This window comes from Panulirus ornatus, chromosome 3 (genome assembly GCF_036320965.1).
Source record: "Panulirus ornatus isolate Po-2019 chromosome 3, ASM3632096v1, whole genome shotgun sequence".
Taxonomy (NCBI): domain Eukaryota; kingdom Metazoa; phylum Arthropoda; class Malacostraca; order Decapoda; family Palinuridae; genus Panulirus; species Panulirus ornatus.
In genome coordinates, this window is record NC_092226.1 from 63,849,867 (window position 1) to 63,994,045 (window position 144,179).

Below are 144,179 nucleotides of genomic sequence, written 5' to 3' on the forward strand. Positions count from 1 at the left end.
GATCTGATCGACTGGGAATTTTCATGAAGCAGAACGGCTCCGAAATGTGTGATTCACGATTTCGTTCATTTTTTGGAACGGTTGATCCAGGTGTTGGGATGGGGCAGATGCTTGAAGGGAAAGAATAATGGCCAACCATCCATAAAGGTTTTTTTCAAACTTTTTAAAGTAATAAAATTTTTGGGGACGTGACCCTCTTCAAGGGATTTCCCGGGGAAAGTTCCTCTTTGGGAAAATCCATATTGAGATTGGGGGGTTTTGTCCGAAAAAGATGGGAGAGTAGGGGAGTTAGGGGGAAGGGGAGTTAAGGGGTTTAGAGGTAAGGGAGGGGGTTGATCGTTCGCAAAAATCCAGTCTGTTTTACAAAAATTAGGGTCATTGGCAAAGTAATTTACAAAGAATTCAAGTAAAGTCCCGAAAAGGGATATGACACTGAATTCTCTGTACATACAGGAAAAGAACATCATAAAAGGGTTTTGGGACGATATGTTCATCCAGGTCCAAATGATAAGCGAGGATTTACGTTACTCCCAAACCAAAACACGTCACACAGAGAAAAAAATCCCAACATGAATTTGAAAGAAAATGAGATTTTTCCATTTATTCCAAGAAAAAAATTGTGAATGTAGATTAAAATCTTTTCACATAGAACTTTTAGATATAGATTCTATTTATTTTTCCCTTTAAAAAGGAAAAAAAAACAGATAAATAAAAAAGGGTACATGATAGCGATTGATGCATTTTGGGTTATTCTTAATTATTTTTTTGGAAAAAAAAAACCATAAAGCAGCAGTTTGAGGGTTTCTGTTACAAGCATGGGGGGGACCATCGTATCAGTTGCGTTAGTTTGATACGAAAATGGGATTGGATATGTAGTTTACGATTTCTTTTGGTTTGATGTAGAATTGTAAAGGGGAAATCTTTAAACCCCCGTAGTAAAAACCACAGTGGGGGGAGAGATGTTTATCTGTCTTGTGTGCGATGGGAAAGACCCTTGCGCATGACGGGGTGACCTTTGAAACACGATGGTACGCCCTTTTAGTCGACGGTAAGACCATTGGCACGTGATGCTAAAACCCCTTTAGCCCGAAAGGGAGACCTTTGGCCAAAAGATGATTGGGGAAAGGACCTGAATTCAAAGGGGCCCCGGCCCAAAATAAAAAAAAGAAAAGGCCAGACTATTTTCGCAAAGGGCACTGTAGCCAAGAGTTTTGTACATACCCTTTGCAGTGAAAGTCGTACCTTTCGTGTCAGGGGGGGTACCGTTGCCTTTTTATAGAGGGTGTTTCCCTTTTTCTCTTTAGAGGTGTTTCCGGTTTTCTTAGAGGGTTTTACCGTTGCTCTTAGAAAGGTTTTACCTTGCTCTTAGAGGGCGTACCGTTGCTCTTAAAAGGGTGTACCGTTGCTCAAGGGGGGTTTTTACCGTTGCTTTTTAGGGGGTGTTTTTGTTGCTCTAAAAGGGTTTTTCCCTTGCTCTTAGAGGGTTACCGGTTTCTCCTTTAGGGGTTTTACCGTTTTTCTCTTAAAAGGTTTTTACCGTTGCCTCTTAGAGGGTGTACCGTTTTCCCAAAAAGACGAGATGCATCCCTCCCCCCATTGGGTTTGGCCCTTAATCTCCCTTTTTATCAAAAACACAAACCCTCCACCCGTTTTGGTTTAAAAGGTTTTACAAAGACGGTTTTTTGCCCCTTTTGGGGAAATGAAAATTTCCAAATTGTCATAGAAAGTAGCGAAGGAAAGGGGAAAGTAACAAACAAAAAACCCAAACTAAAATTTTTTTCTCTACCCCTCCATGAAAATCAGGTTTCAAAATTCCAGGGTTTAGTCACGTATTTAAATACGATTCTTGAGATTGTTAAAAGTCTTTTTTTACGTTCGTGACTGATTCCCCGAACCCGGGGAAAATTTCCCTTTTGTGCCCCTTTACGTTTAAGATTAATGGAAGTTGATTGGTGTCCATAGTGTTGGGCTGATGTTTTAAAAGATTTAAAATTTTTAACCCCTTTCATTTTGGAAAAGTAAAAAATTTATATTAGAATTTTCTTCGTTTATCCCGTTGTTTTTGTGTTCTTTTAAATTAAAAATAAATTGAAAAAAACGCCCCAAAAAAAGGGCACTATCGCTTCTAATTTAAAAATTTTCCCCCCAGTGAATTTTTTTCTTTTTTCACGTTCCCAAGCAAAAATGTCGATTACCAGAGTTTGTGCTTTTTCACTGATGATTTCATGTCAAGTTCCCCCGGGGTTTTCCGGGGGGCTAATTTAATTGCCCATTTTTTTAATTTTGAGTATTTTATTTGTTCTCTTTTTTTTTTCTTTTTCCCCTTTTTTGTTGGGAAAAAGTCCTACCCCAAAGGTCCTTTTTTCGAGTTACTCAAAAACTGAATTTCGAATTTGGTTGGGCCCCCGGTCCGAACCCAAGTAGGAAAAACAGTCGTTTTTCTATAAAAAAAAGGCAAACCCAAAAAATCTCATACATGAATCCGTTTTCGGTAAACGTAAGCTTCAAAATTATTTTTTCGAAATTTACAAACCGAACTCATTGCGAACAAAAATGAAGGGAAATCTCTCCCAAGAAAGGAAAAAAAAAAAAAAAAAAAAAAAAACACCAAAGGTTGAAAATTTTTGGGGTTAATTCTCCCTGATCCTCTCAAGCCCCAAAACGCTCAAACCTCTGCCCCAACAGATAAGCTTTTAAGGGCGAAGAAAAAAGAAAATACGAGTTTTAAAGTGCGAAAATGAAAGTCTTCGGCCCCGACGGAGAAGAAGATTTAGATCGGTAATTTCTACAGCCCAAGCACTACAGGGATTCGAGTTCAAAGGGAAAGTAAACAAACCCTTTCTCATGAAATGGCCAGATGGGCCTCTACGACCCAGGGGGGGGCAAGACGCTTCCGGATCCAAACCCAAAATGTTCCCTTCTTGTTTTTTGTTTTCAGACGCTGAAAAAAGAGAGGTTTGGGAGAATTGAATTTACAAATCATGAACAAGAAAAATTTAAAGGGCCCTGAGAATGACAAAAAAATATCGAGATATCATTTTGTGATAAATAATTGTGATAAATGATATAAAGAAAGGGTAAAAAGTTATGGGATGGAGGAGTAAGTGATGAACACAAAATTTTTTGTTTTGTGCGGGTGAAAAATTTTATCACGAGCGGACGTAAAGCCATGAAAACTAAAGACGGAAAAAAAAAATTAAACACAAAATTTTAAGGGGTGGAACAACAAAAGAAAAACATACCAAATGAAAAGAGTTGATGAGATGCAAAGGCTATACCTCTCTCTCCTTTTTCCTTTTTTCTCTCTCTGAAAAAAAACCAAATATTTATTTTTTAAAATATATATTATATAAAAAAAATTATATATATATATATAATATTTTTATATATATATATATATAAATATATAATATATATATAAATAATATATTTTATATATAATATTTTAAAATATATATTTTAAAATTAAATAATAAAAGAGGGACAGAGTGGAGATATAGGGTGTTTTGGTGGGAGGTGGTGTGCAAAGTGAGAGGGTTAGGGAAAATGTTTTGGTTTAAACAGGAAGAGGTAGTAAAAGCTTTGCGGAAGATGAAAGCCGCAAGGCAGCAGGATTGGATGGTTTTGCAGTGGAATTTTTTAAAAAAAGGGGGGTGACTGTATTGTTGATTGGTTGGTAAGGTTATTTAATGTTGTATGACTAGGGTGAGGTGCACTGGGTTTGGGCCGGAATGCTTTGCATAGTCCCATTGTACAAAGGCAAAGGGGATAAGAGTGATTTGCTCAAATTACAGAGGTATAAGTTTGTTGAGTTTTTCCTGGAAAAATTATATGGGAGGGTATTGATTGGGGAGGGTGAAGGCAGTACAGAGCATCAGTTTGGGGGAAGAGCAGTCCCGGTTTCAGAAGGGGTTTAGATTTTTGTGTGGATCGGGGGGTTTGCTTTAAAGAATGTATTTGAGAAATACTTAGAAAAGAAAAATGGATTTTTTAGGGTAGCATTTATGGATTGGAGAAGGCATATGATAGAGTTGATAGAGATGCTTGGGGAAAAGGTATTAAGAATATATGGTGTGGGAGGAAAGTTGTTAGAAGCAGTGAAAAGTTTTTATCGAGGTGTTAAAAGGGATGGTAGTGTAGGAAAAGAGGAAAGTGGGTTGGTTCTCAGTGAATGTAGGTTTGCGGCCGGGGTGGGGTGATGTCTCCAAAGGTTGTTTTTAAATTTGGGGTTTTTGGATGGGGGTTTTTAGGGGGTAAAAGCCCGGTCCCCGGAAAGAGGGGGAAGTATGAAGTCTTTTTTTTTATGAGAGGGTTTGGGGAAATGAGTCAGTTTTTGTTCGCTGAGGGTTTTTGCGCTGGTGGTGATTCATGTGGAAAAAACTGCAGAAACTGGTGACTGAGTTTTTGGTTTAAAATGTGTGGAAAAAGAAAATTAAGAGTAAATGTGAATAAGAGCAAGGTTATTAGGTACAGTAGGGTTGAGGGTCAAGTCAATTGGGAGGTAAATTTGAATGGAGGGGGAAAAAATGGAGGAAGTGAAGTGTTTTAGATATCTGGGAAATGGATTGTCAGCGGGGTGGAACCCTGGGGAAACGGGAAAAAGGGTCCCTAAAGGGGGGGGGAGGGGGCGAAAATTTTTGGGGGCCCTTTAAAAAAGTGTTTGGGAAATCGAGAACATTTTTCTCGGAAAGCAAAAATGGGTTTGTTTTTTAAGGAATTTGTGGTTCCAACAAAGTGTTGGTTGCGAGGCGTGGGCTAAGGGGTAGGTTGTGCGCAGGGGATGGATGTGCTGGAAATGAGATGTTTGGGGGGGGGGGACAATGTGTGGTGTGAGGTGGTTTGATCGGTAAGTAACGTAAGGGTAAGAGAGATGTGTGGAAATTTAAAAAAAGCGTGGTTTAGAGAGAGAAGAGGGTGTTTTTTAAAAAGGGTTTGGGGGGAAATGGAGAGAATGGTGAGGAAAGATTGACCAAAAGGATATTTTGGGGTCGGAGGGGGAGGGAACGAGGAGAAGAGGGAGACCAAATTGGGGGTGGAAAGATGGAGTGAAAAAGATTTTTTGTGATCGGGGCCCGAAATGCAGGGGGTGTAAGGAGGGAAGGATAGGTGAATTGGAGCGATGTGGTTACAGGGTTGAGTGCTGTCAGTGGAGTGAAAAGGCTTTTTGGGCGTTGGGGTGGACCAGGAAAAGTTTTTGTAGGTTTTGTAACAGTGTGTGGCATGTGTATGTACATGTGTATGGGGGGGGGGGTTGGGCCATTTCTTTCGTCTGTTTCCTTGGGTATCGCAGACGCGGGAGACAGCGAAAAAGTATAAAAAAAAAAAAAAAAAATATTTTTTATTTTATTATATTATTGTTTTATAGGTTTTCATCATTGTTATCACTGTCATGATTAATGTCACCCTAATGTAACTCAGCAAAATGGGAGGGGGGGGGAAGGATCTTTAAATAATCCCCTGAAAAATGGTAATAAAAATAAAGGAAACAATTCTGCCAATGCAACTGAAAATTAGCGAGAAATTCTTGCATCATAATGGTACACATATGCTACAAAAAAGAACAGTCAGGAACGGTAACCTTGGAGTAGAATACCCAGATGCGACAAAATGTGTGGTGTTTTTCAGAAAACGAAGTCTCCCCTGCTACAAGCGCCATACGAATGCGTTTTCTATAGTATTTACATCTGGTCTGTGTCCGCCCGATATCATAATTTTCCCTCGAAGATGATTAACAGGGAGTTGTAGATGAAGTGTGGGAGGGATCAAAGGGCCGTGGGCGTGGGGTCAAAGAGCCTTGGGCGTGGGGTTAAAGAGCCGTGGGCGTGGGGTAAAATAACTGTGGGCGTGCATAGAAGCGCCATGGTCGGGAGTTATACAACTCATCGGTTACTAGAGATGATAAAGGACGGCAGACCGTCCGTGCGCCAACCACTGCAGTAATGTAGGTTATAATACAGGAGAGGATCATGTGGTGTGGGAGGAGTCTAGGGAATATGAATATGTGCTTGGAGGCAGGACTCACTTTCAATCTACGTTAGCCTCACCTTCACTCACGGTCGTACTTGACGCTCATCTTCAGTCTCCCGCCCACTCTACCTTCTCAAGCACTTCCTTTCCTTGACGGACTGGACTCTTCTCTCTCTCTCTCTCTCTCTCTCTCTCTCTCTCTCTCTCTCTCTCTCTCTCTCTCTCTCTCTCTCTCTCTCTGCCGTAGACAAGGGACACACGAGATCCCTATGTTTACTTTGATCCCAGCTGGACTGGGGACAACGGGATAGTCCACTGAATACATGAGGCAGTATTGATCTGGTGCCACCTAATACTGCGTTACCTGATACTGTGTCACCTAATACTGTGCCACCTGATACTCTGTCACCTGATACTCTGTCACCTGATACTCTGTCACCTGATACTGTGTCACTTGATACTGTGCAACCTGATATGTATCACCTGATACTGTGTCACCTGATACTGTGCTACCTGATACTGTGTCACCTGATACTGTGTCACCTGATACTGTGTCACCTGATACTCTGTCACCTGATACTATGTCACCTGATACTGTGTCACCTGATACTGTGTCACCTGATACTCTGTCACCTGACACGTGTCACCTGATATTCTGTCACCTGATACTGTGTCACCTGATACTGTGTCACTTGATACTGTGCAACCTGATATGTGTCACCTGATACTGTGTCACCTGATACTGTGTCACCTGATACTGTGTCACCTGATACTGTGCTACCTGATACTGTGCCACCTGATACTGTGCCACCTGATACTGTGTCACCTGATATGTGTCACCTGATACTGTGACACGTGATAATGTATCACCAGATAATGTGTCGTCTGATTTTTTGTTACCTGATACTTTGCCACCTACTACCTTATACTGAACCACCTCATACGATGCCACTTTATACTGAGCCACTTTGCACTGTGCCACCTAACACTGTGCTAACAGATCCGTAAAGGGTGAGGCCAAAGACTAGGCCATCACGATGAATGGTCGTACCGTCATGCTCAAAGATCAGGCAGTCGTGCTGGAGGGTCGTTCTATCATACTCAGAAGTCGTACCATGGTCCTCAAGACACGTACTCCCGTCCTCAAGGGTCGTACTGTCTCGTTCAAGGGTCGTGCTGTCGTGCTCAAGGGTCGTACCGTCGTGCTCAAGGGTCGTAACGTCGTGCTCAAGGGTCGTTCTGTCGTGCTAAAGAATCGTAGCGTCGTTCTCAACGATCGTGCTGTCGTGCTCAAGGGTCGTACTGTCACGCTCAAGGGTCGTATCGTCGTGCTCAAAGGTCGTACTGTCGAGCTCAAGGATCGGACCGTCGTGCTCAATGGTCCTACCGTCGTGCTCACGGATCGTACCGTCGTGCTCAAGGATCGTACCTTCGTGCCCAAGGATCATACCGTCGTGCTCAAGGGTCGTACCGTCGTGCTCAAGGATCGTACCGTCGTGCTCAAGGATCGTACACCGTCGTGCTCAAGGATCGTACCGTCGTACTCAAGGATCGTACCATCATCCGTCTCTTAGATTATCATTCAAGAGAGAGAGAGAGAGAGAGAGAGAGAGAGAGAGAGAGAGAGAGAGAGTGAGAGAGAGAGAGAGAGAGAGAGAGAGAGAGAGAGAGAGAGAGAGACAGAGAGAGAGAGAGAGAGAGAGAGAGGGGGGGAGGGAGCGAGACTGTTGCTCAGGCGTCATCCTAAATCCTTGGCTGATCCTGCAATCCCTGACGGAACTATGGGTGATCCCTCTCACGTCCCTGGCGAGGGAAGGGGGCATGGGAGGGATCGGTGACCCAGGAGATGGAAATGGGAGGGATCGGGAGCCCATGGGATGGGAATGGGAGGGATCGGGAGCCATTGGGATGGGTAAAGGAAGAATAGGACACCCGATGTGAAAGGTATGGGAAGGATCAAGAGGAATGAGAGAGTATAGAACCCAAGGGAAAGGTTTGGCACCATGGAAGGGTGTACCATGGGAGGGATGTGGATCACATGGGAGGGGGTATGGGAGGGCTTAAGAACTCATGGGAGGGGTACGGGAGTGATTGGGAACCCATGGGAGGGAGTGGCTCGGGGATAGGGAGAGAACGTGGAATGGGGAGCAAGTGAGATAGAAAAGATGATGTAAACGAGAGAGAGAGAGAGAGAGAGAGAGAGAGAGAGAGAGAGAGAGAGAGAGAGAGAGAGAGAGAGAGAGAGAGAGAGAGAGAGAGAGAGAGAGAGAGAGAGAGAGAGAGAGAGAGAGAGAGAGAGAGAGAGAGAGAGGGAGTTGTAAAGAATGGGGAATAATATGAGAGATGGAAGGGCAGGGGAGAGGGAGACAAGTGATAAGTGAAGGAAGAAAAACAAAGATAAGGCAACGATGAAAGGGAGCAAGAAGAAGGAAGAAATAACGAGTGATAAATGAAGGAAAAGAAGAAAGCAGGAGAAAGACTCATAGAAGAGGATGAATGGTGAAGGAACGGAAAGAGTGAGAGAGATTAAGAAAGGACAGGTAGACTCCCTCTGACGTTCAGGTGACCTCTTGCGGCAAATTAGTGACCTCTCAGTGAAGTAAGAGGTCATGAACATGAAGGTACTGACCTCTCAGTGAAGTAAGAGGTCATGAACATGAAGTTAGTGACCTCTCGGTGAAGTCATAGGTCATGAACATGAAGGTAGTGACCTCTCAGTGAAGTAAGAGGTCATGAACACGAAGGTAGTGACCTCTCAGCGAGAGAAGAAGTCATGAACATGAAGGTAGTGACCTCTCAGTGAAAGAAGTCATGAGTATGAAGGTAGTGACCTCTCAGTGAAACAAGAAGTCATGAATATGAAGGTAGTGACCTCTCAGTGAAGTAAGAGGTTCATGAACATGAAGATAGTGACCTCTCAGTGAAGTAAGAGGTCATGAGCATAAAAGTAGTGACCTCTCAGTGAAGTAAGAGGTCATGAGCATAAAAGTAGTGACCTCTCAGTGAAAGAAGTGGTCTCGCACGTGAAGGAAGTGGCTTCCTTGTGAAAGGTAGGGGAAAATGACCCCTCTCTGTAAGACATAATGTCATGTAAGTGAAGGAAGTGACCTACCAAAGAAACAAGAGTCATGTACGTGTAGGAAATGACCTCCCAGAGAAACAAGAGTCATGTACGTGTAGGAGGTGACCTCCCAGAGAAACAAGAGGTCATGTACGTAAAGCAAGTGGTCCTTGAGCGAAGCAAGAGATCGTCCACGTGAAAGAAGAAACCTTTTAATAAATCAAGTGGTCATGCAAATGAAGGAAGTAGAATCGATGAATAAAGCGTAAGACGAAAGACGTGTGACTTAGAGCAGAAAAGTACGAGGAAAAGAGCAAGACTAGACTTATAAAAAATGAATCTATTTTAACTTAAAACATAACACGGGGAATCTTTTTTGACTTAAAACATAACACAGGAAATCTCTTTTGACTTAGAACACAACACAGGAAATCTCTTTTGACTTAGAACATAACACAGGAAATCTCTTTTGACTTAGAACATAACACAGGAAATCTATTTTGACTTAAAACATAACACAGGAAATCTTTTTTGACGTAAAACATAACACAGGAAATCTTTTTTGACGTAAAACATAACACAGGGTATCTTTTTGACTTAAAACATAGCACAGGAAAACTTTTTTGACTTAAAACATAACACAGGAAATCTTTTTTGACTTAAGACATAACACAGGAAATCTTTTTTGACTTAAAACATAACACAGGAAATCTTTTTTGACTTAAAACATAACAGAGGGTATCTTTTTGTCTTTAAACATAACACAGGTAATCTTTTAAGTGAAAAAGAATAGAATAGGGAAAGATTACCCCAGTGAATGAAGTCGTTCATGAAAGTTACAGTGAGAGAATGAATTTCCAAACTAATTATCATGATTTGTTTATCAAAACAAAAATCATCTTCTACGAGAGATTCCTCTGTCCCTAGCAAAGTATATCTGGTCATATGAATGAGAACAAGATAGACAAATACTTTTTTTTTTATTTAGAAATGTTGATAAGGATCGATGAAAATATAAGTTTACAAGTAATGTGAACTGTCTCCCGACATTGTAGGCTGCCCTAACTGAACAAATTGTGCTGGATGTCTTCCCTGTATGTTCCGTGTTGTTGTCAACAACACTGAGTTTTGATCTCTGTGAACACAACTTTGATATTAAGTGAAGCACCGCAAAAGTCGATATAGTACTACTACTACTACTACTACTACTACTACTACTACTACTACTACGAATACTGCTATTACTACTACTACAATCAATGATAATAATAATAAAATAATAATAATAATAATAATAATAATAATAATAATAATAATAATAATGATAATAGTAATAATAATAATAATAATAATAATAATAATAATAATAATAATAATAATAATAATGATAATGATAATAATAATAATAATAATAATGATAATGATAATAATAATAATGATAACATTAATAACAATAAACATATATAAGTGGCTAGTAGCAAAATACCCGCTAATATTAGCACACCAATATTGTCGCAGTGTTTGTTAATCTCTAAGCTCCAGCTAATGTTTATAACGTGATAACCAATACTACACTACTGACTGTGCTGTTAACAACACCCATTATAACAGCGATAAAGGAAAGCCAGATAGTTTACATAAGTAAGACTAAAATAATTGATGATAATTGTATAAGTTATAACATACTGGACCAAGCGATGGTCATAAAGTTTGAATGATTGCTTAGTTGTATTATGTATATTTTAATCTGATTTGAGCATTATCGGTTTAAAAGGATATATATATATATATATATATATATATATATATATATATATATATATATATATATATATATATATATATATATATATATATATATATATATATATGTTTTTTTTTTTTTTTTTTTTTTTTTTTTGCTTTGTCGCTGTCTCCCACGTTTGCGAGGTAGCACAAGGAAACAGACGAAAGAAATGGCCCATCCCACCCCCATACACGTGTATATACATACGTCCACACACGCAAATATACATACCTACACAGCTTTCCATGGTTTACCCCAGACGCTTCACATGCCCTGATTCAATCCACTGACAGCACGTCAACCCCGGTATACCACATCGATCCAATTCACTCTATTCCTTGCCCTCCTTTCACCCTCCTGCATGTTCAGGCCCCGATCACACAAAATCTTTTTCACTCCATCTTTCCACCTCCAATTTGGTCTCCCACTTCTCCTCGTTCCCTTCACCTCCGACACATATATCCTCTTGGTCAATCTTTCCTCACTCATTCTCTCCATGTGCCCAAACCATTTCAAAACACCCTCTTGTGCTCTTTCAACCACGCTCGTTTTATTTCCACACATCTCTCTTACCCTTACGTTACTTACTCGTTCAAACCACCTCACACCACACATTGTCCTCAAACATCTCATTTCCAGCACATCCATCCTCCTGCGCACAACTCTATCCATAGCCCACGCCTCGCAACCATACAACATTGTTGGAACCACTGTTCCTTCAAACATACCCATTTTTGCTTTCCGAGATAATGTTCTCGACTTCCACACATTCTTCAAGGCTCCCAGGATTTTCGCCCCCTCCCCCACAATATGATCCACTTCCGCTTCCATGGTTCCATCCGCTGCCAGATCTACTCCCAGATATCTAAAACACTTTACTTCCTCCAGTTTTTCTCTATTCAAACTTACCTCCCAATTGACTTGACCCTCAACCCTACTGTACCTAATAACCTTGCTCTTATTCACATTTACTCTTAACTTTCTTCTTTCACACACTTTACCAAACTCAGTCACCAGCTTCTGCAGTTTCTCACATGAATCAGCCACCAGCGCTGTATCATCAGCGAACAACAACTGACTCACTTCCCAAGCTCTCTCATCCCCAACAGACTTCATACTTGCCCCTCTTTCCAAAACTCTTGCATTCACCTCCCTAACAACCCCATCCATAAACAAATTAAACAACCATGGAGACATCACACACCCCTGCCGCAAACCTACACTCACTGAGAACCAATCACTTTCCTCTCTTCCTACACGTACACATGCCTTACATCCTCGATGTAATATATATATATATATATATATATATATATATATATATATATATATATATATATATATATATATATATATATATATATATATATATATATATATATATATATATATATATATATATATATATATATATATATATTAGTTACCCATTCTATCCAGTGGAAGGACATTTTCTCACACAAATTTTATGGGGGACTACTTAAAATCTTCCTCTGCTAGTTACAACTTATAGAAACACTTGCTTATTCACTTTAATATTGAAGTAATTCTGAATAATTGATCTCGTCGATTTTTATTTTCTCTGTAGATCCATTTCTTTCTTTTCTTTTCATCATTTACCCTCCAAAGTCCTAGTCTCATTTGATTTTCCTCTCCCATCTCTCGCTTGGCTTTCTCTCTCGTCATAAAAATCCTTCATTTGTAGTACTCGATACTTCATTTGTAGTACTCGATACTTCATTTGTAGTACTCGATACTTCATTTGTAGTACTCGATACTTCATTTGTAGTACTCGATACTTAATTTGTAGTACTCGATACTTCATTTGTAGTACTCGATACTTCATTTGTAGTACTCGATACTTCATTTGTAGCACTCAATACTTCATCGTATTTCATATTGAATCAAGTCTTGTAGTCTAGGATGCTATGTCGTGATGTTTATAGCATGAGAACGTCACAAGTATTTTTCTATTGTAGAGATAAAGGTACATATTTATCACCTATAAAGATAAGTTCTCTTGTTTGACAAAGAAAAGCTTTTGTGTGGAATTATAGTGTAAGTGTGTGTGTGTGTGTGTGTGTGTGTGTGTGTGTGTGTGTGTGTGTGTGTGTGTGTGTATAAAGACGAAAACCATGTCAATGGCACAGGTCGGCCCATTTTTGGCCGGGATTGTCACACACACACACACACACACACACGCACACACACACACACACACACACACACACACACACACACAAAGTTCGTCACCAGAGGGCCATGATCAGACGCTGAGCAAGATGGATGTAAAAGAAATACAGTTTAACTGTGTGGGTGACAGATGGCTGGAATGGTTCACCAAGGACGCTGTAAAATATCGGTAGATGTCAAAAGTGTAAATCTTTTGGATGTAAAATATACAAGAGATGTAAATCTCTCTCTCTCTCTCTCTCTCTCTCTCTCTCTCTCTCTCTCTCTCTCTCTCTCTCTCTCTCTCTCTCTCTCTCTCTCTCTCTCCACGCAATGCACAAATTCGGTCATTACAAATAAGGTAATTACACACACACACACAGTCATGCTGGTTAAGCTAAGATAGTTGAGAGTTAATCTCTGTTTCTCTTACGGTTGAAAGATAATTTTCCTGACCTCCAATATTAAGTCGTTTCATCTAACTCCAAAGTTTCCTTGTCCTTGTTATCCCTCCTGGCCACTAACGATTGTAGATGTGGAAGTAAATGTTGTATCCCTCATCACCAGCTATGGATTCAACATGATTATGAATTGTAAACAAGTCTTTTCTTTCTCATGTTTAGGTATATTTTAACCCAGTGGAGATATACTGCTTAAAGACGAAGATTATCTTAATCCAGTGGAGATATACTGCTTAAGGACGGAGATTATCTTAACTCAGTGGAGATATACTGCTTAAAGATGAAGATTATCTTAACTCAGTGGAGATATACTGCTTAAAGATGAAGATTATCTTAACCCAGTGGAGAAATACTGCTTAAGGACGAGGATTATCTTAACTCAGTGGAGATATACTGCTTAAGGACGAGGATTATCTTAATCCAGTGGAGATATACTGCTTAAGGACGAGGATTATCTTAACTCAGTGGAGATATACTGCTTAATGATGAGGATAATCCCTCACATCTGAAGGTCTTAAAGATTATCTTCTTAACTGGTAGTTTTCGCTTGATGTTAACAGCTATACTGACCCTGGCAGTTAATGGACCTAAACCCTGCATAACCAAAGCTAACCAGACACCGTTAATAACTCTGTTACACACCAAAGAGAAGGTCTAACTTTCATGGTTTTTTTTTTTTACAATCTCTGATATTCTCATTCAAAGTCCCTAACTCTCACTCGCATATTAAAAGAAAATGGAGAGCCATGACCTTGTCAATTAGTATATGTTACTACCTCATTAATATCGTCAATGAACACAAGGATACAACCTATTGTATATGACTCTATCGTCCTTTTGAATACGACGATACGAGTTTTAGGGTCGGCGAGTCGTCATTTAGATACGACGGTCCGGCCTTTGATCCGACCATTTATAAAGGTCAGGTCAAAGTGCCATGCCTTTTATGGGTTCATACCTTCGTTTTCAAGGGTCGCAACTTAAAGCGTCGTGTCGTAGTGCTCATGGGTCGCAGCGTTGTTGTACGTAAGGGGATTGAATCAACCTGAGAAATGCTAGTAATTTCGTGTTTCCTCATCATTACGACGAAAGGATTTGCTTGGTATCTGATGTTTAAAGGGGTAACTGTATAAGAAAAACGAGGACTGCTATGTAGCATAGATTTACCTCTTTCTTATGTGGGTGAGGTTGAAGGTCAGCTACCCACCTGCTGAGTCCTTTTTGCTGGCAGGGACTTAGGTTCATTTCTGAGGGAAGGCTAAGTAAGCTAATTCTTCGTTCCTGATGGCTCTTTAGAACTTCAGTTCAGGCTACTAACGTCAGCAGCAACCCTTTTCTTTTATACTACTGTGAGCAGCTATACAGTTCAGCAACACCAGTAACGGAGCATAAGGTTTTGTTACGCCAGTAACGGAGCACAAGGCTCTGTAACACCAGTAACGGAGCACAAGGTGTTGTAACACCAGTAACGGAGCACTGGGTTCTGTAACACCAGTAACGGAGCACTGGGTTCTGTAACACCAGTAACGGAGCACTGGGTTCTGTAACACCAGTAACGGAGCACTGGGTTCTGTAACACCAGTAACGGAGCACTGGGTTCTGTAACACCAGTAACGGAGCACTGGGTTCTGTAACACCAGTAACGGAGCAATAAGCTGGACACAATCAATGCATAGCATATCATTCTTTTTTTTCGACCCTGTCACAGGTTTGTACATAGTATATAGCATCGTAGCATAGACCTGGTATATATATAAACGTGACATATGGATCATCTCAACACTGGTATACCCTCACACTACAGCGGTCGACGGCACAGAGAAGCAGAACAAGAGGCAAATTGCCAAGTTCCTCGGCTTTCGAGGCAAATAGACCCCACAAATGTTGCTAAAGTGAGCGAGTGTGTTTGGTTCCTTTTGAGACCACGGAGGGAATTCATGTATTAGTATTATTTGGAGGGATCATAAGGAAGGGTTTATGATCCAATTTAAGTTCGGTCGAGGGTTCGGAAGTGTCTTATGAGACAATATGTCTACGAACAACTGGTGATTCGGTTCATAGTTCGAGAGGATTCATGGATCAGTTTCGTTTTGGTCGAGGTATCGTAAGGGTAATATGAACTACCTAGGAGGAATGAAGAGTAGAGAGTAACGTGATCACACGCTTAATAGACCAGTTTTATGGTGTTGATAATCATCTGTTCTTCGAAAGATGCAAAGATAGAGCAACGAGAAGCTACGAGAAGATATAAGCAAGAAACAAGTTAGATAAGATGTAGCAAGAACACATAATTGTGCGAGATGAGGACATGAATGGGTTATGCTAAGTAATGATACTGTGAACGCTGGCAGCAGCATACAAAACATAAGAAAGTTGTATGATTGTGGTGAAAATTGTAGAAAATAAGTGGGCCACGCGAGCGTAGAGTTCTACACCCGTATGATACGGATAGGTAGTCTCACACACACACACACACACACACACACACACACACACACACACACAATATGATCATTCTTATCTAGTTTCCAGCGTCCTGTTAAGTCGTTTTTGCAACGCAATGACGCCCAACACAAAGCGGAAATGGTTAGTTCTGAGCATCTCACGCTTGTCGCCCTGACTAAACACACACGTTATCTTCCTCCTCCCATCTCCCTCATCTTTATCTTCCTCCTCCCATCTCCCTCATCTTTATCTTCCTCCTCCCATCTCCCTCATCTTTATCTTCCTCCTCCCATCTCCCTCATCTTTATCTTCCTCTTCCCATCTCCCTCATCTTTATCTTCCTCCTCCCATCTCCCTCATCTTTATCATGTTTCTCATGGTGTCCGACGCATCACGTGACCCGTGCAATGCCCACTGAGAGGTTGGGAATATTTAGGGGGGGCAAATACCCCGGAGGTCAGGGGGGAGGGGGGTCTCTCTGGGGGTGCCTCTGAAGAGGAGAGAGGAGGGGGGTCTCTCTCTGGGGGTGCCCAGAAGAGGAGAGATGAGGGGGGTGTCTCTCTGGGGGTGCCCAGAAGAAGAGAGAGGAGGGGGGGTCTCTCTCTGGGGGTGCCCAGAAGAGGAGAGAGGAGGGGGGGTCTCTCTCTGGGGGTGCCCAGAAGAGGAGAGAGGAGGATGGGTCTCTCTCTGGGGGTGCCCAGAAGAGGAGAGAGGAGGAGGGGGGTCTCTCTCTGGGGGTGCCCAGAAGAGGAGAGAGGAGGAGGGTCTCTCTCTGGGGGTGCCCAGAAGAGGAGAGAGGAGGAGGGTCTCTCTCTGGGGGTGCCCAGAAGAGGAGAGAGGAGGAGGGTCTCTCTCTGGGGGTGCCCAGAAGAGGAGAGAGGAGGAGGGTCTCTCTCTGGGGGTGCCCAGAAGAGGAGAGAGGAGGAGGGGTCTCTCTCTGGGGGTGCCCAAAAGAGGAGAGAGGAGGGGGGTCTCTCTCTGGGGGTGCCCAAAAGAGGAGAGAGGAGGGGGGTCTCTCTCTGGGGGTGCCCAGAAGAGGAGAGAGAGAGAGAGAGAGATGAAATTCAGATACATCAATCAATCTATCCAATAACAGAAGAATATAGAAGTGATAGACATAGATTCTATAGAGATTATCATCTGCTGCCATCTTTGCTGTCACGTCCACCCCTTCCCACATCCCCCACCCACTCCTCAACCCACTCACGTCTTCCCCACCCCTCAACCCCTCCAACCTCCACCCACAACTCCCACATCCCTCCCTAGCTCCCCTGGCGGGGTGAGGGTTCATGCAAGGACCCGTGTCACCTCCAGAGAGCCACGTATGTGTTCGTCCTGCTGCCTCATAAAACATGACGTCTCTTTCCCCATGTTACACTCGGCTTACGGAGGCCAGAGTTTACTTTTTCTTATCCTTCACGAATTTACTACAAGACCAGTTTCTTTCCTCTGTATCAAATACGAAATACAGAGATACAAGATACAAAACATTTGTACGCTTGTGAGTACATCTTCTTCATGGTGTTTAATACATCTTCATGGTGTTTAGCACATCTTCATGGTGTTTAATACATCTTCATGGTGTTTAGCACATCTTCATGGTGTTTAGTACATCTTCATGGTGTTTAGCACATCTTCATGGTGTTTAGCACATCTTCATGGTGTTTAGTACATCTTCATGGTGTTTAGCACATCTTCATGGTGTTTAGTACATCTTCATGGTGTTTAGTACATCTTCATGGTGTTTAGTACATCTTCATGGTGTTTAGTACATCTTCATGGTGTTTAGTACATCTTCATCGTGTTTAGTACATCTTCATGGTGTTTAGTATATCTTCATGGTGTTTAGTACATCTTCATGGTGTTTAGTATATCTTCATGGTGTTTAGTACATCTTCATGGTGTTTAGTATATCTTCATGGTGTTTAGTACATCTTCATGGTGTTTAGCACATCTTCATGGTGTTTAGTACATCTTCATGGTGTTTAGTCCATCTTCATGATGCTTAGCACATCTTCATGGTGTTTAGTACATCTTCATGGTGTTTAGTACATCTTCATGGTGTTTAGTATAGCAATTACCAAAGGAAATGGCACAGAACAGAGTCGTTGTGCTCGTTAACTATTTAGGAGGGTGTTTGTGCAATGTATGCATACATACATACGTGTTCCGTTTTAAGGGGATGCTGTACGTGTTTGTGGTGTCCAGCGGTGTGGTGGTAGGTGGTGGCGAGGCAACGCCAGAGGCTCAGAGACCCTGTTTGAACTGGTGGCATCGCTGAGAGATAGATAGATAGAGAGAGAGAGAGAGAGAGAGAGAGAGAGAGAGAGAGAGAGAGAGAGAGAGAGAGAGAGAGAGAGAGAGGAACGGTTGGGCTGTTTAAATGAATACACAACCAGGTCCTGTCACTTAAAGAGAGTTACCAGAGGCCGCAATGTATGACGTCGTTAACTGTGTGGATGCGTTTTCCTTTTGCATTCGTTCATGTGTTTTCCTTCTTTCTCCACCGATTCGTAGTTCGGGGTCTGTAACGACGAGCGTTTGAATTGGTGGGAGGCGTGTGTTCCACGTACTTTCATGTAGAGGACAATGTATCTGGTTGTGCCGACAGTGTGGCAACTGACCATCTGCAGCTGCTGGTTAATTCTTCAAACTGACCTTTATATCTGAACGTAATTATTTGTCGTATCCTATGTACTCCAGAGATGTTCAATAACATATGGAGAATCAAATGTCTCATTTATTCTTATCAGATTATCTACAGCGACAATATACCGGTAATTGCCATAGACAGATTAACGCAAAACCAAAATATAGATTTTGAGAAAACAGAGGAATTATTTCTTTTTCTTTAAAATCTGATACAAAACAAGAATTTTGCTTTTCTCTATCTCACTGATCTCTGTCAGTGTGATAGAGGTGTTGTGTTGATGGAGGAAAGCTGTAGGACTTACATACTTCATTCGTTCATAGCTCGATTGTATTGTATGAGAACACGAATTCTCTTTCGAACTCTGCATCAAGATCTATATGAAGAGTGAGAGCATATTGCTGTCTTACAATGATCATTAACACCTCGAGATGGAGGCGGTGGTAGCTTGACGTTTAGTGAGAGCTTAAATGACGCTTAAGTCCGGGTAGTTAATCACTCCCTAACTAGGGCCTCAACCCTCCTGCAGTCACCCCTTCATCAAGGCCGGGGTCCCAGACACACTGAAAACGGTGACTCTTCTCATCTTGTAAACATTGTTAGACTGAGGAGGAGGAGGAGGAAGTTCCTTCTGTCTGACAGAAGCTGTGATGTGGTAGATAAAGTCTCGTGTTATTAGGTTTAACCTCCTGAAGAATGAAGGTACGACCCTCGAGCACGACGCTACGACCCTTGAGAAAGACGGTACGACCCTTGAGCACGATGGTACGACCCTTGAGCACGATGGTACGACCCTTGAAGAACGATGGTACGGCCCTCGAGCACGACGGTACGATCCTCGAGCACGACGGTGCGACCTCGAGCACAACGCTACGACCCTTGATAAAGACGGTATGACCCTCGAGCACGACGGAACGACCCTTGAGCACGTCGATACGACCCTTGAACACGACGGTATGACCCTTGTTTTAAAATGGTTTGGGCACATGGAGAGAATGAGTGAGGAAAGGTTGACCAAGAGGATATATGTGTCGGAGGTGGAGGGAACGAGGAGAAGAGGGAGACCAAATTGGAGGTGGAAAGATGGAGTGAAAAAGATTTTGTGTGATCGGGGCCTGAACATGCAGGAGGGTGAAAGGAGGGCAAGGAATAGAGTGAATTGGAGCGATGTGGTATACAGGGGTTGACGTGCTGTCAGTGGATTGAATCAAGGCATGTGAAGCGTCCGGGGTAAACCATGGAAAGCTGTGTAGGTATGTATATTTGTGTGTGTGGACGTGTGTATGTACATGTGTATGGGGGGGGTTGGGCCATTTCTTTCGTCTGTTTCCTTGCGCTACCTCGCAAACGCGGGAGACAGCGACAAAGAATAAAAAAAAAAAAAAAAAAAAAAAAAAAAATATATATATATATATATATATATATATATATATATATATATATATATATATATATATGTGTGTGTGTGTGTGTGTGTGTGTGTGTATTTTTTTCATAAACTCTCGAGTATTGACAAACTCTCGAACCTCAGACTTAGGCCAAGGGGGGGAGGGACGCCCTGTGTGACGCTGACATCTCGAGAGATCCACAAGAGTGACATCCTTGCTCGACGTCGTGAAAACCAAAAAAAAAAAAAAGTGAATAAATAGATTTCATCAATAAACAAAGATTTATTGAGCACAAGTGTCAGCGGTGATCTGAATACTAGTCATTCATTATTTTTTATGTGATAAATGGGGAACCATCTGATTAAACATTTCCATCCATGGTTCTTAGGGAGAATCTAATTTGTTATGATAACACACCTCAAAAAGCGAAAAGAACTGCGACAAAAGGATATGTAGAGTGTCAAGTGTTACAGATGTCTATACGTAACGCGACAAGCATCGTTGGGAGAGTGGTCAAAGCATGTGTAAAAGGATAAAGTTTCAGTAGAAGATGGGACGTATGACTCCCTTCCAGCCAGAATGACCTCCGCTATACGTTCAGCACAGCTGAAGGCATCCGGACCAGCGAAGATATAAGGGTTCCTAAAGGCGTAAACTCATATAAAGCCGTGTCATATAGCACTATTCCAAACTGAGGAGTTCCAATATGGTGTTAGTTCCGGCAATGTGTCAAACGGTTTGATGTAGAGTCAGAGGGTGTTCTTGTAGTACAGTATTAGATGGTGAAATGTAGCGTAAATGTAATATAACGTGTATCAGGGGGGATGTAGTTTCAAGTGGTGTCATTACAACAGCATCACTTTCTGTCACAGTGTGTCAAACTGCACCATTAGAGTTACGTGTATTTAATCTACTGTCAGAATAATGTCCGGTGCCTGGGATTCAGTACCACCTAGTATGATATGAGTATCAGGGAGTATAACAGAGAACCGAGCAACTCCATTCCTTCGTCAGGTGAGGAGCTCGAAGACGAAGTGCATCTTGAAGTTGTGTATGACGCGGGAAGGGGCGGTGGGCATCAGGCCTGGTTCTCCTCGTCTTGCATGTGACCATAGCGGATTGTGCAAGAGCCATCCTCAATCGCCTGGTCTTCCTCCTCCAGGTATACGTGTTCTTCGTCTTCCTCCTCCTTTTCCTTCATCTGTAAGGACCAAAGGTTCATATATACGTATACATATTCTGCTATTTTAATTTCTAAAAGTGGAAACAAAAGAAGGAGTCAAGCTGAGAGTGCTCATCCACCTCGAAGGCTCAGAAAGGGATATCTGAATGTGTGTGGATGTAGCCAAGATGAGAAGAAAGGAGAGATAGGTAGTATGTTTGAGGAAAGAAACCTGGATGTTCTGGCTCTGAATGAAACGAAGCTCAAAGGTAAAGGGAAAGAATGGCTTAGAAAAGTCTAGGGAGTAAAGCCAGGGGTTGGTGAGAGGACAAAAGCTTAGGAAGGAGTAGCACTACTCCTGAAGCGGGAGTTGAGGGAGTGTGTGACAGAGTGCAAGAAAGTAAATTCTAGATTGATGTGGGTAAAAATGAAAGTGGATAGAGAGAGATGGGTGATTATAGGTGCTTATGAACCTGGGCATGAGAAGAAAGATCATGAGAGACAAGTGTTTTGGAAGCAGCTGAGTGAGTATGTCAGCAGGTTTGGTGCACGGGATCGGGTATTAGTGATGGGTGATTTAAATGCGAAGGTGAGTAATGTGGCAGTTGAGTGTATAATTGATGTACAAGGGGTATTCGGTGTTGTGAATGGAAATGGTGAAGAACTTGTGGATATGTGTGCTGAAAAAAGACTGGTGATTGGGAATACCTGGTTTAAAAAGAGAGATATACATAAATATACGTATGTGAGCAGGAGAGATGGTCGAAAGGCATTACTAGATTACGTGTTAATTGATAGGCGTGTACAAGTGAAATTTTGGATGTTATTGTGCTGAGAGGGGCAGCTGGTGGGATGTCTGATCATTATCTTGTGAAAGCGAAGATGAAGATTTGTAGAGGTGTTCAGAAAGAAGAGAAAATGTTGGGGAGAAAAGAATGGTGAGAGTAAGTGAGCTAGGAAAGGAGACTTGTGTGAGGAAGTACCAGGAGAGATTTAGTGTAGAATGGCAAAAGGTGGGAGCAAATGACGTGAAGGGAGTGGGTGAGGAATGTGATGTATTAAGGCAAGCAGTGATGACATGTGCAAAAGATGCTTGTGGCATGAGAAAGGTGAGAGGTGGGCGGATTAGAAAGTGTAGTGAGTGGTGGGATGAAGAAGTTTTGTTAGTGAAGAGAAAAGAGGGTTGTTTGGACGATATCTGCGAGGAAGGAGTGCAGCTGATTGGGAGATGTATAAAAGAAAGCGGCGGGTCAAGAGGATGGTGCAGAGGTTGAAAAAGAGAGCAAATGAGAGTTGTGGTGAGAGAGCATCATTAAACTTTGGGAGAATGAAAAGATATTTTGGAAGGAGGTAGATAACGTGAGTGAGACAAGAGAACAAATGGGAACATCGGCGAAGTGGGCAAATGGGAAGCGATGACAAGGAGTGATGAAGTGAGAAGATGAAGTGAATATTTTGAAGGATTGTTGAATGTGTTTGATGATAGAGTGGCAAATATAGGGTGCTTTGGTCGGGGTGGTGTGCGTAGTTAGAGGATCCGGAGAAAGGTTTGGTTCAAAAAGAATTAGTGAAAGCTTTGCGGGAGATGAATCCGGCAAGGCGGTGGGTTTGAATGGTATTGCAGTTGAACTTAATATGAAAGGGGGTGACTGTGTTGTTGACTGGTTGGTGAGGATATTCACTGTATGTATGGATCATGGTGAAGTGCCTGAGGATTGGCGAAATTCATGCATAGTGCCATTGTACGAAGGTAAAGGGGATAAAGGTGAGTGTTTAAAGTACAGAGATATAAATTTGTCGAGTATTCCTGGTGTCATGCCACTAATGATGTCACTGCATTCCCCATGTGTCATCTCGCTAGAGACGTCATGCACTAACGATGTCATGATATCGTTGTTGCGTCATGTTGCTACTGATGTCATGCCACCATTATTGCCATACCTTGATTGATATCACACCTGTTAATGTCAGAAAAGTTGATGTCATATCTGTAATGATGTTACACCACTATTGAAGACAAACCTTTATTGATGCCACACCTATCTTGATATCATAACTTTATTGACGTCATACCTCTATTGATGCGACACCTATTTTGATATCATAACTTTATTGACGTCATACCTCTATTGATGCCACACCTATCTTGATATCATAACTTTATTGACGTCATACCTCTTTTGATGCCACACCTATTTTGATATCATAACGTTATTGACGTCATACCTCTATTGATGTCACGCTACGACTGCTATCACAACCTGCACTGATGTTAAGCCAGTTTTGCACACGACCTTCGCCATCCTTAATTCATTCCTCTTTCCAAACTTACATTTAAGGCGTATGAGCGGACGACCACCATGTTGTAGCAGACGACCACGCTGATGAGGGAGAACATCAGACAGATGACCCAGTTGGTAAAGATGAGAGCAGAGAAGAGGGGCGTACTGATGTCCGTCAGGAGCAACACGCCCCTCACCCACAGCCACGCCCATACGAGCTGACGTCTCCTCTGCCATGGACGAGAACATTAATCATGGAATCAGTTCACATCAACATAGAATAATAGATAGATAAATGACGGGAGATAGATGCTAGGTGAAGGGGGAAGGGAGGAAGAGTAGGAGGAAGGACGACCTCTCTCCAAAGTGGAGGTCCTACTCAAAGCGTCATTGGAAAACAAAAACTCTTTGTGAGGAGACCAAAAATAATGATGGATTCAAGTCTGCCTGGCTGGTGGGCCGAGTCGTGCCTTGAAGTAGGATGACTTAACTACCCTGTGAGGACGACTTGCTTACCCTCGTTAAGTGCGACGAGTTACGTCGTAGTTACGGCCATGAGAGTCACCTTACATCAAAGGTTAAGTCCTCGCACTTAAAGAGTTAAGTCGCCTTGCTCAAGGGATTGGATTGTCTCACCAAACGGAGTATAAGTATCGTGCTGAAGGGGTTTAATTGTCGTGTTGATGGGATTAACTGTCGTATCAAAGGAGTTCAGTTGTCGTACTGATGGCATGCAACTATCGTATTGAAGGGGGTTCGTTGTCGCACTGAAGGCGTCCGTTGTCGCGCACAAGGGATTCCATTGTCGAACCAAATGGGTTCAAGCGTTATGTCCAAAGGGATGAGGAGAACAAGGGGCCACATATGCAACAAGATTTATTGATTAGTAGTTATAACTTGAGGCTGACGGCCTTAATGGCCCTGGCAGTCGTTAGACGTCAAACCCAAATGACTGCATAGCTCACCAGCCAGCAGACCTGCCAAACTAAAAAGGGGACAAGGGGATACCTGCTGTCCTACACCCTCTGTGTCCACCCTGGAACTAACTAGAACACCTGCTGCCTTACATCCACTGTGTCCTGCCTGGAACTAGAACACCTGCTGTCCTACACCCACTGTGTCCAGCCTGGAATTAGAACACCTGCTGTCCTACACCCTCTGTGTCCTGCATGGAATTAGAACACCTGATGTCTTACACCCACTGTGTCTTGCCTGGAACTAACTAGAACACCTGCTGTCCCACACGCACTGTGTCCAGCCTGGAATTAGAACACCTGCTGTCTTACACCCACTGTGTCCTACCTGGAATTAGAACACCTGCTGTCCTACACCCACTGTGTCCTGCCTGGAACTAACTAGAACACCTGCTGTCCTACACCCTCTGTGTTCAGCCTGGAACTAACTAGAACACCTGCTGTCCTACACGCACTGTGTCCAGCCTGGAATTAGAACACCTGCTGTCTTACACCCACTGTGTCCTACCTGGAATTAGAACACCTGCTGTCCTACTCCCACTGTGTCCTGCCTGGAACTAACTAGAACACCTGCTGTCCTACACCCTCTGTGTTCAGCCTGGAACTAACTAGAACACCTGCTGTCCTACACCCACTGTGTCCAGCCTGGAACTAACTAGAACACCTGCTGTCCTACACCCACTGTGTCCTGCCTGGAACTAACTAGAACACCTGCTGCAGGAAACGTATGGGTTTTGGAAAGCCTTGCTCCCTGACTGGAAGTACAGACGAAGAGAAGATATTTCTGTATTCATTTTTTTTCTTTACGCATGTACCTCGCTTTCTCTCAGAAACAGCGACATAGAGAGCTGTCAGTGAAAATATAAATTTCACTCTTTGCCTTGACAATGAGGTTAATATATGAAAATTTAAATTATTAAGATTTATAAAGATGTCTATCATCACTATTCTCACTGGCGTAGCAGAGCTCAAACGAGTTAGGTCCACAGTCAAATGTCTACAGCAATGTACTTATAATTCATATACAGTTTTCCCTTTTTTTCTTTTTTCTTATCATTCACTCTTTACTGTTACTAACTCTTCCCTAACCCATACATAGAGGGAGACGTTCTGTCTTCATTTAATTTGCAATGAATTTATGTTTTCTTTTCATCTCTGCTGAGATCTGTGGAGGCCATATCCCACACACCATGCGACGTGGAATTCGAAAATTGTTGGATTGAGACATTGATGGCACACACAGTGGGCGAACCCTTCAAGGGGCTTAATCTTCCTTTGCCTCATAGAAAACTATATATCCACTCAGTCAAATGCTGCACCACCGCCACCACATCCCGGATACGCTGTGTTCCATGTGATGTCAGGAATTGTAAAGAACAAATGGAGGAAGAGGTTTTGAGAGATTTATTTATTACCCATAAGGGAAAAAGGACTTTTGTATCAACACGTGAGTGGAACCTTGACTCAAAATGGGCCCGACGTGGATGACAACTTATGTGGGTCATTATGATTATGTAGGATACGTGATGGAGGATGGATGGTGTCATTATGATCATGCAGGATACATGATGGAGGATGGATGGTGTCATTATGATCATGCAGGATACATGATGGAGGATGGGTTGGGTTCATTATGATCATGCAGGATACATGATGGAGGATGGGTTGGGGTCATTATGATCATGTAGGATACATGATGGAGGATGGGTTGGGGTCATTATGGTCATGTAGGATACATGATGGAGGATGGGTTGGGTTCATTATGATCATGTAGGATACATGATGGAGGATGGGTTGGGGTCATTATGATCATGCAGGATACATGATGGAGGATGGGTTGGGGTCATTATGATCATGCAGGATACATGATGGAGGATGGGTTGGGGTCATTATGATCATGCAGGATACATGATGGAGGATGGGTTGGTCAAGCCCATCTTGTACTGGTACAACAGAAGTGTACAAGGAGGAAAGACAGACCGAGGAAGGAGATGGAGTGGACATAGTGATGGATTGACGGAGGAACAGATGCAATGGAAATATTTTGAGGTTCCATAGAAAAGTGGAAAAGTAAGAAGTACTTTTATAAGTGTGGAAGATCATGTGTCACTTTTCACAAACTGGGCCAGGATTTCTTGAAGATGTGTGTTGTTGACATGGTGGAAGCTGTATGTATACCTGGTCAGTCCAAATAGATTGGGATTGGAAATGATGTATGAAATTACAGATATAACTAGATAGATAAACCGAACTTATGTAGAGTGGACAACAGATAAGAAGTGAGATAAGGCATATAGATAAGAGATATATTGGCATAATGGATAAGAAGAAAAAACGGGGCTGAAAGAACGTCTACGAATGCCAAAAATATAAGAAAAAATGGGATAACTAAAACGAAAGGTTGTCTTAAAGAGGAAAAGAATAAGGGAAAGATGCCTGAGTCTGGGAGATGAGCTTCCCTGGGTATGAGATCAGTCGGTGGTCACTATTATACAAAAACATTTCTATATACATAGATTAGATAACCAGAATCGAGATATAAAAGATAGGAAGTCAATCATTATACATCACGCATGAATCTGAAGTTCACCCAGTAGAGAAGGAGAAGAAGAAGAAGAAGAAGAAGAGAGAGAGAGAGAGAGAGAGAGAGAGAGAGAGAGAGAGAGAGAGAGAGAGAGAGAGAGAGAGAGAGAGAGAGAGAGAGAGAGAGAGAGAGAGAGAGAGAGAGAGAGAGAGAGAGAGAGAGAGAGAGAGAGAGAGAGTCATATATAAGGCGAGTCTTCCCCTTTCCCTCCTCCCCCCCCTCACCCCCCTACACACACACACACACACACACACACACACACACACACACACACACACACACCTGCTCATTGACCGCCCAGGTAATTACGTATACAGGTAGTTAACTAAAGGCGACGTGGTGACAGACGTACCTACCTTCCATATCCCGTAGATGAGGACACACGCAACCCCGCCGTGGATCAGGGGTTCGAGCACCTGCGCTATCAAGATATTTGTGGATATTCCTGTGGGTTGGAGGAGGAGGAGAGAGACAGTGGCATCTTGAGAAGCATTGGAGAACATGAAGGTGATGTCAGTGTTGGAGGGAGACATTGGGGCATGGTGAGGAAGATGCTACTAGTGTTGGAGGGGGACGTTGGGGCATGGTGAGGAAGATGCTACTAGTGTTGGAGGGGGACGTTGGGGCATGGTGAGGAAGATGCTATTAGTGTTGGAGGGAGACATTGGGGCATGGTGAGGAAGATGCTACCAGTGTTAGAGGGGACATCTGTAAATGTGAGGAAGATGATCTCCATGTTGGGGGAGAGGGTTGGAGGTGGGTGAATGATAAGACAATGGGAGATAAGGTGATGTCATTGGTGGAGGGACATCTGGCAAGGTGAGATAAGATGACATCATTGGTGGAGGGACATCTGGCAAGGTGAGATAAGATGACATCATTGGTGGAGGGACATCTGGCAAGGTGAGATAAGATGACATCATTGGTGGAGGGATATCTGGCAAGGTGAGATAACGTGACATCATTGGTGGAGGGACATCTGGCAAGGTGAGATAAGATGACATCATTGGTGGAGGGACATCTGGCAAGGTGAGACAATATGATGTCATTGTTTGAATCCATTCAGATGTCACAGACACACATTACAAGACAGAAGTAAACAGTGTCATGATTTTGTATGAGTTTAGAAAGTTGTCCTCATAATACACAATATATTATCTCCATGAAACACATGTCTTATCCATGAGAAACATATGAACACCCATAAGAAACATGTCACCACAATGAGAAACATATCATCACCATGAGAAACATATCATCATCCATGAGAAACATATCAGCTGAAAAATCATCAATAACAAATTCACATTAAGGTTTCATTACCTTTAAATCATGCATCTAACGTGAAAGAAATTTAAGTTGAAGTCTTCATTTCACAGGCTTACTGTAAACCCCTGGAGGTGTACACTCCCACCATGCACAAAACTTGGGTCTACACTAACTCACCGTATTCTACGTTGAGAGGCGACTTATTTTGTACTCCATACAAAACAGCGAAGATGATACAGAAGACCTGGAAGGAGAGTTCAAACAATATTCATTATATGGAATCAAGTAATGTTGCTTTCCAGTAAAATAACACTATCAGCAAGACCTTAGGAGATTAGAAGACCAAATCATGTAAGAATTAGGAGTGTTTAAACCGTCAAATGCTATGCATGTAAGATTTATATATAGGCAGTTTGTGTCCAACTCCATAAAGTGATTTCTTTACCACCTTAAGGCATTTATCAATGAAAGACCTAGGGTACTTTTACTGGGATCCAATAGAATAACATCTTCTCAAATTCAACATTAATAAACTCTGGACTGCAAATATGTAATGCCGTTAGGTAATATAGACTGGAATGATGATAATTTAACTCTATCATATTGAGCTCAATGATAATGGATATATGATCATACATTGGTAGGTTCTTTTGTATGTGCTAAACTTAAACTTGTCTCCATCCCTATGGATCATACAATCTAAAAATGGTATCAAACCATTATTTTAAATACCTACAGTAAAGTTGATGGAAGATACTAAATTATTAAGTAAAGATAGAATTATCTGTGAATTATTATTTGTTAGCCCAACACAAAGAACATCATCTACATACCTAAACCAAATTGCATTAGAGGGTAAGATATCCTTAAGTAACCTTGTTTCAAAGAATTCCATATAAAGATTATTATACAGGGATACAGGTACTCACTGTACAGGGATACAGGTACTCACTGTATAGGGATACAGGTACTCACTGTATAGGGATACAGGTATTCACTGTATAGGGATACAGTCACTCACTGTACAGGGATACAGTTACTCACTGTACAGGGATACAGGTACTCACTGTATAGGGATACAGTTACTCACTGTACAGGGATACAGGTGCTTACTGTACAGGGATACAGTTACTCACTGTACAGGGATACAGTTACTCACTGTACAGGGATACAGGTACTCACTGTACAGGGATACAGTCACTCACTGTACAGGGATACAGGTACTCACTGTACAGGGATACAGGTACTCACAATCTCCAGTACAGCGATGATAAGAACGCCAGTTCGTAGTGACCATCTACAGCAACATCGGTCCACCACAAGACGAGGTCGTCCAACTGGGCACTTGCAAGCCATTTCCCCCGTAGACGAAGGCTCCTGCATCATACAGACGTACAACATGAAAATGACAGACACTGGCAGAGAAGACACAGATTACTGAAATAAAAGACACAATGGCGGGAGTGTCAATAGTGACACCTGCGAGAGTCTACGGTGCGCAGGGAGAGAGAGAGAGAGAGAGAGAGAGAGAGAGAGAGAGAGAGAGAGAGAGAGAGAGAGAGAGAGAGAGAGAGAGAGAGAGAGAGTCGCACACCAATATACTGACTGACTCTGATTATGTGGCGAAGGAGGACGTATGGTGTTGATCACTGTGGAGACAAGAATCAATGAGAAGACATGTATTGTGGAAAGCAAAGAGTGATAATTAAATTTTTTTGTGGGGAGGCGAGGGAGGCGAGGGAATGAAACTGGGGAAATGGACTTCTATTGTTGTGGTACAGATCAGTGTTATAGAAGCTCCTACAGAGTGTACACTGATGGAAAAGGAGCATAGGTACCTTTAGCTACAAAAATACAGAGGGAAGGTTAACGTAGAGAAAAGATGTCGTTCTATATATGAAGTCAGGGAGCGAAACAGCTCAAGGATGTTTTGTGGAGAATGCATAAACTGCACACCAGCCAACCATCGTTTGTGAGGCATAGGAGAGCAAAGGAGTTAGTGTGGCGGGAGGAGAAAATGGGAAAAGAAAAACCATTTAAAAAGGATATGGCAAAAAAGGTGGATATATCTTCTATAAATTCAGTTAGACAAAACTGTCATTTAAACTACAACTGATGAGGTTAAGGGATCCAGGAGGACGAGTTGTGGAGGTGGATCTTAGGACACGTGAGGAACTGAATGACAAGCTCAAAAAAGAAAGGTTTTCTCAGTGGGAGACACTCTAGCCCCGGTGGTTGCAATGGGTAGGAGGTCTGAAGGAACCCGTGAAATATTCGAATTAGACATGAATGAACTGTTAAAGTGTCATGATCTATAAAAAAAAAAAAGCTTATAGTTCTAATGAAGTGTTTTTTTTTTTCATACATATGCTAAAAGAAACTGTACACATCCACTTGAGGGCCACTTGAGATGTTGTTCATTACGTGGCTAGAGGAACGTATGATGCTAAGGGTGTGGGAGTGAGCAAATGTCGTACCAATCTTTACTTAATGAAGGAAACCGAATTGAACTGCGCTTATCGGCGTTTCAGTCTGTCTGATGAATGTCGTCTTTAAGACAACGATGTTTATAAAGCGAATGCAGGGCTACTTAGGAGAGGGGCAAATTACGTGATTGGAAGACTACATAGATCAAGCGAAGTGTTATGTGTAACAAACCTTTTAAAATCTCAGTGGAAGATTAGGCTCTGTTTTAGACTACCAGAAAGCATTTGACACTACGCTTCACAAGAGGCTGGTTAAAGAACCTGGATCTTCGGGGAGGAATGAGAGGGAGACTCATTCCATGGAGAGAACATCATCTCGGTGTAAGGGAACAAAGAACGCATGTCAGAGGCGGCTTCTTAAAATGGATTGATGGGTCGTCATTGGTGTGTGGCAGGGTTCGAACCTGGAACCATCGCTGTTCTTGATCTATGTGGAAAAACTTGCAAGGAGGTTTGGACTCACACCTACATATGATCAGAGGTCATGTCAAGGTCGCGAGGGAAGTTAAAAAGATGATGATGATCGCATCGTCTTACTAGAGAACTCAGTCACCAGATTTGATCTGTAAAAATGTTCGATGAAAATCAACTCAAGTAAATGGAAAGTAACGTGAATATGTTAAAGTGAAAGGAAGGCCTCCATACAAGTATTTTTCACCAGGATATTAACCGCATGAATCTATGGGTAAGAGGGATTCATAAGTCGGCATTGCATCTAACCTGTCGTCAGAGCATCACCTTACGAGACCAGATCTACAAAATGATTTTTTTTCAAGTTTGGTCACCACACGTCAAGAAACACGAATAGTTAATGGAGGAAGTCACAGGAGGGGTAACAATATTTTGCACCTGAATCAATTAAGTTGGGTTATAGTGTGAGGATAGAGGCCATAGATTTGCTGACATTGAAGAGAAAAGAGTGAGGGGTGACTGGATCTCAACCTCTGAATTTTGAGATAAGTTTTATGATATCAGCAATCAACACTTGCTTGAATGACGCAAGGATAGAACAACCAAAGGATGTAACATGTAAATGAGCAATATATTCATTAAGAAATGTATAAGAGGGAAGCAATCTATGGTACAGAAGTAATGAATGTCATAAAATATAATGAAACTAAAAATGCTGACAGTACACAAAACTTAATAATGTTTTGTGATTGTAGAGAAAGTTTAAAAGATGAGGCCCTACGAGTGCAGAACTCCCTTCCTTTACTATATTGGAAGGTAATTGCCACTGGCATTTGTTTGCATACATACACGAACACCAACACGTACAATCACAAACAAACAAACATGAATGAGTGCCCATGACTGGTACCTTTCCATTGTAAGAAAAAAAAATATATAAACAAAATTACACAAACCATAAATTGATTATATGTGTGTCGAGACGTATCGTAGTTCCGGTGGAGTTAAGGATATCGTAAAAATCTTACCCAATATATGGCAATTATCTCATGCTGTAACAACAATGACGGGGTCGTTCAGTTTTCGCCCATACGCAACGTCATTCTTCGTTCGAATACCCAAGAAGTACTCCACACGTCGAGAGAGAGAGAGAGAGAGAGAGAGAGAGAGAGAGAGAGAGAGAGAGAGAGAGAGAGAGAGAGAGAGAGAGAGAGAGAGAGAGAGAGAGGAGCATTCTGGACACAAGTGACTTGTCTCATCTGCTCTCAAAGATTCAGAAAGCGATATCAGGAGTCCAAGCTTAGATTGCTATACAGTTCAAGATGACCCTAGAGTATGGGGGAGTTACATCATGTTACCTCAAGACCCCAGACGAACCACACTGTCTTCACGATGTGGTTCGTCTGGGGGGGTGGGTCTTGAAGTAACATGATCCAACATCTCGGGAGCTGTCGTCTTCACCATGCCCTCAACTTGACCTTCGACATTTCCTTCTATTTTGTACTGAGATCGTGTCTTCAGGTCACGTGTGAATGGAGTATGTTGTTGACACAACATTTGAGGTATCATATGTATGCATTTAATGATCTTACAAATGGTAGGTACACACTATTTTAATTCACTTTGCCCTTGTTGTTCTAGTAATAGATATTTCCCTAGCGACTGGTTTAACTTCATGAAATCCAGTAGATACTAGGACATCATATCCAAAAGATACTTGGATACCATACCATGCCATGGCAAGCACCGTAAACATATAGAAATATAAGTGAAACATTTCCACAGTATAGTAACATTAAGAAACAAAAGATGAACGTTACACAGAGTATAAAACTCGCAAAATCTTAATCATATCAGACGTCATAAGAAATTCGGGTTTGTACTTGCCGAAAACATGGTCTACAAGATCATAAACGCTTCAGTATTCACAGATGATAAGACTTAAGAACACGTTCGTAGATGCGAACACGTTCGTGATGAGGTGGCAAAGGTTTCAGATGCGCCTTCCTACCATCACGCTCCCATCTCACACGGTGACGCAACCAGACCCCAACACTAGAACTCCCAGGGACGTTTCATTGTGCTTTAAGCATCTGTTGCTGACCTGGGGCTTACTAGAGATGCTTTGGCTCAGTGATGCGACGAACTTCGCTGAGAAGAAGAGGTTCTGGAATTCGGAAGTTATCTGGATTTTCTATGCTAAATGAGACGGTATTCGCAACCCAGTTTATCAACTTGACCCTAGGGGAGGATGAACAGCTAGGTTGATCGTAGACCGGCTGCCGCGACTAGGATTCGAACCTATGCGGGCTTGATGTAAGTATCAGATGAAATTATCTGGAGGTTAGATTTAACGTGGAAATTTGTCACCACTGCGTTTCACATCTATTCTCTTATTTTCTTCCTCGTCCCACTGTGAAGAGAATATATATATATATATATATATATATATATATATATATATATATATATATATATATATATATATATATATATATATATATATATATATATATATATATATATATATATATATATATATATAAAGAAATAAATCGTACTTTCTTCACGAAAATTCATTTTTATCATCTTCGGGAGGCAAAGGTTCAACCAGCGAGCTAGACCAGTAAACAGGACATACTTCATCAAGGAGAGTTACACACTACCCTTCATGCACCTGTGACCGACTCTAACTTGAGCATTAGTTTGTCTTCACACTCCTCCCTCACCCTCGCTCACCCGCACACCACACACTCATGCACATACACTGACAAAAATTGTATCTATATCTACATAAATATATATGTATATACATATGTACTCTCTCCCTCTCTCTCTCCTTCCTAGGGCGTAGTTAAGGGTCCCCGCGTCGCTCGTAGCTTGGACGAAGAACCAGTCGTATACGTGCGTGAAAGGGCGAGGTCCCTCACCCAGCTGTGGGATCCTGTGGTGTTGAGGGAGAGGAGGAGGAGGAGGGGCGGCGCGGGTAGGTCCGCTCCTGCACCACAGGATATGTGAACTGACGGTGGATGTCGGGTGATCCTGGGTCCGAGCCAGGAGTCGCAGGATCTCTCCTGGCCACACAGCCATCGACGTATATATATGGTAGCTGGAGACTCGTCAGGACCCCACGGTGAGGTAGCTTCCTCCAGTGTCATTCAGAGGATAGTGGTAAATAGGAGTAGAACTCCTGCAAATGTAGCAGTGGTAAGGATCGTGCCATATTAGACGCAATTGCTCTCCGGGTGGGTTGGCTAGTGTGGATTTTTTTTTTTTTAAGCAAGATATTCGGCAAAGCGCCAAACCTACAGCTTCTACCAGAGGCTGAGGAGGTTTTCAGGCGACGTGAAAGAAGAATAAGAGAATGCAAAAGCAAGAAAAGAATTATTCTGCCGAACGAGTTAACAAGTTTATCGGGTGTTGATAATTGTCAGGCACAATGAACACCACACTACAGGTAGGTGATCATATATATATATATATATATATATATATATATATATATATATATATATATATATATATATATATATAAGAGTGAGTGCTCAAATTACAGAGGTATAAGTTTGTTGAGTCTTCCTGGTAAATTATATGGGAGGGTATTGATTGAGAGGGTGAAGGCATGTACAGAGCATCAGTTTGGGGAAGAGCAGTGTGGTTTCAGAAGTGGTAGAGGATGTGTGGATCAGGTGTTTGCTTTGAAGAATGTATGTGAGAAATACTTAGAAAAGCAAATGGATTTGTATGTAGCATTTATGGATCTGGAGGAGGCATATGATGAAGCTGATAGAGATGCTGTGTGGAAGGTATTAAGAATATATGGTGTGGGAGGTAAGTTGTTAGAAGCAGTAAGAGGTTTTTATCGAGGATGTAAGGTATGTGTGCGAGTAGGAAGAAAGGAAAGTGATTGGTGCTTAGTGAATGTTGGTTTGCGGTAGGGGTGCGTGATGTCTCCATGGTTGTTTGATTTGTTTATGGATGGGGTTGTTAGGGAGGTGAATGCAAGAGTTTTGGAAAGAGGGGCAAGTATGCAGTCTATTGGGAAGTGAGTCAGTTGTTGTTTGCTGATGATACAGCGCTGGTGGCTGATTGGTGTGAGAAACTGCAGAAACTGGTGACTGAGTTTGGTAAAGTGTTTGAAAGAAGAGAGCTGAGCGTAGATGTGAATAAGAGCAAGGTTATTAGGTACAGTAAGGTTGAGGGACAAGTTAATTGGGAGGTAAGCATGAATAGAGAAAAACTGGAGGAAGTAAAGTGTCTTAGATATCTGGGAGTGAATATGGCAGCGGATGGAACCATGGAAGCGGAAGTCAATCATAGGGTGGGGGAGGGGGCGAAAGTTCTGGGAACGTTGAAAAATGTGAGGAAGTCGAGAGCGTTATCTTGGAATGCAAAAATAGGTATGTTTGAAGGAATAGTGGTTCCAACAATTATATATGGTTGCGAGGCGTGGGCTATAGATAGAGCTGTGCGGAGGAGGGTGGATGTGCTGGAAATGAGATGTTTGAGGTCAATATGTGGTGTCAGGTGGTTTGATCAAATAAGTAATGATAGGGTAAGAGAGATGCGTGGTAATAAAAAGAGTGTGGATGAGAGAAGAGAAGAGGGTGTTTTGAAGTGGTTTGGTCACATGGAGAAAATGACACCTATTGTGTCAGAGGTGTAGGAAACGAGGAGAGGTGGGAGACCAAATTGGAGGCGGAAGGATGGAGTGAAAAAGATTTTGAGTGAACATGCAGGAGGGTGAAAGGCGTGCAAGAAATAGAGTGAATTGGAACGATGTGGTATACCGGGGTCGACGTGTTGTCAATAGATTGAACCAGGGCATGTGAAGCGTCTGGGGTATACCATGGAAAATTCTGTGGGGCTTGCATGTGGAAAGGGAGCTGTGGTTTCGGTGCATTATACATGACAGCTAGAGACTGAGTGTGAACGAATGGGGCCTTTGTTGTCTTTTCTTAGCGCTACCTCGCGCACATGCGGGGAAGGGGGTTGTCATTTCATAAGTGGCGGGGTGGCGACGGGAATGAATGTGGGCAGACAGTATGAATTATGTACATGTGTATATATGTATATGTCTGTGCTTGTATATATATGTATACGTTGAGATGTATAGGTATGTATATGTGCTGTGTGTGGGTTGGGCCATTCTTTTGTCTGTTTCCTCGCGCTATCTCGCTAACGCGAAGACAGCGACAAATTATAATGAATATATATATATATATATATATATATATATATATATATATATATATATATATATATATATATATATATATATATATATATATGTATATATATATATATATATATATATATATATATATATATATATATATATATATATATATATATATATATATATATATATATATATATATATTGGAAAGGATCACAATTCTGCGCGTGATCAAGTATATTCCTATCAGTCCACGGGGAAAATGACACACGATAAGTTCCCAAGTGCACTTTCGTGTAATAATCACATCATCAGGGGAGACACAAGAGAGAAATGTAACAGTCAGTTGATATACAGTGAAGAGACGTAGCTAGGACATCATTTCGTAAACATGCAATTGTCCCATGTTTACCAAATGGCGTCCTAGCTACGTCTCTTCGTTTTATATCAACTGACTGTTATATTTCTCTCTTGTGTCTCTCCTGATGATGTGATTATTACACAAAAGTGCACTCTCTCTCTCTCTCTCTCTCTCTCTCTCTCTCTCTCTCTCTCTCTCTCTCTCTCTCTCTCTCTCTCTCTCTCTCTATATATATATATATATATATATATATATATATATATATACATATATATATATATATATATATATATATATATATATATATATATATATATATATATATATACATATATATATATATATTTTGGAAAGGATCACAATTTTGCGCGTGATCAAGATATTCCTATGAGTCCACGGTGAAAATCAAACACTTTTTGTGTTTTCGTGTTTCAGTTTCCCCGTGGACTCATAGGAATATATATATATATATATATATATATATATATATATATATATATATATATATATATATATATATATATATATATATATATATATATATATATATATATGTATATATATATATATTTATATATGAGGGTAGACTAGAGGTGGTTATCTTGAAGCTGTGGTTTGTTAAGTAACTACTGTTATAAAACTTAATGATATGATGGACGGTGAAACTCAAACAAGGAAGGGTGACGTAGGAGCGTGAATGCAGACCTCAGATACTGAAGTAGAAGTGGAAGATCTTACTGTACATGTTACGGTAAGTACAGAACATTACACGCGCAACACAGAATAATGGAAGGGTTTACGTAGGGGGATGAGTCAAGCGACTGGCTTACTACCTCTGATTACAGGCCTTGTGAGGCTGTTAGCTCCAAGCTAAACTGAGCTCCCAAGTCTTCATCCGTGCCTTCAGCACAACACAGGGAAGTCATCGCTGGTTGAACTAAATCATCATTATCTCAAGAGGATTGAGTCTCTCCTGACGGAGTGTGGCTCCATCAGGAAGCACTAGGCACTTGCAGATAACTTAGGGGTCACACTCGCTGGTCTACAGGTTCTACTGTGACACCTTCCTGTGAGAGACCTCTCTTCGGGATTACGGGTGCCTAGGATCAGTGAGATGGCTTTGGAAGCCAGGTGGAATATGTGGCGTTGCTCACGTGTCAAGGCGAGGGACGTGGGCGCTCGTGGGGTGTGAGTATGTGTCATTAACCCACACGATTACCTTCTGTAAACACCTCAGCAGGTAACAACAGTAAGAGGGATAGGCCGTATGGGGATAATCTAAAGCATGGATATAGAATGGTGACCACATACATACATCTACGGATCATCATATTAGGCATCATATCGAAGATGTCTTGAGCATAACCTCGCTTAACCTCCATGGCTCGTTTGTTGACGAACTACAGGAAACCATCGGCTGTAGTCGTTCTCCTTCCCTCTGGGTGTCTGACGACCTGAGGTGATTGATGACTGTTTCAGACACACTAGTGGCCAGAGGGCTGTCATGTACGACCTTTCGGGTCATGTACTGTCCATGCGACAGGCTCCTACTATCGCAAACAAACTTCAAGACAACAGACAGGGTCGTCCTAGGTCTCGAGAACATACGAGACAATTCATGTGCTTATCTGCTCGGTGAATGGTTATGGAGTGGCTTGCATGGGAGGTCAATGGTTATGCATAGAAGTGGATGTCATGCAATGTCCAGGTGGGGGTGTCCTGAAAGAGGTTTTACTATGTAGGTGATTAATGTTTGTGATGGCTGAGCAACCGGTGATTATTCTGGGATCAACTCCCTGCTATGAGCGTTGTACTTCTGATGTGTTTGCTTTGGGAAGCGAGGATGTCCAGAGAGGTGAGGCACAGTTTAAGTTGGAGCAGACAATCTGTTTGTAGAGGATTGTAAGGCACACTGCTTGTTGTGTCTTACTATCCTTAGACATAACCACTCAGTTGAATTTCTGGTCACTTGAATACACCATCTACATCACGCAACATAACCCTTTGATAGGAATCTTTGATGTAGAACTTTATCAAATGCTTTTTGAATATCAAGTAGATTTACCAGGCGTGAATGATCTTGTCGAAAATCCTACCTGTGAACTGCTAGTTAGAGTGATTATCCTCTAAATGATTCACAATCTCGTCTCGAATGATCGTTTCCATTTGCATAGCAACTACAGACGTCGGTCTAGTTGGGCAAAAGTTTCTGAGTATAGACATTTTTTTTTCGTTTTGAATGACTGTACTGTACTGACACACTTCCTCTCCTCTGGAAGATTCTCATGAGCAAATGATAGCCAATGGGCTTTTTAACCTCACTTATTTCTCCCTTCCATTGCTCGCACATAAGACTTATCTTGATCTACCACTTTATCTACCTTAAGTGCGTTTGATGATGGTGTACACTGTGATGCAAAATGCTGTCCTCTGTTCGCAATGGGATTGTGTCAACAACACAAGATGATTCTCCTGCCAATGAATTCGAGTGGAAGATAAACACCGATTATTTCTTATTGATTCAGCCAGGCGGGCTGCTTTCCTGAGTTCATAAACCAGTAGCCTAGGTAATGACTCACTTCCTAATAACACAGCTAGAATTATGGTCTTCATATTGACGTATAATCACTTGTTTTCCTCTCTCGTGTTTCCTAGCGAGTGTAGGGAATCAACAATATGTCTTATTGGTTAGTGATCTCTCATTATTCCACAATTTGGAGTCAGTTCTTCGAGATTCTCCTATGGTTCATCAACAAGTCATATCCCTTCCCATCTATTAATGTCTTAGTGGACATCTTTTTTTCCTAGGTTAAGTCTGTATTGTTTACATTGATGGCTCCCTCCCAGCCTCTCCTGTCGAGGACAACGTGAAGGTCATTACGATTAACGAGTGTAACATCATGTGTTGTTCTCCCCACATCTTGCTGTTACTCTATCACGCTCTTGCGTCACGATACGTCATCAAACGTAACCTTAGCCGCTTGCTTGTCGCATTTGACATTAAGATCGCAGAGGATGAATGTCATATTTTTTCCCCTTTAGATCATAGATATACAAACGATGAAACTGAAGATATGGACAATACGTTTACACGTCATGTCGTTGACGATAGTCAACATCTATCGAAAGACCCAGTTTGCTTACAATGAATGGGATACAGAGAACCAAAGTTCGACGTAAACTAGAATGAATAGACGAGAATGAATAGACCGAAGGCATATCCTCCATCTGAGTTAATGTCTGGATATGTTCCCCTGTCTGTTTGAACTGACGAACAACAGATGCTTACCGACACAGAGTATGGTAAGCTTGAGGCTGATGTAAAGTCCTGGAAGTCTGTACTGACCATCGTCAGCTTGTACGAAAATCAGCAAACACCATCGTTGCTCTGGTGCAGAAACGTGTGGTCGTGTTTCATCTTCTGAGAGCCACGGGTATCATGAGTTTATATATGTGTTGAGGAGCAATTCTTGGTTCTGAATCCTTACTGAACACCCTCTTGCTCAGTATAAGTTCAAGTGTCAGAGGTGATAGAGGGTTTAAATGTCTATCATTGAGTTATAGAGGGAGATAGAGTGACAGGGTCTTGCGACATTTGGCTCCTGTGGTGATGCTCGCCATCCAATGGAGTGAGTGAGTCAGGGGTTCGGTCCAGTTAGCTTGTATTAAGAGGTGGAGGAGGTGGAGCAGGCCAGCCACGTAGCCGTGCACCCCTCACCACCAACACACCACACTAACCACCACGGACGGGTTGGTAGAAGGCGTCAACTGTGGTAGTCAGTAATTTCCAGAAGGAGGGAACGAAGAACTCCAGGAGCATTTCTGTCAGGGGCGTGAGGCGGATCCGAAGTGGTGAGGTAAGGATGAGGTTAGCACGAAGAGAAGATTGGTGGATGCAATTGCATGGCGTCCATTGTCTGTCCTCACCATCATGTTTACTGTTGCTGATCTGTGTTTCTCAGACGTACAACAGAATCCAAAAGTAAGTTAGGTCTTGAGAAACATCGACAAAGAGAGAGAGAGAGAGAGAGAGAGAGAGAGAGAGAGAGAGAGAGAGAGAGAGAGAGAGAGAGAGAGAGAGAGAGAGAGAGAGAGAGAGAGAGAGAGAGAGAGAAACCCACATGAGACGTGTCGCAAAAACTCTAAATTAAGGAGATTTATAGATTTTTAATCAATCAAGGATTATCACTCACGAAGCCTAGCCAGGATTTTTATGATATCCAATAACAGGAAGGAATATTTCATTCATTTATTAATATATTACACACGCTTGAATGTTTACTATTGGCTCCATACGGAAGAGAAGAGATACTGCTAAAGCTGTGTTCTAATTCTATTTGATTTCTGTTTTTTGCAGTTCATATCTAGGTTAGATGACGAATTTTCTCTTACGTTTTTTTTCCATTAATAACTCTATTTAAGGTTCTTTGTTCTCTCTCTCTCTCTCTCTCTCTCTCTCTCTCTCTCTCTCTCTCTCTCTCTCTCTCTCTCTCTCTCTCTCTCTCTCTCTCTCTCTCTCTCTCTCTCTCTCTCTCTCTCTCTCTCTCTCTCTCTCTCTCTCTCTAAACCCAGCTTCTACGAGGTAATATGGTTAGGTAATATACATACTGTATTTGCACACATGTTTCAGTAGTTTAATCTAACACAGTATATATGTGGCAGTATACAGTATACTGTTATTCTCCTTGCATATCTATTTTATGATAGTTGAGATGACACGGGCAGCTGAGGCCCTCATCAAAGCCATTAGTAATTACTTAAGGATAGATATGTCGAGGAGGACGTGGCTATGATATAAGGGAAAAGACAATGAAAAATATTCAATATCTTTTAAATCGTATCTGTGTTTGCATGTGTTTGCATGTGTGTGTGTGTGTGTGTGTGTGTGTGTGTGTGTGTGTGTGTGTGTGTGTGTGCGTGCAAATGTTTATATATTCATGAATCTATATCATGAGGGTGAATTAAGACAGATCCGGGTTGTATTCCAGACTGGTATCCAGTCAGGAAGTGTCACTTCTCCCTCATTTCCCAGGAGCACCACCAGCTGACCCCACCACCACCACCACAACATCCTCCTCTCACAAGATGGCTGGAGGAAGGAAGGTGAAAATAATATCATCTTGGTTGGTCCTTGACCAATGTTGCTTCTGTTGCTGTTCTCTCCGCACTGGGGTCCTCATCATTGCTTCGCTGGAGATTGTGAGTAGTGTGCTCACTGCCTCACTCGCCAAGGTCAGAGCTGAAAGTATACATCATTTCCTTTCCCTTCCTTCTTCTTGTCGTCTCATGATAACAGGATGTGTCAGTGTTATGACGGAGCGTCCGGTGAATGGTTACGTCTCGTTCCACATTATGGTGTGTCAGGAGAGCAGAACTGACCTGCAGAGATGTGATGAAATGTCCTTCTGTGTGACTAGAGTTCAGAGAAACCTATCGATTTCCTTTTAGCAAAAGGCAGAAAAGGTAGATAAAAAGATAAGAAATATTAAGATGATTACAGAAAAAAAAATGGATATTTCTTTCATAGTATTTTAGTATTTTTTCCATAGACAGAGATTATGATATATTGATTATGTCACCCAAGGATTCTTTTGCGCTCCACGCGGGAGCAGGGTATGGGGGCTCCTTTGGGGCGAAAAGATCTTCGAAGATGTAGTAATTTCCTGTCCTACCTTTAGTGATACCACTTGCGGGTAAGATTATATACATACATATTCCGTCCTTACCACAGGGAAATGAAACACGATAAGTTCTCAAGTGCACTTTCTTGTAATGATCACATCATCAGGGGAGATACAGGAAAGATAATAGTCAGTGGATATACGACGAAGAGACGTAGCTAAGACGCCATTTAGTAGAGTGACTACCGGAATGGAGGTCGGGTGCGTTCAAGTCTGGCGAGAAGCGTTTCATAAACTTATCACGTGGACAAGAAAGAGAACTTTTTACAAATTTTATAAACAACAAAACTCTTCAATTTGTACTGACCTTCACTGACATAAAGGTTGTGATTCTTTTTGTATTTGATGGTATACGATTTAGTGATATGTCTCGTGGTAATAACCGAGATGGCATTACTCCAGTCAATACAATGATCATAATTCTTAACATGATTGAACAACGCATTTGATTCTTGTCGTGTTTATACTATATCTACGTTGCTTAAGTCTAGCAGAAAGATCCTCACCAGTCTGCCCAACATAAAACTTATCACAATTTTTAATGGTACTCTATAAACGCATCCTGCGGAGCTTTTTGGTTAATTTCTGATTAAGATATTCTTTATAGTACTGTTGTTGCTGAAGACATATTTACATTCAAGGATTTAAACAACACAGGAAGTAAAGTAAAATCATTACTAAAAGGGATAAATAAAGAGTTCTTGGAGTCAAGGGGAGGTTTGGGTTTCACTCTGCAAAATGATTCATATATCTGTAGTCTCCTCCGATCACTGGAACTAGTAATGATTTTGGTGTTATTCACTCTAATCTCCCTCGTTAGTCTCGTTCCAAGCTTTGGTTCATGATGTTATATGAATGATTCCACCTTCTTCTAAGTGGAGCGTGAGGAGGCGGTTCAGGGTGTGGGCTGTACGTCCAATGTAGTTCAATGTGGTAGGTGCTGACAGTCCCCGATACTGTATCGGTGCTCACATACCACATCGGTATCATCAAACTTCCCAAGCGACCTACCATATTGTTGTTCATTAGAAGTGAACATGTTTTCGGATTGTTGTAGTATATATAATCAGACTGATCTCCTTGTCTTGATCAATCGTTTTGCAGTTTCTGGCCACAATGTCTCGCATGACCTTTCTCGTCCTGTCGATATGTTGCGCAAGAACATAAGACATGAGGACACTACAAGAGGAATATTGGGCCCATACTAGGCAGGTCCTGAGTCAGTCCACCCTACAATCAGTCGCCTGACCCCATAAACACATCATCCAACCTTCGTTTAAAGCTACCTAAAGATCCCCAAGTAGCTTCCACTACTGTACTCGGCATCTTGTTCCATATATCTACTACCCTATTCTTGAACCAATATTTACCCACATCGGACCTGAATCTATTTTTTTCTAACTCAAATCCATTACTCTATGTCCTATCCTGTGGCGCCATTCTATGAACTTTATTCTTGTTACCTTTATCAATGCCCTTCACCCATTCAAAAACTTTGATCATATCCCTCCTCCTCTTAAGTGTGTGTGTAAATTCAGTCTATTTAACCGTCTTCATAAGAGAAGTTTTTAATTGCAAGGATCATTTTTGTCACTCACCTTTGTACTTTCTCTCAACAATTGATATCAACTGCATGATATGAAGCCCGAAACTGTACCACATAATCCAAATGTGGTCTCACCAACGCAAGATAAAGTTGCAATAATACTCTAGGAGTTCTATTGCTGACAGTCCTATTAATAAACTCTAACATCCTATTAGCCTTATTACACACTTTAATACATTCTTGCCGCGGCTTAAGATCCTTGCTCACCAGTACCCCTAAATCTCTTTTGCATTCTGTTTACCAATAGTAATATTGTCCAGTTTGTAATCAGTGCTCCTGTCTTGACCCACATTAAGTGTTGTGCATCTATCTATGTTGAATTCCATTTTCCATGAACCCGCCCCTTCTGATAATCTATTTAGTCCCTCTGCAAATTCATTTGATTTTCGTCGAGTCAATTAATGCCCCTAATTTTGTATAATCGGTAAATTTACTTAAGTCGCTGGCTATTACCATATCCAAATCGTTAATACCTATACAAAGAACAAGAGCGGTCCCAAGACTGACCCCAGAGGAACACCACTGGCTACATTGCCCCAGTCCGATGTAACTCCGTTGATACATACCCTCTGTTTAATTTACACTCCTGTTACAGCCCTAAATATCATAAAAGTGTTACCCCACCTCCTCTCCTATCCGTCTTATCAGTCGTAAAAAGTTTGTATTCATTGACAAAAACTTAAATGCTAACGCGCTGAGGTTGTCTGTTTGCCACGAGACGCTGCTCCAGCATGGTGTTCACAAAGGTAACAAATTCAGTATCTTGATGTCCATTGTTAATTAACATTTGACGGACACGTCGAATTTCTTGTAGAAGTTGCCAGGTTGAGTACACCTTGATCGCTCTCCTCACGTATGCAAGAATGACACCCTATATGCAATTTATGCATTACAAGGTGTGCTCCACCTGGCAACTTCTACACCAAGAAATTCGACGTGTCCGGCCAATGTTGATTAACAAATAGATATTCAAATTTTGGATCTCATACCATTGTGAAGACCATGGTGGAGCAACATCTCATGCCAAACAACCTCAATGTGACAGCATTAAAGTTTACTACAGGAACACATCTACGACAATATAGCGAAAGGACGAGAAGGTAGTGCCAGATATTGTGGCCAGAAACTGCAGAGTGATTAATGAAAACAAGGATATCAGTCTGATCATATACTACAACAATCCGAAAACATGTTCGCTCGTAATGAACAACAATATGGTAGGTCGCTTTGATGGTTTGAATCGTGCCGATGTGGTATATAGGTACCGATGCCAATATTGGGGACTGTCAGCCCCATTGCATAAACTACATTAGACATAAAACCTGCACCCTGAGCAGCAGCTCCACTTACAAGAAGGTGGAATCAAACATCATGAACAAAAGCATGCAACGAGACTAACGAGGAGATTATAGTGAATGACACGTAAATCATTGCTAGTTGCAGTGATCGGAGGAGACCAAAGGTATTATAGGCCATTCACATCAGAGAGAAAGCACGTGTCATCAACATCCAGACAAAAATGACCACAGCCATACAGCTCTTTGATGGCCCGTCAATAGAACGTAAACCTAACGCCATATTAGGACGGTTGGGACACATCATTGACCCACCACAAGCTACCTAGTCCGCCATTTCTGGACGTCAGGCACCCGGTCTTGGATAACGAAGGTCAGAGATAATCAGACGAGCCCAACTTAACCTCAGCTCCACATCCGGATTATGACGGTCTTGCTTGACCCTGCTTAATGTATTAATTGATGGATTTTCTACATTCCTACCTCGTTTATTATTGTCTTCTGTGTTTTTCCTCAACTGTAATTATTTTTATATTTCTGTTTTCATATGTTGTAATTAGTTTATAACTCATAGTACCCTTCATGATATTCTTTAGCTGTTTTGCTTTTAGTGTTTTCCCTTACTTACTTTTATGTACTAAGCACTGTGGTTTTTCCGAGTGTTTCTTAAATATATATATATATATATATATATATATATATATATATATATATATATATATATATATATTGTTTGTGATTTGCATATCATAACCAAGTTTTGTGAGTCAGTTATTTTCTCTATTTGTAGATTCCTTATGATGCCTCTGTGAAGGCGAAAGCTTGATAGAAATGAATGGGTAACTTTGGACAACTGGTGTTTGAGCACCCACCTAATGGGAGAATAATACTGAAAAAATTAGAGAACATAAGAAAGAAGATTAGTAACTAAATATTCTGTCTTATTGAATTCTATGTGTATTAGAGATAACCTACCTCTAAAGAAGTCTACCAGTTCCCTACTTCTGACTGTAGCGCAACCTTGAAGCTAGAAAACTAGAAAAAAAGATTTAAAAAACCTGCTGAAACCCGTAAATGGGGGCCCTTAGGTCATACAATTATCCAACTGCCTCCGCCGCTGAGGCAATAAATGAAGCTTTAAAACACCGTATTTCTTGCAGCTCTTCCTCGTCGCTGTGTGTATTGACTTCGGGATGTTCTTGTACGTCAGTGCTGGCGAGGGTTCAGGTGAGTAATGACCTCACGTGACCTCGAGGTCATGATGGGGTTATCTCTCAAATTGTTTATAATCATTGATCATCATGTTGCAAATAATGATTATTGATCATGTTGCAAATTGTTCAAAATTACTGACCACAATTACTGATCATCATTTTGCAAATTGTTTATAAGTACTGATCACTATGTTGTAAATTGATTATGATTACTGACCATCATGTTGGAAATTGTTTATAATTACAGATCATTATTTTGCAAATTGTTTATAATTACTGACCATCATGTTGCAAATTGATTATGATTACTGACCATGTTGCAAATTGATTATAATTACTGACCATCATGTTGCAAATTATTTATGATCACAATACCATCTTGTTGCAAATTGTTTATAATAACTGATCATCATGTTGCCAGTTGCTTTGAAGGATACTATTACATTCTTGTCCATATCTTCATCTTGTTTTTCTTCCTGTACTGTCTGTCCTTACCGTCAGTCGGTGCAGGGGCCACATCTGGTGCCTCTACTAGTGCTATGGTAACCTCGTTTATCCTCCTGTCTCCCTCCCTTCATCCCAGTGGATGTGGAACTCCTCCAGGTCATCTCCATCTCCCCACCTTCCGCTTTATATATATATATATATATATATATATACATATATATATATATATATATATATATATATATATATATATATATATATATATATATATATATATATATATATATATATATATATATATATATATATATATATATAGGGGAGAAAGAATACTTCTCACGTAATCCCTGCGTGTCGTAGAAGGCGACTAAAAGGGAAGGGAGCGGGGGGCTGGAAATCCTCCCCTCTCGTTTTTTAATTTTCCAAAAGAAGGAACAGAGAAGGGGGCCAGGTGAGGATATCCCCTCAAAGGCTCAGTCCTCTGTTCTTAACGCTACCTCGCTGACGCGGGAAATGGCGAATAGTATAAAAAAAAAAAATATATATATATATATATATATATATATATATATATATATATATATATATATATATATATATATATATATGTGTGTGTGTGGAAATAAAAAGAGCGTGGTTGAGAGAGCAGAAGAGGGTGTTTTGAATTGGTTCGGGCACATGGAGAGAATGAGTGAGGAAAGATTGACCAAGAGAATATATGTGTCGGAGGTGGAGGGAACGAGGAGAAGTGGGAGACCAAATTGGAGGTGGAAAGATGGAGTGAAAAAGATTTTGTGTGATCGGGGCCTGAACATGCAGGAGGGTGAAAGGAGGGCAAGGAATAGAGTGAATTGGAGCGATGTGGTATACCGGGGTTGACGTGCTGTCAGTGGATTGAATCAAGGCATGTGAAGCGTCTGGGGTAAACCATGGAAAGCTGTGTAGGTATGTATATTTGCGTGTGTGGACGTATGTATATACATGTGTATGGGGGTGGGTTGGGCCATTTCTTTCGTCTGTTTCCTTGCGCTACCTCGCAAACGCGGGAGACAGCGAAAAAAAAAAAAAAATATATATATATATATATATATATATATATATATATATATATATATATATATATATATATATATATATATATATATTATAGATGTTTTGGAAGGAGGTAAATAAAGTGCGTAAGAAAGACAATGGAAGAAATGGAAACATCAGTGAAGAGGGCTAGTGGGGAGGTGATAACAAGTAGTGGTGATGTGAGAATGAGATGGAGTGAGTATTTTGAAGGTTTGTTGAATATGTTTGATGATATAGTGGCAGATATAGGATGTTTTGGTCGAGGTGGTGAGCAAAGTGAGAGGGTTAGGGAAAATGATTTAGTAAACAGAGAAAAGGTAGTAAAAGCTTTGCGGAAGATGAAAGCCGGCAAGGCAGCGGGTTTGGATGGTATTGCAGTGGAATTTATCAAAAAAGGGGGTGACTGTATTGTTGAGTGGTTGGTAATGTTATTTAATGTATGTATGATTCATGGTGAGGTGCCTGAGGATTGGCGGAATGCGTGCATAGTGCCATTGTACAAAGGCAAAGGGGATAAAACTGAATGTATTCCTGGGAAATTATGTGAGAGGGTATTGATTGAGAGGGTGAGGGCATGTACGGAGCATCAGATTGGGGAAGAGCAGTGTGGTTTCAGAAGTGGTAGAGAATGTGTGGATCAGAGTGTTTGCGTTGAAAAATGTATGTGAGAAATACTTAGAAAAGCAAATGGATTTGTATGTAGCTTTTATGGATCTGGAGAAGGCATATGATACAGTTGATAGAGATGCTCTGTGGAAGGTATTAAGAATATATGGTGTGGGAGGCAAGTTGTTAGAAGCAGTGAAAAGTTTTTATCGAGGATGTAAGGCATGTGTACGTGTAGGAAGAGAGGAAAGTGATTGGTTCTCAGTGAATGTTGGTTTGCGGCAAGGGTGCGTGATCTCTCTATGGTTGTTTAATTTGTTTACGGATGGGGTTGTTAGGGAAGTGAATGCAAGAGTTTTGGAAAGAGGTGCAAGTATGCAGTCTGTTGTGGATGAGAGAGCTTGGAAAGTGAGTCAGTTGTTGTTCACTGTTGGCTGATTCGGGTAAGAAACTGCAGAAGCTTGTGACTGAGTTTGGTAAAGTGTGTGAAAGAAGAAAGTTAAGAGTAAATGTGAATAAGAGCAAGGTTATTAGGTACAGAAGGTTTGAGGGACAAATCAATTAGGGGGTAAGTTTGAATGAAGAAAAACTGGAGAAAGTGAAGTGTTTTAGATATCTGGGAGTGGATTTGACTGAGGATGGAACCATGGAAGCGGAAGTGAATCATAGGGTAGGGGAGGGGGCGAAAATTCTGGGATCGTTGAAAAATGTGTGGAAGTCGAGAAAGTTATCTTGGAAAGCAAAAATTGGTATGTTTGAAGGAATAGTGGTTCCAACAATGTTATATGGTTGCGAGGCGTGGGCTATAGATAAAATTGTGCGGAGGAGGGTGGATGTGCTGGAAATGAGATGTTTGAGGACAATATGTCGTGTGAAGTAGTTTGATCGAATAAGTAATGAAAGGGTAAGAGGGATATGTGGTAATAAAAAAGAGTGTGGTTGAGAGAGCAGAAGAGGGTGTTTTGAAATGGTTTGGGCACATGGAGCGAATGAGTGAGGAAAGATTGACCAAGAGGATATATGTGTCAGAGGTGGAGGGAACGAGAAGTGGGAGACCAAATTGGAGGTGGAAAGATGGAGTGAAAAAGATTTTGAGTGACTGGGGCCTGAACATGCTGAAGGGTGAAAGGCGTGCAAGGAATAGAGTAAAATGGAACGATGTGGTATACCGGGGTCGACGTGTTGTCAATGGATTGAACCAGGGCATGTGAAGCGTCTGGGGTAAACCATGAATGTTTTGTGGGGCCTGGATGTGGAAAGGGAGCTGTGGTTTCGGTGTATTATGCATGACAAGTAGAGACTGAGTGTGAACGAATGCGGCCTTTGTTGTCTTTTCCTAGCGCTAACTCGCGCACGTGCGGGGGGAGGTGGCTATCATTTCATGTGTGGCGGGACGGCGACGGGAATGAATAAGGGCAGACAGTATGAATTATGTACATATGTATATATGTATATGTCTGTGCGTGTATATATATATATATATGTATACGTTGAGATGTACAGGTATGTCTATGTGCGTGTGTGGACGTGTATGTATATACATCTGTAAGTGGGTGGGTTGGGCCATTCTTTCGTCTGTTTCCTTGCGCTACCTGGCTAATGCGAGAGACAGTGACAAAGTATGATAAATAAATAAATGTGTGTGTGTGTGTATATATATATATATATATATATATATATATATATATATATATATATATATATATATATATACATTATCCCGGGGATAGGGGAGAAAGAGTACTTCCCACGTATTCCCTGCGTGTCGTAGAAGGCGACTAAAAGTGGAGGGAGCGGGGGTCTGGAAATCCTCTCCTCCTGTTCTTCAATTCTCCAAAAGAAGGAACAGAGAAGGGGGCCAAGTTAGGAGGATATTCCCTTTAAGGCTCAGTCCTCTGGTCTTAACGCGACCTCGCTAACGCGGGAAACGGCGAATATGTATGAAAAAAAAGGTATGTTTACTATATAATATCTTCTCCACAGCTAGACTGCTGGAATGGCTGGTGGCATCGACCCTGGAGACGATAGTTCACTGTGGCTTCACGTGTCTCCTCATCCACGGAGTTCGCAAGGTATGTGTGTAGGTGCGTGTGGGTGTGGGTGGGTATGTGTGTGTGTGGGTGGGTATGTGGTGTGTGTGGGTGTGTGTGTGTGGGTGGGTATGTGGTGTGTGTGGGTGTGTGTGTGTGTGGGTGGGTATGTGGTGTGTGTGGGTGTGTGTGTGTGTGGGTGGGTATGTGGTGTGTGTGGGTGTGTGTGTGTGTGGGTGGGTATGTGGTGTGTGTGGGTGTGTGTGGGTGTGGGTGGGTATGTGGTGTGTGGGGGTGTGTGTCTTCTCTGTCAATCCCCGATGGTGGTGCTTCCCTCTCACCCGATACAGAATGGAACGTTGATATTCCACTCTGGACGAATGAAACTCTTTTTTTTTTTTATAGAGTTGCGATTTTGTAAGACAGATGATCCACTTACATTACATGCTTTGGGACACGGATGGTGGTGTCAGTCGTAAATTGTAGAGAGAAAAAAAGAAGAGAGTTTAAGTTACATTTTTTTTTGGTGTGAGTTATATTTCTCTTTTCCTCCTCTCATTAATACACCTGAGTCTGCTAAGTCATCTTATGGATGATATCATGGTCTGGTCTCTCTCTCTCTCTGTGTCTGTCTCTCTCTCTGTCTCTCTGTCTCTCTCTCTGTCTCTCTCTGTCTCTCTCTGTCTCTCTCTGTCTGTCTCTCTCTCTCTCTCTCTCTCTCTCTCTCTCTCTCTCTCTCTCTCTCTCTCTCTCTCTCTCTCTCTCTCTCTCTCTCTCTCTCTCTCTCTCTCTCTCTCTCTCTCTCTCTCTCTCTCTCTCTCTCTCTCTCTCTCTCTCTCTCTCTCTCACACACACACACACAGACACACACACACCGAACTGGATATTCACCATGTTTTCTTCATCATCATCATCATCATATCACCTCTGCCCCCACATACCGAATTGCAGATTTTCAAAACACATAATTGTATTGCTCAACAGCTTCATTCATATCTTGTCCCAAGCTTTGAGTTGCTTTTTCTTTTTATCTCCTTTTCTACAAACTTTTCCCTACTGTCTCTCGATGTCTCTTGTCATTCAGTGGCCCTAACAACCCCTTGACCTTATGTGAACAATTATGTCGTCCATAGTTTTTTGGTCTCACAGACGAATGTCTCTTCATACACCACACCTTCTCATAACTCACACCTCATTTTTTTTTCCTTCCCCCCTCACGCTAAGTGCTTCCCCCTCACGTTCAGTGGGAGAGGAGATGAGGGGAAGAGGAGGGGGGGGAGGGGGGAATGGAGAGGGAAGGGTATCGTGTGTGGGGGGGGGTCTTATCGGGTATCGTTAGGACATATCGGGTTTCATTTATCGGGGGTATCGCAGGGTCTTATCGGGTATCGTAGGACATATCGGGTGTCACTTATCGGGGGTATCGTAGGGTCTTATCGGGTATCGTAGGACATATCGGGTGTCACTTATCGGGGGTATCGTAGGGTCTTATCGGGTATCGTAGGACAAATCGGGTGTCCTTTATCGGGTATCATAGGGTCTTATCGGGTATCGTAGGACATATCGGGTGTCACTTATCGGGGGTATCGTAGTGTCTCATCGGGTATCGCAGGACATATCGGGTGTCGCTGGGTCTTTTATCGGGTATCGTAGGGTCTTATTGGGTATCGTAGGACATATCGGGTGTCGCTGGGTCTCTTCTCGGGTATTGTTGGACATATCGGGTGTCGCTAGGTCTCTTATCGGGTATCGTAGGGTCTTATCGGGTATCGTAGGGTCTTATCGGGTATCGTAGAGTCTTATCGGGTATCGTAGGGTCTTATCGGGTATCGTAGGGTCTTATCCTACACAGGTAGTCGAAGCATAAGGACGGTCAAAGAAGACGAATCATCTGTCTAATTAAGGTTACGTAACTGACTGCTAAGTAGTTCACTCCAGAACGAGGGAAGATGAGAGGGTAATTGGGTCATTAGAGAGCGGGACATATCCTGTTGAACTCAAGCCGGTTGTAACTAGCAGGCGTCTTAACACCTCAAGGGTTTGAAGTGATGATGTTAAGGGTTAATAACACTACAAATCTGGGATCAATACTACGCAATGTAGGAAATGTTTATGATATATATATATATATATATATATATATATATATATATATATATATATATATATATATATATATATATATATATATATATATATATTCCTATGAGTCCACGGGTAAATGAAACACGAAAAGTTCCCAAGTGCACTTTCGTGTAATAATCACATCATCAGGGGAGAGACAAGAGAGGAATATAACAGTCAATTGATATATATATATATATATATATATATATATATATATATATATATATATATATATATATATATATATATATATATATATATATATACAGATATGTTGATCACACATGTGTAGATAAATCACATGTTAGATAGAATTATGTGAACTAGTGAAATGCGATTTCACAATGGGTCACTGGTATATCTAGCAGTCCTCCACTCCACGACTCACAGAGGCCACTGATCTGGTCACTGATGATAACAATACAGTGATATCACTAGTGGGGTCACTATTGTAGAATACATCACGAGGCTTCAACACACCGAGGCTTCAACACACCGAAGCTTCAACACACCGAGGCTTCAACACACCGAGGCTTCAACACACCGAAGCTTCAACACACCGAAGCTTCAACACACCGAGGCTTCAACACACCGAGGCTTCAACACACCGAAGCTTCAACACACCGAAGCTTCAACACACCGAAGCTTCAACACACCGAGGCTTCAACACACCGAGGCTTCAACACACCGAGGCTTCAACACACCGTGTGTAGTTGGGTTAACCTGACGTAACTAGGTCGTATGTGCCTTCCTTGGGTGTGGACCCCAAGACACCTTGTGTAATGTACACAGAGGCGGCTTGTAGAACAGAGCTTGTCCTGTAGATAGCTTGTAAACAACGTGTCTTGCTGTTTGTAGATAGCTTGTAAAAATCGAGTGTCCATTTAGCTTGTAGATAGCTTGTGAATAGCGTGTCTTGCAGCTTGTAGACAGCTTGTAAATCGAGTGTCCATTTAGCCTGTAGGTGGCTTGTAAACGGTGAGTCTTGTAGTTTGTAGATAGCTTGTAAATCGAGTGTCCTTTTAACTTGTAGATAGCTTGTAAACAACGTGTCTTGCAGGTTGTTGACAGCTTGTCGTGTGGTCTGTACACAGAGTGTCGTCCAGTTTGTAGATGACTTGTCGCGCGCCTTGTAGACACAGCTTAGAGGTCGTGTTGCTCAGCTTGTAGAAGGCCAGCAGACTGCATATCTTGCAGATGCCTTGTAGACCTCGTCCAGTAACTTGTAGACCTCGTCCAGTAACTTGTAGACCTCGTCCAGTAACTTGTAGATAACTTGTACACCGAAGATGGGTCTAACGATGACAGCTGTGTTGGTGGAGGGTTCAACCTCCCATTCAACCTCCCATTCAACCTCCTATTCAACCTTCCATTCAACCTCCCATTCAGCCCCCATTCAACCTCCCATTCAACCTCCCATTCAACCTCCCATTAAACCTCCCATTCAACCTCCCATTCAACCCCCAATCAACCTCCCATTCAATCTCCCATTCAACCCCCCATTCAACCCCCATTCAACCTCCCATTCAACCTCCCATACAACCCCCCATTCAACCTCCCATTCAACCCCCCATTCAACCTCCCATTCAACCCCCATTCAACCCCCATTCAACCCCCATTCAACCCCCCATTCAACCTCCCATTCAACCCACCATTCAATCCCCCATTCAACCTCCCATTCAACCTACCATTCAACCTCCCATTCAACTCCCATTCAACCCCCATTCAATCCCCCATTCAACCTCCCATTCAACCTCCCATTCAATCCCTCATTCAACCCCCATACAGCCCCCCATTCAACCCCCCAATCAACCTCCCATTCAACCCCCATACAACCCCCCATTCAACCCCCCATTCAACCTCCCATTCAACCTCCCATTCAACCTCCCATTCAACCTCCCATTCAATCCCTCATTCAACCCCCATACAGCCCCCCATTCAACCCCCCAATCAACCTCCCATTCAACCTCCCATTCAACCTACCATTCAACCCCCATTCAATCTCCCATTCAACCCCCCATTCAACCCCCCATTCAACCTCCCATTCAATCCCCCATTCAGCCTCCCATTCAATCCCCCATTCAACCTCTCATTCAACCTCCCATTCAACCTCCCATTCAACCTCCCATTCAATCTCCCATTCAACCTCCCATTCAACCCCCCATTCAACCTCCCATTCAACCCCCATTCAACCCCCATTCAACCCCCATTCAACCTCCCATTCAACCTCCCATTCAATCCCTCATTCAACCCCATACAGCCCCCATTCAACCCCCCAATCAACCTCCCATTCAACCCCCATACAGCCCCCCATTCAACCCCCCATTCAACCTCCCATTCAACCCCCATTCAACCTCCCATTCAACCCCCATTCAACCCCCATTCAACCCCCATACAGCCCCCCATTCAACCTCCCATTCAACCTCCCATTCAACCTCCCATTCAACCTACCATTCAACCCCCATTCAACCCCCCGTTCAACCACCCATTCAACCTCCCATTGAACCTCCCATTCAACCCCTGAACCCATGATCAGGAATGGTGAGGAAGGTGAAATAGTCGACTTTGAAAAAACCTGAGGACCGAGAGTGACCAAAAAGACCACGGCGATTGGTCTTATAAATTCATCATATAACCCCAGGGTCTCTACCCCAATGGGTAAATCTACCATCATATAACCCCAGGGTCTCTACCCCAGGGGGTTATAAATCTACCATCATATAACCCCAGGGTCTCTACCCCAGGGTCTCTACCCCAATGGGCTATAAATCTACCATCATATAACCCCAGGGTCTCTACGCCAGGGGGGAGTTCATGTAGTGAGTGGCTGATGGGTTGGTGGCTATTTGGGCCTTGAACCTATTGGCTGGCTCTCTCTCTCTCTCTCTCTCTCTCTCTCTCTCTCTCTCTCTCTCTCTCTCTCTCTCTCTCTCTCTCTCGCTCTCTCTCTCTAGCCCTCTCGCTCACTGTGCATACGTGTATCCCTCCGTCATGGTGGGCACAGCCTCCAATCTATGTACCCAACTGGGTCGACTGATTGGCTCCCCCCTGCCCGCTCCGGCACCGGAAAAATCAATTGAAAGATTCATTTTCTTTTTTTTTTTTTGTATGATTCGCTGTTAATGGTGGGCGGGGGGGGGGGGGGGGAAGGGGCGCCACCTGCGGCTACACTCGACTTACTCTCCACTGTAGGAGTATAGGCTGGTATTGCCTCTATCCTGTATATAGATCCCATATTGCTTAAGTGAACAGGGTCGTTCGCTCCCACACAGCACCAGGGACACACACACACACACACACACTTGAAGGAGATAAGGGCGCCTGTGAGCGCTCACGATGTTGAACGTTGGCACAAGAAGGAACTTCAGTCGCTAGGCCAAAACAACCGTATCTATGAGTAGTGTTTCTGGTGTTGTATGTAACACAAACACGTCTACTGTTACGTACTTGTATGTAACACAAACACGTCTATGTGCTACGTACTTGTATGTAATACAAACACGTCTATGTGCTACGTACTTGTATGTAACACAAACACGTCTATGTCCTACGTACTTGTGTGTAACACAAACACGTCTATGTGCTACGTACTTGTATGTAACACAAACACGTCTATGTCCTACGTACTTGTGTGTAACACAAACACGTCTATGTGCTACGTACTTGTATGTAACACAAACACGTCTATGTGTTACGTACTTGTAATAGAAACACGCCTAGTGTTGCATACTTGTTTGTAACACAAATACGTCTAGTGTTACTTATTTGTATATAACACAAACACGTCTAGTGTTGCATACTTGTATGTAACACAAATACGTCTATGTGTTACGTACTTGTATGTAACGCAAACACGTCTAGTGTTGCATATTTGTATGTAACATAAACACGTCTATGTGTTATGTACTTGTATATAACACAAATACGTCTATGTGTTACGTACTTGCATGTAACGCAAACATGTCTAGTGTTTAATATTTGTATGTAACATAAACACGTCTATGTGTTATGTACTTGTTTCTAACACAAACACGTCTAGCGTTACGTACTTGTTTCTAACACAAACACGTCTAGTGTTACGTACTTGTTTGTATGTAACACAAACACGTCTAGTGTTACGTACTTGTTTGTATGTAACACAAACACGTCTAGTGTTGCATATTTGCATGTAACACAAACACGTTATGTGTTACACGAACATGGCTGGCGTTACGGTTGATCATCGTTGTCACTTATGATCAGTGAGGGATTAATTAACGAGAACAATTAATCATAGATATATACTACAATAAATATGTGACTCTACGTAAATCTTATCATTTAAGCTGTATGAGAGTCTCTTCCATTCAGAATCAAATCCTACGTATCTCCTTGATGTATATTGATACAACTACATTTACATTTTGTCTTTATTTGAGAATATAAACTGACGAAGGGTTCATGTGAGTCTAGCAACTGACGAAGGTCTTGGTGTTGTCCCTGCCCCGCTACAGAACAGACCACAGCTGGTGTGGGCTTGGGTCTGGACCAGAGGAGTCGTCATGTTGACCGACTTCTGCACTCTCTTCATCGGGGCGTTTGTCTTCGTCGAGAAGGCCCTCCTGCCTGTGAGTGTGGCGTCGGTCATCCTCTGCTATAACATCTTGGTCGTCCGCTCCTACGCCTTGAAAGTAAGTTAGCCACGTCTTCTGCTCGCCCGGGTCAGGTGTCCTGCATGAAGGTCAGGTCAAATATTGGTTGGTGTCTGGAAGAAGGAAGGAACGGTTGGGTTGAAAGAGTACTTGACTTACGTAAAGTAACGTTAATCTGTTCATGCAGAGAGAGAAATTCATAATTCGATCACTTACTTACGTTAATGAGAGAACTCATAAGACTAAAAGTAAATAATTACTGTACTTAAAGATGTGCGGAAGCACTTATGAACTACTCTGTAGAAAGTCGTGGAAGGATATCGCATAGGTAATAGATTAGAGAGGCAAATTTATCCTCTCACTTGCCTCCAGGTTGTAGGGGGTTAAATCCCTCAAGTTACCAATGGTTTTGTGGTTCCAGATGAAGGAAGGAGAGGACCCAGCGACCAGTGACGTCACCTCGCTACACCGCTTCGAACGAATGGTGGAAGAAGTCTAGCCGGGCCGGATCTTCCTCATTTCCTGAGCAGCAGCTGGAGATGTATCCCTAATGATGACACCACATGACACTGCCTGGTAATCACCCGAACTCATGACACTAGACTTGGCGCTGTCACGCCAAGTGACACCAAGCCAGCTGACACCATATCAAGATTGAATCTACAGTGAAATATACTGGTACCCTACTTGTTGACACCCCATGAAATGACAATTCTGACACCATACAGATACCAGATCAACTGTCACTATATATATATATATATATATATATATATATATATATATATATATATATATATATATATATATATATATATGTATGTATACTTGATCCCTGTTTCCTGCGTTAGCGAGGAAGCGCCGGGAACAGACGAAGATAGACCACATCCGCTCACATCTATTCTCTAAATGTCATGTGTAATGCACCGAAACCATAGCTCCCTCTCCACATCGAGGCCCCACAGACCTTATCATGGTTTACACCGGACGTTTCACATGATTTGGTTCAGTCCATTGACAGCACGTCGACCCCAGTATACCACATCGTTCAAATTCACTTCATCCCGTGCACACCATTCTTCCTCCTGCATTTTCAGGCCCCGACCACTCAAAATTTTTTACACTCCCTTCTCTTTGTTCCATTAACTTCCGACACATATTTCCTCTTTACTAACCTCTCCTCACTCATCCTCTCTGTATGTCTCAAACATTTCAGCACACCCTTTTCAGCTCTCTCAACCACAGTATTATTTTTTCATCACCACACCTCTCTCTCTTGCCCTTTCAATACTTGCTCGATCAAACCACCTGGCATCAAATATCGTCCCAAAACATTTGATATTCAACACATCCACACTCCTCCGCAAAACTTTATCTATAGCCAATGGCCTACATCCATGTAACATTGTTGGGACTATCATACTTTCATATATACTCATTTTTGCCCTCCAAGACAATGACCTCTCTTTCCACACATCTTCAGTGCTCCCAGAATTTTCAACTCTTTGCCCGTCCTATGACTCACTTCCGCTTCCATGGTTCTAATCGTCACCATATCTTCTCCCAGATATCTAGAACACTTTATTTCCTCCACTTTCTGTCCATTCAAACTTACACCCTCAATTAACTTGACTCTCAACCCTGCTAAACGTAATAACCTTGCCTTTATTAACATTGATCTCAGCTTCCTTTCTTCACAAACTCTTTCAAACTCACTCATCGACTTCTGCTGTTTCTCACTCTCTTTCCTCGTCCACTCATCCCTATAAAAAAGCATACTCGCCTCCCTATCAAGACTCGCATTTTCCTGCCCCGCTACCCCAACAAATGATAGATTAAACAGACATGTTGACAGTATACATCCCTGCTGTAGACTAACCTTCAGTTGGAAGCATTCACTATCATTTCTTCCCACCCTTACGCCCTTGATAAAACTTCTCACTGCTTCTAGCTGTTTTCCTTTCACGTCATATATTCTTAAGACCTTCCACAAAGCATCTCTATCAACCCTATCATATGCTTTCTCCAGATCCATAAATGCTACATACAAATCCTACAGGTTTTCTAATCATTTCTCAGACACATTCTTTTAAGCAAACACCTGATTCACACATCCTCCACCATTTCTAAAACCATACTGTTCCTCTCCAATCTGTTCCTCTGTACATGACTTCACCTTCTTCATGACTACTCTCTCATGCAACTTTTCAGGTACACTCAACAAGCCTATACCTCTGTAGCCTGAACATTCATCTTTATTCCGCTTGCCCTATACATTGGAACAATACATGCATTAGGCTAATCCTCAGGCACCTCACCATGATCCATACATACACTGAAAACCCTTACTGATTATTCAAAAACACAGTCAGTCACCCTTTCTTCAGAAATCCAACTGCACTACCATCCACTTAAGCCGCCTTGCCACGTTTCATCTTACATAAGGCTTCCACCACCTCTTCTTTCTTCAAACTACTCTCCATGATTCTCTCACTTACCACACCAAATCGACCCAAACACTTTATATATGCCACCCTATCATCAAACACATTCAACATTCCTGCAGAATGCTGACTCCTTCTCCTCACTCCATCTCTACTTGTTAACACTTTCCAATTTGCTTCCTTCACCGACATTCCTGTTTGTTCAGTTGATTTTTGCACATTATTTACCTCCTTCCAAAATATCTTATTCTCCCCATTGTTTACTGATACTTGCTCACCCTAACTTTTTCAAGTTCTGCATCATCCTCTTGACTTCCTGCCGCTTTCTCTTATAACTCTCCCAATCATTTGCACTCCTTCCCTGTAAGTACCGCCCGTATACCTCTCTCTCTCTCTTTCTCTAGCAACTTCACTTTATTCCACCACTCACTACTCTTTCCAATTTGCCCCTCGTCCACATTATGCACATCAGGTGCATCTCTTGCACACATCAGCACTACTTCTCTGAATATCTCCCATTTCTCACTAGCTTCATTTACTCTCATTTTCTGCCATTCTACACTCAATCTCTCCTGGTATTTCTTCACACAAGTCTCTTTTCCAGACTCACTTACTCTCACCACTGTCTTCTCACTTACACGGTTCCTTCTTTTCTGTAAACTTGTACAAGTCTTCACCTTCGCCTCCTCAAGGTAATGATCAGACATCCCACCAGCTGCCCCTCTTCGCACATTCACACCAAAAGTCTTACTTTTATACCCCTATCAATAAGTAGATAATCCAATAATGCCCGATGACTTTCTTTCCTACTCACATACATAAACTTGTGCATGTCCCTCTTTTTTAAACCAGGTATTCCCAATCATTGGTACTTTTTCAGCACACACCTCCACAAAGTATTCACTATCTCCAGCCACACTACTGAAAAACCCCATATTCCCCGATCCTATTACTTACCTTCATATTTAAATCACCCGTCACTAAAACCCATCTCTTACGTCAAAACTGCTGACACACTCATTCAGCTGATCCGAAAACATTTGCCTCTCATGATCTTTCTTCTCATAGCCAGGTGCAAAAGCTATAATAATCACCCATCTCTTGTCATTTTGACCAACATCGGTCTAGATTTCACTTCCTTACACTGTTTTACATGCTACTAGAACTTCTGCTTCAGCAGCAGTGCTACCCTTCCTTATCTCTTGTCCTCTCACCAGCCAGTGACTTTACTCATAAGACATTTCCAAAGAATCATTTCTTCATACACTTGATTTTTGTTCTACTCAAAGCCAGAACATCCAGGTTCCTTTCCTCAACCATACTACCTACCTCTCCTCTTTTATCATCTTAGTTACATCCTCACATATTTACAAACCCCAGCCTGAGCTTTCGAGGACGATGAAGACTTCCAACTTGGCTCCTTCCGTATCATCTTTCAGAAACGGAAAAATAAAAAGGGGAAGTGTTTCCAGCCCTCCGGTCTCCGAGAGAGAGAGAGAGAGAGAGAGAGAGAGAGAGAGAGAGAGAGAGAGAGAGAGAGAGAGAGAGAGAGAGCGGTGGTGTGTCACCGGACTCCACCTGCTCGAGCTTACACCGCAAGTAAAAAGCTGTCATTGGCGAGGCTCTTTCACTGGTACATACCATCTCATCAATGAACTATTCGCTTCAAAGGCGTCTACAGTTCCCTGCTGCTGGCACTAGCGCAACCTTGGGCTGCAAGAGCCTTTAGAAAGGTCATGGGTAACGCCAAGACTCTTTCATAGAAATTGCTCCTTAGGTAATTATAAATCAAAAGTTATACATATGTTACTTAATGTAGTAAAAGGTCATACTTGTACAAATATGTTGAAATACAAAGTTTTTATATAAGATTGTTATTTCATTTATTTATGAATTATACCTTGTCGCTATCTCCCGCGTTAGCGAGGTAGCGCAAGGAAACAGGCGAAAGAATGGCCCAACCAACCCACATACACATGTATATACATACACGTCCACACATGCACATATACATACCTATGTTTCAACGTATACATATATATACATACACAGACATATACATATATACACGTGTACATAATTCATACTTGCTACCTTTATTCATTCCCGTCGCCACCCCGTCACACATGAAATGACAACCCCCTCCCCCCGCATGTGCGCGAGATAGCGCTAGGAAAAGACAACAAAGGCCGCATTCGTTCACACTCATTCTCTAGCTGCCATGTATAATGCACCGAAACCACAGCTCCCTTTCCACATCCAGGCCCTACAAAACTTTCCATGGTTTACCCCAGACGCTTCACATGCCCTGGTTCAATCCATTGACAGCACGTCGACCCCGGTATATCGCATCGTTCCAATTCACTCTATTCCTTGCCCGCCTTTCACCCTTCAGCATGTTCTGGCCCCGATCACTCAAAATCTTTTTCACTCCATCTTTCCACCTCCAATTTGGTCTCCCACTTCTCTTCGTTCCCTCCACCTCTGACACATATATCCTCTTTGTCAATCTTTCCTCACTCATTCTCTCCACGTGTCCAAACCATTTCAAAACACCTTCTTCTGCTCTCTCAACCACACTTTTTTTTTTACCACACATCTCTCTTACTCTTTCATTACTTACTCGATCAAACCACCTCATACCACATATTGTCCTCAAACATCTCATTTCCAGCACATCCATTGCTGCTGACATTTCGTCAGCTTGTACAGTATAATACTGTCAGGTACTGTATAATTGTTGTGATTACACTGTCGATTATCACGTGACGATTGAAATCATGCAAGACATACAATGATTTTCTTCAGAATGATCACACGACGTGTATCACTTCAGTTCCTCGTATTACCAGTAATGATGAGATTTAGATATATAAACATATACATACGAATGGACCAGCCTCTCCTACTTTCTCTATCATCAGCGGTGTCCCTCAAGGTTCTACCCTGTCTCCTACACTTTTTCTTCTTTTATCTACGATTTTCATTCTTCTACAGATAACCCAATGCACTCATACGCTGACGACTCAACACTGCATTCCTCCACACCCTTTCATTCTGCTCCTTCTCCTCTCACTCGATTTACATCTCGTCTCGACACAACTTTCTCATGAAAGTCAGACTTGGAGAAGGTATATCACTGGGGAAGACGAAATCTGTTTAAGTTTAATGCTTTTAAGACTCAGTTTCTATTCATTACTTTATAAAGAAAATTCTCAAACCTTTCTTTTCTTCTTCGACGGTTATGTTATTCCACCTTTTGATTCAATGAACATACTTAGCATTTCTGTTACATTCACTCTATCTTGGAAACCCCATATTGCAGAGATAGCTACGTTTTCCTCCAAGAAACTGAGACTCCTGGTTAGATGTCGATGTTTCTTCTCTTGTGAACCGTTGCTCCGTTTATACAAAGTTTTGATCCGTCCTTGTATGGAGTCCTGCTCTCACATCTGGGGTGGTTCTAGCTCTGCATCCTTACTTGACAGAGTTGAGTCGTAAATTGATTTATGACTGTAGTGTTTAGGAGGACAATATAGTATTACGGTACATCAAATACGACAAGACTTCGCCTAGAGGCAGAGCTAGCACGTAGTGCTCACCGCAGGAAAAACCAGATTGATGAAGAACGAGTCGTGTGAGGTACGTGTTGCCAAGTGTTATGTGTGGGATGAAGGGATTGTCTGTCTGTGGACTGAATACCAGCAGCCAACACGTGTGTGTGTGTGGGTGTAGGTGAAGCAGAGAGAGAGAGAGAGAGAGAGAGAGAGAGAGAGAGAGAGAGAGAGAGAGAAAGAGAGAGAGAGAGAGAGAGAGAGAGAGAGAGAGAGAGAGGAAAAACAGCAAGTACTCACTTGGACTTAATGAGTTATATTCATCCACGTAATTCCTGTAACTCTTTATATGGTATAACCACCACTATATCGTAACGCTTTATACGTTATAACCAACACTTTAACGTAACGCTTTATACAGTATAACCAACACTTTAACGTAACTCTTTATACAGTATAACCACCACTATATCGTAACGCTTTATACTGTATAACCAACACTTTATCGTAACTCTTTATACAGTATAACCACCACTATATCGTAACTCTTTATACGGTATAACCAACACTTTATCGTCTATTTATTCGGTATTATCAACACTTTATCGTAACTATTTATTCGTTATAACCACTTCATCAATTTTGACCAAATATTCTAAAACGGCACAATATAGAATATAGTTTGAAATAAAAAAAGAAATACTAAATCATGATAAGAAACAATGCAAAGAAAAAAAAAGATAAATGTTTCTTGTCGTTACTCACGAATTTAGACGCGTTAATTATAACGACAGAGTTTAAATGTAATTATTTATATGATAACTGGTATCAATTCTTTGTCTTGGGTCGTGACAGTGATAAATGTGATAATTTGTCTTGTGTATACATTTTTTCTACTTCTATGTATACTTTGTGCTGTGTATACATTTTCATGTATACTTTGTCTTCTGTGTACATTTCTTATGCTTCCATGTATACTTTTTGTGTATACATTTCTTCCGTGTATACTTTCTCTTGTGTATACATTTCTTATTCCTCTATGTATACTTTCTCTTGTGTATACATTTCTTATTCCTCTATGTATACTTTATCTTGTGTATACATTTCTTATTCCTCTATGTATACTTTGTCTTGTGCATACATTTTTTATTCTTTCATGTATACTTTGTCTTGTGCATACATTTTTTATTCTTTCATGTATACTTTGTCTTGTGTATACATTTCTAATTCTTCCATGTACACTTTGTCTTACGTATACATTTCTTATCACTGTTAAAAAAATGGTTAACTGGCATTTATCTTCGTTGAAAATATTGCTTGATATCAGAAATATTTTCGCTAACATCCGATACGTAGTCAAAACCAATTACTGAAAAATAAACAGACATTCTTGTGATACATAGAAGTATTCATCCGCTAGAAAATATACATCCATGAATTAACAAATACGAGGGGGAAAATAAAAGAATCTAAAAGTTACTGAATCTTGCGGTGGTCTAGAGCAATATGTACCGTAAACTACCTCTTCGTTTTCTTCTCCCAAGTGTCAGGTGTCTTGCTCGCTCGTAGAGTTAGTTGCTGGTGCAGTTCGCTCGCTGTGTGGTTGACAGTTGAGGATCCGTTTCTCCCCCTCTTAGGTTCACTATAATACTCATAACTTGGTATAGGTAAAGCTATACTATTGCGTGGACTGCCAACACACCCACTAAGGACTTGAGAACGTCTTCAAAAAACCGCTGCTCATTGTGGAACGGAGGAAAATAAATAAATAACAATTAATAAACAGTGAGTATATGTTATATTTTGATTGTCTTTTTATGGACTAACTGCATCTGGAAGAATCACACGAACCATAAGAATATATCAGTCAGATAAAGTATAAATCAGTATTAATAATATGGGATATATCTTTACGTCAACAAGGACCTATTTCGTGTATAGCGTTCATATTAAACAGTCCAAGATTTTGGGCGTTGATGGAGCGTATGATCGTATGAAGTATAACATACTGTGTCCATGATGTCCTTAGAGTTCATTAAGCATTCTTATACATACTGTGAGCCACAGTGTGACCCATGGAGACTACAGGGTGAGCAGAAGGTTCAGGGACTGGGCCTTTTTACCGGAATTACAAACTTCACTGCAGGAGAAATTTTTGTTGTACAGGGATTGCCACAACAGTGATTCGGTAATTCAACAACTGACGTAGTCAGGGAACTGTGTATAGACCTTAAGCCACAATGACAGCATCAGACAACAAGAAATGTAATAAATCATGACCCATTTTGAACAGGCAAAGTTTAGATAGTTTCCAGGTGTCCGAGACAGAACGGTGTTAAGGATGAAGTATTTATATCTTGTAAAGTCCAGTGGGAATCATCTCTGAGAGCGTCAACTTCTCATCAGCCTACCCTGCCAAGTTTCACGGTATGAGACTGATTTTCTCTAACAGAGTTTGTATTAGGTTGGTTTAGTATCATTTGGAAGGGTAAACTCCCATGGGTATCTATAGCATAGTTAGTGTATATATATATATATATATATATATATATATATGCACATCCATCCTCCTGCGCACAACTCTATCCATAGCCCACGCCTCGCAACCATACAACATTGTTGGAACCACTATTCCTTCAAACATACCCATTTTTGCTTTCCGGGATAATGTTCTCGACTTCCACACATTTTTCAAGGCTCCCAAAATTTTTGCCCCCTCCCCCACCCTATGATCCACTTCCGCTTCCATGGTTCCATCCGCTGACAGATCCACTCCCAGATATCTAAAACACTTCACTTCCTCCAGTTTTTCTCCATTCAAACTCACCTCCCAATTGACTTGACCCTCAACCCTACTGTACCTAATAACCTTGCTCTTATTCACATTTACTCTTAACTTTCTTCTTCCACACACTTTACCAAACTCCGTCACCAGCTTCTGCAGTTTCTCACATGAATCCGCCACCAGCGCTGTATCATCAGCGAACAACAACTGACTCACTTCCCAAGCTCTCTCATCCCCAACAGACTTCATACTTGCCCCTCTTTCCAAGACTCTTGCATTTACCTCCCTAACAACCCCATCCATAAACAAATTAAACAACCATGGAGACATCACACACCCCTGCCGCAAACCTACATTCACTGAGAACCAATCTGTTTCCTTGCGCTACCTCGCAAACATATATATATATATATATATATATGAGAGGTTATGTCCATAAGAGGGTGGTGACGTGTGAATCAAGACATCATATTCGCCTCTGAACATCACCGCAGGCGAACTGTTCTCAAAGGCTAGGCTATGAGAGCAGAGTGGAGCTCACTAGTGTCAAAACAAGTTAAGTTTCACGACGGGCCGGGGTAGCGCAGCTGGTGTCTCACACTGCACGGCTCATATAAACACCAGGCATGTTAGACGGACCACTCGAGGGCAGTGAGAGACACAGGGTATGTTTTTGGGGGGAGGGGCGGCGCGGATATGCTCACTCAGGGCCACGTACGACCGGGTGTGAGGGAGGAGACCAGCCAGGCTAGAGGATGACGTGCGACACGCGGTATTACGCCGAAGGGAATTGTATAGACAGGGAGAGATCGAGGCCTCCACCGTACCGCCCCAACGAAATGGATTAGGATGTCGCTAGGGAACCGAGTGAGAGAGAGAGAGAGAGAGAGAGAGAGAGAGAGAGAGAGAGAGAGAGAGAGAGAGAGAGAGAGAGAGAGAGAGAGCACACAATGAATGATGGCGTGGAGGAGGATCATATGGTCTAACATGACAATTTTGTTCTCTTCCTCCTCAGCTAAACCACGATATCACTTCTGGTAACTCAGGACCACAAAGAAATTCAAACAGCAGTAGACTTTATCAAGTTTAAGTTCCCAAGTGCATTTTCGTTTGATATAGATAGACAGATAGATAGAAGATAGATAGATAGATAGATAGACAGATAGATATGATGATCACACTAGTCCGTGATGAAAGTTATAAAGGTAAAATCGCACTTCAGTAGGAGTTCATACAATTCTATTTGAAATGTGATTTTTCTATACATGTGGCACGACATGTTTCGTGGAGACAGTCCACCTCATCACCAGGCACCAGTACTTAACAAAGCTATTCACATCCCAACATCACACTCGATTCCCGCCGGCCATCGCCTACCTGTCGGTCAATGCAGTGTTCTGTCTATATTGGAAGACTCTGGACGGTGGTACTCCGTTGTGATGTGATTTAAATAACTTTGTTAAGTACTGGCAGTACCTGATGATGAGGTGGATTGTCTCCACGAAACATGTCGCGCCACATGTGTAGAAAAATTATATGTTAAATAGAATTTTATGAACTCCTACTGAAGTGTGATTTCACCTTTGAAACTTTCATCCCGGACTAATCATATCTATCTGTCTATCTATCTATCTATCTTCCAAATGATCATGCATGATCCATAGACAAGGAAACAAGTTTAAGTTTAGCATATACAGAAAACCTACCCATGTATGCTCATATATCCATTATTACTTATCTCAACATGACAGAGTCAAATTATCATCATCTCAATCTATGTTCCAGAGTTTATTTATGATGAGTCTGAGAAGATATATTCTATTGGATCTAAGTTAAAGTGCCCTAGATCTTCATTGATGAATCCCTTAAGTTGGCATAGAATAATTTTATAGAGTTGAGTCCAAACTTCCCATTGACACCAAGAGACTTTTAGTTCGCCCTTTTAATAATGACTTTATCTTACTTCCTATGTTGCTTAAATCCTTTAATGTAAATGTTACCTTCAGCAACAATGATATTATAAAGAATATCTTAATCAGGAACTCACCAGAAAGTTCTCCTGGATGTATTTATAAGGACCCATGTGGAAATTGTAATAAGTTTTATGTTGGTCAGACTGGTAAGGATCTTTCTCTTAGACTTAAGCAACATAAATATAGTATAAGAACGGGACAAGAATCAAATGCCTTGTTTGATCACGTTAAAAAACTATGATCACTGTATTGACTGGAGCAATGCCATCTCAGTTATTAACTCTAACCCCAGTACCACAAGAAATATCACTGAACCTTCTACAGAGAAGAATTATAACCTTAATATTAGCGAAGGTCTATACAAACTGGATAGCTTTATTGTTGATTGAATTTGTAAACAATCCACCTTCTCGTCCATATAATAAGTTTATGATACTCTTGTTGTCTGTCATGGACGCACCCGATCTCCATCTGGACAGTCACTTATGTACCTAATGGCGTCCTAGCTTCGTCTCTTCGTTGTATATCAACCGATTGTTATATTTCTCTCTTGTGTCTCCCCTGATGATATGAATATTACACGAAAGTGCACTTGGGAACTTATCGTGTTTCATTTCCCCGTGGACTCGTAGGAATATATATATATATATATATATATATATATATATATATATATATATATATATATATATATATATATATATATATATATATATGTATATATATATGTATATATATGTATATATATATATATATATATATATATATATATATATATATATATATATATATATATATATATATATATATATATATATATATGAAGGTGAAGTCGCACTTCAGTAGGAGTTCACATAACTTTATCTAACATGTAATTTTTGTATACATGTGGCACGACATGTTACGTGGAGACAACACTCTTTGGCGGACACGTCGTTCCACTTCGTACCTCGGTCAGTCCAGTAGGGCTCAGGTCTGCAGCGTGATGATGTGGGAGTGTGGGGCTCTGGCACGTACCTGAGCCTGGACTTGAACAGGCTCGTGGAGGGGCCTTGGCTTGGGTACCTTAACCTTGGGGAAGACTGTCCTCTCTGGCGGAGGCAGCCTGCGTCTTGGCGGAGTGAGTGGACTTGCTGGGGCGCATCGGGCCACGACCTCCTGGGATGCTGGGTGAGGTGGTGGTGTTCCGGGACCCATTCTAGGACTGGGACAAGGGGTTTTCGGAGGCCTCCTCTTGCCTTGTGGTTCATGGTGTTCGATGTCTTGTAGGTCAGGGTTCGAATGTATGATAGGATATGGGATCAAATCCCTTACGGTCTGGAGAATGAAGAGCTGTTCAGGATAAAAAAAAAAAAACGAAAATGGTAAATATAATCAATGTCTTTATAGCGGTACCTATATCAATGTCTATACATACATCTATCACTGTCATGTAGCGCTACGCCTTTTTATCTATCCATCAATTTCTATTCGCTATGTGTGTCATACATCATGAATGATAGATCAACAATGAAATGCAGCACGCGATACATTACTGTATAGTTCTACACTAGAATACAGTAATAGGAGGAGGAGGATTAGAAGGAGCGAGTGTCATGACCTACACCATACAGTACGTACGTTGTGCGCGTAGGAGAAGACGATGATGCTGGCGTACAGGTGGAAGAAGAGGGCCAGGATGTAGCCGACGGCGATGGCCCACTGGCCCAGGGCGAGGTAACTCATCACCCCGATGAAGAAGAAGAAGATGAAGGCAATGTTGACCAACAGCCATATGACTGTCAGGTTCAAACGTTCCTGTGTGAGGGAGGGTGAGGGAGGGAGGAGCATGACGGACGCTACTACATGACTGCGAGTGAGACACTCATGTTTCTCCATGACTTATATCATCCACGACTTCTACCTTCCCTGACTTATATCTTCCATGACTTATCTTAGAAGCCTCCATGAATTATGTCATCCATAACCCGCATCTTCCATAACTTGTATCTTGCATGACTGATATTTTCCATGACTGACATCCTCCATATCTGATATCTTGCATGACTGACATCTTCCATATCTTATATCTTGCAAGACTGATATCTTGCATGGCTGATATCTTTCATGACTGACATCTTCCATATCCTATATCTTGCAAGACTGATATCTTGCATGGCTGATATCTTTCATGACTGACATCTTCCATATCTTATATCTTGCAAGACTGATATCTTGCATGACTGATATCTTTCATGACTGACATCTTCCATATCTTATATCTTGCATGACTGATATCTTGCATGGCTGATATCTTTCATGACTGACATCTTCCATATCTTATATCTTGCATGACTGATATCTTGCATGACTGATATCTTTCATGACTGACATCTTCCATATCTTATATCTTGCATGACTGATATCTTCCATATCCTATATCTTGCATGACTGATATCTTGCATGACTGATATCTTCCATATCTTATATTCTGCATGACTTCCTATACAGCTGGAGCAGCGCCATGACAACCACAATTCATGTATCCCATAAAGACAATTCAGTGTAAGTCTTATTGACGCCAGTTCTCCCACGTAAACTGGAGCAGACAGTCATACTGACCGAAAGTGAATCACAAAACGATTCGCCTTAACAACCCACACAGTCAAGCCCAGCCAGACGATGTAGTGTGTCTGACAACATAAACATTTGATGTCCAAAAAGTTTCTTTCAATTAACAGAAAAAAGTTACATTCATTTAACAGTATAAAGTTACATTCATATAACAGTACAAAGTTACATTCATTCAACAGTAAAAGTCTACATTCAGTTAACAGAATAAAGTTACATTCATTTAACAGTAAAAAGTTATATTCATTTAGCATTAAAAAGTTATATTCGTTTAATAGTAAAAAGCTACATCAAGTTAACAGTAAAAAGTTACATTCACTTAAAAGTATAAAGTCACGTTCAATTAGTAGTAAAAAAAAATTGCATTCATTTAACAATAAGGCCGTTTTTTAAAACGCCTACTGAGTCATGAGTGAGAGGGACTTCCCATGGTATCTTGCGCATGAGTGAGAGAGAGAGAGAGAGAGAGAGAGAGAGAGAGAGAGAGAGAGAGAGAGAGAGCAACGTCTAACCATCCCCCTCAGACACTGTTGCCCATCATGTGAGGAGGTTGTAGGTGTGGTTGGTGTTGTGTGCACATGTGCACCTTACCTGGAGGACTTACCTGGAGGACTTACCTGGAGGACTTACCTGGAGGACTTACCTGGAGGACACTGATCATTAGAAGGAACCCAGCCACCAGGATGAACACGGCCCACACGATCAACATACCAGGGACCCACTGTCTTAGGTAAGGGTAGTCACCTGGTGATGGTGAGGGTAGGAGGTAAGTGGGCGATGGTGGTGATGGTGATGGTGTGTGCTGCTCTGGGGTTGGTGTAGTGATGATGAATGATGTAGATGGTGCCGGAGCTCTGATGGTGATGGTGATGGTGTGTGCTGCTCTGGGGTTGGTGTAGTGATGATGAATGATGTAGCTGGTGCCGGAGCTCTGATGGTGATGACGCCTGGAACACATGGTTAGATGGTGATGGTGATCAAAATGGCTTTTAATGAGATCTAATTAAAAAAAAAACTGAAGTTGATTGAAAATGATGATTATAATGACAGAGATGATGATCATACCAGCAGCCAAGATGATAGTGATGATGATAGTGATGATAATAGTGATGAGAGAAAATGAGAATTCTGATTGTAATAGTGACTCTCGTAAAGGAAGACATTTCTCACAGTGTGGCCAAAATGATTCGCAGTGACGAATGGGGTCAGTGAGATTGGATCTGATTGTCATCAATGATGATCACAATATGTGCTGATTTTCAGAGTCATAAGACCACTGACGCACTTTACAGCACAGATGATATATATATATATATATATATATATATATATATATATATATATATATATATATATATATATATATATATATATATATATATATAATCTATTACACTTTGTCACTGTCTCCCGCGTTAGCGAGGTAGCGCAAGGAAACAGACCAAAGAATGGCCCAACCCACCCACATACACATGTATATACAAACACGTCCACACACTCACGTATATATACCTATACATAACGCATACATATATACACACACAGACATATACATATATACACATGTACATAATTCATACTGTCTGCCCTTATTCATTCTCGTCGCCACCCCGCCACACATGAAATGACAGCACCCCCCCACCCCCTCCCGCATAGCACTAGGAAAAGACAACAAAGGCCACACTAGTTCACACTCAGTCTCTAGCTGTCATGTATAATGCACCGAAACCGCAGCTCCCTTTCCACATCCCGGCCCTACAAAACTTTCTATGGTTTACCTCAGACGCTTCACATGCCCTGGTTCAGTCCATTCACAGCACGTCGACCCCGGTATTCCACATCATTCAAATTCACTCTACTCCCTGCACACCTTTCACCCTCCTGCATGTTCAGGCCCCGATCACTCAAATCTTTTTCACTTCATCTCTCCACCTCCAATTTGGTCCCCCACTTCTCGTCCCTCCACCTCTGACACATATATCTTCTTGGTCAATCTTTCCTCACTCATTCTCTCCATGTGACCAAACCATTTCAAAACACCCTCTTCTGCTCTCTCAAACACACTCTTTTTATTACCATTCATCTCTCTTACCCTTTCATTACTTACTCGATCAAACCACCTCAAACCACATATTGTCCTCAAACATCTCATTTTCAGCACATCCACCCTCCTCCGCACAACTCCATCTATAGCCCACGCTTCGCAACCATATAACATTGTTGGAACCACTATTCCTTCAAACATACCCACTTTTGCTTTCCAAGATAACGTTCTCGACTTTCATACATTTTTCAACGCTCCTAGAGCTTTCGCCCCCTCCCCCACCCTATGATTCACTTCCGCTTCCATGGTTCCATCCGCTACCAAATCCACTCCCAGATATCTAAAACACTTCACTTCCTCCAATTTTTCTCCATTCAAACTTACCTCCCAGTTGACTAGTCCCTCAACCGTACTGCACATAATAAGCTTGCTCTTATTCACATACATAGGGAGCGGGGGGCTGGAAATCCTCTCCTCCCGTTTCTATTTTTCTTTAATTTTCCAAAAGAAAGGACAGAGAAGGGGTCTAAGTGAGGATATTACCTCTGAGGTCCAGTCCTCTAGTGAAAGACTGAATCAACTCTTATCTTATAAAGGCTTACTAGAAGCAGAGGAATGTCACTCATGGTAGATGAAGTATATATACCCATCTACATAACTACCTATCTACCTAACTACAGCTATGTATATATCTATCTGTCTATCTATGGGTTTATCCGTTTATTTACCTATCTAGCCATTTATCCATCTATCTAAGTCTCCCTGTAGCCACCCGGCTGGACACTGCCACTCTCTCACCTATATGTACAAGTAGGATGGTCTGGTGTGTGATGATCAGAACCGACTCCACCTGCAGAGATGAATGGTATGAAGAGGGACGTGATCCATCATAATATATGGTTTCCTATAGATCTATTGTTATACTGTTCATATATGTCTTGAATATATTTCACTGATGATACAGAGCAAGTTTAAGAATTCATGATACCATCTACTGGATGTATATAGTCATACAAATCGTAAGTATAATTCATATAATCATACAAAAACTTTGTATGTGATATGTTTAGTAATAAGCGCATTGTATATAAAGTATATGAACATTCACACAAAACTTAGGTATGTATCAAGAGCATATAAGACTTTTGTATTGGATCCATACTCCTCTATACAATATAATACTTGCAGTTGTACAAACGACATATAGAATGTATATATTCATACAAATCCTGTATATACTGTATAAAGTATATACTGTATGATGTATATACTGTATGTTGTATTTACTGTATTAACTGTACACTGTATGATGTACAAACTGTATGATGTATATACCGTATGAAGTGTATACTGTATGATGTATACACTGTATGTTGTATATACTGTATGAAGCGTATACTGTATGATGTACATACTGTATGATGTATATACCGTGTGAAGTGTATACTGCATGATGTATATACTGTATGATGTATATACCGTATGAAGTGTATACTGTATGATGTATAACTGTATGATGTATATACTGTATGATGTATATACTGTATGTTTGTGGCGTCTGTTCAACTCGTCCTTGGCATACAGAGATCGGGTCAGTATTTCATGTGAGATTAATCAGTCTGTCACATCATGATGGGGGAGTCAGGGTGGAGTGATGTCAGGACACAATATCGTCAGTGATGTGTAGGGATGATGCCACACTATGACTTCAAGGGTAAGGTATGGTTCTGATGTGTTGACATCATGACCCAGAGATGTATATATACACTGACCCAATGAAGTGGCACTGTATAATGATATGTGGTGATGTCACTATACTTGATGTCACTGTACGGGATGAATGAAGTCTTCTGAGGCTTCATTAATAAATGAGATAAGTGGTATGTGTCTTATGATGTCACTACATAGCGATGTGTAATGACCTGAAGTCATGGTTACGAGAGCAATGGATGTGTGTAATGTGGTGACATCACGACATGGCGTGGGATAACATCATCAGTGCCAATAATGATGTTTGTGCTGACGACACAACAATAACACGGTGCCAAGAGGTAGCGTGCTGTGAGATCACGGCAGACGAAGATCCTCTATGTTCTGAGCACACGACACGGCACGACCACTCACCATCTGGGCGCCGGTAACAACCAAGACACCAGTTCGAAGAGAGAGACAACAGAGGAAATGATCGTGGTAGAGCATCATCATCATCTTCCTGCCTCAACCCCAACACCTCTTTTAGGGTGATGGGTCACCCACACAGATGGGTCACTCACCCACACATCCAGCGACCTAGCACACACACACACACACCCTTAGGGTGAGGGACGGCGCAACACCTCCCTCAGGGTGTGGTATGGTCACCCAAGCGTTCGAGCTCCCTAAATGGGGAAAAAAGAAGGTCGACCTCTCGAAGTATAGTGTGTGTGCTGCTGAACTGGGAGAGAGAACACAGTAGCTTCAGAATTTTCCATAAGGAACTAATACTGGAAATGATTTCTCAATAGTTGGTATAATTTAGTTAATAAACCTTAATGATTTACTCAAAATTCCTTCAACTAGTAAATATATACATATGCAACTATAGAATATGGCACAATCGTCAAAGTTATACAAATACTTTCAATTCTGTCAATAATGTCTGTATATTTTATAGGTTGAGGATATAATCTAGAAACAAAGAATATTTGTCTGAGAATTGTAATATATCGCTTAGATAACTTGCTCTTTGTTTCTGGGATTCTTTCTTATCTTAGAAGGTATTGCGTCTCATACATTATCTGGAAATGGGTAATTACAGATTCTCCTAATCTTGAATAGGTGGTTACTGGCAGTTACCATCTACAAGCAAATAAGTGGTTACTGATCCTCGTTGCAGGGAAATAGGAATAGGTTTTAGAAACTAGTAGTAGAGATAGAAACCAGTGCTTAGAAAGTCTAAAAAAAAAGAGTTTTCTTAAAGAGGGTTTTCCATACAATATGTCTTCGCTGCCAGGCACTGAACAGCACTACGTATGATGAAGGGAAGGAAGGAACCACACCACTCGACTGTAAACCATTCAACCAACGCTCTCTCTCTCTCTCTCTCTCTCTCTCTCTCTCTCTCTCTCTCTCTCTCTCTCTCTCTCTCTCTCTCTCTCTCTCTCTCTCTCTATTTCTGTCAGTTGGCCTCCCAAGGTCACATCTCCCTTAAACAGCGGAAGAAAAAAAAAAAAATTCCAGTCCACCGTTGAAGGATTCGAACCGTTTCCTCAAATTACACACACACACGCACACACACACACACACACACACACACACACACACACACACACACATACACACACACACACACACACACACACACACACACACACACACACACACACTCAAGACCCTCACTGGATTCTGCCACTAACATTAGTTTCTGGCAACCAGGTCGCCCAGTGCTTACACTGTCGCACTACCTTCTATACACCATCTCAAGTGCGAGACATACCCACGGCGAGAGAGAATGTATGTCGTCTTAGAATTATCGCTAAGGAAATTCGGTTGGTGGAGGAAGTAACTTGATGCAAATGGTCTTAAATGACCCCCAGCAATTGATAGACCTAGAGTCCAAAACATCCAACCAATCAACTTATGCCAAACCATCTGTTTACACTTTCTAGTTCTTTTTTTTCCCTTTGACGCTAACTTGTTGGACACACACACACACACACACATTGATTCTAGCACCGTCAAAATGCTTCCGGTGTTTCTGACAATGTTTTGTGTTCTTTTAGAATCAAACTTCTGCTTCTAGCATCATTGTTTTATTTTATTTCCTTACGTCACCTCTTTTGTTTAGCACCGGTGTTTTTCATGTGGGGATTTTCTAAATGCGATTAAACATCTAGTGACCCACTTTCCGTTCAGAGACCCATGTCTGGTGGCAGATACATCTACCTTTCTCTGGTGCATATTTCTGCAACACCAACACAATTCTATCTATCACGTACATGAAGGTTTCTGGGACTAACACAGAGACGAACACAGCATCCACAGTGTTCATCATGATCAGCAGACCTATGAGGATCTGGTGTGCACACGGGAGTGAGGGACGCAGCAAACTGGGCCAGATGGAAGGGCTGCACGTGCGTGCACCAGGGGGGGTGTCGCCCCGTATCTTGCCATCTACCAACATTCGATCAGAACGAATTGCTGATTTTTGTGTCGCCTGGGCGACGTGTTGGGTGATGACGATCATGGTGATGATGATGGTGATAGCGTATTGTGACGATCATTCTACATCTGCTGGAGCCTCAATCAGCCATCTCTCCCTCAGTGTGTGTAGCTGTGCCTTGCTACGATTGTTTCTTCCATGTTGAAGGTTGAGACGAGAGATATTATGCATCCATAGAGTCCATTTCTTCGCACGATATCTTCAAGCAGTTCGTAGTCATGGTTAGCATTTACCATGCCTTCTCAGTCCTATATTCAGGAGTCGAAATAGCTATCAAACTCTCGATCACCAACCGGATACGCCGTTCTGGCTCAGACAATGTTCACGTGGTTGAACACGCGTTCTACATCAGCATTAGAACGAGGGAAAACGACCACTGCTAAAACTACATTAGACGAACATTGGAAAGGATTTTTTTTCCAGTGGCATTATTGGATGAAGCTAAGTCTATCCACATCGAAGTGTGTCAGAGCTCTGTGCCCACTGTATAAGATGAAGTTTCCCCCACTGGAACTCGATTGTAAGATCCAATTGGCAGAGGTGTAGTGGCTGCAGCCATTCACCCCCACTCAGGAATGACACTGGCTGCAGAACCTGAACGTTATCTCGTAAAGACAGACGCTGTTGTGTCTCGATCTCAACCAACAACCTTTATACATCGCCCACGAATATCCTTCTCATCGGGGAAACTTGCACTTCGACATTTACTCTTGAAATTCATAAATTAATGTACGATTTAGGATCCAAATGCTCTTGAACTGCATTGCCTTCCTTTATCTGTTTTTCTTCTTTTCTTTCCGGGGATAACACTTCTTAAACTGATGGAATCAGTGAGGTGGACAAGGCCACCTAGCAACTTCCCAGGCTCTTGTGTTTCTGCTTTGAATATTTTATTCACACTTTGAAATTTCTTCAATAATATGCTTCAGGAATGTGAGAAACACACAGTTTCTCTTGTCACACAAACCACTGAATGAAGGAGTTCAAAAGGAGTTCAGCTGTATAACAACCGTTCATCATTCACTGCGACATCAAGATAAATATTGACCTGTACCCCACTGCTATGCAACATTCTCACAATGACAGATTCAGTGGACGTCTATCGTGTCTGGCTTAGCTGCGCTATTCCCAAGGGCTGCTGATCATCATTTATTAAAGCCAAACGCTTCTTGTACCTGGCTTGGCGAACTGAGAGTGAACATAAAGTACAATTTCGTAGACAGACACTGGCCCGCAGAATGAGACACAGGCGAATAACGGGTGAGGAACTTCAGATCATAATTTCACACACACACACACACACACACACACACACACACACACACACACACACACACTATTTTGCACACGGGTCATAACAGAGGCATTATTGTTGCCAATTGCAATATTTCGTTGCCGCTCAAATTCATAATTTCTCAAGGATTCCCTTAATGCAACGTCTCCTGCATCACCATGGCGGCCACAGCTCATCCAGGTCTAAACAAGTAACAAGAAAAAACTCAAAAGCGAGAGAGGAAAGGGTTAAGTTGGTAACTGATACAAATCCTTCCTGCTTATGCTCTTCACATATATATATATATATATATATATATATATATATATATATATATATATATATATATATATATATATATATATTAATTTATCATACTTCGCTGTCTCCCGCGTAAGCGAGGTAGCGCAAGGAAACAAACGAAAGAATGGCCCAACCCACCCACATACACATGTATATACATACACGTCCACACACGCACATATGCATACCTATACGTTTCAACGTATACATATATATACATACATAGACATATACATATGTATACATACACAGACATATACATATATACACATGTACATAATTCATACTTATTTCCTTTATTCGTTCCCGTCGCCACCCCGCCACACATGAAATGATACCCTCCCTCCCCTCGCACGCGCGCGAGGTAGCGCTAGGAAAAGGCAACAAAGGACACATTCGTTCACACTCAGTCTCTAGCTGTCATGTACAATACACCGAAACCACAGCTCCCTTTCCACATCCAGGCCCCACAAAACTTTCCATGGTTTACCTCAGACGCTATATAACTGGATATATATATATATATATATATATATACATATATATATATATATATATATATATATATATATATATATATATATATATATATATATATATATATATATATATTTTCATACTATTTGCCATTTCCCGCGTTAGCGAGGTAGCGTTAAGAACAGAGAACTGGGCCTTAGAGGGAATATCCTCACCTGACCCCCTTCTCTGTTCCTTCTTTTGGAAAATTAAAAAAAAACAAGAGAGGGAGGATTTCCAGCCACCCGCTCCCTCCCCTTTTAGTCGCCTTCTACGACACACACACACACACACACACACACACACACACACACACACACACACACACACACGTCTTCGATATGCAAAACTCACATGACATCTATGGCCCCCCTACGTCAACTCTGATAAATGAATAGGATCTTTCTTGCTCTTTTTCGGGTGGCGACCGGGGTTGATTTCCTTGACTCAGGCTGGAGGAAAATGGATGAAGAATGAAGTAGTGTCATATTGCGTGGCAGGACGCCAGAGTTGAGGAAAGTGATCGGTGAAAATGATGTCAGGAGATGGGGCCCCACGGGAGTAGAACCCCGGTCTCCATACGCGTTAGAATGGGTAATCACACACGAATACCTAAATACACAATCTCCCCTTCATACATCAAAGTAACAGGTAATTGTAAGATATAGGCTTCCGTGGTGTAGTGGTCAGCGTAGGTGAGAGTAATTCGCGCCTGGGCCCTCCCGGGTTTGAATCCTGGACGAAGCAGTCTACTCAAAGCCAGACCAACTGTTCATCCTTCCCTCAAAGCTGGTCTATTATTGGGTACCTGGCGTAGACTGATGTGAAAAATGAAAAAGAATATAATGGTTTACTAGATAAAGGCAGCCAGTACTGGGAGGTCATAATAGTTACTAGTTAAATGATCATATAAGAGGTTAAGATGAAGGTGGGGGCTGGATATTTCCCACACTTTGGATAAGAAAACGAGTGAGGTTTACATATAGATATACAGAGTGGCAGATGGATAAGAAAACGAGTGAGGTTTACATATAGATATACAGAGTGGCAGATGGATAAGAAAACGAGTGAGGTTTACATATAGATATACAGAGTGGCAGATGGATAAGTAAACGAGTGAGGTTTACATATAGATATACAGAGTGGCAGATATACAGGGAAGTTTACATATAACTGCTTGTAGTCATGGTCGAGGATACAGAGGAAATCTTCCTTTACCCAAAATACATCTTATTACCACTAGGTGGAGTACATAGGACGTCTTCTGTCCCCAGGAAGGTGGAGGTGGAGGAGGAAATACCAGCCTCAGGTGGAGACCTGCTCGCCACTCCCTGAGAGACTGACCCGTGACCACCTGTTGTGGGCCTTATATATGGGTCGGTGTCGAGAGCACAAGATGCTACCTGTGACTTGCTATGGTACGTCAGTAAACATAAGGGTGAGCGAGCATGGATGAATTAGCTCATCTTGAGCCATACGGTGGCTGGCTGGAGTGCCGTAGCTACACACCCGTTCTGTTTAGAAATTCATCAAGTTTGTTGACAAGCGAAGAATGAAGCATCTGGTGAATAATGTATAACCTTCACTATGTATGTTGTATAATAATAGCATAAATAGTGTATAAACTTGATGATAAACGTTGTATAATAATGGTGTAGATAGTGTATAAACTTCATGGTGAATCTTGTATAATGATAGCGTAGATAGTGTATAAACTTCATGTTGAATGTTGTATAATAATAGCGTATATAGTGTATAAACTTCATGATGAATGTTGTATAATGATAGTGAAGATAGTGTATAACTTGATGAATGATGTATGATATCAGGCTGGTCTCCACTATTAGGCCCCGTGTTGCCTCGAGCGTAATTCAAGTCGTTTCAACTGTTGCCTCTGGCACTTCCCTAACTGGCCTGGGTTAAGGTATATATATCAAATACAGAGTCAATAATATGGTTTATACATTACCCACTTGGTTGAACATATAATGATGAACATCTACAGTAATACAGTAGTTGATGTATCCCCGTAGTGCCTCACGGAAAAAGTGAACTGTTCACCAGCTTGTTCATACACTTGTTCATGGATAGTTCATGACGTTCAGGATGGTAGGTGTAGAACTGTTCTTAAAGTTGGAGCTGTGATTGGAGCAAGTCGATTGTGGTGAGGAGCAGCGGTCCGTGGTGGAGAGGGGCGTCGGATGGAAAGAGGTCTCAGTGACGGGGGTGTTTGTGTCCAAAACTGCCGTGTGGGTCAGCCGGTGAGGATGGTATGATAAAAGGGCTTCTACTTTTGGTAGGTGGTGTGTGAGATGTTCTCTGGATGATTCTTCTGCATGCCCTTGTCTCTCTCTCTCTCTCTCTCTCTCTCTCTCTCTCTCTCTCTCTCTCTCTCTCTCTCTCTCTCTCTCTCTCTGTTTGTACACATACATGAATCAAGACATGGTGCACACATACAAGGTGGAGAGACAAGGCAACACATGCGTAAAATTCTCTCCCCATCATACCAATAGTAATCATACACACACATGAGAATAGAGAATATATCATACCGTAATGATACACCAACTGCAGCAAGTGTTCACGCGATAGTCAAGTTCGATTATTGGCTAAATGAGGACTTGAAAAGACTCAAGATGGAACGAAATTCAAATAGGATACACAATCGTGGTAAACACACAGAACTTAACAATATCTACGATAACATGAATTGGGGAAATGAAGTTCAGTAACCACGAGCCAGGGGCATTGTGGTGTAAGGTTTTCTGTGAAATTAAAAAGGGAAGGTTTAGGATCATGTGTACCTGTTTATCCCCAAACACAGAAGAGAGTTATGATAAAGCTAAATATAGTTCAACAATAGTCAATAAGCAATGGAGCTCAATGGTATACTCTGGTACCAGCTAGCCAGCCTCTGAGAGGCATAAATGAGCAAGAAACGACAATAGCTGAGTATAAAAGGATGAGCGAAAACCCTCTGGAAAATATAGTGTGGACAAGACAGATGACAACCCATAACTTTTTCTACGATGTCAGTAGGAGTAAACTGTTATTTAAAGAGCGGCTAATGCTGCTAAGGGATTCAGAGGGAAAAGGTGTAGTTGATGATGATGTAAAGATATGTGAGGAACTGAATAGCAAGTTCAAAAGTGTTTTGACAGTGGAAGACACCATGACCCTAACACCAGTGGATGGAATGAGAAGGAAGGCTTTGGAATGTACTACAATATCTAGAAAAGACAAACAGAACACTGAAATCTCTTGACCCATAATAAGCTTATGGTTCTTCTGAAATGTATCCATATGCACTGAGGATGTGTGCAGACACTTGACGTACCACTTGAAATATAGTTCAAAATGCGGCTAGAGGAAGGTAAAGAAAATGCTGAGAAGGTGATGAGCAAACATTATGGCATTCTTTAAGAAAAGAAAATGGGGTAATGAACTGAACTGCAGACCAGTCTCCGTGACATGCGTGCTTTGTGAAGTACTGGGGAAGGTAATCAAGAAGCAAATGAACAACTGCTTGCTATACAGAAACTACCCGATTGAAAAAGCTGTACGATTTCAGGGAGAGGTGATTATGCGTAATGAATCTCTTAATTACCTATGAAAGGGTGAGCCTCATTTTAGACAAAAGAAGAAAAAGCTGGGTAGACTGTCTGTATTTGGAATGGTTGAAAGCCTTTGACACTACCACCTAAGAGCTTAGCAGAGGATCTGGATCTTCAGGTAGGAATATGGTGGGAGAGTACTTCGACGGGAGAGATTATCTTTATGGAGGGAAACAATGGACCCATATCGGAGGAAGGAAACAATGGACGCATATCGGGGGAAGGAAACAATAGACATATGTCAGGTGAAACTTTTGTGGAATACAGTGCAGCCAATATTGACGTCCTGCAAGGTTCTGTTCTGGATATGTGTGTATGATCAACCAGAAGGATTAGTCTTCCACCAGCGTCCCACATCAGGAGAATAGAATATACGAGACACACTGTCTACTGGCCATTCTCGGAAGGTCATTCATGTATATGGGTGAAGAAATGTTCAGCAACATCCTACATTAGACGAAGACTAGAAAACGCTTCTTTTAAACCAGTGCCATGAATGTAAACAATGAGCAATCCTCGCAAGATGCAAGGCAAAATCACCAGAGGCCATAACATGAAATTGAATTCATTCGCGACGAAAGAATTTTATACTGTGACCGGTTATGATTCATTTGATTAATTTAAAAAGGATTTTTTTTCTTTCGTTTTTTTTCTAGACGCAAATGGAGAGCCTTTGTCTCTCACCTGCATATGATAGTCCACTTCAAAGTCCAAAGATAAGAAAAAAGTTAAGAACGAAAACTTAAAAAAAGAAAAAAGTGAAGAGCCAGGAATATTTTCTTCTCAGTTGACTTCAACAACGTCATCTGAACTGAATGAGGAGATTGTGAATGTGGACAACATACAAAAGTTTGAGAAAGCTGTGTGCGATTATTGGCAAAGTTAAAGAGATTGTGGCCCCCCACGAGATTAGACTAACCACATATACAAGTAAATATGTAGTTACACACAAGAGTGTAGAATTCCTTCTCCGTACTGTAGACATTGACAATTGTGCTATATACACATCCACAGTGTAGAACTCCCCTCCCTCCACCCTCCCACACACAGACACACACACACACACACACACACATTTACACATACACACATACACACACACAAATACACACAAACACACGACGATATCTGGCATCTCAAACAGCATATATACACTTACACATGAATGATGAACACATTACTGCACGTAGATATCACAGTTCGGACACTAATGAAGCTCATCTGGGATTATTCTGATTTAATGAAGAGAAACTAGATAATTATCTTTGTTGTCCAGTGTCTGTGTTTTGCGCTTCATCTTTTTTAATTGATTTTTACTTTTATCATTATCATTATTAATTTTATTATTATATTATTATTATCATCATTATTATCATTATCATCGTTATTATTATCATCATTATTATTATTACTATCATTATTATTACCATCATCATTATCATTATTATTATTATTACTATTATCATTATTATCATTTTCATTATTGTTATTATCATTATCATTAATATTAATATTATCATTATTATCCTCATTATCATTATTATCATTATCATTATCATCATTATTATCACCTATTTTCATCTATATCTTTCTTGACTCCAATGCTTGTACTCTGGTGCTTCAAAACTAACAAAGAAAAAAACATTTCTATTTTGTGGGGAGGACATATCGATTGCAGGTCATTCTATGGGTATATGGCTAGGGAGAGAGCTTGGGTTTATTTTTTTTTAGTGGCTTTGAGTATGACTCTACTTCTTACCCGTACATGAAAAAAAGAAGTCAACAGAATGACTGATGAAGTTGAAAAAGAAAAAGCAAAATAGTTTTATACCTCACAAGCACGTCCTATATAGAACAAAGAGAGAGAGAGAGAGAGAGAGAGAGAGAGAGAGAGAGAGAGAGAGAGAGAGAGAGAGAGAGAGAGAGAGAGAAAGACACAGCTCATTATGAATCATTCATCACATCATACATCATCATTAAGCTCAAAAAAAATAAAAGAGAGAATACCTCCGTGTCTGAGAATCTTTTTTCCCCGGAAGAATATAAGGACGTTGTTATAATTGCGTCTTGGGCTGTCCTGAAGGTGTCCACTTGAACATAGATGAAGAATTAGATGTGGCGTCAAAGGTACAACACACGACAGAAATATGAATGGCTGAACCCATGATGACAGGTAGACAAAAGATAATGAAAGAAAAAGATACTTATCTGTGTTGTTGGGATAGTCTGTACAAAGATAAATAATATTCTGTACACAGATAACTAATATTCTGTACACAGATAATTGATATTCTGTACACAGATAATTGATAGTCTGTACACAGATAATTGATAGTCTGTACACATATAACTAATATTCTGTACACAGATAACTAATATTCTGTACACATATAACTAATATTCTGTACACAGATAACTAATATTCTGTACACAGATAATTGATAGTCTGTACACAGATAATTGATCTATCGTCTGTACACAGATAACTAACTTGTACTCAAGCTGGAAATTTTTTTTACAATACTTACAAAATCCATTAATCTGTTCTGCCAGTGAAATACGCTGTACATCGACTGTACAAACATTTGTTTACGTTGGTCTTGTAATAGAATTCATAATTTGTGAACACTTGATCTGTACAGCCACTGGAACAAAGTGTAAACTATTCATAAGAGGCAAACAATTGATTGTACTGTTTTTGGAACACACATTCACACCCACCCACACACACACACACACACACACACACACACACATACACCTTACTGCACGTCTCTGAACAACTGGTGTGCACTGTCAACTTGGATAGACTGTGCGACTGCATGACAGCATCGGATGTTCATGATTCGCATGAACCACCTTCTTGTCCCTCCAGGTTCCCGAGGGAGAGGCGCAGGGGCAAACGAAGGTGCTAGCGATTCTTCGACGGGCCGAAAATGAGAGCCCAGTACACCACGTTGAATATTATGACTACGCCAGGGACCACGAACACGCGTAGTCCCCTCATGAACCTTTCCTGTCGACCTGGTGACACCCTAACCAACTTGACGGAGACGGTGTGAGGCCCTTCGAACTCGTGGTTCACCTCGTCCAGGTGCTCGACTACCACGTGACTCAAGATGACGAAGAAGAGGAGGAAGATGCAGTAGAAGAACCACACGTCGATCATCTTGACGTACGCGGTGACGGGAAGGGCGTCGGAGGTGTTGCTGAAGAGCGTGTACAGCACCAGAAGCGTCGTCAGACTCACCGTCAGCCGAACCTGAAGTAGTAGTAGTAGCCGAGGAAGTGGGCGAACTGAGGATTGGGATGTGAGGGTTATCGTGTAGCTAAATGCCATCACTGTCTTACGGATCTGTCAGACAGAGAGTGGCCACATGACTCTCAATGAACCAAAAGACGTGGTTAAATGCCACTTAAACATTGATAATGTAATTATGTTAATTACTCAGTCAAACCACTATTCAATATGATAATGGAAACGTAAGTAGACTGATGATGTAAACACTGGATAAGTAAGTAGACTGATGATGTAAACACTGGATAAGTAAGTAGACTGATGATGTAAACACTGGATAAGTAAGTAGACTGATGATGTAAACACTGGATAAGTAAGTAGACTGATGATGTAAACACTGGATAAGTTGGTAGACTGATGATGTAAACACTGGATAAGTAAGTAGACTGATGATGTAAACACTAGGTAAGTAGACTGATGATGTAAACACTGGGTAAGTAGACTGATGATGTAAACACTGGATAAGTAAGTAGACTGATGATGTAAACACTGGATAAGTAAGTAGACTGATGATGTAAACACTGGATAAGTAAGTAGACTGATGATTGTAGACATTGGATAAGTAGACTGATGATTGTAAACACTGGGTAAGTAGACTGATGATGTAAACACTGGATAAGTAAGTAGACTGATGATGTAAACACTGGATAAGTAAGTAGACTGATGATGTAAACACTGGATAAGTAGACTGATGATGTAAACACTGGATAAGTAGACTGATGATTGTAAACATTGGATAAGTAGACTGATGATTGTAAACACTGGATAAGTAGACTGATGATTGTAAACAGCGAACAGCTCTTTGAAAAATGTATGGATAGGACGACTAGAGGGCACAGCATGAAATTGAGCAAGAACTGGTTAAAAAAGATAAAGGGGAACTGGGAAGTACGTTTAAAGTATAAGAAAGGTGGATGAATGGAATGAATTGAAAGAAATAGGATATGACAAACGCAAAGAGCAAGCAGAAGTAAAAAAAAATGTTCCAGATCTGGGGGAGTCTCCACGGACGTACAACTCCCTCCTCCCCTCATCGTACAGCATATAAATACTTCAGTACAAGTAAGGTACATTATTAACTTGCCCTCTTCCCTCCACTATCGCCCGAGCCAGCCCGACCCACCTGAAGGTAAGAGATCTTGACGAAGAGCGTGGAGTACCCGATGATGAGAAGCATCGACGTGGGCAGGTACACGTTCAACACGAGCATCATCCACCTTCGTCTTAACTCAAACGTCACCTTCAGGAAGAGAGATGCCTCAGTGATGGTGGTCCCTGATGAAAACGGGGTATGTGATGAAAACGGCGTATGTAATGAAAACGGGGTATGTGATGAAAACGGGGTATGTGATGAAAATGGAGTATGTGATTAGAACAAGGTATGTGATGAAAACGGCGTATGTGATGAAAATGGAGTATGTGATTAGAACAAGGTATGTGATGAAAACGGGGTATGTGATGAAAACGGGGTATGTAATGAAAACGGGGTATGTAATGAAAACGGGTGTGATGAAAACGGAGTATGTGTTGAAAACGGGATATGTAAGAAAAAAGGATGACGAAATCAGCCAGAGATCCACAGATGTCTGTAGTTCTGACACTTAAACGTAGAGAGGTCACAGGAAGGAAGTGAAGATATAAGATGGAAGATTCTCTAGCCTTCCTATTGTAGGAAAGGATTTACCATAACGGTCAATGCTCGTGTGGTTCGTCTCATGGGTGATCATACCAACTTGTGTTACGTAATGTCATTGTAATGTCTGTTACACAAAGCCATCCATGCAAGTCTGCCAAGATTTTTCCAAACGTGAAATTTCTGTTTCTGATTAGATGTGTATAATGTATAAGATGGCGTGATGACACTTTTTAGGGCATGGTTGGTGTTGGTGGGGCATGACTGGTGTTGGTACATGGATGGTGTTGGTACATGGATGGTGTTGGTAGGGCATGGCTGGTGTTGGTGCATGGCTGGTGTTGGTGGGGCATGGCTGGTGTTGGTGCATGGTTGGTGTTGGTGGGGCATGGCTGGTGTTGGTACATGGATGGTGCTGGAGCTTGGCTGATGTAGTAGTAGTAGTAGCAGCAGCAGTAGTAGTGGTAGTAGTAGTAGTAGTAGCAGTAACAGTAGTAACAGTAGTAGCAATAGTAGTAGTAGTAGCAGTAGTAGTAGTAGTAGTAGTAGTAGTAGTAGTAGTAGCAGTAGCAGTAGTAGCAATAGTAGTAGTAGTAGTAGTGGTAGTGGCAGCAGTAGTAATGGTAGTAGTAGCAGTAGTAGCAGTAGTAGTAGTAGTAGTAGTAGTAGTAGTAGTAGTAGCAGTAGCAGTAGTAGCAATAGTAGTAGTAGTAGTAGTGGTAGTGGCAGCAGTAGTAATGGTAGTAGTAGCAGTAGTAGTAGTAGTAGTAGTAGTAGTAGTAGTAGTAGTAGTAGTAGAGTCTTTTTACAGTGAAAAAAGATAGTGAACAAAGACCAGGTGCTGGGGACCTGTAAACATAGACTGAGAGGTTCCTTCTGAAGTTCGTGACGCCCTTATCATCATGGTAGGGTCGTCAGTATGAGGTGGTGGGCTGACCTGAAGGACGCTGTAGCGGGTCTGGTTGTTGCTCCAGGTCGTCACCTTCGACAGGCACTTGCTGACGACGTAGGTGGGTAAGCTGGGTTCCTCCAGGCACACCACTCGCGACAGAGACGAGGAGAAGGCCACTAGGTCCTCGCTGACGGAGGCCACCTTGTACCAGCAGGGAGCACTGCTGGGTGTCGAACGGGTAGTAGAAGACATCGAAGGAACACACGAAGCTGCCACTGCGGAAGAAAACGGAACATCGCAAGTGTTGTGACCACTATATAGAAAGACACGAGCCTTGTGGATATACAAAGAAACGGTTATTACCACATATACTTCAACACTACAACCCTCACCCTGCTTGTTTTTTTTCCTCCCTCTTTCTGTTCCTCTCTACAGTACCTCATATGTTGTTTCCTGACCAAGATGGCAGCGTCACCTGTGTAGACGGTGTCTGTAAAAGTAAAAAAAGAAAAAAAAGTCACTCCCTGGTAATCTGCTACTCTCTGGTGCGTTACAATGAACAAAAGTTAAATGATGTTTATATCAAGACCTTCAACAGATGCCTCATCTTTCGACACCCACCCGTCCATCCCCCTGTGGCTCACTCACCCATCCTTACATCGTTGAAGTCGCCAGGCTGCGGCCTGGAGATCCTCCGCAGGCAAATGTAATCGCTGAGGATGTTTATGTCGCCGTTCTGGACGTTGGGGAACTTGTACTCTGGGCGCCACAGTCTGCCAGCGTCCTGCCTCGACAACCGGTTTAACTCGAGGGCATTCTGTAGATTCAGATACTTGGGTCTCGCATCTCTCCATGCCGTCTCGATAATCAGTTCCATGTTGATGACTCGACGCACGTCGCTGATGTCCGTGAATCGTAGGATCTGGACCTCGGTGTTGAGATGGACGGTCTCGGAGGCGATGCTGGGAGGTCGCTCGCTTCTGTAGCCTCTGGCCAGGAGCAACATCTCGCAATGCTCTTCGTCGGAGAAGTCAACGCAGTCATTCTTTGTGTCACATCTCTTCTCCTTGGGGATGCAGTCTCCGTTCGAACACGTAAACTCGGAGTTCTTACAGATGGAGAGGCTCAGCTTTATCTCATCTAGACGATCAATACCACACATTGATTCCGTAAGTGTCCAGTTATGTCGGCCGATGGGGTACATGCTCTCAGAGGCGAGAGACAAGACAGCGATGAGTTCGTTACTACTCGTGTCAAACATTTCCCACTTGCCTCCTTCTGTTCTGTAGATCATCAAGCCGTAAAACCCATGAAAATAAGGCTTTTTATTTTTGTATCCGAGGATTTCAAAATACGTCTCAGGTTCCTGAGGAAAACACAGGCCTCTAAGACGCACCGGGGAGGTGTGGTCGACCTGGCAGGGGACACATGCCAGCCATTTTATACCACACCAGGTATCAGCCCACAAACCATTCTGCTGAAACATTAGATACAGTTTTCTTGAGTCCCACCGTTGGGCTCGGATAAATCAAAAGGAGGATCCTGAATGATTGCACCGTCGGCAAAGGACGTCCAGACTCCCTCCTCCGCCTCGTCTGTGGCACCAACCCACAGATGGTAGTTGGAGAGGCAAGTGTTGGTGAACATCAACGAAGCATTGTGCAGTATCTCGTTGTCCTCGCGTGTTCTTGGGCTGTACACCTTGTAGCCTACTCTACCACATCTCAGGGCTGACTCTTGTAGATAGTCCCTCTCAGGGAAGATCACATACTCCACCTCCTTCTCACAAAACATCTCTGGCCTGACCAGACTCTCTCTGACACCGAAAAGCTCTACATCGTCCCTGTCTGTCGAGAATATGTTCCCGAGAGACGACAGTGTACAAGAAGCTTGTTCGGCGATTTCCTTTGGGCTCAGAGTCCTATTCCAGATGTTGACTTGAGTCATGAGTCCTTGAAATACCTGACCGACGTCGTAGGCCCCGCTGACCTGGTCTTGTTCCTGGCCTAACGTGAGCATACAGTTGAGAGGCAGCGGGATGGCACTGGTGGAGATGGGGCCGCGAGCTCGCTCCTCGCCCTGTACATATGCTCGGTAATTCCCCGAAGAGAAAACGTGGCAGTAGTGAGTCCACTGGCCGAGTCTAATCTCCGTAATGAAGCCCTGAAATCCTTGCTGTCGCACTCCGTTGTAGTAGAAGCTAGTGTGTTCCCCCTGACGATCTAGGTGGGGTAAGAAAGGAAAACATGTATATTATATCTTATATTATTTATTATACTTCGTCGCTGTCTCCCGCGTTAGCGAGGTAGCGCAAGGAAACAGACGAAAATAATGGCCCAACCCACCCACATACACATGTATATACATACACGTCCACACACGCACATATACATCTCAACGTATACATATTTATATATATATATATATATATATATATATATATATATATATATATATATATATATATATATATATATATATATATATATATATATATATATATATATATATATATACATATATATATATATACATATATATATATATATATATATTTATATATATGTATATATATATATACACACACACAGACATATACATGTATATACATGTACACAATTCATACGGTCTGCCCTTATTCATTCCCGTCGCCACCCCGCCACACATGAAATAACAACCCCCCTACCCCCGCATGTGCGCGAGGTAGCACTAGAAAAAGACAACGAAGGCCACATTCGTTCACACTCAGTCTCTAGCTGTCATGCATAATGCACCGAAACCACAGCTCCCTCTCCACTTCAAGGCCCCACAAAACTTTCCATGGTTTACCCCAGACGCTTCACATGCCCTGGTTCAATCCATTGTCAGCACGTCGACCCCGGTATACCACATCGTTCCAATTCACTCTATTCCTTGCACGCCTTTCGCCCTCCTGAATGTTCAGGCCCCGATCGCTCAAAATCTTTTTTCTCTCCATCTTCCCACCTCCAATTTGGTCTCCCACTTCTCCTCGTTCCCTCCACCTCTGACACATATATCCTCTTTGTCAATCTTTCCTCACTCATTCTCTCCATGTGACCAAACCATTTCAAAACACCCTCTTCTGCTCTCTCAACCACACTCTTTTTATTACTACACATCTCTCTTACCCTTTCATTATTTACTCGATTAAACCACCTCACACCACATATTGTCCTCAAACATCTCATTTCCAGCACATCCACCCTCCTCCGCACAATCTATCTATAGCCCACGCCTCGCAATCATATAACATTGTTGGAACCACTATTCCTTCAAACACACCCATTTTTGCTTTCCAAGATAACGTTCTCGACTTCCACACATTCTTCAACGCTCCCAGAACTTTCGCCCCCTCCCCCACCCTATGATTCACTTCCGCTTCCATGGTTCCATCCGCTGCCAGATCCACTCCCAGATATCTAAAACACTTACTTCCTCCAGTTTTTCTCCATTCAAACTTACCTCCCAATTGACTTGTCCATCAACCCTACTGTACCTAATAACCTTGCTCTTATTCACATTTACTCTCAGCTTTCTTCTTTCACACACTTTACCAAACTCAGTCACCAGCTTCTGCAGTTCCTCTCTCGAATCAGCCACCAGCGCTGTATCATCAGCGAACAACAACTGACTCACTTCTCAAGCTCTCTCATCCACAACAGACTGCATATTTGCTCCTCTTTCCATAACTCTTGCATTCGCCTCCCTAACAACCCCATCCATAAACAAATTAAGCAACCATGGAGACATCACGCACCCCTGCCGCAAACCAACATTCACTGAGAACCAATAACTTTCCTCTCTTCCTACACGTACACATGCCTTACATCCTCGATAAAATCATTTCACCTCTAACAACTTGCCTCCCACACCATATACTCTTAACGCCTTCCACAGAGCATCTCTATCAACTCTATCATATGCCTTCTCCAGATCCATAAAAGCTATATACAAATCCATTTGCTTTTCTAAGTATTTCTAACATACATTCTTCAAAACAAACACTTGATCCACACATCCTCTACTACTTCTGAAACCACACTGCTCTTCCCCAATCTGATGCTCTGTACATGCCTTCACCCTCTCAATCAATACCCTCCCATATGATTTCCCAGGAATACTCAACAAACTTATACCTCTATAATTTGAGCACTCACTCTTATCCCCTTTGCCTTTGTACAATGGCGCTATGCAAGCATTCCCCCAATCCTCAGGCACCTCACCATGAGTCATGTATACATTAAACAACCTTACCAACCAGTCAACAATACAGTCACCCCCTTTTTTTTGATAAATTCCACTGCAATACCATCCAATCCCACTGCCTTGTCGGCTTTCATCTTCCGCAAAGCTTTTACTACCTCTTCTCTGTTTACCAAATCATTCAAGAGAGAGAGAGAGAGAGAGAGAGAGAGAGAGAGAGAGAGAGAGAGAGAGAGAGAGAGAGAGAGAGAGAGAGAGAGAGAGAGAGAGAGAGAGAGAGAGAGAGAGAGAGAGAGAGAGAGAGAGAGAGAGAGAGAGAGAGAGAGAGAGAGAGAGAGAGAGAGAGATCCTCTATAAACTGCTCATTGTGAACAACCTTCGTAGCCTTCATTCGTCGTGAAGCACATACTACAATCACCTTCAACTTGAGCACTTTTCCTTAGGAGTAACACTCGTAGTTGTAACCATTGTAACATAAACATACGTGACAAAGCCCAGTGCTTCACCTTTACTTAGGAGTAACACTCGTAGTTGTAACCATTGTAACATAAACATACGTGACAAAGCCCGGTACTTCACCTTTACTTAGGAGTAACACTCTTAGTTGTAACCATTGTAACATAAACATACGTGACAAAACCCGGTACTTCACCCAGCACCAGCGTTCATTCAGAAGTGGCTCGTGTTAAAGATTTATCCTCACACAGTAACCCTGGTCCAATACCCACCTCCAAGGTCTTTCTTGACCACTTAAGGTAACGTTTATATCTCGAGCTTGTGTGATAAATCGAGTCGATAAGAGTTCTTTTCAAACTTTCGTACGAAAAAAAAAGAATAATCCATACTTTTATAGAAAATTACTGGGAGCATAGTCACGATGATGAATTATTAAAGACGAAGCCATTACAGTTATGATTGTTGTATTTGGTCCTTCAGTGTGATTGCTGTGATTAATAACCCGATGTGACTGATCACCGTATCATTACTTCCCCGAAATATTAACAACGCATGTGTAGTAGAAATATAGCTAGACTTTCATAGCTTTTTTCACTGCACCATTATGTATGAGGGCAAGCCGTTTTCCATTAGCCACAGGAATTTTTCGCATAGCAGTTTGAAAAGAATTATTGTCCACTTGATGTATCACTAGGTCGGGTTATGAATTTTCTGTGAGTGGGCCTACAAGGTCGTGAGTGGGTGCTGGGGCAAGGGTACTGTGTGAAGATAAATGCTTTGCACTAAAACTCCTGAATGTACAGAGGTGTCAAGCTCTGTACGAGCTAATTCTTAAGGTTCCTCAAAGGATACGAGTCTAGTGTTACGATCCAGTAGTGAAGGATCTGTCCTTTGTGTAGGATCTGAGCTTAAACCACTGAGGGAGGAAGGGATCTCATCTCCTTCATAAGACTGGGGAGGTAGAAGCATTCTTTACCTCGTGAGGGATAGTGTTGTTCCTGGATCTACCTCCCTATCCCACCATCTATATTCATAAACAGAATGTGCTATAAGCATCGCTGTACTTGGGAATTTAAGCAAAAATTTTAGCTTTATTCTTGCAAATGACCAGGACTTGTTCCAGCCAGTTTCGAAGTTAGAAAATCAAAAGAATGCTGTTCCCACAGAGCGCTGCTTTCGAAGCTGCAGGAAGCTTATCCAAGGGTTGTAGGTCTGTATGTAGACATCATACATATAGATGTTTCCGCACCTCGCGTGCAGAGCTGGTAGACAGAGAGAGAGAGAGAGAGAGAGAGAGAGAGAGAGAGAGAGAGAGAGAGAGAGAGAGAGAGAGAGAGAGAGAGAAGAGGACCATGAACGAGAAGTCGCCTTTACATGGTTGTTGCATCATCCTTGGCGGAGCTGAGTCTCCCTGCTACCTCCTCAAACCCACCCACCTTAACCTGTCGACGGCGGAGCAGACAGAAGGTCTCGGGGAAAAATTAGGACGTTAGTATTCCCTCTGCTTACCACGACATACGCGACCATTTCCGTATGTAGACAGATACAAAAAGGAATTCCTTTGTACACAAAGCGTCACATGATCCTCACTGTATCTGTCTCACTGAGGACAAGAAGCACCAGTGGGTATGAGAGGACATTCGTTGTAGCAGACACGAGGGGGTATTACTACATTTTACTGAACGTTCCTTTATTTTCTATTCTTTGAATGTGAAGCTTTTGGCAAATCATTGTTTTTACTTCTTTTCTAAAATCAAAGTCTAGTATCGCAAAGTGTACAGCCTGAGAGAAACTTTTTTTCTTTTCTAATGTAGGTGGTGATACAGGCCGACTTCACCTCATCTCGTCTCCTCATACAGCATACAGTGTGACCAGTTTGAGACATGGGTCGACGCTGGGGGGCAGGAGCCAAGGCTCCACACTCGATTTGACGAACCTCTCTATCTGATCACTGCGTTCATACCACCGTTGCAATAACCAAGCAACATGATCAAGGGAATGAACTAATTAGTTTGATGCAACGCGGCAATAACGTGGGCCTTAATGGAATTTGTACCCGTGATGCCGGATTCAATCGCAATTACGACACATAATGATGGTGATAAATTCATCACTGGACTGAGGGTCGCTTAGCCGCGAACACGTACGTAATAAACACCCACATAAGGTGTCGCATACGGGCTTTGAGGGATGAGACGCTAGTCCACACACTGGTATCAGCCACACACACACAGCCACTCTCTTTAACAGCATCTCTCCTGAGGTGGGTTCTACGCAGGATGGTTCCTTGGGTCACTGTTCACCTCTTTCAGGGAAGGTGCAATGATGAAAGATGAGGATGGGGAACCTTCAGCAAACAGGATATATGTTATCAGAGGTGGAGGGAACGAGAAGAAGTGGGAGACCAAATTAGAGGTGGAAGGATGGAGTGAAAAAGATTTTGAGCGATCGAGGCTTGAACATACAGGAGGGTGAAAGGCGTGCAAGGAATAGAGTGAATTGGAACGATGTGGTATACCGGAGTCGACGTGCTGTCAATGGATTGAAGCAGGGCATGTGAAGCGTCTTGGGGTAAACCATGGAAAGTTTTGTGGGGCCTGGATGTGGAAAGGGAGCTGTGGTTTCGGTGCATTATACATGACAGCTAGAAACTGAGTGTGAGCGAATGTGGCCTTTGTTGTCTTTTCCTAGTGCTACCTCGTGCGCACGCGGGGGTAGGGGGTTGTTATTTCATGTGTGGCGAGGTGGCGACGGAAAGGAATAAAGGCAGCAAGTATGAATTATGTACAAGTGTATATATGTATATGTCTGTGTATGTATATATATGTATGCGTTGAAATGTATAGGTATGTATATATGTGCGTGTGTGGACGTGTATATATATACATGTGTATGCGGGTGGGTTGGGCCATTCTTTCGTCTGTTTCCTTGCGCAACCTCGCTAACGCGGGAGACAGTGACAAAGTATAATGAATAAAAAAATAAATGAATATATATATATATATATATATATATATATATATATATATATATATATATATATATATATATATATATATATATATATATATATATATATATATATAAATATATACAACTGGTAATGTTTTAGTGCTGGTGTTTTAGCGTGGCGTAAGATGTGGTTAATGTGGTTGATAACCTAATCGTGTGACGTAGCTTGTGTCCTAGTGGGACACATCAAGGAGCCATCATCATTCACCTGTGTTGCGTTGTAGTGCCACGAACGCCTCTAACCCTCTTCCTCTACACCTCCACTTCAAGTGTCTCCCTGTGTCGCAACTCGGCAGACCTCCATCTGTCGATGCCATCTGGGACACGGACGTGATGGAATAAGATGGTTTCTAATATAGTTATGACATTTTTTCTTTCCCCTTTTCGGGCCGTGGTAATATGTACTTACATTCTCCCGTAGTAAGTGAAGTATCAGGTCTCCTATCAAAGCGAGGGTCAGAGCGACAGAAACTTTAACCTCCCCCCCCCCAACATCAGACGCAAGACATGTCAAACAGCACAAAGAAGTTTAGGGATAAATGATGGTACTGAGAATTCTTCGTAGGCCAAATGAGTCCCCCTGTCAGTGAGTTACATATGCCCTTACTACACCTCATAATAACAACATTGTGTGGGTCTTCATCACGTGGTGTTGACCTTTCAAATCGTGAATGGCACAAGAACAACCTCTTGGTATGAGGGGATTTTTAAGCATATCTTCCTCACTGATTAGACGTGAGGTCACAGGAATTAGAAAATGAGGTCCCCAGGAATTTTAAAGTGAGGTCCCCAGGAATCCAAAATGAGGTTTACAGGAATTAGGGCTGAGGTCACAAAAGGGAAACAAATGAGGTTTACAGGAATCAGGGCTGAGGTCAAAAGGAATCAGACATGGGGGCACAGGAATTAGACGTGAGGTCACAGGAATCAGACATGAGGTCTCAGGAATTAGACGTGAGGTCACAGGAATCAGACGTGAGGTCACAGGAATCAGACATGAGGTCTCAGGAATTAGACGTGAGGTCACAGGAATCAGACATGAGGTCTCAGGAATTAGACGTGAGGTCACAGGAATCAGACATGAGGTCACAGGAATTAGACGTGAGGTCACAGGAATCAGAGTGAGGTCACAGGAATCAGACGTGAGGTCACAGGAATCAGACATGAGGTCACAGGAATTAGACGTGAGGTCACAGGAATTAGACGTGAGGTCACAGGAATCAGACATGAGGTCACAGGAATCAGACATGAGGTCACAGGAATCAGACATGAGGTCACAGGAATTAGACGTGAGGTCACAGGAATCAGACATGAGGTCACAGGAATCAGACATGAGGTCTCAGGAATTAGACGTGAGGTCACAGGAATTAGACGTGAGGTCACAGGAATCAGACATGAGGTCACAGAATTAGACGTGAGGTCACAGGAATCAGACATGAGGTCACAGGAATCAGACATGAGGTCACAGGAATCAGACATGAGGTCTCAGGAATTAGACGTGAGGTCACAGGAATCAGACATGAGGTCACAGGAATCAGACATGAGGTCACAGGAATCAGACGTGAGGTCACAGGAATCAGACATGAGGTCACAGGAATCAGACATGAGGTCACAGGAATCAGACATGAGGTCTCAGGAATTAGACGTGAGGTCACAGGAATCAGACATGAGGTCTCAGGAATTAGACGTGAGGTCACAGGAATCAGACATGAGGTCTCAGGAATTAGACGTGAGGTCACAGGAATCAGACATGAGGTCTCAGGAATTAGACGTGAGGTCACAGGAATCAGACATGAGGTCTCAGGAATTAGACGTGAGGTCACAGGAATCAGACATGAGGTCACAGGAATCAGACATGAGGTCTCAGGAATTAGACGTGAGGTCACAGGAATCAGACATGAGGTCACAGGAATTAGACGTGAGGTCACAGGAATCAGACATGAGGTCTCAGGAATTAGACGTGAGGTCACAGGAATCAGACATGAGGTCTCAGGAATTAGACGTGAGGTCACAGGAATCAGACATGAGGTCACAGGAATCAGACATGAGGTCACAGGAATCAGACATGAGGTCTCAGGAATTAGACGTGAGGTCACAGGAATCAGACATGAGGTCTCAGGAATTAGACGTGAGGTCACAGGAATCAGACGTGAGGTCACAGGAATCAGACATGAGGTCTCAGGAATTAGACGTGAGGTCACAGGAATTAGACGTGAGGTCACAGGAATCAGACGTGAGGTCACAGGAATCAGACGTGAGGTCACAGGAATTAGACGTGAGGTCACAGGAATCAGACATGAGGTCACAGGAATCAGACATGAGGTCACAGGAATCAGACATGAGGTCTCAGGAATTAGACGTGAGGTCACAGGAATTAGACGTGAGGTCACAGGAATCAGACATGAGGTCACAGGAATTAGACGTGAGGTCACAGGAATCAGACATGAGGTCACAGGAATCAGACATGAGGTCACAGGAATCAGACATGAGGTCACAGGAATTAGACGTGAGGTCACAGGAATTAGACGTGAGGTCACAGGAATTAGACGTGAGGTCACAGGAATTAGACGTGAGGTCACAGGAATTAGACGTGAGGTCACAGGAATTAGACGTGAGGTCACAGGAATTAGACGTGAGGTCACAGGAATCAGACATGAGGTCACAGGAATCAGACATGAGGTCTCAGGAATTAGACGTGAGGTCACAGGAATCAGACATGAGGTCTCAGGAATTAGACGTGAGGTCACAGGAATCAGACGTGAGGTCACAGGAATCAGACGTGAGGTCACAGGAATCAGACATGAGGTCTCAGGAATTAGACGTGAGGTCACAGGAATTAGACGTGAGGTCACAGGAATTAGACGTGAGGTCACAGGAATCAGACGTGAGGTCACAGGAATCAGACATGAGGTCTCAGGAATTAGACGTGAGGTCACAGGAATCAGACGTGAGGTCACAGGAATCAGACATGAGGTCACAGGAATTAGACGTGAGGTCACAGGAATCAGACATGAGGTCACAGGAATCAGACATGAGGTCACAGGAATCAGACATGAGGTCACAGGAATCAGACATGAGGTCTCAGGAATTAGACGTGAGGTCACAGGAATCAGACATGAGGTCTCAGGAATTAGACGTGAGGTCACAGGAATTAGACGTGAGGTCACAGGAATTAGACGTGAGGTCACAGGAATCAGACGTGAGGTCACAGGAATCAGACATGAGGTCACAGGAATCAGACATGAGGTCACAGGAATTAGACGTGAGGTCACAGGAATCAGACGTGAGGTCACAGGAATTAGACGTGAGGTCACAGGAATCAGACGTGAGGTCACAGGAATTAGACGTGAGGTCACAGGAATCAGACATGAGGTCACAGGAATCAGACATGAGGTCTCAGGAATTAGACGTGAGGTCACAGGAATCAGACATGAGGTCTCAGGAATTAGACGTGAGGTCACAGGAATTAGACGTGAGGTCACAGGAATCAGACATGAGGTCTCAGGAATTAGACGTGAGGTCACAGGAATCAGACATGAGGTCTCAGGAATTAGACGTGAGGTCACAGGAATCAGACATGAGGTCTCAGGAATTAGACGTGAGGTCACAGGAATTAGACGTGAGGTCACAGGAATCAGACATGAGGTCACAGGAATCAGACATGAGGTCACAGGAATCAGACATGAGGTCACAGGAATCAGACATGAGGTCACAGGAATCAGACATGAGGTCACAGGAATTAGACGTGAGGTCACAGGAATCAGACGTGAGGTCACAGGAATCAGACATGAGGTCACAGGAATCAGACATGAGGTCTCAGGAATTAGACGTGAGGTCACAGGAATTAGACGTGAGGTCACAGGAATCAGACATGAGGTCTCAGGAATTAGACGTGAGGTCACAGGAATTAGACGTGAGGTCACAGGAATTAGACGTGAGGTCACAGGAATCAGACATGAGGTCTCAGGAATTAGACGTGAGGTCACAGGAATCAGACATGATCATCAAAAAATTAGGAACGAACCTGATTTCATGTTACTTCCATAGGGTTTGATGATAGTGACAGATCCTTCTGATATAAGACAGAACACTAAATGAACATAAGTGATCCCATGTATACCTCAATGGGTTGAAGTTGTTCCCACTTCCCTGTTCTTATGTCTTTGAGAACAGAAAATACCAGACCACACATGTAAGATGTGGAACAATCCATGAGGACTACCAGAGCCATCGTTGCAATCTGTGGCTCTTCATTCATAATCTGAGTCTAAAGTTATTCATTCTTAATCTGTATATGCAGTTTGAGGTCACATTCATTCTTAATCTGTATATGCAATTTGAGGTCACATTCATTCTTAATCTGTATATGCAATTTGAGGTCACATTCATTCTTAATCTGTATATGCAGTTTGAGGTCACATTCATTCTTAATCTGTATATGCAATTTGAGGTCTCAATCATTCTTAATCTGTATATGCAATTTGAGGTCACATTCATTCTTAATCTGTATATGCAATTTGAGGTCACATTCATTCTTAATCTGTATATGCAATTTGAGGTCACATTCATTCTTAATCTGTATATGCAATTTGAGGTCTCATTCATTCTTAATCTGTATATGCAATTTGAGGGCACATTCATTCTTATTCTACATGCAGTCTAAGGCTATTCATCCTTAATCTCTATGCAATATGAGGCAATGTATTCTTCTTCTGTTTCCAGAAATTGTCAGAAGACGACATTTCCAGAACCTTTCTTTCCAGACTGCGATCATTGCGTAAGTCTACTAACTAAATCCTCTTGTTCGGTTATACTCAGCTGTGATGTGTTTGTTATTGCTCTAATTAAGGAATTTCTCAAATATTCATAGTTTTTTTTGTGGATATAATTGGAAAATAAGCTCTAAATTTTCCCTTCTATTACTCCAGGCTTAATATATAGGACTACAGGTATCAGTTATAATCACATTCTGTATATATCAATAAACAAAAATGAACTGCTGATCGCATAAGAAAGAATCGCATTCAATTGCAATAACTGATTACCCAAGATTTATGACGGTAGAACAGTCAGGGCAGAACTAAATATATGACAGTGGCATTCCACGGTGACGTGGCACACTGGTTGACCAATGGTGCTCGTGAGGCTGACAAGTATAGATTGCAAATTGATTCCAAATTCACCATTACATCGAACAAGCACAAGAAACGACCTGGCGTAATTCTTACTCGTAATGGTGAAGGTTAAGCAATCCTATTGGCTGTAACTTAATTGTTTGTTTGGTAAGTTCAGCCACCACAGCTTTATGTAAAGGCCATCATGCTGAGCCGTGTCCAGGGCTTTCGTAGAGCAGTGTCCAAGGCTTTCATAGAGCAGTGTCCAAGGCTTTCATAGAGCAGTGTGCAAGGCTTTCATAACGACCTTACGTAGTTCAACGTTGTGCTGTTCTCCTCGTGGCTATGATGATCTCATAGAATATTGACACACTTGGACATCTATCTGTTCTGCCTCGCCCCCGACACGTTAAGGTGATATATCTCAACACAGTTAATGGGCATGCGATCATGCGACCAAAGATCGATGACTTCGTTTAGTAAGAATTATGTGGCATTTTTCCTTTTAAGATTACAGAACCATGGCTCAAACTTTGCAGGTAAATTCAGTTGCGTTGTTGGATTTAGGTGCGATCGAGTGTTCAGTGGTCATCAAACGAAAAACTACTATAAACAAGTTTGATATATGAAACGCAAAAATGTTTTAGTTTTATATGAACGAAATTCACGTTGTTTAAGGCCCTTGTATTAACCTGGCAAGATCCCTAAGCTTAGCACGGGCGGGGACCTTTGTCTTACTAGCTCTTGTCTTCAGACAGACTGCCCATCCCCCATCCCCTCAACCCCTTCTCCCCTTTGTCCCTTAATTACATTGATGGGTTTTAAGCCTATTAACTGCCAGGATCATTAAGGTCGCCAAAGTCAATTAATAACCAAAAACCAGATAATCTTTAACACTTCCTTTAGGTATTTAAAGAATTCTTAAAATCCACAGAGATTTTAACTATATAAATACGTCATTTTAAGTGATGGACTTCTTAGATTATACTCCCAAAATGCTCCAGAAAAATCATGAAATACATACATACACTGTCAGTTATTGATGACTGGGAATATGGTTTCCCACAAATATTCCATACACCGTGAAAGTATTCGAGTACATATTACAGCAGTAACAATGTAATCGCTTCCTATAATGTAATAGGTATTCGTGTGATCATTTCAGAAGTAATCACCTCGCCCATCACTCGTGTAATACGAGGGGCGACAGTGTGTTACATAAGGAATAGCAAAAGACTGTGAAGAAGAGGAAGCAACACGGATTTGATATCTCAAACACCTATGCAAAGGAAGATAGGGGACGGATCTGAAGGGGGTGATGGCAGGAACCCCTTTCTCCAGAGGTGTTGGTCGAGCGTAAGACGTGCAAGTGGGACTTACAGAGGAAGAGGACGTCGTGGGTGTAGTTATTGAGAGCCAGGGAGACATAGGCCTCGTAGGCGGTGAGGCTCGAGGGCTGCACACGGTAGCACACGGTCAACTCCTCGGCTTCCGTGCTCTCGCCCTGCTCGACAGAGAAAGCAGATCCAAAGTACAAAATTTATAGGAGATACTCAAGTTTTCATATCTAATATAAGAAATATTTCAAATTATAGATTTTTATCTCATATATACAGAAGTGTTTCTTGTACACTGTATTCGTGTGTTAGTATATATATATAAAACGATATAAAAAGCCGTAAAAGATAGACAGCTATTCACAGCTTTTTTATAGCTATCATGCTTGATAAATCATCAACGATAATACTGTAAATCAAACTACCAAAAAGGAGCAAAAAACGGGCTACCTACTGGAGAGAACTTTTGCGACAGATTATACCGGATCACCACGTCATCGCGTGGAGCCTCCCATATGTCTTCCTGTAGACCAAATACCTTCACACTCTCGCCCTCCTCCGCGTCCAGACTGGCGCCCATGCTAGACACAACACTGGTGAGGCCTGCCGGAAATAAAACACCTTAAATCCATCATTCATAACAGCGAGGATCAGTTGAATTCACAGAAGAGGAGGTTGGTTAGAGGGTCAAGTGGTGGAACTAGAGACTCTAGCCAGGGTGGTGGCTGAAAGAGAGGAGGTCGTGTATGGAACATGTTGCCTGTTGAATCTGGGAGAGGGAGCTGGGGTCGTGAGAGGAAGAGAGACAAGCTGATACGTGGAAGGGAAAGGCAGAGGCCATATGGAGCGTGGGAAGGACCGGTGTTATGGAAGAGGGTAGATAAGAATCATGGAATAGGAAGAGGAGCTTGGGTTGTGGTTAGGTAGCAAGTACGGAAAGAGGAAAAGGGGTCATGGGAAGGAGCAATGAAGGGATTGAGGAAAAGGAGCTCTGAGGGGACGCTGGGTTGGGACAAAGGGATTGAGGAAAAGGAGCTCTGTATCGCAAGAGGGGGCGCTGGGTTGAGACGAAGGTGTTGTAGACGAAGGATATTGACGCCAAGGATACAGCACTCGCTAAGGAGATGGGAAGGAGATATGGCCAAATACAGACACAAAGGCAGACGAAACAGCAGTGGACTTACCAGGAGTACAGTAAGCTGCCACTCACGCAGCTGGGGTACAACGTGAAGGGAAGGAAAACATTTGTGACTGACTTACCTGTTCTGTTCCTCTTGTGTCCTTGTTGATTACAGGTGTTTGATGGTCACAGGTGATGGGGTGGTGGTGCTTGATGGTCACAGGTGATGGGGTGGTGGTGCTTGATGATCACAGGTGATGGGGTGGTGGTGTTTGATGGTCACAGGTGATGGGGTGGTGGTGTTTGATGGTCACAGGTGATGGGGTGGTGGTGCTTGATGATCACAGGTGATGGGGTGGTGGTGTTTGATGGTCACAGGTGATGGGGTGGTGGTGTTTGATGGTCACAGGTGATGGGGTGGTGGTGCTTGATGGTCACAGGTGATGGGGTGGTGGTGCTTGATGGTCACAGGTGATGGGGTAGTGATGCTTGATGATCACAGGTGATGGGGTAGTGATGCTTGATGATCACAGGTGATGGGGTAGTGATGCTTGATGATCACAGGTGATGGGGTAGTGATGCTTGATGATCACAGGTGATGGGGTGGTGGTGCTTGATGGTCACAGGTGATGGGGTGGTGGTGCTTGATGATCACAGGTGATGGGGTGGTGGTGCTTGATGGTCACAGGTGATGGGGTGGTGGTGCTTGATGATCACAGGTGATGGGGTAGTGATGCTTGATGGTCACAGGTGATGGGGTGGTGGTGCTTGATGGTCACAGGTGATGGGGTAGTGGTGCTTGATGGTCACAGGTGATGGGGTGGTGGTGCTTGATGGTCACAGGTGATGGGGTGGTGGTGCTTGATGGTCACAGGTGATGGGGTGGTGGTGCTTGATGATCACAGGTGATGGGGTGGTGGTGCTTGATGGTCACAGGTGATGGGGTGATGGTGCTTGATGGTCACAGGTGATGGGGTGGTGGTGCTTGATGGTCACAGGTGATGGGGTGGTGGTGCTTGATGGTCACAGGTGATGGGGTGGTGGTGCTTGATGGTCACAGGTGATGGGGTGGTGGTGCTTGATGGTCACAGGTGATGGGGTGGTGGTGCTTGATGGTCACAGGTGATGGGGTGGTGGTGCTTGATGGTCACAGGTGATGGGGTAGTGATGCTTGATGGTCACAGGTGATGGGGTGATGGTGCTTGATGATCACAGGTGATGGGGTAGTGATGCTTGATGATCACAGGTGATGGGGTGGTGGTGTTTGATGGTCACAGGTGATGGGGTGGTGGTGCTTGATGGTCACAGGTGATGGGGTGGTGGTGCTTGATGGTCACAGGTGATGGGGTGGTGGTGCTTGATGGTCACAGGTGATGGGGTGGTGGTGCTTGATGGTCACAGGTGATGGGGTGGTGGTGCTTGATGGTCACAGGTGATGGGGTGGTGGTGCTTGATGGTCACAGGTGATGGGGTGGTGGTGCTTGATGATCACAGGTGATGGGGTAGTGATGCTTGATGGTCACAGGTGATGGGGTGATGGTGCTTGATGATCACAGGTGATGGGGTGGTGGTGCTTGATGATCACAGGTGATGGGGTGGTGGTGTTTGATGGTCACAGGTGATGGGGTGGTGGTGCTTGATGGTCACAGGTGATGGGGTGGTGGTGCCTGATGGTCACAGGTGATGGGGTGGTGGTGCTTGATGGTCACAGGTGATGGGGTGGTGGTGCTTGATGATCACAGGTGATGGTGCTTGATGATCACAGGTGATGGTGCTTGATGATCACAGGTGATGGGGTAGTGGTGCTTGATGGTCACAGGTGATGGGGTGGTGGTGCTTGATGATCACAGGTGATGGGGTGGTGGTGCTTGATGGTCACAGGTGATGGGGTGGTGGTGCCTGATGGTCACAGGTGATGGGGTGGTGGTGCTTGATGGTCACAGGTGATGGGGTGGTGGTGCTTGATGATCACAGGTGATGGGGTGATGGTGCTTGATGGTCACAGGTGATGGGGTAGTGATGCTTGATGGTCACAGGTGATGGGGTGGTGGTGCTTGATGGTCACAGGTGATGGGGTGGTGGTGCTTGATGGTCACAGGTGATGGGGTGGTGGTGCTTGATGGTCACAGGTGATGGGGTGGTGGTGCCTGATGGTCACAGGTGATGGGGTGGTGGTGCTTGATGGTCACAGGTGATGGGGTGGTGGTGCTTGATGGTCACAGGTGATGGGGTGGTGGTGCCTGATGGTCACAGGTGATGGGGTGGTGGTGCTTGATGGTCACAGGTCACATATGACAGTCATCATGACTCTAAGATATGACAGTCATCATGACTCTAAGATATGACAGTCATCATGACTTTAAGATATGACAGTCATCGTGACTCTAAGATATGACAGTCATCATGACTCTATGATATGACAGTCATCATGACTCTAAGATATGACAGTCATCATGTCTCTAAGATATGACAGTCATCATGACTCTATGACAGTCATCGTGACTCTATGACAGTCATCATGACTCTATGACAGTCATCATGACTCTAAGATATGACAGTCGTCATGACAGAGCATGTGCAAAGAGGACCAATAGGCTTTGCATCATATGCTCCTAAAACCTCTCAAACTACGACGTTCACCACACGCCACCTCCCATGTATGAACCATAGCCACGACTGTATGTATCTTCTAACACATGTTGTGCGGTGAACAACAGCATATGTACGTACACTTCTACGGTCTTTATATTCTCTGTGTGAAAGACTTCAGTCCATTACTGAAGTTCTAAATGGCGTCAAGCCTGAGGTGACATATTAAAAAAGGCTTAAAGAAATAGAGAAATATTTCTTCAAACTGTACAAGACGGTACTGAAAAACGAATACAAAATATACCTCCCCACCACCCATAAAAAACGCAAGTTATACCTCCCCCCCAAAAAAGAAACGTATCTATGAAGAGTCAAAATGGCCCACATGAGCATAAAATCTATAAGGAAGAAAATGAAAACTAGAAACTGTCATCAGCTCCCCAAGTTGTGACAGACCTGTCTCTTGAAGATGGACAGATTGTAAGCGTAAGAATAATGATGAAAGGAAAGGAAGCAAATTGTCTTAACGACCAATCCTCCAGTTGTTGACGTCCACACAACACCTGCAGAGTGCAGTGGCTTGTTCAGCTTGGAAGAAGTTTGAAACTGACTACATTACGTCTTCACTCTAATGAAAGCATTAAGTTAAGGCGAGGAGTAGAGATTATACATGAGAGAGACCTGTATTCAAAAGGACTAGAGCAGCGTAAAGATGACGTCGTAAACGCAAGATGTGATGAAGATAATTGGTCGAAACGCAATAACTGATGACGGAAAGGAAAACAATAAGAAAACAAAAGACAAACACTAGGAACGCTATTGCTAAGAGAATCAAAGACATTGGATCAGTCCTCCACCACCACGAATACAGCAGTGGATCAGTCCTCCACCTCCACGAATACAGCAGTGGATCAGTCCTCCACCACCACGAATACAGCAGTGGATCAGTCCTCCACCTCCACGAATACAGCAGTGGATCATGAGGGAAGAAAACTGGTCATTGGCTTCCGTAGTGAGGTGGGAGATCCAACATAAGATTGAGGGAGAAGCAGCCACAGATTTATACTAGACTTTATCAAGAAGGTTTTGAAATATGAAATACCTCGATATGAAGGGTTCTAAGACCCTAGAAGAGAAGGATCTGATGTTGACTACACAGTCGATAATGTCAGCATTAGGTCTCCAATGATATCAGCTTTAGTATCTAGAACGAATAATATGAGAGTCGAAGTTTTACACACACACACACACACACACACACACACACACACACACAACACACACACACACACACACACACATATATATATATATATATATATATATATATATATATATATATATATATATATATATATATATATATATATATATATATATATATATATATATATATATATATATCCTACCTCATATATCTAGGCCACACATGCCTGCTATACCCAAATGTGTAATAATTACAAGTCCTATGTCGGACACACACTGGCTTTTCTCAGTAACATTCAACATTGTTCTTAATGTTTGCCTTTATGGTCACATACACTGTAGATCCACCCCCATCCCAATCCCCCCCCACACACACACACACACACAACAGACGACATTCAAAGCTTTTGAATCAAACTTTGTGGCCGGTGCGTTGGTCTGCCCAGGAATTGACCCTTTGCCCGTGAGAGTGACTGGTTGCAACACTAGCCAGTGCACCATAAAAGTTCGTGTGTGTGTGTGTGTGTGTGTCTGCATGTGTGTGTGTGTGTGTGTGTGTGTGCGTGTGTGTGTGTTTCGGTGTTTGATTCTAACACAATTTCTTTTTACTATATCTTTTGAGTCTTTTTTTTTCCTTCTTTTAGCCTGATACGTCTTGTTTTTTCTTGCTAAGAAGCCACATGCAATTCAAGTCCTAATCGAGGCCATCTCATGAAAGCTCTCTCTCTCTCTCTCTCTCTCTCTCTCTCTCTCTCTCTCTCTCTCTCTCTCTCTCTCTCTCTCTCTCTCTCTCTCTCTCTCTCTCTCTCTGTATATATATATATATATATATATATATATATATATATATATATATATATATATACTCAGCCTCTAGCTGTCATGTAATAATGTATGTACATTTGCGTGTGTGGACGTGTATGTGTATACATGTGTATGTGGGTGGGTTGGGCCATTCTTTCGTCTGTTTCCTTGCGCTGCCTCGCAAACGCGGGAGACAGCGACAAAGCAAAATAAATAAATATAAATAATAAATATATACTCTAGTCTAAGTACCTATGGTAAGCTATGTTCAGGTGCAATAAACTTGAGGCCAATCTACCGTTAACTTCAGACACAGTAGCTACGAGGTAGATGAAGTTCGAGTGTTAGATGAACTGTTTACCTAACGTAGCATACGATGAAGTTCAGGTACCTAACGTAGCATACGATGAAGTTCAGGTATACCCATCTTCAGGGATAATGAACCAATGCGTAAACTAACTTTTTGCTACAATGATTCTAAAGTAAACTGAGTTATTGCGCAAAGTTTCGAAGGTCAACTTAACTTTGGGTACAGTGAACTTAAGTTACAACGAACCGTCCATCTTCTTCCTTTGGCTACATTGAATCTAAAGTATACTATGAATTCGTAAGTAAACTAACTTTGCATACAATGAATTCAATGTATACTATCTTGAGACAAATCAACCCTGAAGTCGTCATCTTATGGCTTTGACAACGACTTTCGCCTCGCCAGCAACGATGGCAAACTAATATCACTCGAAAGCAGTTAATCTCAACTGTAAACCATGTCCAACACATTCCTATTTCTTATGAGTTTGATCTAAACCTAACAACACTCATGATGGTGATTTACAGCCGATCAGTTTTCTCAAAGTTGTTCGCTCGGTAAATCAAGCTTTGTTCATACTGTCTGGGTTGGTTGAGTATGTCCAGGTACTTGAATAGGGTGTAGTGTGGATGGGAAGGGAGAGGGAGACGAGTGTTTGTGTGTGTGTAGAATGCAGAAGAAAGGCGAGTCCAACCACACACTTCAGTCAATGTAGAGTGAGGAGGGAGGGGTAAGTCCACCCACACACTTCAGTCAGTGTAGAGTGAGGAGGGATGGTAAGTCCACCCGCACACTTCAGTCAGTGTAAAGTGAGGAGGGAGGGGTAAGTCCACCCACACACTTCAGTCAGTGTAGAGTGAGGAGGGAGGGGTAAGTCCACCCACACACTTCAGTCAGTGTAGAGTGAGGAGGGAGGGTAAGTGATCTATACCACATCAGAAGGTATCGAGAGGAGGAGGAGGGTGAGTACAGACATACAATTATGGACACTAGGGAGTCCATATAGCTAAGTGAGTCGTTAATGTAATTCATCCTACGAGGCGTTGGCTACTGTGGCCTTCACGGGTGGGCAAGCACCATCGAACGCTTAGCTAACGATGGAGGGTTGATCCTCGCCGTGTTTACCGTCATATATTCTTAGCAAGGAAAAAAAGAAAAAAGAAAAACGGAAAGTCATTTACGTCAAGCAATCGAAAGTCATTTATGTCAAGAAATCGAAAGTAATTTCTTAGACGAGCTAATGAGTCCCTAAGAAAGTAATTGAATTATCCAAATACTTTATCACTTTGTCATCCATTTCACCGGCCATACCAAGGGTAGTTGATTATACTAACGTCCTGAACACACAACTGGTGTCGATTGTTTCCCCGCCCCCCCTCCCTCTCTCTTGTCGTGTCGAACACTTCATGAATGTTTAATGACAGAATCATTGGATGACTAAAGGCATTTAGTTGGTGCTTGGTTTCTGTGAACAACCCCAGTGGTGTCACTTGGGTCAAGGAGAGCTTTTGCATAATTCTGAGAGTAAGGGTCATTGTTATGTTACTTTAACTTAGACACACACACACACACACACATACACACACACACCCACACACACACACCCACACACACACACACACACACACACACACGTACGCAAAGGGGAATTTTGTCTAGAGTTGTGCATCAGTCTCTCTGGTGTGTGTTGTCAACAATATCCTACATATGATCAGAAGCAAATAAATGACTACTTGCAATATACGAGACAACACACCTTAAAAGAAAAGGAGGTCAATGTGTCACACATGTCTTAAGACTTCCACGAGAAAGGGAGCTCCGTTTTGGACAAAAGAGAGCTATGGCCTGCCCGAAAACATTTGACACCAGCCACACGAGAACCTAATGAAGAAGCAGAACCTACAAGACAGGACGTCTCCTTACTGGACAGAGTAGACCTTGGTGGATGGGAACAGCGGAAGCTTGTTAGAGGAGCCTGCTCGAGGTAGTTGGGAATCACCAGTGTTGTGTCATGGGTCTTAGTTCATGGTTCTTCTGGATCGTTATAAATGACTTACTACTCGAAGTAATACTCGTGGGACTTTGAGGCATCGAACTTGACCTTTCCATTCAGATGATGAAGCAGTTCCTCGACAGAGACGCGTCCACGTTTATCCTTCAAGTAGAGGCGTCAGCCAAGGTGACGTCATCATTAAGGTAAAGGCGTCAGCCCAGGTGACTCCACCATTAAGGTAAAGGCGTCAGCCCAGGTGATGCCACCATTAAGGTAAAGGCGTCAGCTCAGGTGACTGCACCAGTAAGGTAAAGACGTCAGCCCAGGTGACGACGCTACCACCATCAAAATGAAGATTATATTCCTGTGTTCTTCTGTGGCTGTGGTCGACTTAGATCATGTTGGAGTGTTAGGTTACACCTGGGGACAGCCCCGTTGGTGCCATTCGGGTAAAGGGGAAACTTTTGTTGTTTTCTTGGTCTACAAGAGTAGCTTTTCATTTAAGTTTTGCATAATTCCGACTGTAAGGATCGCTGTTATGTTTCTTTAACTTAGACACACACACACACACAAACACACACACACACATACACATACTGAGGGCATTTCCTCTAAACGTTCATAGTTTCTCTCTACTGTATGACGAGATGAGGGTAGTAATGCATGCATCTACGTATGGGTGTATGTATGCATGAGTGTGTATGTGCATATGCGTGTGTGTATGTGTGTGTGTATGTGCATATGCGTGTGTGTGTGTGTGTGTGTGTGTGTGTGTGTGTGTGTGTGTGTGTGTGTGTGTGTGTGTGTGTGTGTGTGTGTGTGTACTGTCCATACTGTCGACCCAAATCAATAAAGCTATTTATTTGCAGCACTGAATACTGATCCTACAGATTCTTCACCGTGGAAAACGAAAGAAAGTCGATCCCCGTAAACCAAGAGAAACGCCAACACATCAGGAGGTTATTTCAACTTGAGTAGATTGGAATTCTCTCGCTGTCACCTGGAGGGGTGGGAGAGAGAGAGAGAGAGAGAGAGAGAGAGAGAGAGAGAGAGAGAGAGAGAGAGAGAGAAATATGCCATGTAATCCGTGGGAGGAGGAAAGAAGAAGTATACAGGAAAAAATAGCACTTTTTACAACAGAGTGTATCAACTTGATTCATGGCATGTAATCTACGCTATGTAGCTTGTATACATGACGAATTATATAACGTATACCTCATACAACATCCAGGGGTATAAATAAACTTTGCACACACTGCAGGAAATGAATGACTGGGTAATAAGAAAATTGATAAGAAAATCACTGCATGTTCGATAAACCCTGTAATACATCACATTGACAACAGCTCACATGTGTTCCGTCTGAGGCGCAGAGGCTTCCTTGGTTATGTAAAAAGACTCGATATTCCGGACAGAAATAAGTGCAAGAGGGATTCAGAGAAATACCCAGGGATGCAAGTGAGGAAGGAGGTAAGTAACAATGAGAGGTCGAAAACCTGTTGCCTGGTTAATGCTACGGAGGCAAAGCAATAAGTGTTGATATCTTCCTTTTGAATTATAGGTATGTATGTTCTATGGTCTGCCATGGGTGTATGATATACTAGCTACACCTACTGAATAATGTATGCTCTTGATATTTGGAGTTGTGGGTTAGTATGTTATACCAAATATACCACGTGTATATAGACCGTTCGACCTTATGCGTCCGTCTGGGGCATTAGGCGTGTATGCAGCAGGGCACACATGAATATAAAACTTATTTACCACTTCTTCCAACGAAAATCGACCCCATTCATTGGCTTTTACCTTGTCCACATGATGAATGATGACTGAGTGCCAGGTCACAGTACTTATGTACACATATTTATGACCTCATTAGCTACTGTAATTGCCGAATGGAGCCAGTCATTCCCCGGGAATACGACACCAAGGAAGGAGGCTCACTCTTCAATTCGATATCTGACCATCTCTACTCATGTCCAAAAAAATATTCGTGGAGAACTTAAAAGGTCTTACGTACTACCTCAGAGAATGTGTGTTGAATGTGTAAGGGTTCAACGTCCTGTCTTCCAAGATGAATGTCGCGTGAAAGTCCTTTCTTGGTGAGGCCTTGCAATCAATGATCAGTGTCCTTACTGTAAAAGGTATGTAGTGATATACAAGTCTCTATTTTTCACTCCTCCTCTTCCTCGTTTTTTTCAGCGTTCCTCTTGCTACGTTCCTCAGCCTCTTCCTCTACTCCTCCTTCGTCCTTTATCTTTGTGTTATCTGAGACGCCATGGACCAGTAAATAACCGGATTAGGGACATCTGATGAAATCATACCTGAGTTAGGGAAGGAAGAATTCTACCTCTGTATTCCCTGCGTGTCGTAGAAGGCGACTAAAAGGGGGAGGGAGCGGGTGGCTGGAAATCCTTCCCTCCAGTTTTTACTTCTCCAAAAGAAGGAACAGAAAAGGGGGGCCAAGTGAGGATTTTCCCTCTAAGGCTCACTGCTCTGTTCTTAACGCCACCTCGATCAACTGCTAAAGGAAGGATGAACAACTGTTTTGATTGTAGACCGACTGCTGCAGTTATGATTCGAAGCTATGCGCTCGAACATTGGGCGTCAGAGTCAGCAACGCTAACCGCTATACCCCTGAGGTCCGCCTCCCTCCTCGTTCTCCTCCTCCTGATTTATCCTTCTGGTTTCCACTTTCTTCTTTCTCCTTACTGAGGCCAAGATGCGCTTGTGTTGGGCCTTGCGGCGAAGTGTGAGGGGATACGGTGCCTTTCTGGTGAAAATGAGGCAAAGATAATGAGTATGATGACAGTGCACTGTAGGCAATGATAGTGAACATGAACATCAGGCGCTTAGTGAACAAAGGTCTTGGTGCAAAAAATCAATGAACTTGGAATGTGTGATGTTCTTTTGTTCTTCTGCAAACATATGTATATTCATACTTGTTTGCCGTGTCTCGCTTTAGCAAATGAGCGCCGGAGACGGACGAAACAATGGATTCGTTTGGGCACATCCACGAGCCAGCTGTCATGCACTGAAACCGCAGCCAGTTATGCATAGCTATGCCCCACAGATCAATTCCACGGTTTCTCCTGACCACTTCAAGTGCATTGGCTCAGCTCGTCGACCCCCCCCTCCCCCCGTATATCACACTGTTCCAACTATCTCTATCCCATGCACGCCTCTCACTCTTATGAATATTCAGGCCCCGGTACCTCAAAGCCTCTTTCACTCCATCCTTCCATCTCCTTCTGGTTCTTTCCAGTTCTCATACTCACTCCACTTTTAGCATGTAGATAATTAAGTATATATATATATATATATATATATATATATATATATATATATATATATATATATATATATATATATATATGTATATATATATATATATATATATATATATATATATATATATATATATATATATATATATATATATATATATATATATATATATATATATATATATATATATATATATATATATATATATATATATATATATATGGCCTGAACATGCAGGAGGGTGAAAGGAGGGCAAGGAATAGAGTGAATTGGAGCGATGTGGTATACCGGGGTTGACGTGCTGTCAGTGGATTGAATCAGGGCATGTGAGGCGTCTGGGGTGAACCATGGAAAGCTGTGTAGGTATGTATATTTGCGTGTGTGGACGTATGTATATACATGTGTATGGGGGTGGGTTGGGCCATTTCTTTCCTCTGTTTCCTTGCGCTACCTCGCAAACGCGGGAGACAGCGACAAAGCAAAAAAAAAAAAAATATATATATATATGTGTATATATATATATATATATATATATATATATATATATATATATATATATATATATATATATATATATATATATTCCCTGGGGATAGGGGAGAAAGAATACTTCCCACGTATTCCCTGCGTGTCGTAGAAGGCGACTAAAAGGGGAGGGAGCGGGGGGCTGGAAATCCTCCCCTCTCGTTTTTTTTTTAATTTTCCAAAAGAAGGAACAGAGAATTGGGCCAGGTGAGGGTATTCCCTCAAAGGCCCAGTCCTCTGTTCTTAACGCTACCTCGCTAATGCGGGAAATGGCGAATAGTTTGAAAGAAAAAGAAAGAATATATATATATATATATATATATATATATATATGTATATACTTCCATACTATTCGCCATTTCCCGCGTTAGCAAAGTAGTGTTAAAAACAGAGGACTGGGCCTTTGAGGGAATATCCTCACCTGGCCCCCTTCTCTGTTCCTTCTTTTGGAAAATTAGAAAAAAGAAACGAGAGGGGAGAATTTCCAGCCCCCCCGCTCCCTTCCCTTTTAGTCGCCTTCTACGACATGCAGGGAATACGTGGGAAGTATTCTTTCTCCCCTATCCCCAATGATTATGTATATATATATATATATATATATATATATATATATATATATATATATATATATATATATATATATATATATATAAACCGAAGTTGACGACCTAGTACAATGTGTTACTTTTCTTATATTACCTTAAAAAAACGATTGTGCTGGAACTCATCAGAAGCGCTTCGATACGATAATAGTTTCTGAGCAAATTTCATCAAGAGGGTTGAAATGAAAACGATCAGTGGCGTTGAATTTCAAAACTTCAGTAACCTTTAACCCTAAAAGTAAACTAATAGTGGCCATAAAGAAAAGAAACAGAGCTAAACTTACCAAACCATTGTCAATGATTATGAAAATTTCAAGTCAGTCTGGCCTCAGATGGGGAAATGGCGACATTTTGTTTTATTGCTGAACAGAAGAATATAAACGAAGCAAAAGAAGAAAATCTATGTCCTCCCTCCAAGAAAGCCAGACGAAAAGATATTGTGCAATATGTCTAAACAAAAAACTGTGTTTGCATTTCTTGTTGCCAAGACTAACTCCACGTACTATACCACGTACCACACCACGCACCATACCATATACCTTACCATGTGCCATACCACGTACCATACCATGTACCATACCACGTACCACACCACGTACCACACCACGTACCATACCATATACCTTACCATGTGCCATACCACGTACCATACCATGTACCATACCATGTACCTTACCATGTGCCATACCACGTACCACACCACGTACCATACCATGTACCATACCACGTACCATACCATGTACCATACCATGTACCATACCACGTAACATACGACTGAACATACCACGTACCATACCACGTACCATGCCACGTACCATACCACGTACCATACCACGTACCACACCATGTACCATACCACGTACCATACCATGTACCATACCATGTACCATACCACGTAACATACGACTGAACATACCACGTACCATACCATGTACCACACCATGTACCATACCATGTACCATACCACGTACCATACCACGTAACATACGACTGAACATACCACGTACCATACCACGTACCACACCACACACCATACCATATACCTTACCATGTACCATATCACGTACCACACCACGTACCATACCATGTACCACACCACGTACCACACCACGTACCATACCATGTACCTTACCATGTGCCATACCACGTACCACACCACGTACCATACCATGTACCATACCACGTACCATACCATGTACCATACCATGTACCATACCACGTAACATACGACTGAACATACCACGTACCATACCACGTACCATGCCACGTACCATACCACGTACCATACCACGTACCACACCATGTACCATACCACGTACCATACCATGTACCATACCATGTACCATACCACGTAACATACGACTGAACATACCACGTACCATACCATGTACCACACCATGTACCATACCATGTACCATACCACGTACCATACCACGTAACATACGACTGAACATACCACGTACCATACCACGTACCACACCACACACCATACCATATACCTTACCATGTACCATATCACGTACCACACCACGTACCATACCATGTACCACACCACGTACCACACCACGTACCATACCATGTACCTTACCATGTGCCATACCACGTACCACACCACGTACCATACCATGTACCTTACCATGTGCCATACCACGTACCACACCACGTACCATACCATGTACCATACCACGTACCATACCATGTACCATACCATGTACCATACCACGTAACATACGACTGAACATACCACGTACCATACCACGTACCATGCCACGTACCATACCACGTACCATACCACGTACCACACCATGTACCATACCACGTACCATACCATGTACCATACCATGTACCATACCACGTAACATACGACTGAACATACCACGTACCATACCATGTACCACACCATGTACCATACCATGTACCATACCACGTACCATACCATGTACCATACCACGTACCATACCACGTACCATACCATGTACCACACCATGTACCATACCACGTACCATACCATGTACCACACCATGTACCATACCATATACCATACCACGTACCATACCACGTACCATACCACGTACCATACCACGTACCATACCATGTACCATACCACGTACCATACCACGTACCATACCACGTACCATACCATGTACCACACCATGTACCATACCACGTACCATACCACGTACCATACCACGTACCATACCATGTACCATACCATGCACCATACCACGTACCATACCACGTACCACACCATGCACCATACCACGTACCATACCACGTACCATACCACGTACCATACCACGTACCATACCATGTGCCATACCACGTACCATACCACGTACCATACGATGTACCATACCATGCACCATACCACGTACCATAGCACGTACCATACCATGTACCATTTGGGCGGCTCTTACGAACCGTTGGTTGTAAAGTTTTTATCATGATGTCAAACCATCAAAGTTTCTACACAATAAATTGAAGTTGGTTATTCTACCACCGTTCGATTCATGTCTTTATCACATTTCCTTCATTATGTATATCATTATGACACATAATAATCCTGAAGGAATGCCTAATTTAGCCGTAGATCTCATGAAACTCCTGTGTGCTGCTGTACAACTGTTGTGGTGTTCTATAACCCAATTAATAATCAACGCCCGAAACCCTGACGACCATACACCCCCTCAGCAACAGGTAGGTATATAGCCCTCTTTTCAACACTGCCGAATTACCTCCACCATGTCCATTGACGTACATGAAAAAAAGCATCTGTTAATAAGTTAAAAGAACCAACAGTTCTCTGGGGTCTTGTGTCAACAGTGTAGAGCAGGTTTCTGGCAATCCATTGGCGTTGGTATGACACGACTGCGCAAGCCATATGTAGACGGCAAATACCCATGTCATTATGATATTACACAGCAAGCAAAGTGAGTCGTTCTCTGAAAATGACTCCATAGCTCGAAGGGTAATGCTTCCAAGGCCAATGCGACACAAAGGGAAAGACACACACACACACACACACACACACACGTGTGTGTGTGTCTCTGCCTATAAGAGCATGTTGCGTGTGCATGTAGCGTGTGACCACCGACCCACTCATGCTGTACGTACAACACGCTCTCACACGCTCGCTGCCCAGCGAATAAACAAACGGGTCCCGTTCGTTCATTAATTGATGCCTGACCCTCGACACTCACTCTTGACGGGTTCCAAGTGGATTGGTATAAAAAGATTCGCTATGATTTTATAATTCAGGGGGTGCATAACTAATCCTGGGGGGGTGTGTCTGGTAAGGTTATCCTAACTGGTGAATATTTGATGTTGTATCCAAGACTTCACTTGCTGGTTGATGTTTCAGTCACCGGGAAATCATTTGGCGGGTTTTGCCTCGACAGACTGTAGATGAGGCTTCTTGGTACAGCTTCGAACTGTTGTGTACCTGAACTTTGAGTCTTTACGGACGTCGACTTCACCCAAGGTGAATATGGACGTTGACTTCACTCAAGGTGAATATGGACGTCGACTTCACTCAAGGTGAAAACCCCAGGGGCACGCCTGACCGAGGCTGCGACAAATCCTCTGGCTCAAAAGGGCAAAGAAAGAGGAGTTGGTACTGAGTCGAACAAGCTGGTATCGCCGCTTCGAGACCTTACACAAGTACCATGACTTCAAGTTGTGTACCATTTATGTTGATGAACATAGAACCGAGCTGTTGATAACTTTAAAGTCCCATATATGGATTCCGATACATGGGTTGCATTCCATTTTTCCATCCTCTTGATGTCAAACAAGAGTCTTCTGTAAACTTCGACTGTTTGAGATGATCAACAACCATTTGATCAACAAGATACAGTAAAATGACACGGTTACTAAACATAGTTGGATCTACACCTCTAAACACACTAAGATAAAGAAATAGAATTAAATGATTTTCTTTCTCTCTTGCGATGCCAGAACATTAATAATGATAACCTCTGGACATCATTAAAGATTTGATTACTGATTTTGATTATTATTATATCACTAGCTCCTTCGACCGGATGGCGTTGAACCAAGCTTATCATTGTAGAAAATCAAGTCCAAAAAGGTATAGTTCACTATTTCTTCATCCTCACTTAACCAGGCCTTCAATATACTTTCATCTTCATAAATCTACATCTACACTACACCCTCATCTTCCCTACACCAGTTATCTGCACTACACCCTTATATCTGGTGCACCCTCATCATCACTACATCACTATTGTTCACCACAAACTTTTTTCCCTTACACCCTTACCTCCGCCACGCCATCATACTCAGGAGGAGGTATGCAACTTGGTGTTTCATTCTTACTGAAGAGTTCCATACATACCGAAGACCGATGAGGGTTTAGGGAGTGAGCCTAGCCTTACCATGCTTACCCACGACTGCCAAGGCAAAGAGGAACTTCACCTCCCGTCGACTCTCGAGCGGTGCCCTCCTCCTCCTCCTCCTCCTCCTCTTCTTGGTGTTGGTGGCCGTCGAACTCATTCCCGCGACATTAGCAGTGAGCTGCCTGCGACCCACTGCATATGACTCATTGATTAAATATGCTTCATCTAAGTCGTTGTCTTTTACTTTATATTGACATGTATACGTTTGTTGATTTTTGATGGCTTTCTTGTACAGTTCACGCAGCCTTTGTGAACAGAGTCCAGTGGTGTAAGATAATTTGGCAAATATACATAAATCTGTGTTTGGTGAGAGAAATTTATAACTGTTCTTCCTTCAGTGTCAGCTGTACAGTTCTTACCTGACATGTGAGTAACACTAGATATGAACAAGCATGGCAGTCACTTTACACACACTGATACGTATTTCTTCATAACTCATGTAAAAATCCTATGCAGTTTCAACAACAAGAGTCTATTTACTCTGTAAATTTGTAAATTTGGTGTAAACTGTTCACCACTATCGCGTTCTTCGTATCTTTGGATCTTCGTTGGCTCCTCGTTATCGTCTGTTCATACTCGGGTGTGATCGTCTGTTCATCTCTGCCTTGTTGGTCCTACGTGCTGTAAATTCCCTAAGTCTACGATGGCTCTCGAGTTATACGACACTCGGACGCAATCCTGTGCGAGCGATCGATCGCTCCGACGCGATTCATGAGTTCCGTCCGTATCGAGCAGCAGGTCACCATGCGAAGGGCTGGGATCAGGAGGAGGGTGGTGTGTGTGTGTGGTGGTTCCGCTACGTGGTCTTCACTCGATGAGCGACCCTAGCTGACTGAGGGAACCACATGACTCCAACAGTCGTCAGCTCCGGGGGGTGGGGGACGGGGATGTCTTGTGGCTGACGCCTCTAAAGCAGTAGCGCCTGACACTATAGAGTGTATACCAGTGGCTGACATCCCTAGTGAATGTGGCTGACATTGTGATAGTACCAGTGGCTGACACTGGAGAGTGTACTAGTGGCTGGCACCCCTAGCGCCTGTGGCTGACACTGTAATAGTACCAGTGGCTGACACCCCTAACACCTCTGGCTGACACCCCTAGCACCTGTGGCTGACGCACTAGTGCTTGTAACACCAGAGATGATGAATCACTGGTTACTGCTTGTGCTTGTGGTTTGGCCCTTGCAACGACAGAGTATCGCTTGTGCTTGTAGTACAAGCGACTGACTCCTTGACTATTGCTTGGTTATTGCTTGTTCTTGTGGTGTGTAACTCCCCCCCACCCTGGCACCCGTTAGTAAAAACCAGTTGCTTGTGACGTGTTTCATGCACTCGGTACCTCAGTCACTCCTCGTGCTTGTAGCTTGGCGCTTGTGTCTTCCTGGTTATCTACTTGTGTTTGAGTTGCGGCAACCTTGTCTCACTCACACCGACTATTGATTCGGCCTGTGGTGTGGACACCCAAGATTTATCACTCACTGATGGTCCTTGTGTTAGAATACCTGCGGGTCACACTCCTTCCTCTTCTGGCAGTCACGGAAGACATGAGTCATGGAACGTTATTATGTGACATCCAGTCAATTACGTTTCTGATACCTTATCCTCTCACATCCAGTCAATTACGTTTCTGATACCTTATTCGCTCATATCCAGCCAATTACGTTTCTGATACCTTATCCTCTCACATCCAGCCAATTACGTTTCTGATACCTTATCCTCTCACATCCAGCCAATTACGTTTCTGATACCTCATCTGCTCATATCCAGTCAATTACGTTTCTGATACCTCATCTGCTCATATCCAGCCAATTACGTTTCTGATACCTCATCTGCTCATATCCAGTCAATTACGTTTCTGATACCTCATCTGCTCATATCCAGCCAATTACGTTTCTGATACCTTATCTGCTCACATCCAGCCAATTACGTTTCTGATACCTTATCTGCTCACATCCAACCAATTACGTCTCTGATACCTTATCTGCTCACATCCAGTCAATTACGTTTCTGATACCTTATCTGCTCACATCCAGCCAATTACGTTTCTGATACCTTATCCGCTCACATCCAGCCAATTACGTTTCTGATACCTCATCTACTCACATCCAGCCAATTACATTTCTGATACCTTACCTGCTCACATCCAGCCAATTACATTTCTAATACCACATCTGTTCACATCCAGCCAATCACATGCCTGATACCCTTATCACTTCACATCCGGTCAGTTTCATTATTTAAAACTTATAAATAAAGTGTTCCTTATTTCAGGAAAGTATTGTGTTGTGTTTATAAGTATAGTGTATTCGCCTCCAAACGTGACCTACAAGGTGTGTGGCAACTTGCATGCAGAACACAGGGGTGAAATCATATGCCCTCTCAGCTAGTCATGTATTATTGAACAGCGAGTAAAAGTTTGTATATCGTTTGTCTGAAGTTTACCTGAAGGAACTGTCTCACTCATTTTTCCAAGTCAGGGTCCACGGATATTCCTATGATATTCTAATTGATTGTAGCACCGTCCATGGTATGTATATACCTAGGATGTATATATAAATATACATATACAAGGTATGATTAAGTAGCTAGCTAGGTAGAGACTTGAGATGATGAGGTTTTCCACATAGTGTGTGGTAGTCACGAACCACTGGAGGTTCCACGGAAGCTGTGCTTGTCCCCTTAGGTCACCTCTCGGTCTCAGTGGAGAGAGAGAGAGAGAGAGAGAGAGAGAGAGAGAGAGAGAGAGAGAGAGAGAGAGAGAGAGAGAGAGAGAGAGAGAGAGAGAGAGAGAGAGAGAGAGAACTTTGAAAAAGAAGAAGAAAACTAAGGAAATCTTAAAGATGCCATGTTACGTTTGGTGGTATCCAATGCTTAGAGAGCAATGATTCCCAGGTCCAGGGGTCACGACATCCATATATGAGGTCAGAAACTTCATTACAGTGGGTGCCACAGAGCTCGCAAGGTCGCTAGGGGTTGTAGGTGGCCTTGCAAGGGTCACAATCATTGTTCAAAGCGCCGAGGTCTGAAAGAGTCTGTCCAGTTTGGTACCATAGACACATTTTCCTCGCTGTTGTTGTTTATGGCATCAAAATACCAAAACCACATGTTATGCAGTTGTGGGAGTGAGTGACGGAGCGTAAGGAAGTAAAGATCATAAGAAGCAAGTGTTTTGGGTACATCTGAGTGAGTGAGTGTGTCAGCAGCTTTGATGAAGAGGCCGGGTAATGGTGATGCGTGATTTAAATACGAAGATGTGTGACGTGGAAATTGAAGGTATAACTGGAGAATAGGGTATTCAGTATTATTAATGGAAATGGTAAACAGCTTGTGGAATTATGAGCTGAAAAAGGACAGGTGACTTGGAATGCCTGGTTTAAGATGGAGGAACGTACGTAAGTATACGTATGTGAGGTGAAGAGATGGTCAGTGGGCATTACTGAATTGCATATTAACTGAGAGGCGTGTAAAAGAGAGATTTTGGATGTAAATTTGCTGAGAAGGGTAACTTATGGGTTGTTTGATCACTATCTTGTGGAGGCGAAGGTGAAGATTTTTAGTTTTCGGAAAAGAGGAAACAATGTCGGGGCAGAGTGGTGGTAGCAAGAGATCTTGGAAAAGATACATGTTTAAAGATCTGCCAGGAAATGACTAACGTAGAATGACAAATAGTGAGAGTAAATGAAGCAAGGGGAGTGGGTGAGGATTGGTAGGTATTTAGGGAAGCAGTGCTGGCTTGTGCAAGAGATGCGCGTGACATTTGAAAGGTGTTAGATTGGAAGATTAGAAAGGGTAATGAGTGGTGGGTTGAAGAAGTTGCGAGCGAAAGAAAAAAAAAAAAGAGTGGCGTTTGGGCACTACTCACAGGGAACGAGTACAAATGATCGGGAGATGTATACGAGAAAGCGACAGAAGGTCAAGAGGAAAGTGCAGGGGTTGAAGAAGAGGGCAAATGAGAATTGGTGTGAGCAAGTATCAGTAAACTTTAGAGAGATTTTTTGGAAAGGAGGTGAATAATGTGCGATAAGCAAGAGAAAAATAAGAACATCCGTGAAGGGGACAAAAGGGGAGGTGATAACATGTAGTGATGAGAGGAGGAGATGGAACGAGTATTTTGAAGGACTGTTGAATGTCTTTGATGAAATAGTGGCAAATGTAGGATGTTTGGGTTGGGGTGACATGCGAAATGAGAGAGTCGTGGAAAGTGGTTTGGTGAAGAAAGAAGAGGTGATGAAAACATTGTGGAAGATGAAACATGGCAAGGCAGCTGGACTGGATGGTATCCAATTAAGAAAAGAGGTGACTGTGTTGTTACATGGTTAGTATGTATGTGTATATGAATCATGGTGAAGTGCCTGGGGACTGGTCGTGCCTGCTATTGCAATTAGTCTCAGCATCTGGAAGAAATTTCTAAATTCATTATTTTCCTGGAGGAAGTCAGTATGTCTTTCAAGAAAAATTAGAGAGGATCTTAATTGTACGTACAGGGATCTTTTTAATATGTTTTTAGCTCCTTTACATTTATGCTTTTTTATTTTGAGTATTTTTTTACTTTTCTATAACACTGTATATTTTGTCGAAAAAAATCCACTTCTAACGTCTTTTGTTGTTGACGTGGCAGATAAATATTACCATTACTTCTACTACTATAACTGCTTATCGCAGCAGGATCGCTCCTTGTACTGTTTGGTAACTCTAAAGGAATATCAAACCTTACACACACACACACACACACACACACACACACACACACACACACACACACACACACACACACACGACCACAGTATGGACTGCTACATTGAAAACCCGAGAGAATTGAAGAGAATCTATTCATTCTTTATTCCTCTAATACCTGTGTTGGGGGGACAGGCATAAGACTACATGGGATATATCAATGCATGCTTCCATGGAGAATGAAAAGTTTTGGTTTTTGAACAGAATTGGAACAGACGAGCAAGCACAGGGGCAAGTTCAGAGTCACACTCTTTCAGTTCACGGGGATGGATGCCATCAGGACCAGAAGCCTTGCTTGTGTCCAGAGAAAGAAGCGCTTTTAAGACAGTTCGAAAAGAGATTAAGGGAATGGGCATAGGATTAGTAAGAGGAGTATCAGGGGATGATGGAATGATAGAGTCATCCAAGATGGAGTTAGAGGAGAAACAAGAACCAAAAAGAGCTTCTTTGTCTACGGGAGAGACAGCTACAGAACCGTCAGAACGGAAAAGTGAAGGAAAGGTAGTGACTGAAGTTGCTTGATATGCCCTGAGCTAAAGACAGAAGACCCATCAGTGGATGACGAGGAGATGTTATCGCACTTCCTTTGAATAAAGAAACGCTTCGCCTCACGGATAACGTGTAGCAGTGATGACGGGCAATGATAGAAGCTGAATAGTGATAGGTACTAATTTAGTTTTTGCTCCTTAGAGCTGGCTGCTTGTATGCCCACACCACCAGCTAGGCCATGCAATAATACTCGGCAAGCTGCTGCGTCACACAATTATTGTGTAACCATCGGCAACTCAAGGGTGGGCCGTTTTGATACCTGTTTCTTTCCCTACACGTCGAAGCTCTGGCACTCTCTACCTTCTCATGTCTTTCCCAATAACAATGACCTGGCACATTTCAAAAGACAGGTTTTTCACTTTCTCAAAAATTTGTAAATACTTTCCCTTGTCTCTTCTCTCCTTTTATAAACCTCTCTATATTTCAATTAAGGTCCAGCCTTGATGTGGACTTTTGTCCATGACTGGAACTTTCAATATAGAAAAAGGGCTGACTGGATGGAATACCTGGATAATCCAGTAGATCCTATTTGTTGATCTTCTCTGTTGCTTTAGAAACAGACACAACAGGCGCACCAATGGGTGCAGGCCTCTGTTGTTGAGCGCTTCCCTTACCTTCACCCCAAATCTTGGACGTGGTCAGGCTTAGAGTGGTCTCCTCCCCTCCGTCCCCTTGAAGCCACAACGCTACATTTCCTGGGAACTGCATTTGTCGGGAACATTTAGTGTCTCTCTGGGTGGAGATATCTTGCGATGACACGAAGCAGGTGTTGCATGTGTTGGGTCTGGGTCCTGCAGACTGGTGATGCCGCTTGCATCTTGAGGTCCTCTTGTTTAGAGCATCGGATCTTGTACCAGAGACTTGACTGTCACTTCGCAGTCAAGAAGGAAGTGTTCCAGTGGACTTCCTGCTGGCTCCTGACGGTATGTACATTCCCCGTCGACTCCGTCGACGATATGCCAAGCACATTTGTGCCCAGGTCTCAGTCCATGAGGAATGACGTGGGTCTCTCTCTCTCGACAACGTCTTAGCAGCGTACGGTGGTTCACCGCGCGTACCCACCAGGTAATATCTGGCAGAAATGGACACGACGTTGAAGGCGTCGAGGAATTCCCTCATCGCGCGGAACCTTGGAGCATTTCTTACGAAGTTCTTGGTTTGCCTTAGGCTCACTGGAGCTCATATGCCTCCGTTGGCGAAACGAGTTGGCTGCTTTGGCTGCTTCGTCGGCGATCTCATCTTCCTCGATCCTTTCGAAGTTAAGAATCCAATGGAAGGTGACCTGGCAACACTGTGACGGAACTATTGGAGTGTCGCAACGATCGTTGTTATGAGTCTGATGTCATCTCTGTTACGTGACTGCTGCAGCGCTCGTATGGCTGTCCTGGAGTCAATATGGAGTATGAGTTTCCATCTTTCTTAGTTTTCTTCCTCTTTTTCTTCTTCTTCTTCTTCTTCTTCTTCTTCTTCTTCTTCTTCTTCTTTCTTCTTCTTCTTCTTCTTGTTCTTCTTTTTTTTCCTCCTTCTTCTCCTCCTCAACATGCCTCCTCGAAGAACTAGGTAAACCAGTCGAGTTCGAATCACTTCGACTGAAAGTATTGACCTAGCGTTACAGTTCCATAACCCACTGGTATCCATTCTCAAACAATGGAATGTGGGGCTCCACTTACGTCGCAAAGTTCTTGTGATGTTATAGTTCTTGTCGTTAGCTCGTATGGTCGTAACTTATCGTAGTAGTAAGGTCTTGTGGTAGTAGATTCGTGAGGCAGTTACACCCTGTTGTCTTTACCTGTTACAGTCAATGGTCGTAAGTTAACATGGGTCGTAAGTTCTTGCGGTCGTAAGTTAGCATGGGTCGTAAGTTCTTGTGGTCGTAAGTTAGCATGGGTCGCAAGTTCTTGTGGTCGTAAGCCTCTAGTGGTCGTATGCAGATGGGGTCGTAAGCCTGAGACAGTGAGTCGTCCCAGTACATGAAATCCAGACTTCACCAACACAAGTTGCTGTTGCAAAACACGTCAAGTAATAATCCCAATTTTACTAACGTAAGAAAAACACATGTTTCCAAAGAAGAAACGCAAAAAAAAAAAGACTAACTCGTTAAATCATACGACTCTGCTTGAAGGTCATACCAGAAAATACATATTTTTCCTGAATATTGATGGGGGGAGTCGTAAACGGAGTCATGAAGAAATATACATAGAATATTCTACAGAAAAAAATATACAGAATATTCTCTACGTGTTGGTTACGTATTGAAATATTCAAAGATAGCATTCTTTACGCGGAACACCGTAGAGGCGACTACTCCCGTCATTCACACAGGTACTCTAGACCTTATGGGACGTTTTTGGTCAGGTTGGTGTTCGTTAGGCTCTCCCAGCTGACCTGAACCGACTTCACATCGACCCACTTGACTCATGGTGTTGGTGCGAACCACCAGCACTGCCTGTACAAACCCAAGCTTAAACGCCATATTGTGTGTGTGTGTGTGTGTGTGTGTGTGTGTGTGTGTTGGGGGGGGGATTGGGAAAGGAGTACTCTCTTCCTAGAGAGAGAGAGAGAGAGAGAGAGAGATTAAGAGATTAAGAGAGAGAGAGAGAGAGAGAGAGAGAGAGAGAGAGAGAGAGAGAGAGAGAGAGAGAGAGAGAGAGAGAGTGTGTGTAAGGACTAATAAAAATAACTATAGGTATGTTTAACGTTAGTGTATCAGGCTATAAACATACCTTTGTTTCATATTGATATCTTGCATCAAAACTAAGAGACACAGAGAGACAGAGAGGAGATGAGGAATTCAGAGAGTGTGAGAGATTTGGATCACACAATGGTTTATAGTCAGGCGAGACCCCGAGATTTGAGGTGTGAGAGAGACCACAGTGGCTAGAGACAGCTAAAGCTTTTTTAGAGACAATGACGTCATTAAGACAACAGTTTATGAGACTTGTGAGAAACGGGGCAACGTGGGAGACCAAAGCTATTTCGCAAATATGTCAGGAGGTCTCGAGGCTTGGGAAATGGTAGGGTCAAGGATTTCGGGGAATGAAATGAGAAAGGACGCGAAGTGAAAAATTGAGGGAAATGACAGAGATCAGTGATAGAAAATGGAATAAAGAGGAAGAAAAAGAATGTGGAGGGGGAGGTGTCTGGTCTGGGTGAGGGGGTTTGGTAGTGGGAGAAGACATGGCAAATGATGTTTTCGCATCTGTATTGACAGTTGTATATATACGTACAGCTCGTGGCCCAATTGCAGTTTCCAACGACAGGAGAGGAAAGCACTTTGAGCCATAAGACATAAGAGCTGAAGGTATAGTACCAGCACTAAATGAAAATGATATCAAATGACACAAAGGGCCTAATTAAGCTTAATCCGAGGACAATGAAAGAGGCGAAATATGGAGATAGTTAAACCCTTGATTACTCTCTTCAATAAAGTCATTCCCTACTGGGGAAAGTACCAGAGGAATGGAGACTTGCTAAAGTAACACCCATTTTCAAAATAGGTCATGAACCACTGCCAGGAAATCATCATCCAATCAGCTTAACGTCTGTGGTTAGTAAACTTACAGACACGATCATTCGGGATTAGACTGTCAGTCATTGAAAGGACCATTGTTTAATAGCCAACGCTCAGCGTGGTCTTCGACGGAACAACGGATCAACATGTACGATGAAAGCAAAGCAATTGATGCTAGCTATCTGGATTTTCAGAAAGCATTTAATGAAGTTTTTACATCAAAGTTTACTAACTAAAGTTCTATATCAGAGCTTACTGACTAAAGTTCTACATCAAAGCTTACTGACTGAAGTTCTACTTCAAAGGTTACTATCTGAAGTTCTACATCAAAGCTTACTAACTAAAGTTCTACATCAAAGCTTGCTAACTAAAGTTCTGCATCACGGCCTGCTACCTCTAGTTCTAAATCAAAGCTTACTAACTAAAGTTCTATATCAGAGCTTACTAACTAAAGTTCTACATCAGAGCTTACTAACTAAAGTTCTATATCAGAGCTTACTAACTAAAGTTCTATATCAGACCTTACTAACTCAAGTTCTCCATACATGGGGTTGTGCTTCGGTGGTTACGAAATTGGTTAACTGGTGGTAAACAAAGAGTTGTGATCAATGGTGAAGCCTCAGAATGGTTAGAAGTAAAAAGTGGAGTGCCACAAGGATCTCTCTTGGGACCGGTTCTCTTTTTTCATATATAGTGATGGTATTGATAATGGAATGCATTGTAAGATATCGAAACCCGCAGATGATACTAAGTTGGAGATGAATATACAACACAAATTGAACGTCTACACCTTCAAATGGACATAGACAAATTGATGGCCTGGGCTCATAGGTGGCAAGTAAATATTCCATAATGCAGAGTTTTACGTGTCGGAAAGAAAAACATGAAGGCAAGCTACAGTGTGAATTCTATTAAAATGCAAAAGGTAAATCACGAAAAAAAACTTGAGTGTATTAATCTCTGGTGATGTAAAAGCCAAGTAAACAGTGCACAGAAGCAGTTAGAAATGCCAACCAAATCTTTGGATTCATTGGTAAGGCAATTCAATCTAAGTCCAGGGAAATTATCTTTACTCTTTACAAGTCACTCGTACGTCCCCATCTTGAATATTGTGTTCAGTTTTGGTCATCGTACTTGAGGAAAGACAAACAGACTGGAGAGAGAGTACAGAGGCGAGCCATCAAGATGATTCACGAAATGAGAAACAAATCCTATGAGAACCGACTGAACGACTTGAATCTATTTCGTTTGCAAAAGAGAAGGTTAAGATGTAATCTGATACAGGTGTTCAGAATGATCCAATGCTTCGATAATCTCGATCTAACGAATTATATAGAAACAGATTCGTCTGATTCTATTCGTGACAATGGTTACAAACTCGTGGACAAACGTTTTACCTCAAAAAAGGCGAAATAATTTCTTTCCAAGAAGGTTTTCAACTTGTGGTATGATTTACGAGTTAGAGTGGTTGAAAGTAGTACCAAAGATACATTTAAGAATAGATTTGATAAACATTTCGCTTCGATTCCACGACTCGCATCATTTGCGTCTCCTTAGCTACATGGAAAGTTTATAACATTCTTTTTTATTTTCTATATTTGCGGGTTTTTTTATCATTCTTACTACACTGATCTATGATTTTCATATCTCTCCCCCACTATCAAAGACAGCCTCGAAGGGCGCCGGTGGTCTGTTGTTTTAAGAATGCCTTTTATACATTCCTACTGAGAGACTTGGATTATGAAAAGCTGGAACCGAAGAGAACAGCCCTGAAGCGTACGAAGGACTAGGTATATGGAACGTGCAAATATAGTATGTAGAATGCACCTAGATCTGAGAGTAGGAGAGTGGTTAAGTAAAAGACAGAAACAAGGAATGGGCATTAGAAAGCAGGAGGGAAGAATGCCTTGCGTTTGCTAGCGACTGAGGTAATGGGCCAGACAGACCCCCTGGGGTCTTTGAGAGGACAAAATATAGGAAGGACTTGGTATAAGGAAACAGAAGTGGTTTTGTATTCGGGAAAAGGAAGGACTCAAGAGGAATGGAACTAATCACAGTCTGTGTTATACATAATAGTCGACTTACTGTATTCCCACTTTCAGAATATATCTTTTCAAAGAAAATGATTTAATAGAGGGTAGCTTTTATAAATAACAAGCTAACCTTTCTTACAAACAACATATTCCCGATATTTAACCATCAAAACTACTTTAACGAAGTCATATCTATTTCAAAACTCGTGTACACAAGTACGACCCTTAAGCACGGCGGAACGACCCTTGAACACGAGGGTTCGACCCTCGAGCACAACGGTACAAGGGCTAGTATGAACTTAACCATCATGTTTTCAAAACAATCACTGTTCCACGATTTCAGCTGAAACACAATGACAATTCTATGTCTCATTTTCTGTCTGTTCCACATAATGATAAAGATGCGACCATTTAGCGATGGTTAACGAGAAACGAACCTCGTAGTTTGTTAAGCCCTTAACATAATTCTTGACAATAGCAAGAACAAGACTACGTGGTTGATGGGAACTATGACAATCACACAATACGTCAGTCATTCTTACTATAAATTAGGGATGCTATAAGAACTAGTTTGAGAGTGTATACACAACAATGGCAAGAGACACGGCCATTTATCAATCAGTAATGTATACACCAGATGTAAGAATTACGAACGTTAACGTTGTTTCTGTAAAGACTAATTTAACAGCTGATAAGTGGGAAGGATTCTGAACACGATGTTCGTTATGTTTATGTCCTGGATTAGCATGGCCTGAACTCAAGAACACTTTGGTATCAACATTTTTTTTTCTTATCTAAGTTTTTGTTTACGTTTAGTTTTGGGAACCAGCCGCTACGTGGCCAGCGAGTGTAAGTATGGCTGGTTATGTCTTTAAGCTTCTCAATGACAAGGGTCAATAAGGCCTTCATCATCAAACTGCTGGATCCACCGACAGGAAAAGAAATCTTTTCCACACCTCCTTCGGGTGTTAAAAGATTTTTGCGGTAATGAATACCGGGGAGAGGAGGAGGTGAATAACGTGTGGCGACCGCGAGACGTCCATACCTGACGGGAAGTAAAAAAATCTTATCCTTGGGAGATTCATGAAGGTCTCGTCCCTAACGAAGCCTATCTCCTACAACCCCTCAGCTGTGGGTACTCCAGCATTATCACGGTAGATCCCACACTGACTCACTCGGCTGCTGTAATCCCCTGCCGTGTTGTGCACACACTCACTCAATGTGAAGTGCTTCAGCACCGAAGGCACTTCTGAGGCGAATATATATACAGAGACTCTGATCTCACCGTTGCATCGGTATGCCCCTCCACGACAGCGGAGAAGAGAGAAAAGTCAGTAAGGAAGAATTATAACTAAACTGGCGTCTGATTGGTTGGTTGTTTGGTCGTCAGGCCTATCATCTGCTAGGGTTATTGTCATCGTTAAGCTATTACATCCACCAACGGAAAGAAAAAGAAATCTAACACCATCTTCAGGTATCAAGGTTAATTCTACGACCACATACACTCTGTGTCTCTGCTGCGTCTGGCAGGAAAACGAGGTAAATATAAATGCCATGACACGTGATGGAATGCGCGTGCGTGGACCAATCATTTCGAAGGATTGAATAACAGAGTAACTTATTGGCTAATACCGATCGGCTTCGACCAGGCTCGCCGTGAGGGAATAACATGATTATTTTCCACAGTATGATGAAGTAGGTAATGACGTATGATGATTCGTTTGAAAATATAGCCACATAGTAGTCTTATAAATCATACGTTCGCATGTATACTCCTCGCTGCAAGTTTTGATTACTTAAAAGTTCAACTAACAACTGGGAAAGCTGGCAACTGAAAATAAGCGAAAAAAGAGGAAATACGTTGAACAGTTTTTCGTCTCTCTTGTTGCCAGGCTGAGTGTATGTGCTGAGCGAAGTTCAATTACATTTACGGGTAAATGTAATCCATTATTCGCTGCACAGACTGCACGTGTGTTAAGGATATAATCGGCCTTGGGTAATTATCGTTGCATAAATCCTTAAATTCTCTTTTATATTTCTCGACACCACATTAACAATACGGTTAACCACTACTTTCCTGGACAAATTCAGTTTGTGGCCTGTAAGGAAGTTACGTATGCCTGCGGATCTATCGTGGAACATCAGACACTTGCAATTTGAAGAATGTAAAACAAGCAGGAAACCCCAGGCTTCCGTGTGTCCTCTTTCTCGTAATATTCCAGGGACGTGTCTGCACGTCACCTGCCCTTGACAAAAGACGATGCAATTGCTTTAGACCTGCAAGGTTTATAGATCAGTTTGAAAAACGATTCCTTTCACCATTAGATGATTAAGTAAATCCAGTGGTATGTCTCCAGTATAAGATCCTTTCTTGATTAAGTAAATCCAGTAGTGTGTCTTGAGTATAAGTAACTTTCGTGTGGCTCTAAACTCCTTTTGTTTTACCCTCGAGGAAGGGAATGAACCAACACAGCCAATGATCATCCAATGTATTTCAAGGCACTTCTCACACCCAGAGCCAGTGGGCGTCTAGTAAGTTCGTACTCTATCATCTAAATGGGAACTTGAACTTTTGTTAAAGCTTTGTATTCAGACAAGATAATGTTTGTAATGGTATCTTTGCGAAATCATGGAATTTACATGAAATATTCGCGCGGTCATGCAACACGAAGCGGATTCGAAGCAGAACGCGTTTTTGTAAATCAATGCCAACTGAATCATGAAACAGATCCATGAAACAGATTCATGTATCATCACAAAGTATCATTTCTCACTACCGAACCGCGTGTGAACCTGTCCTCAAACGTCCTGGTGAGCAATAATACAGGCAGGCCACAGGGGTACATGAATCCCTAGTTTCTGTGGTTTGTTTGATGGTTCGGTGTTTCGAAGCAAACCCACATGAACGGTGCTTTCGAGGCCTCCCTAAACGCTGACCGAAATGAGGGTGTAGCAGATACTTAGAAGTTACACACTGTACTGAGTTTTGTTACTGAATATATATATATATATATATATATATATATATATATATATATATATATATATATATATATATATATATATATAAAAGCAAATGGATTTGTATGTAGCATTTATGGATCTGGAGAAGGCATATGATAGAGTTGATAGAGATGCTCTGTGGAAGGTATTAAGAATATATGGTGTGGGAGGCAAGTTGTTAGAAGCAGTGAAAAGTTTTTATCGAGGATGTAAGGCATGTGTACTTGTAGGAAGAGAGGAAAGTGATTGGTTCTCAGTGAATGTAGATTTGCGGCAGGGGTGTGTGATGTCTCCATGGTTGTTTAATTTGTTTATGGATGGGGTTGTTAGGGAGGTGAATGCAAGAGTTTTGGAAAGGGGGGCAAGTAAAAAGTCTGTTGGGGATGAGAGAGCTTGGGAAGTGAGTCAGTTGTTGTTCGCTGATGATACAGCGCTGGTGGCTGATTCATGTGAGAAACTGCAGAAGCTGGTGACTGAGTTTGGTAAAGTGTGTGAAAGAAGAAAGTTAAGAGTAAATGTGAATAAGAGCAAGGTTATTAGGTACAGTAGGGTTGAGGGTCAAGTCAATTGGGAGGTGAGTTTGAATGGAGAAAAACTGGAGGAAGTAAAGTGTTTTAGATATCTGGGAGTGGATCTGGCAGCGGATGGAACCATGGAAGCGGAAGTGGATCATAGGGTGGGGGAGGGGGCGAAAATTCTGGGAGCCTTGAAGAATGTGTGGAAGTCGAGAACATTATCTCGGAAAGCAAAAATGGGTATGTTTGAAGGAATAGTGGTTCCAACAATGTTGTATGGTTGCGAGGCGTGGGTTATGGAGTGGTGCGCAGGAGGATGGATGTGCTGGAAATGAGATGTTTGAGGACAATGTGTGGTGTGAGGTGGTTTGATCGAGTAAGTAACGTAAGGGTAAGAGAGATGTGTGGAAATAAAAAGAGCGTGGTTGAGAGAGCAGAAGAGGGTGTTTTGAAATGGTTTGGGCACATGGAGAGAATGAGTGAGGAAAGATTGACCAAGAGGATATATGTGTCGGAGGTGGAGGGAACGAGGAGAAGAGGGAGACCAAATTGGAGGTGGAAAGATGGAGTGAAAAAGATTTTGTGTGATCGGGGCCTGAACATGCAGGAGGGTGAAAGGAGGGCAAGGAATAGAGTGAATTGGAGCGATGTGGTATACCGGGGTTGACGTGCTGTCAGTGGATTGAATCAGGGCATGTGAAGCGTCTGGGGTAAACCATGGAAAGCTGTGTAGGTATGCATATTTGCGTGTGTGGACGTATGTATATACATGTGTATGGGGGTGGGTTGGGCCATTTCTTTCGTCTGTTTCCTTGCGCTACCTCGCAAACGCGGGAGACAGCGACAAAGCAAGGAAAAAAAAAAAAAAAAAATATATATATATATATATATATATATATATATATATATATATATATATATAAGGATATTGTTGGATGAATAACACTGAGCAAGACTCAGTACAGTGAGGCAAAGCAAAAAAAAGGATAAAAATCAATTCAGGTTCAAGAGGGAAGAGATGGTGTACGAAAAGTTTCAATAAGTGTTGTCTCTGGTGACAGGTTTATACGATCTGAGGAAATTTGGAGAGTTCTCCGGAGTAGTGATTGGAGGGACGTGATTTAGGGTTTGAAGAATTTAGGAGGGGGTTTCTTGGAGGGTGATTGTGAGCGCTGATTGGAGGGACGAGTTCTGGGAGTTGACAATTATGGGGAAGGTCTATTGGACGGCTTCCGTGAGTAATGAGTGTACGGGCGGATTTTGGGAGCTGGGAATTTTAGAGAGAGTTTGCTGAGGGATTCCTCGAAGCCAATTTACGAAAACACGACTAAGGAAACAGAAGAAAAAGTAATAGGTTGGTAGATCTCAGTTCATAAAGCTAATATGCGTAAAGAAAAGAGGGAAGCTAAAAACACAACGAGATGGGTCAAACGCTTCTTTGCTATGTACGGATATTTGGAATAAGAAAAAAAAGGGGAAATCTGAAAAGGAAAAAAGGAAACGTACATCTGAAAAGGAACACATGGAAAAAACCAATTCGCTTCTGTTATTCGAAGGGAGAGAAAATGAAAACGATGAAGAAACATGATTCATCATACGTCCTATAGAAGGAGACATAGTAATTACTACACGAGGTGTTTATACAAATAGAAGGATTACTGGGATATAAAAGATCACGCGGGAAATATTACACCAACAGTCGATCAGGTCGTTTCGCGACTGCTTGAGAAGAGATCAGAGACTAGTATATCAAGGCCCTTTAAGAGTAGAAAGATAACACACATGATACAAAAAGTTGAGACACCTTTGAATTTGCGAATGTCACGAAGGAGGATGTTAATTTACGGTATATGAGAACATGTCTTTTCGTCTCGCCGCTAGACTTATGAAAGATATCCTTGTGTGCCTCTATGTGTGTTGCTGGCCATTAAAAAAAAAATGCCTCTATGTGTCTTGCTGGCCATTAGAAAAAAAGCCTCTATGTGTGTTGCTGGCCATTAAAAAAACGCCTCTGTGTGTTGTTGGCCATTAAAGAAAAAGTTATTATCTTTTCGGTATGTAGTATTTGCGAATTTTCCTACATTTGCCTTTGAAGATATTGAAGACAATGACCCCTAAATACTAGTGATGCCTTCTATCTTGTTACCCATTAGTTCATAATCAAATTTTTTGATGGAGTCTCCTACTTATAACAGCCGACATTTACAGACGTTTAATGGCATTTGCCATTTTCTAGACCATTTAGCGATTCTATCAATATCTTCAGGTAATCTTAACCTATATTCTTTAGTTAATATAAACTTGCAGATCTTTGCGCTATATGCCAATTTGGACACTAAATCATTCAGCCCTAGATCAATAGCGTTAATATAAAAAATGAAGAGTATAGGCCCAAGGACGTATCCCTGTGGGACTCCACTAATGATAAGTGACCACAGTGATGATTCCTCTGTCATTACGACTCTCTGTCTCCTGTCACGTCACCAGGCTTCAATCCAATTTCCTAAGCAACCAGTAATCCGCGAGGCCCGGATTTTATGCGTTAATCTAACGTGGAGGACTTTGTTGGATGCTTTCTGGAAGTCCAGAAATATATAGTATCTATTGCTTTTGTCTTGTGGTGGAGATTGAATAATTCATGATAGAATTCAAGGAGGTTTGTAAGGCAGGATCTGCATCTTCGAAACCATGTTGTGTGTTATCGATCAGACTGTGTTGTTCCAAATTCATGTCTATTAATCGATTCCAGAAGTTTACATGAAATTGATTTGAGGTTAATAGGATGATAATTGCCATGCATTTCATGGCTTCCCTTTTCGTATATTGAAATGACGTCTGCCAGTCTCCAGTACTTTGGGACTATTCCATCCTGGAGAGATTTATTGAAAATATAGGATAATGGTCAGACAATTTCATATTTGATGTTTTCAGTTACTCGTGACTTGAAACGATCAGAACCTGTTGGGCTTTTATTAGTATTCAACTTAACTACCTGTGTTAGTACTTCTTTAACTGTGACAGTAAATTTTGGTATCGTTTTACTGCTACTTTTCACTATCTCAAAAATCGTGTTGTTGTTTGTAAGCGTAAAAACCAACTGGAAAAATAACTTGTTCATGGTTGTTGCTATGCTTCTATCTTCCACAGTGGGTCCCCTCCATCATCATTTACTGAGGATCATATTCCACTTCTTGATATGTTTCTTATTTTTGATATATCTATAAGATCCTTTAAGATCTCTATTACCATCTCTTGCAATACTCACTTCGTATTCTTTCTTGGCATGTTTGATAAGACCTTTCACGTTTCTTCTAATTGTATTATATTGCGTTACAATATTTGGGTCATTGTCTGATCTCTTAGGCTTGCTAAGAATATTTCTATGCCTTATAGCTCTTATAGTACCTTGGGAATATCATTCAAGCTTGTTATTGGTTATATTGTTTTTGTCGTGTATAAAAAAAATGTGACTTGATGGTGCATAAACTGACGTTCAAAACTGGCCCCATAATTCCTCTGGACGTGAACCAACAAGGGTGAGAATCTTCAGTGCGTCGCGCAACCCATTGAAATCCCGTCCTTTTAAAGGTATGGGTAATAATGCTCGTCTTAGGAGAACCAGTTTTGATATTCACGTTGAACCTAACCATGTCATGGTCACAAGTGCCTAGATATTCTCCAACACTTCTGGTCTTTGACCAGTTTGATACGTCTCGAGGATTCACTTTCTACACCTGAGGTAGTTTGCCAGCTGATTAACAGATAAATTAGAAAACACCCAAGAATGATTGAGTCATTATCCTGTATTGCTCGTTGTAAACTCTCGTACATGACAGTGTCAATATCTGCTGGCTGAGTGGCGCGTCTATAGACGACGTTTATATAAAGTTTGGGAAGATTCTGTGGTAATGTGAACACACAAGTGTTCCACAACAGCAGCAGATGTTGTAGTCTGTATTTCGTTGTGGGTTTAGGTAAGATTTTACATCCAGTGCAGTTCCGCCACCTCGACCGTCTCTGTTCCTTGCATATAACTCGTAGTCTGGTAGATTGTACTCGCTAATCAGAGCGTTGTGTTCGTGTTCAGAAATGTTTCTGTTTGACCAATGACATCAACGTGTTCACCTTTGACCAAACAATTCAGCAATTTTGTTTCGGATGGATTTTATAAATCATGTGCATTTAATTTCTTCGAGTGATTTCTGTACGAGACTGATGGCTTGATTTGGTGACTGGCTATTTTTAGACCCAGGGATGACGAGCTCCCATAACCCATGAGAGAGAGAGAGAGAGAGAGAGAGAGAGAGAGAGAGAGAGAGAGAGAGAGAGAGAGAGAGAGAGAGAGAGAGGAGTAAGGAGAACAGCACACGTCAATAACACTATCGTACGACATCGTCGCACGGCATGAATCAGTAGATCATCGCGAGACGAAGAAGCAGTATGGTAAAAGAATAGAACACTGACCCATTATATGGGGACAATGTACATCTGTAAACCTTGGCCGAAGGCTGCCCTCCCTCCCTCAAGTAAACTCCCAGAAGGCGTTCATGTATACTCGAACGTCGCATCGCATGATCCGTCGCATTGAAGGAAGTGTAAACCCTCGTTAATCAGACAACAGCTGTGGTAAAGCTAACACAATTGTTAAGAATGAGACGTAGGACATGGCCTTTGTCTTTAGCTGGATCTCGTTTTCTGTTGGGTAATCAAGATGGTCCCCCTCGAGGAGTGACTATTTTGAGCGGGTAGCTGGCCAGACCCCCACACTCCTTCCAGTCAGTCTTTCACCAGCCATGGCCGGGACAGGGAGCAACGGAGCTTTCCCCTCACTCCTGCTCGCCAACGTGCAGTCGCTCGGCAACAAGATGGAGGACCTGAAGACGAGGTTAGAAGACAAAGACATTGATGTCTGCGCCATCACTGAGGCCAAAATTGCCGACGTCACAAAAGCAGAGATAGCAGGATACAGCCTCTGGTCGCAGACGCGAGACGAAAAGCCACAGGGTAATGTGGCCCTCTATATCAGAGACGATATCACCTCGACCACATTACCCATCCAGGTCCCTAAGAACCTGGATGTCCTATGGGTTCGAGCGGGTGTCCGGGGTCTGCCAACTGACGTGTCCTGCTTGGTCTTCGGCGTCGTGCACCACACCCACCCTCACACCAGCCACCTGACGGAAATCCTGGTCGCCCACCTGAAGGAAGTGGTCGCTGGCATCTACAGCGGCGAGCCAGACACGGGGGTCGTCATCCTCGGCGACTTCAAGAACTTCCCCGAGCACAAGATACCCCCAGAGTTGAACCTGCACCAGGTGGTCAACAAACCGACCCACAGGGGTAATAACATGGACATCATCGTCACCAACTTGGCCCAGTACTACAAGAGACCTAAGCTCCTGCGTCCCATCGCCACGTCTTCTCGAAAGAGCGTGTACTGGGTGCCCAAGTGATCACTGATGGCGTAGACTGGTTACCGAAGTGAATACTGCTTGTGTATTAGGTGGGCAAGGACTTACTTCTCTTACTATGTACTTGAGTGGCCAAGTGAATAATACTACTTCTATGTACTTGAGTGGCTAAGTCATTACTGTGTGTGGACGGGTTGCCCAAGTGAGTACTGTGTAAATTGGGTGCTAGAGACATTACTGCGTGTGTACTAGGTGGACAAGGGTTTACAGTTGCTCTAGTGTATTTAGTGGTCAAATGATTATTCATGATATGAACTGGATGACCAAGATTACTGCTTGTATGGTGTGGGTGGTTCAGTGATTATTTCTCATATGTACTAATTACTGAGGTAATTCATTCCTTGAGTGTGATAAGTACCCAATCAATTATTGCTTGTGATTACTGCATACCCTATTAATCAAAGCTTGTGTTTGCTGAGTAACCCAGTTAATTACCTTTTCTTGCGTATACTGGGAACATGAGTCCTTACTGCTTCTCTGAATGCCCATCTATTGATTCAGTATTTACTAATGGAAGTCAGCTGATGCTAAAGAAGGCTTATCAAATAAAGGGCATGCCAAACATATCTAATTCTCTTTATAGCATTATCTTCTACCAAACGTAACGGTATATAACCGCTTTAAATGTTCATACATTAATCACTCGATGATAAAAGTATCTACGTTGTCTTGGGAATGATAAAGAAAAAGGAGAGAGGGAAAGTTATACATAATGGTGGAAATGAAAAAAAGAAGTAACCTCTCTCATACTCACTGTCCTCACCGGTCATTCACTCACACGAGGGAGAATGTTGCGTTACGAGAAGCTTAATCTTAGCTGTGGTATCAAGGAAGAAGCTAAATCTTAGCTGTGGTATCAAGGAAGAAGCTAAATCTTAGCTGTGGTATCAAGGAAGAAGTTAAATCTTAGCTGTGGTATCAAGGAAGAAGCTAAATCTTAGCTGTGGTATCAAAGAAGAAGCTAAATCTTAGCTGTGGTATCAAGGAAGAAGCTAAATCTTAGCTGTGGTATCAAGGAAACAGCTAAATCTTAGATGTGGTATCAAGGAAGATGAGATATTTCCTCCAGAGTTAGACTCAAGACCTTAAGAGTTATATGGCTTAAGAACTCGAGAGTTAATTTCAGTGCCTCTGGAGCTGGGTTCGAAGCCATCAAGAGAGACGTTTCAAGACACCAAGGGTTGACCAAAGACTTGAGAGGTTAGGCAACAGTATCATCATAACCAGAAGCTGGGACGGGTGTTCGTGCAGTCCAAAGCTTCAATTAACAAATGAACGTTTTTCTTAATTAGTCATTCTTCTCCTTAATGGCACCCGCTACTCCACTTGATTAATTACACGTAGGCAATAGATCCTCTTGGAATGCTTTCTTAGGGTAATTACCGTAAGTAATTGCACTTATATCTCGCTAATTTACTACCAGTTGTAATTGATCATACAAACTCTAAATCGTACGTTCAATTCCATTAATCAGTAACGACTAGTTGATATTAGTCTTTAAAGATTAATATCCTTAAAGAATGAAGAAGTTAAGGTAGATTTTGAGGGAAAAATATAATCTGTGATAAATCTTAAGGTAAGGTAATTCAATCTTATTACGTATAACACTTGGCATATATATATATATATATAGCGCCATGTCCTGGATATAGGTAAATGATCAACCAGTTATTAGCTATGTTGCACAGAGTATAGACAGAATGTGGTTAGCTATGTCACACAGACTATACCCAGAATGCAGGTTAGCTATGTTACACAGAGTATAGAAAGATAACAAAGATATGTTATATTTCATGTCATTGGCTATATTTCTTCCAGTATAAGACATAGGAGGAGGTACAGCTATAGTAACCATGTGATTAACTATATTACCCCAAGTGTAGAAATATGAGAGGATGTTCTATCATACCCATCATGTGATGAGCAAAGTGGTTCTTAAACACCTGCTATGTGATCAGCTATGTTAATCCAAGAATAGAAAGATAAGATGTGAGTCTTGTACACCTCTGTTATGTGATCAGCTATGTTAATCCAAGAATAGAAAGATAAGACGTGAGTCTTATACACCTCTGTTATGTGATCAGCTATGTTGATCCAAGAATAGAAAGATGTGAGGTGATTCTTTTACACCTGTTATGTGATCAGCTATGTTAATCCAAGAATAGAAAGATGTGAGGTGATTCTTTTACACCTGTTATGTGATCAGCTATGTTGCTCCAGGAACAGAAAGATGTGAGGTGGTTGTAACTCATCTGCCATGTGATTAGCTACGTCATTCGACCTACAGAAACGTAAGGGTAGTTGTGACATACCTGTAACCTGATTAACTATGTTGTCTTTCTCTGTACGTGAGGGTGTGGAGGCCTCTAGATCCACTGTATTCACTGAAGGAGGGAGAGAGAATGTATCTCAATAAACACTGATGAACGGAACGAGTGTTTTCATTGATAACGTTGCCTTATCATGTTGAAAAAAAAGGCGCAGATGCCGCTTCGCTATATGAAAACTTATTCTCTCTCTCTCTCTCTCTCTCTCTCTCTCTCTCTCTCTCTCTCTCTCTCTCTCTCTCTCTCTCTCTCTCTCTCTCTCTCTCTCTCTCTCTCTCTCTCTCTCTCTCTCTCTCTCTCTTCACCTTCTGTCACATAATGCAAATAGATATAATTTCACACACACACACACACACACACAAACACACACACACACACACACACACACACACACACACACACACACTGCATCACAAACCACCAACCACCTAGGTAGAATTAGACAGCTGATCTTCGTCTCATACTTTGGCAATGTTTACTCACAGATTCCCCCCCCCCCCCGGCACAACACTGACCATAAACAAACACACACACATGGTAAATAACCCGCTAAAAAAAGACCACTAAACCATCGCCCTCTTAGCACAGTCTTCAACACTAACACACCAATCATGCATTAGTCTGAAAGCACACACTCTAGACAAACACGATTCACACACTCTACCACCTACGCTCTGGACATCCACCACCGAGTCAACCTATCCCAGGACTCTTCATGTTCATGATGCACCTGCCGTCATGAAGACACAGAAGGCTCACTGCTTATGTCCCCCGCGCTCTCACCACGTTAACCACGCGCCCTATGACTTGTGGCTCCGCCTTGTGGATATGGCCATCCTCCTGAGCGCAGAGGGAGCTCCATAGAGATAGAAATGACCCCCTGAGGTGGATATATATACATATATATATATATATATATATATATATATATATATATATATATATATATATATATATATATCTTTTCTTTTTCTTTTAAACTATTTGCCATTTCCCGCGTCAGCGAGGTAGCGTTAAGAACAGAGGACTGGGCCTTTTTTGGAATATCCTCACCTGGCCCCCTCTGTTCCTTCTTTTGGAAAATTAAAAAAAAAAAAAAAAAAAAAAGACAAACCTCCAACAGTTAGGATCGAACCCAGAACCCCTGCGTAGCTGATGGAGGTTTTGTGTGTTATATGGAAGACCAAAGCATATTCAACATTTTCACTTTATTCTTGAAATACACAACAATTTTCGGGCAGACGAACACTGCCCGTCTTCAGTTCAGTTGATCTTGAATGATACGACACAATACAAAGAACAAAACAGGAATGATCCACATTTTGAAATGATACAAATAAGAGCGGCGACGTGGATGATGTGTTGATTCGTGGACCGTGTTCCCTCGGAGGTCATGCGTGGTGGTGTGGTCGGCAGGGGTGAAACACGCTAGGAGGATACGGTTAGGAGGAGGCTTGCCTGAGGTCCCCACGCTTGGGAGAGTCTGAGTAGCGTTAGCGAGTAGGATCATTAGGGGTGAGGTAGAGATTGATGTAGACTCCTAGTATTTCCTGTACTTTGATCTTTTGTGAATGGGTTATATTCTCTTAGGTACATGGCTTCTGTTAGTTGTCGTCTTGTAGAGGCGTGAATAATGTCTCACTATTATTGTGTTTTCAATGAGATGCTCACGAAGGAGATTCATGTTATGTTGCTCTTGCGTGTGTAGTTTAGGGACTCCGTTTTGGAGATAGATTGTTAGGCGTCCATTGAGCGATGTTAACGGCATTAGCGATGTAGTTCACGCTGCACTGAAGTCCACAGCCTTCATCTGGGCAGGAGGACTTGTAAACGACATTAGTTGACTGTAGTGGTATGCTGCTCTGTGTGATGTTGTCTCTCATCATGGAGTCACTGGTCTCTTTGTTCTTGTGGTAAATGATGATGTTCAGACGATCTTCAGGGATGATGCAGGTAGTGTTCTTTATCCATTACCTCCTTCAGGATACGTCCGTCAGTCGGAAAGGCAGGAGACAAGGTTTCTGTAGAAGATTTGATGAGCAGTTCGACCCATTTGGTAAGCATTGGCGTCCCAAGTGCTTCTCTTCCTAGTATATCAATTGACTGTTATATTCCGTTCTTGTGTCTCCCCTGATGATGTGATCATTACACGAAAGTGCCTTTGGGAACTTATCGTGTTTCATTTCCCCGTGGATTGAAAGGAATATATATATATATATATATATATATATATATATATATATATATATATATATATATATATATATATATATATATATATATATATATATATATATATATATTTTTTTTTTTTTTTTTTTTTTTTTTTTTTTTTTTTTTATACTTTGTCGCTGTCTCCCGCGTTTGCGAGGTAGCGCAAGGAAACAGACGAAAGAAATGGCCCAACCCCCCCCCCCCCATACACATGTACATACACACGTCCACACACGCAAATATACATACCTACACAGCTTTCCATGGTTTACCCCAGACGCTTCACATGCCTTGATTCAATCCACTGACAGCACGTCAACCCCTGTATACCACATG

The 144,179-nt window shown here is 42.2% G+C and overlaps 5 protein-coding genes across 8 annotated transcripts; 1 reads left to right on the forward strand and 4 right to left on the reverse strand.

Annotated features, from left to right (window-relative positions):
• Positions 1–20,194: 20,194 nt before the first annotated feature.
• Positions 20,195–34,271, reverse strand: LOC139762857 (uncharacterized). Of its 3 annotated transcripts, none has more exons than XM_071688078.1 (6): positions 34,029–34,271; positions 29,453–29,578; positions 28,379–28,445; positions 27,289–27,377; positions 23,425–23,604; positions 20,195–21,131 (listed from the first exon to the last, which is right to left on the reverse strand). In XM_071688078.1, exons 1-6 carry the CDS (start codon positions 34,254–34,256, stop codon positions 21,009–21,011), a joined length of 813 nt encoding a protein of 270 aa, XP_071544179.1. In that variant the 5' UTR covers positions 34,257–34,271; the 3' UTR covers positions 20,195–21,008. The 3 variants fall into 3 exon arrangements, with proteins under 3 accessions (XP_071544179.1, XP_071544197.1, XP_071544188.1); XM_071688096.1 differs by having other exon boundaries at positions 20,196–21,131; positions 33,920–34,146; XM_071688087.1 differs by having other exon boundaries at positions 20,197–21,131; positions 33,912–34,144.
• A 6,014-nt stretch (positions 34,272–40,285) lies between these two features.
• LOC139762873 (uncharacterized) lies at positions 40,286–61,662 on the forward strand. Of its 2 annotated transcripts, none has more exons than XM_071688104.1 (6): positions 40,286–40,495; positions 41,671–41,870; positions 46,381–46,447; positions 50,545–50,633; positions 57,212–57,388; positions 57,771–61,662. In XM_071688104.1, exons 2-6 carry the CDS (start codon positions 41,724–41,726, stop codon positions 57,846–57,848), a joined length of 558 nt encoding a protein of 185 aa, XP_071544205.1. In that variant the 5' UTR covers positions 40,286–40,495; positions 41,671–41,723; the 3' UTR covers positions 57,849–61,662. The 2 variants fall into 2 exon arrangements, with proteins under 2 accessions (XP_071544205.1, XP_071544214.1); XM_071688113.1 differs by having other exon boundaries at positions 40,287–40,495; positions 41,671–41,837.
• A 7,307-nt stretch (positions 61,663–68,969) lies between these two features.
• Positions 68,970–70,124, reverse strand: LOC139759852 (uncharacterized). The gene is made up of 2 exons (XM_071682360.1): positions 69,726–70,124; positions 68,970–69,437 (listed from the first exon to the last, which is right to left on the reverse strand). Exons 1-2 carry the CDS (start codon positions 69,981–69,983, stop codon positions 69,075–69,077), a joined length of 621 nt encoding a protein of 206 aa, XP_071538461.1. The 5' UTR covers positions 69,984–70,124; the 3' UTR covers positions 68,970–69,074.
• A 14,477-nt stretch (positions 70,125–84,601) lies between these two features.
• Positions 84,602–89,783, reverse strand: LOC139759865 (uncharacterized). The gene is made up of 5 exons (XM_071682387.1): positions 89,138–89,783; positions 88,928–88,979; positions 88,535–88,764; positions 87,088–87,204; positions 84,602–85,928 (listed from the first exon to the last, which is right to left on the reverse strand). The coding sequence occupies exons 1-4, from the start codon at positions 89,781–89,783 to the stop codon at positions 87,194–87,196; spliced, it is 939 nt and encodes a 312-aa protein (XP_071538488.1). The 3' UTR covers positions 84,602–85,928; positions 87,088–87,193.
• A 177-nt stretch (positions 89,784–89,960) lies between these two features.
• Positions 89,961–120,270, reverse strand: LOC139759859 (uncharacterized). The gene is made up of 4 exons (XM_071682373.1): positions 119,476–120,270; positions 103,087–103,235; positions 102,676–102,799; positions 89,961–90,711 (listed from the first exon to the last, which is right to left on the reverse strand). The coding sequence occupies exons 1-4, from the start codon at positions 119,582–119,584 to the stop codon at positions 89,975–89,977; spliced, it is 1,119 nt and encodes a 372-aa protein (XP_071538474.1). The 5' UTR covers positions 119,585–120,270; the 3' UTR covers positions 89,961–89,974.
• Between the last annotated feature and the right edge of the window lie 23,909 nt (positions 120,271–144,179).

What these genes read in the sequence shown, in the direction of transcription:
- LOC139759865 (XM_071682387.1), bottom strand. Translation starts at nt 89,783, where the DNA reads ATGATCTACAGAACAGAAGGAGGCAAGTGGGAAATGTTTGACACGAGT. An exon ending in CTTCAACGATGTAAGGATGG is followed by an intron (nt 88,980 to 89,137) that starts GTGAGTGAGCCA and finishes TTACTTTTACAG; the next exon opens with ACACCGTCTACACAGGTGAC. An exon ending in GTCAGGAAACAACATATGAG is followed by an intron (nt 88,765 to 88,927) that starts GTACTGTAGAGA and finishes TTTCTTCCGCAG; the next exon opens with TGGCAGCTTCGTGTGTTCCT.
- LOC139762873 (XM_071688104.1), top strand. Translation starts at nt 41,724, where the DNA reads ATGGCTGGAGGAAGGAAGGTGAAAATAATATCATCTTGGTTGGTCCTT. An exon ending in TCACTGCCTCACTCGCCAAG is followed by an intron (nt 41,871 to 46,380) that starts GTCAGAGCTGAA and finishes TATTTCTTGCAG; the next exon opens with CTCTTCCTCGTCGCTGTGTG. An exon ending in TCCGCTCCTACGCCTTGAAA is followed by an intron (nt 57,389 to 57,770) that starts GTAAGTTAGCCA and finishes TTGTGGTTCCAG; the next exon opens with ATGAAGGAAGGAGAGGACCC.
- LOC139759852 (XM_071682360.1), bottom strand. Translation starts at nt 69,983, where the DNA reads ATGGAGAAACATGAGTGTCTCACTCGCAGTCATGTAGTAGCGTCCGTC. An exon ending in TCTTCTCCTACGCGCACAAC is followed by an intron (nt 69,438 to 69,725) that starts GTACGTACTGTA and finishes TATCCTGAACAG; the next exon opens with CTCTTCATTCTCCAGACCGT.
- LOC139759859 (XM_071682373.1), bottom strand. Translation starts at nt 119,584, where the DNA reads ATGAGTTCGACGGCCACCAACACCAAGAAGAGGAGGAGGAGGAGGAGG. An exon ending in CTTTGCCTTGGCAGTCGTGG is followed by an intron (nt 103,236 to 119,475) that starts GTAAGCATGGTA and finishes TATTTCCGGCAG; the next exon opens with GCCTCACCAGTGTTGTGTCT. An exon ending in CCACGACGTCCTCTTCCTCT is followed by an intron (nt 90,712 to 102,675) that starts GTAAGTCCCACT and finishes TACCCCACCTAG; the next exon opens with ATCGTCAGGGGGAACACACT.
- LOC139762857 (XM_071688078.1), bottom strand. Translation starts at nt 34,256, where the DNA reads ATGACACTGGAGGAAGCTACCTCACCGTGGGGTCCTGACGAGTCTCCA. An exon ending in TCATCGCTGTACTGGAGATT is followed by an intron (nt 28,446 to 29,452) that starts GTGAGTACCTGT and finishes CTCTCCTTCCAG; the next exon opens with GTCTTCTGTATCATCTTCGC. An exon ending in TCATCTACGGGATATGGAAG is followed by an intron (nt 23,605 to 27,288) that starts GTAGGTACGTCT and finishes CGTCCATGGCAG; the next exon opens with AGGAGACGTCAGCTCGTATG.